Below are 143,519 nucleotides of genomic sequence, written 5' to 3'. Positions count from 1 at the left end.
TATTCGCCGTTGCCAATGTTTAAGGGACCATGAATCTTCCGCAAAACCTTTCTCTCGAATCCGTCTCATCGGATGTTGACATCGTCCACGTTTCTGCACCGTAAAGTAGGACGGGAATGATGAGGGACTTGTATAGTTTGGTTATTGTTCGTCGAGAGAGGACTTTACTTTTCAATTGCCTACTTAGTCCATAGTAGCACCTGTTGACAAGAGTGATTCTGCGTTGGATTTCCAGGCTGACATTGTTATGGCTGTTAATGCTGGTTCCCAGGTAGACGAAATTATCTACAACTTCAAAGTTATGACTGTCAACAGTGACGTGGGAGCCAAGACGCGAATGCGCTGACTGTTTGTTTGATGACAGGAGATATTTCGTCTTGTCCTCGTTCACCACCAGACCCATTCGCTTCGCCTCCTTATCCATGCGGGAAAAAGCAGAACTAACGGCGCAGGTATTGTTTCCAATGATATCGATATCATCGGCGTACGCCATTAACTGTACACTCTTGTAGAAGATTGTACCTTCTTTATTTAGCTCTGCAGCTCGTATAATTTTTCCAGCATCAAGTTAAAGAAGTCGCACGATAGTGAGTCACCTTGTCTGAAACCTCGTCTGGTATCGAACGGCTCGGAGAGGTCCTTCCCGGTCCTGACGGAGCTTTTGGTGTTGCTCAACGTCAGTTTACACAGCCGTATTAGTTTTGCGGGGATACCAAATTCAGACATCGCGGCATAAAGGCAGCTCCTTTTCGTGCTGTCGAAAGCAGCTTTAAAGTCGACAAAGAGATGGTGTGTGTCGATCCTATTTTCACGGGTCTTCTCCAAAATTTGGCGCATGGTGAATATCTGGTCTGTTGTTGATTTTCCAGGTCTAAAGCCACACTGATAAGGTCCAATCAGTTTGTCGACGGTGGGCTTTATTCTTTCACACAATGCGCTCGTCAGAACCTTATACGCGATGTTGAGGAGGCTTATCCCACGGTAATTGTGCTTTCTTCCGACCATATTCTGCAAAGAAGCTGATGCATGCATCCTATCAGCTCTTCGCCGCCGTATTTGAATAGCTTGGCCGGCAATCCATCGGCCCCCTCCGCCTTGTTGTTCTTCAAGCGGGTAATTGCTATTCGAATTTCTTCACGGTCGGGCAATGGAACATCTGTTCCATCGTCATCGATTGGGGGATCGGGTTCGCCATCTCCTGGTGTTGTACTTTCACTGCCATTCAGCCGGCTGGAGAAGTGTTCTCTCCACAAACTCAGTATACTCTGGTCATCAATAACTAGATCACCTCTGGGGGTCCTACAGGAGTGTGCTCCGGTCTTGAAACATTCAGTTAGTCGCCGGGTCTTTTCGTAAAATTTTACCCCTGTCGGCCAGCTTGTCAAGCTCTTCATACTCACGCATTTCGGCCTCTTTCTTTTTTTGTCTGCAAATGCGTCTCGCTTCCCTCTTCAGCTCTCGGTATCTTTCCCATCCCGCTCGTGTTGCGGTCGATCGCAACATTGCGAGGTAGGCAGTCTGTTTTCTCTCCACTGCGAGACGACAATCCTCATCACACCAGCTGTTTTTTTGACTTTTCCAAAAACCAATGGTTTCGGTTGCAGCTGTACGTAAGGCGTTTGATATGCCGTCCCACAGCTCCCTTATACCGAGATACTGATGAGCGCTCTCAGAGAGCAGGAGTGCAAGTCGAGTAGAAAATCGTTCGGCTGTCGGTTGTGATTGCAGCTTCTCGATATCGAGCCTTCCTTGTGTTTGTTGACGTGTGCGCTTTTCTACACAGAGGCGGGTGCGTATCTTAGCTGCTACAAGATAGTGGTCCGAGTCGATGTTGGGACCACGAAGCGTACGCACATCAAAAACATTGGAGACATGTCGTCCATCTATCACAACATGATCGATCTGGTTGCGAGTGATTCGATCCGGGGACAGCCAAGTAGCTTGATGGATTTTCTTATGCTGGAATCTAGTACTACAGACGACCATATTTCGGGCCCCGGCGAAGTCGATCAGCCTCAGACCGTTTGGTGATGTTTCGTCATGGAGGCTGAATTTTCCGACTGTTGTGCCAAAAACACCTTCTTTACCCACCCTAGCGTTGAAATCGCCAAGCACGATTTTGACATCGTGGCGGGGGCAGCGCTCATAGGTTCGTTCTAGGCGCTCATAGAAGGTATCTTTGATCACTTCGTCCTTCTCTTCCGTCGGGGCGTGGGCGCAAATCAGCGATATGTTGAAGAACCTCTTCAAATAATTGATAAATATTAATAAAAATTAAGGTAAAATGGCACAAAAAAGGTGTATGTAATACTTTTTTGAATATATATTGATTATCAACACCGCTTGGCCTATTTTTAGCATTGCATCTACTGGGGCCTCGCAAGTAGCCTGGGATATGGAATACCCTGATTCTAGGATGTTTCTTCCCAAATCTTCCTTGTTTCTTTGTCTTGAAACTTCCAATCTTTCTTTTAAAAATTCTCTACAAGTTCCCTATTGGTATTAGGACCGGAGATTGGGAAGACCAAGTTGAAATATCTATTTTATTATGAAGAATTTAATTTCATACAAGTGCCGACGATCTTTGTCCTTTTGAAACTTTCACTTTAGAGGCAACTTTTATTGTGCAAAAGGGTGCATAACTTCCTAACTTAAATATGCGGAAGTAAATAAATTGGTCCACCTTTTATTTTAACTACTACAGAGGATCCACACAGCAGCAGAAAAATCATTACTATTCCAAGATGCTTTCACTTCCGTGGTTAGAAGTTTTTGCAGTATATTTAACGTTAAATGCTGGATTTTTTAACCCATTAATAATGTTTAGCATTACTACCAACCAAATTCACCTTAATTTCGTTTGTCCATATTGTGTTATAATTATTTTTTTCCATTTATTCAGCCATTCTATTTTACATGTATTTTAGCGAACTTGATGGGACAACTTCGTTATCTCTGTATCAACAACTGCGGTTTACCCACTGTAATTTCATAGCGGCTATTTAAAACTATACATCTCACAACTGTTCAAACACAAATTTGAACTCATAACTCTTCCTCTACAATTCTGATGAAATTATAGTCTGCGCTTGTAGTTTTGCGAGGTCTACTCCTTTTGTAATGAGTTTTTTTTGGTAAAATGGCTTGGTATACATTTTGTGGAAGATCTTTCATTAAGTCTTGCAAATTTCCAAATACTTTTACTTTAATTTTTCATTTGTTTTACTATTTCCCGAACTTCCGTTAAGTATTGCATCGCCCAACCCATTATTTTCTTTAAAAGTGAAATTATTTACAGTTAATCTATTAAATTTGATTTCTTTCATCTCTATTAATGCTCAGCATTACAAATAACAAATATATTTTTTCATAATATACCCCAAACAACCGATTTGATCATCTGTTCTTATTGTAGTGTCCACCTGCAAAAGCTTCATATTGGCAGTATTCGCGGAATTCTCAAAAACCGATTTAGCTGCGAAATTGGAAAACATATTTTCTTTTTTGCATGACATGCCTCTTTATATTCAAACAAAAAAATTTAACAGAGCCGTTAAAAAATAAGTTTCGATCGAATATTTCTGGGATAAGTGTTCTTATTTTTTTGTCCAACACTGTATAACGAGTTTCGTCAAGATATCTAAATTTTTACTCACGTTATCCGTTGCACAACAAAGTTGCTAAAGAGAGTATAATAGTTTTATTCACATAACGGTTGTTTGAAAGTCCTAAAACTAAACGAGTTAGATATAGGGTTATGTTAAGTCATCAGGGTGACGAGTAGAGTTCATATCCATAAGAAGGTTAAGTTCGAAGGTGGGCAAAATCGGACCATTAAATAAATATATTGCGAGAGTGTAAAATGTTCGGTTACACCCTTTCTTACTTATTTTAATGTAAATTTTAACTAAAAAATTAATTTTTTTAGAAAATAAAATTATCTAAGTGTATTCATGTATCGAAAAATTATAAATAAATTATTTGAAAATGCAAATTGGAATTTGTATCAACGCCAGCTGGCAGAGGTGTAGACTGATTTCAAACCAAAATCTTTACGCGCTCCAGTAAAATATACAAACAATTAATGTATATTTTTTCTTCATTCTCACATATATACTGTTATTGCTATCACTAATAAAAATATGTATGCGCTCCGGAAGGTTTACAATACTTTCGCAAGTATTTCAATTCCAACTTTATAATAGAAAAGCGACAGTGCATACGGCGCTAATTGTGTAGAAGCAGAAGAAGAATTGCTGTAAGATGGCTTATTGAAGTTGGTACAGCATGTGAAGTTGGTAAAGCGTGTGCCGGAACTGTTGGTGATGGCATGAAAATTATAAAAATATGTGTAACAGTGTTTATATGAGTTGGCATTTATTGTGAGTTGGTATTTATATGAGTTTGTCTATTTGGCTATGTATGGAAAATATAAAAAAACACTTTACAAGCATGATAAAAGTTAAAACACAAAAAACAAAGATATAAACAAGTAGCGATAACACAACAGCGATTGTTGTTGCTGTTATACTGAGAATACCACAGCGGGTGCTGCCTTGCTTTACACGCCGAGAAGTATGCCTAGAAAATGTGTTACGCGCAGCCAGCGAAGAGCGTGTGTTAAGAAATTAGATTTATATACATGTGTCTAAAAATTTGTTACACATTCTTACACCTCTACTCAAATACATAGAAGAATAAATATGTGAAATAATCATAAGTGAAATTGTTTACAGTAACAATTTTTCAACTTGTTTCTTGGCGCTTTCTAAATTTATGGCCGTTGAAGAAACTTCAACATTTGAGAGAGTGAGTCCACAAACAATGTATTTTCGTGTAAAAATTGCACACTTTTCTCTTACAGTGTCTAAAGGTAAATGAAAGTTGTCCCTCGCCGCCTAAAGGTATGCCTCTCCCCCTAAAGTTATCATTTGCGGCGCTACATGGTAGATTTCAGTGTATTTGTGAAGTCACAAGCAGTATCCATATAACTTTTGCACTTTAATTCAATCATTCTGTCAGTGCAATGAATTGAAAATAAAACATTTCCAGCATTCACAACCCATTTCAGCACAATAACGTGACAAGGACAGCAACAACAATTGTGGTGAATTATCGGCTATCAAGCGGTCAAATAGACAATAAATGAACAAATGTCAAATGTCAAATGCTGACACACTATATATATATATATATATATATAATCATTGATACATACCACTATATCACTCGTTGACTTAAACGAAAGCTCTCGGAAATAAACTTCGCTAACGTTTTGCAAATATTCATACGACCTCGAGCTTGTCCATAATCGCAATATTTTTATAATTATTTTATAATTACATATTTGTTTTTGTTATTATCGTTCACCTCACATTGGTCACACGAGTGACAATGAAATATCGTGGGACCCGAAGATGTCGAAGAGATTACAAAAATTATCAAAATAAATAAATATAAACACATGAATAATACATGTTTATATACACCTCGTCAATAAGATTAGTGTGCTTAAATTGCTTTTTATGGTTCGAAAAAACTAAAAAGCTCTATCGAGTTCTGAAACCTCAAAACACCAATAAGGCTTCCTTAATTTGAAATTCGCAAGAGTTTCGAAGTAATATCCACGTCGTAATGTTGTAATGGTGTTTTTCTTCTTTTTCGTCTTTTCACCGACGGTCATAAAATTTATAAAATATCAACATATAGATTCTAGATTGCATCAAAGATGTGCATCCTCAGAGCAATATAAATCGTGACCGTTTCGGTTATGTAGTCCTAACTATCTTGCAAATTGTATACTCAACCTACTCGATAGTAGTCTTACATTATTCCGGAGAGTTCCTTGCTTGATCTTTTCTTCACTAATAGCTCACTTACTTGCATAATGGATTCCTATAAAATATTTACAATCCCTAAAATATTAATACTGAACCTACTGCCACTTACAATTATATGATCCAGGAATATTTAACTGTATTATGAGTTCAAATTAACACTTTATCGCTTATTGTACACTTTTGCTGGAGACAAATATTAAAATGTTATCTAGATGCAAAATCTCTAATATTTACATAGCGTGCAAACTAGTTAAAAATCACTGTCAATGTTGAGCCCAAAGCTTCACCTCAAAATAACGACCCTCATTCAACAAATGTTGACCAACAGTATTTACGCTTTGATTACAATCGCTCGACAATCATATACGCCTGCCAGCTAAGCACACATTGCCGATGGTTTAATTACACCTGCCGGCATACAAAACGTAATTATTAAGACCAACGCTTCGAGTTTTTGGATCAGTTAGTCCACAACATTCGCACGGGCAAAATGCAATACTGCAAGTTTCTAATATGTCTCGCCACATTTGTGAGCAACTATAGTCTCGTCATCGACTTTGTGGAATATAGGCATAGTGTGGAGCCCTTGGATAGCATGATAATCTTTCAAGCAAATACATTCTTCAGCGATGGTATAGAACGTGAGCTGCAGCATCATTTCAATTTACCGCAGATTATTGTGAAAAATGTGGCAACAACAAATTTAGAATATTATATGAATATCAGAAGCTTAGCTTTGATTTTCATGGAAAAGCTCGACAAGCCGCATACATGGGAGGTAGTGTCAGAGAGTTTACATAAGCGTTACTATATTCCGATGGTTTTTGTTAGCCTAGTTGTGCCACCTATGGATGTACAGTTGAAATTCTTCGACTATTTTAGACAACTGAATATACTCAACGCGGTTGTGTTGTTTCGTGAGAATGACACAATGATGGTACGTACGTACCTACCTTACCCTAAAGTGCAGATAATCACTGTGGAACCTAGGAACTTCAGCGGTTTTGTGTGGTCAAAATATCGGAATGTGTTCGGTTATAAGTTTCATTTCAGTGTATTCGATGATCCGCCGGTAGTGTACAAAGAAGTGGTGAGTACGTCCAATCGATTTTTAAACTAAGCACATACTCTGAGAAGTGTAAAAAAGTGTACAAAGTCAAACCAAATTCTTTGTAACCTACTCGAGCAAATAGGCAGTGGCTTACGATATTACGACTCCTCATTTTTCGAATACTGTCAGACTTAAACACACCACCTCTCATTATGTGCTAAGATTTAGAGTACATCGAAAGTATCATTATCTTTTACTTTACTTCGCTCATAGATGAACAATCGCACGAAACTCGGAGGTCTTATTGGACAATTGTTATCCGTCTTTTTGAAGCGTATTAATGGCACATCCACAGTTATCAGCTATCCGATGAATGATACGATGAAGCGAAAAATTGATATAACCGCAAATCTTGTATTTCGAACCGATCTAGTCCATCATAGCATGGCGCCTAGTTACCCGGTATTCCAAACAAAGGCTTGTTTGATGTTACCCGTTGAGTCTGACATACCGGTCACTTGGTATCTCTTGTACGCTTTCGATATTTCGACATGGCAAGCTTTGGGTTTTACCTTTCTTGCGATCGCTTTACTGAAAATCACCATTAATCGCAATCACAGTAATAGTCGTGATCTGGTACTACATGGGTTGTCCGTATTGCAATTGTTTCTTGCTCAATCCGTTCTTCTACCTGGTATTAGAGCCGTAACAAGAGCTCTATTCGTAATTTATTTCGGAGTGCTTTTTGTGGTAATCGTGAGCGTATATGGGGGAAGTTTGACCTCACTGTTTAGTACACGGGTTCGCATGCCGGCAGTGCGCACCCCCGAAGATTTCCTCAAAACCAATTTAAAGATTATGGCAACAGACACCGAACGACAGCTTTATTTCGACTCCAAGCTGTTGCCGAATTCATTCGAGCCGCGTGTATATGAAATTGGAAGTGGCGCCGCTGCAATTGATCGTACGATTGCGAATACTTCGTTTGCCTATATAATGACTAGATACAAGTGGTTGTGGTATAGGAAGCCACAAGAGCATTCAGAACGTCCGGTATTTCGTATTGCCACCGGAAAATTGTGTACGCCCAGTTTGCTTCAATGTTTCGCGTTGCAAAAGCAATCGCCTTTCAGAGAGATGATGAAATTACTTAGCCTTGAATTGCAACAGTTAGGATTTGTCGATTACTGGTTGGCCCAGGTGCCACCTGTGGTCAGTTTTCAACTAAACAACAAGACTAGCTTGAGTGAGGTACCTTTGAGTTTGGCACATTTTACATTGGGATTTCAAATCCTGGGTGCGGGTTGGATTACAGCGTTGATAACTTTTGTGAGCGAGTTGATTACTTCGAGACGGCATGAGATCTCCGCTTCGAGAGTTATTATGCGGCTCGGAAATGTTTTGGATCGGAAGTAAACAGGTTTCATAACACGATTAAGAAAAAATGTATTGGAAACAAGGAAATAAATAAATTTCTAACGCATGATATTAAATTTCTATTTAAAAATAATATTTTTTAAGTACTAATATTTATCGTCAGTAAGAAAAAATAATAATATTTTATGAAATTAATTTTTTAAATAAAATAATTAAACATTTAAGAGAATTTTCAATTTCTCTAAGTGTATTTATGTATGGAAAATTATAAATAAATTATTCACAAATTTTGTCACATAATGTATTAATTTTGTAACGGAAGCATTCATTTGGAGGAAGGGATTTACTCGACTCTCAATATAGATCTCGGAGAAAACTTTTCTAAACCTAGTTCCCTGTTTAGCTCCATCTGCAGAGTATACGAGCTAGTAAGCATTTCTAGTACTGTGGTGAAAAGGTTAGATAAGATGTCCGTTCCGGTGAGTTCCTTAAATCCCTTTGACCTAGTTTTTCCATTTTTTATACCAACGAAATCAATTAAACAATTCACCTAAATAAGTGGCTAAAGGTATATACTTATATACATATATGTATCCATCAGTCAACTTGGCTAATTGTTATAGAATCGCTCATCAACAGCCGGAAGACACATTTTGCTGCGAAGGAAGACCGCTTGAGCTCGCCGTTACTTACAAATAAAAGTATATTCGAGCTCATAAGTCCGACTCGTCGGAAGGCCAGGCAATTTAATTAAGATAAATGAAGTTTGATGGCTGAAAGCTGAATGGCGACGCGCCAATGCACAGTGGTTGGGCTTGTATGAAGGTGCGGTCATAAATACTTCCCGTTGAGATATCACTTTGAAAGTTTCACCAAAAATCTAGAAAATTATTTTAAATATATAGTAAAAAAATTGGACCCACCGGACTACTAGGTCCTATAGCTCCCATAGAACTGTAATTGCCATTATATGGCAATCATGCGCAAAAATACTTCTCATGGTCATGGTCGGAGCGTCAAAACTTTCAGTAAGGCTTTGTAAAAACATTTAAGAAAGCGATAAACAAGCTGAACATGATTTGTCGTTATAGTTTCCCCCATCCAACCCCCACATTCAACCTGTAAGAATAATATCATATAAACAAATCATGTGGGAAAAAAGCAAATTATCAACCAATTTAATAGAGTTCATTTTTTTCACTGCCAATCTACAGTCATTATAATTAGAACAAAAACTTATAATGCATCCTCTAGTAAACCGTACATAGATTGAAATAAAGATGGTTTATCCTTCTTTCCAAGCTTTTTTAGTCCAATTATAATGAGTTTGAACTTAAAAATAGTTAATTCAAAGGCCATTATTATTTTGACGATTACTTCTACATCTGCAAATTTCCACACCTAACTTTAACACTTTTATTACCTTAAGACTCTGGTAAGGACAATGTAAAATAAATGTAACGTGGGATTGCGGGGAACACAACAAAAATTTTATGTAAACACATTGAAGACGCAGAAAAAAGGTTAAAAAAATAGGTGATATAAAACACTAATTTCACAAAAAATACAAATCACGTTAGTCTTAATTAATTTCATAAGTTAAAATAAATACCTTTAGCTTCAAAATCCATTAAAATAATCTTGATTCGTTAACCTGAACAATTACCAGAACAATTTGAAGTGCGTTGTTGCTGCGAATTAAAAAAAAATGTCTATTTTTAGAAAGTACCGTTAGATTTTTGGGAAAACCCGGTTTGAAAATAAGAAGTTTGGACAATTTAGAGGCCATCGGTTTACATTTTGTCAAAAAATCGATAGATGGATTTTTCGATTTTTGGCCTACGGCGGAACCACTGAACAATTGAAATCTTACAACGATTGTATTTAGTCCAATAAGCAATAATTTTTTTGCAAATGTAACCAATACAAATGTTAAGTTTTCTCATCTCTACTGCGTAGCCTTTGTTTTTAATGCTTTGTTCTACCAAACCAAATTTGAGCAACAGTAAGACGACAGCTTAAGTTTATTCACGAATATAAACATATGGGCAAATATCGGCAGCTACACCTAACATTTGTATTACCTTAAAACATTGACAAATACACTGATAACACTTATAAAGGGGGGATCGTGGGGTAACATAACTAAATGTCTATTTAAACATGAAAATTACGTTAAAAAAATACACAAAACAAGTATAAGCAATCAAAAACACACAACAAATAATAAATCAATAAAATTAATTTCACAAGATGAATTTATTAAAGTAAATACCTGCAACAATAAAATTCTTTTTAAATAATCAAAATCGGACCTCTCTAGCAAACGTTTGACCACTTTGAAATTCAATTTTGTTTTCACGAAAAACTAACTTAGCGCAGTTTTGCTACAAAATTGAACAGTTGATCACGCTTTGCATTCTATTTTTAGAAAGTCCCGTTAGATTTGCAGTAAAAACCGGTTTGCCATGAAGAAGCTTGGACATTTTAGAGACGATTTGGTAACTTTTCGCAAATTTTTGTTGTTATGAAATTTTTGAATTTTGTCCTATGGGTGCAACCACTGTGCAATGGACAGCGCTGAAACTGGCAGGTGCCTGTTGAAACTGTAAATATATATACCTACATATATAGTACCTACATATATAGTAAGCAATCGGCAGTAAGGATTTCCATGTATAAATGTGTGTGTAAATGTAAAGCGATAAGCATCACTTTTGGGACGCAGCCGTGGCAAGCGGCGCACAAATGTTGGCGAAGGCAAACAAATTAGTCAAATTAGCGGTTGGAAAAATAGCCTGGCACATTTTTACAGGCAAATTTATTAAAATTTCACTTCTATTTTTACATTTTTGCTGCTGTATTATGTAGCTTGAGTGCAAAAAAAAAAAATAAATAAAAATTTGCTGGAAAATGAGCGCAATTTACCAAATTAATTAAATATTAAATGCAATTTATTCTAATAAATTTTCATTTATTTTTGTGGTTTTCTTTCGCATCATTGAATTCCGCTAACAAAAATTTTCCAATACATTAATGCCAGTTTCACGCTCTGACACGCCAAAGCAGCGCATTGTAGGCCTTGATATGTTCTCGCATTTATAATTGTATATATGTATGTATGTATATATGTATTCCTTGGTGTGTGAAAAATATATGCCACTGTTGGCCTGGCTTATCAAAACCCGCAGTTCGCATTCATATCAGCTAACAACAACGACGTCCGCCTTTACGACGCTTGATGCTCCCAAAGCATGCTACGTTTTATATACGAGCACTCTCTTTCTCATGCACTTGCCAAACGGAATTTCTTTATCAGACAGCATAAATATTATTTATGATCACCAACAGTCAACTGTGAACGCGCGAGTGCAGAAATGCGTAAGATATGCCTTTACAATACGTTTGAAGTGCTACATGTAGTTGTAACGACATCTTAAAAAATACGAGTACATATTTAACTTAACAAATATTATTATGAATAACCTTGAAGAATATCAGTAGTATTTAAGAGAGTCTATAGTTTTACCAGAATGGTGTGATTTGGCTTTTGCCTGGCTTCAGTATGAACTGAAGATATGACCCAGCGTAACCAGAACTGAACCAGATCTTGGAAATGATCGCTCAAAACAAAATTCCATTTACAACCCACGCTATCAACTGTAACTATTTATCGAAGCTCCCATCTGTTATCAGGTAATATTCTAGTGATACATATAAAAGAAAAACATCTCTTTAACTCATCTAAAATGCTAGTAAGCATTGCAACTGTTTTTTTTTTATATAGAACAATTTAAGGCAAATATGTACTAGGCTACTGAGCTTTAATGACTTAATACACTGAACTTAAAAACAAATAACTAAATTCTGCTCGAATTAGGAGCTGAATATGGTTCTTTATGTCATGCGAAGTTTTTTGCATTCAAGGTCAACTGAGCAACAGTGATGTAGTGAGTCAAACAGAGCCAACAAGGCTACTGTGCGAACAGCCCCGCTTTGGAATATCTAATATGCATATGTATTTCTGAGAAAGATCCGATACGTAGTTAGTGAAATACCTTAATTTCCCTTACATGACGAGATTTTAAAGGTTAGTAAATTTGGACACTATTTTGTATATTTCAAATCCTTGGTTGTAGATATATTAAAAATTTAGAGAGAGGGTGAAACTAAAAATAATGTATTTTTGTACAAAAATTTAACACTTTTCTGCAACAGGGGCTAACGGTATGCCACTTAGTACCTAAAATTTGTCTCGCATTGCCTAAAAGTATGCCTCTCAGTGCCTAAAGGAATGCTTTGCGGTGCTAATTTTGTGAATTTGAGTGTATATGTAATGTATGCGTGTATCGGGTAATCATAAGCAGTATCCATATAACTTTTCCACTTTAATTTAACCATTCTGTCAGTGCAACGAATTGAAAATAAAACATTTCCAGCATTCACAACCCATTTCAGCACAATAACGTGACAAGGACAGCAACAACAATTGTGGTGAATTGTCGACTGTCAAGCGGTAAAATAGACAACAAAAGAACAAATGTTTCATATATACATATATATATATAATCATTAATATATACAACGAAAGCTCCCGGAAATAAACATCGCTAATTTTTCGCAAATATTAGTATGCCCACGGTTTTTTCCATAACCGCAATATTTTTATAATTATATATTTGTTTTTGTTATTATTGTTTTCCTCACATTTGTTGAACGAAATATCCCGTTGCCAATAAGCGAATTTCATTTGTTCACGTTCAACGGCGTCACGCGAGTGACAGTGAAATATCGTGGGACTTGAAGATGTCGAAAAGATTATACAAAAATTATCAAAATAAATAAAAATACAAATATAAATGATACATGTTGAAATACAACTCCTCAATAGGATTACAGTGGGCTTATTTTTTTATTGTTCGATAAAACTAAAAAACTCGGGCTAGTTCTGAAACCTCACAACACCAATAAGGCTTCCTTAGTTTGTTGCTTTTCTGCATGCCAGAAAAACAAGAGTTCCGGAGCAATGTCCATGTCGCAATGCTCTAAAGGCTTAAGATCTTTTCACCGACGGTCATAAAACTTTTAGAAAATTTACAAATAGATTCTAGATTGTTTCAAGGGTGTGCATCCTCAGAACAATATCAATCAAGATCGTATCGGTAATATACTCCTAACCATCTTATGAATGGGATTCTCAACCTACTCGACAGCGGTCTCAAACTATTTCGGAAGAGTTCCTTGCTTGATCTTTAGTTCACTAATAGCTTACTTACTTGCATTATTGGTTCCAATAAAATAATTACATTCTTCTATGTATTAATATTGAACCCACCTCCACTTATATTTCTGTGACCTATGAATATTTAACTGTATTATGAGTTGTAATTAACAGTTTATTACTGATTACTCATCACAATTATCGCTTGTTTCACACTTTTGTTGGATAAAGAAATTAAACCCGTATCAAGATGTAAAGTTTCTAATATTTACATAGCGTGCAAACTAGTTAAAAATCACTGTCAAGGCTGAGCAGACGCTTTCTTTACTGATCCCAGTGCTTCACCTCAAAATAACGGCCAACAATATTTACTCTTTGATTACAATCGCTCGACAATCAAATACGCCTGCCAGTTAAACACACATTCCCGATGGCTTACTAAACGTAATTATTAAGACCAACGCTTCGAGTTTCTAGATCAGTTAGTCTACAACATTCGCACGGGCAAAATGCAACACTGCAAGTTTCTAATATGTATCGCCACATTAGTGACCAACTATAGTCTCGTCATTGATTTTGTGGAATATAGGCATAGTGTGAAGCCCTTGGATGGGATAATAATCTTTCGAACCAACAAATTCACTAGCTATGGTATAGAACAGGAACTGCAACATAGTTTGCTTTTACCACAGATTATTGTGAAAAATGTGGCAACATCAAATCTACTAGATTATATGAATAGCAGAAACATCGCTTTGATCTTCATGGAAAAGCTCGACGAGCCACTTACATGGGAGATGGTCTCCGAGAGTTTATATGGGCGTTACTATATACCGATGGTTTTTGTAAGCCAAGCTGTGCCATCGATGGATGTACAATTGAAATTCTTCAACTATTTTAGACAACTGAATATACTCAACGCGGTTGTGTTGTTTCGTGAGAATGACACAATGATGGTACGTACGTACCTACCTTACCCTAAAGTGCAAATAATCACTGTGAAACCTAGGAACTTCAGCGGTTTTGTGTGGTCAAAATATCGGAATGTGTTCGGTTATAAGTTTCATTTCAGTGTATTCGATGATCCGCCGGTAGCTTACAAAAAATTGGTGAGCACTTCTAATCGATTCTTAAGCTGAGCACATACTGTAAGCGAAGTGCAGTGTGTTGATTTGAAAGAAGAACGTATAGTCGGAATTGACTGAAAAATGGACAAATTCAAACCAACTTCTGGGTAACCTATAAATATCCAGTAAGCCACCGGAGCTTACTTTCTCGCTATCTAGTACTACAACCAACAAAATCAGTTATTTTTCAGAATATAATAGAGAGAAATCTGAATTACTTTTTCATTTTCGATATCGAATGTATTTTTATACTATTAATGAAACCATTAAATTTAATCTTGTTGGAGTTCACGGCGTCCATCTCTCACTAAACAATTTTCTAAATTCCGTGTGTTTATAAAATCAATACCAAGTTGACGACCAAAATTATTAAAATAACTCTTTTGAGGGCTTTACCAATCCTATACGGCATTATTGAACCTTCGAGTATACATAGTATCCATTTGACGCATGATCTCATTGTAAAGCACAGGCCTTCTCACATGTAGAAAGATGTTCGACTATATATGTATTTATTATTTAGGTCAAAGTTGTCAAATATGCGGTTAAATTGAACTTCAACTCTACTCTTCTTGTTTTTAACTCATTCGTGCTTCCTTTGTGTATTTGTTTTTAGACACACGCTAAATTATGTGCTTAGGTTTACGGTACGGACAAAATAATACAACTTCCATTTACTTTATTTTGCCCACAGATTAACAATCGCTCTGAACTGCGCGGTTTTTCGGAGCATTTGATATCCGTCTATTTGAAGCGTATTAATGGCACATCCACAGCTATCAGCTATCCGATAAATGATACGATGAGGCGAAAAATTGATATGACCGCCAATCTTGTATTTCGACCCGATTTAATCCATCGCACCATGTCGCCTAGTTACCCGATATTCCAAACAAAGGCTTGTTTGATGTTACCCATAGAGCCTGGCATACCGGTCAGTTGGTATCTCTTCTACGCTTCCGATATTTCGACATGGCACGCTTTGGGTTTTACTTTTCTTATACTCGTTTTACTGAAAATCGTTATACATCGCGATCACAGTAATAATCGTGATCTCGTACTACATGGATTGTCCGTAATGCAATTGTTTCTTGCACAACCAATTCTTCTACCTGGTATTAGAAGCATGACAAGAGGTCTATTTCTATTTTATTTAGGTGCCCTTTTTGTGGTAATCGTGAGCGTGTATGTGGGTAGTTTGACCTCATTGTTTAGTACACGCGTTCACATGCCAACGGTGCGCACTCCCGAAGATTTTCTCAAAACCGATTTGATGATAATGGCCACAGACTTCGATATAAAACTGTATTTCGACGATAAACTATTGCCGACTTCACTCGTACCTCGTATATATGATATGGGAAGTGGCGCGCCAGCAATTGATCGTATGAATGCGAATATTTCATTTGCCTATATAATGACTAGATACAAATGGTTGTGGTATAAGAAGCGACAAAAGCATTCAGAACAACCGTGAGGTACCTTTGAGTTTGGCATTTTACATTGGGATATCATGTTCTGGGTGTTGGTTGGATTATAGCGTTGGTAACTTTTGTGGGCGAGTTGATTATTTCGAGAAAGCGCGAGGTCAACACTTCAAGAGCAGTTATGCGGCTCGGAACTGCTTTGGATCAGAAGTAAACCGTTTTCATATCACGATTAGGTTAGGTTAACCAAACTAACGAAAATATATCTAAGAGAAACAGATGATGAATAGATCGAAAAGGACGATATGGAAAAATCGAAATGAAAAAGGAAATGTCTGTTGGTAAAAAGTAGAAAAATTATGAGAAATAAGCGGAAATAAAAGAAAACGATGAAAGCGATAAATGGTTAAAGGAATACGGAGTTTGGAAGGAAAAAATTGAAGAAATCGTAGAAGATAAACTGATAATGTTTTCACGTAAAGTGTAAAAGAAACAAAGGAAAGGAAAAGGAAACAAAAGAAAATAGAAAGGAATAAAAATAATAATTGAAGAGGATAAAGAAATATTAAAGCTGTGAAAAGTAACCTAAAATAAAGAAAAGTAGAAGTATGAGAATAAGTTATTGAATGAAAGGGGATAAATCTAATACTAACGCATGGTATAAATTTTATATTTAGGAGTGATAGTTTTTTTAACTAAAAGTATTTATCAGACAGTAAAATTTGTATGTGAACTATATAAAAAAAAAATGTAATTAAAAATTAAAATTATTTAAATTATTTAAATAAACAAAAATTATTTGTCATAAAAATACGAAAATAATAAATCGAGTTATTAATTTATAGATAACAAGTACCAAAATATAATTCTAATAATTTATGTTTTAATAAGTAAAATTCTCGAAGTGCATTTATGTGAAAATATGAAAAATAAATTTAAAAAAAAATTTTTCTCGCATAAAAGTGTTTTACATATATATAATTTCAGTTAAAATTTTCCATAATGACACTCATTCATTTCAACTCAAAGCAACAAATTATCAATGACTCTATTTACACATTTAAACAATATTACTGTCATTTACTTATTTGCTTTAGCACGCTAATTCTGTTAGTCACAGTGACCCCTCAACAACAAGTCAACAAACCGATAATAGAAATGCAATTCAAGCATTTATTTTATATACTACATAATTATATACGTAGTATATTTATACATTTATATACATATGTATATATGTATATCAAATTAACAGCACAACCTTTGAAATATCCACATAACCGATTTTCCAAGACATAAGCTTATAAAAATGTCAGCTTGACTTGTCTCCCAGCAAACTAAAGCGATAACCCGAAGTGAGAACAGTCTTTAGTCAGTGTGTGTGCTGGCAGTCATAACAGCCAGTTGTAGCGCTACATACATATAATGTTTATTTCATAACTGCAAAGGTACCATTCAAAAAATACAATAAAAAAATACAAAAACAAATAAGCAACGAATTGCAAACGGCAACTCAGCTGTCACATGAAATATTCATGATGATTGCTAAGCGCTAAGATATTCCGGTAAATCTCGCGTGCAAACGGATACGTCAACATGGGAAGCTGAAATTTTGATGTTGGATTAAGGCAACGAGAGTTTAGAGTCTCGAAACCATATCTAAGTGTGTGTGTGTGTGTTGGAGAAAGTGTAGGCGGAAAAGTTATAAATAATAGAGTGTTATTATATGTGGCATATAAGTATGAGCGCCTACACTGCGCTTTACTCATGTTCGTGAGGTCCTTAACTGAAAGCAACCGAACTCAAATTTTTATGAGTAGTTTCTCAGTTACTGAGGAGGAATATATACAACGCTGGAAGGTAGAGGCTTCTTTAAATTGCTTGTTTGTCTACAAAGCGCCTACAAATATGCTACAATTGTTTCCAAATTAACTGTATTCATGTTCATAAGGCCTTAAACTGTAGGACAGTGGACTTAACTTTCCTAGAGTAGTGCCTGTGGAGTAGGTAACTGTGGAAGAATATGTGTCTTGACATTATTATGTGAGAGATTATATGTGAGAAGCTCGATTGAGTAATGGACCGGATAAGTTTCTAAAAAGGCTTATACAGATTTTAAGGCATATTCTTCTTTGTGAGGAAGTAAAATTCCATATTCTACCGAGGCTACCATAGCTGTATAGGTTCAGCTCTCCTGAATGTCATTCAATAGGTTGAAAACTCAGCTGAAATAAATTAAGAGTGAATTATCAATATAGAGTTATGTCTAGAGATTCTTAAAAAAGAGTCAATATTTCTTGCAAGCATAAGTGAAAGCTTCGGAAAATGTCTCAAATATGTTCTCTGTCTACCTAGAAAGTAATGTTATAATGTATCGTAAAATTTCTACAAATAATCAATGCATAATCATAAACGTGAAATCACCGTCTAGCTGTCTAAATAAATAAAATTGTGTTTTATTTTCTTTGTATTAAAATATCTCTACGCCGACCTTCACTGGCGTTTTAAGTGGATTATTGCGCAAGCGAATAGCATCATGTCAGTGCAGCCACTTTGCAACACTCTTCTATTATACAACGAGCAACAGCCGGTGAGCAACTGTACGGTTTTTTTGACTTGTGCAATTGCCAAGCATATCAGGGCGTAGGAAATCATGTGGAAAATGAGTGTGCGTTTGTGTAGAAAAGTAAACAGCATAAAAGAAAATGGAAAAATTCATACAGTTTGAACAGTTCGAAGTTGAAATTTAATATAATGTGTTTAGTGGCATGAGGGTGATCTGATGGAGCAGGATATTTTTGAAATTCATATCTACAGGGTGGCTGATGAATTTTGCTACGGTACATTAAGAAACTCAAATATTTTTTTTTTTTCAGTGTATGGAATTCATTTTTCTTTTATTCATGTTAAAGCTCATTCAATTTTATTAAATATAGCTTAATTAGTTTTAAAAATAATGGAATTTAAATGCAACCCCACCCCCCCCCCCCTCCCTGCTCGTTGATGCATGTGCGGCATCTTACCTTTTTTTTCTTTTGTATGGCAGCAGCTACAGCAGCGATTCTTTCCTCCATTCGAACTGAAGGGGTTTCGATGGTAAGGTCTTCTGTTGACTGTCCCATGTTCGGCAAAATTGTTTACAAGTATCATTATCATCTGCTCGGAGGATTGCCGAACCTTCTTTGAACCGAAACTACGGACTCCAGTGAGTGATAGCGGCGGACAATCCAAATTCTTGTTTCAGTGTCCCAGTTATCCATTTTTGTTAAATGTAAAAGTCTATCTGCAAAATAAAAAAAATTAACCATATTCATTAAATAGAAAAAAAAGTTATTTAATTTTTTTTTGGTAGCGGCTTTCATCAACCACCCTGTACTACCGGAAAATGCAAAACTGTGTGTTATGGGCTTAAGATTCCAATGAGGTTCCTTCCACTCTTATTAGTTAATTATTAGAAAATTAGTACCAAGTTGGGTTAGAAGTGATCGAGGAAAGCTTTGAAATAATGTTGTTTAGTAGAAGAACTAAAGTGGAGTAATCAGGGTCCTTTCTAATTTTAGTATAAATAATCCATTTCATCTGACAAAATTATCCGGACGAGGATGCCTATAATAGGTTCCAAATAAAAGAGTTTTAACTCTGCTTTTGGTCCCATTCGATAATAAATACGAGGGCTGCTATATATATTTCTGGCCTAATAATGAAAATATGAATATTTATCAACGAAAATGGTTTTATTGTTTTTCAAAATATTCTCCATCAAGATTTATACACTTTTGCATGCGCTCAAACCAATTTTCGAAGCACTTTTTCCACTCTGATTGAGACACCTCCAAAACATGGTTTTTGAATGCTTCAACAGCATCTTCTGGCAACGAAATTCGTTGACCACGGAACAGTCGCCACATGACCAGTTTTGCCGAAAAAAAGTGCTTCGATTGCTGTTTTGTTTCGGGCTCATACGCATAGATCCATGATTCGTCACCTGTGACTCTGTTTTTGGACGACCTTCACGGAATTCGTCTTTGAGCGAGCGTCGGCCACGATTGAATTCGTTGTACCAGTTTTTCACAGTGCTATAGGATGGTGCTTCATAGCCATACAAAGATTTTAGTTCATCGATGCGCTCTTGTCGCGATAATCCACGTCGAAAGTTGTGAAAAATTATCGCACGAAAATGTTCACGAGTTAATTCCATTTTTTGGCCGAGATGAATTTTTTAATTCCCTGTAAATAAAACAATTCACGATTAAATGACAAAACGTTCTGACTGATGTTATGCTAAAAAATGTCAAACTTTCCAATGGAAATGTCAGATTGCACCTGGCAACATTCGGTACCATAAAGCACTTGTAGGTAACTGACCAAATGAGATCTCCAAATCGACCAAATTGGTTATTAAATTTAATACCTAACCTAATATATTTACAATTTGTCTTTTCTGTTTGGTCCGAAACCGTTTTCAATGGGCCTAGTTGTAGCCTTTGAACTTATAAAGCCCCGGATCCAAAATGATACATGAAAATCATTCAATTCGATTTGAAGCATATTAAAAGTGTATTAAGATTGTTTTAAGAATAAATAAAAATATATATTTTTCTCATCACTTTAACTGGCAATAGGTCCGCAACCGGATTAAATATTTTTTTAAAGCCTCTGAACTTGCTAAAATCTTGATACAAATGATACATGAAGGTTATACTGGTATAAATGTTATGATCATAATAAGGACGATTCTAGCTTCTACTACGTAGGATTCAAATAAGGTTACCTTATAAAAATATAAGATTTCGAGCGGAATTTATTTTTTCAATGCTGACCAAAATCCGTAAACAATTAATTAATAATTTCGAATATACAAAGTTGATATATCGATTGTGGTTTAAGAAATCTAGTACAAACAATTTGGTCCAACATTTATGTGCAACCCTAGTATGCATACCTGAACCACATATACACTTGTATTCTATATTCGTGGCATTCTCTTACCTACTTCGACGGCATGTGCCATGTAGCATGTGCTAATATGTACGGAATGCAGCATGCATCCGTATATACGCACACACACACGCGCGCATAAGCTTATAGGCGTGTTTATGTGCCGCTTGCCGTTCGCTGCTACGTGCCAAATGATTGCTATTCAAGCTGCTGGCTGCACACACTGCACCCACGCGCACTCAACACCGACCGGAACGCAATATTAGACAGGTGAAAATTATTATGATTGCGATGCATTGTAGGCAAGCGGCAACCGCATGCCTCGCCGAATGCCATTTGGCTAGGCGCTTCCTTCTATTCGATATGCAACGCAACGTTGCATGCACGCGAATTCACGAACTTCGTGTTGTTGTGTGTTTGCTTTGCCGATTCCGTCACTGTTAACTAATAGTTGTTTGTTGAGTTGTTTGCTGCGCTGGTTCTTGGTTGTTGGATGTTAGTTACTCATACGCCCGGTTGGCACAGCTGGTATGCCAGTTTTGCACCGCACCACACCTGACATCGGTTGCGCGAATGGAAAATACTATTGTATTTGCGGGTTAAACAGCTCGAGTAGCATGCTTGTATATGTGTATGTAAGGATATGTGTGTGTTAATGCCGTATGGCTGCCAGTGGTCAGCTAGCGTGGATTAAGACAAGTGCGGATTATTTAATGAACTCACCGCGTGTATGTAGACGGCCAGCACAGGCTGACTGATGACGTCGACTAATTGCGAAAAGATCAGCTATTTATAAGTATGCTTTGTCGATTCTCCTCAGTACTTGATGAGCGCGTTTAATGAGTTAAGGGAGATAAAAGCTTTCGGAAACACGAAAATTCTTTATATTTCACTTAGATACAAGAGAAGACTGCGGCCGATTTGAAATTTCAATATTTACATGTTCAATACTTACATTTATCCTAAAGACTGATTTTTCAATACCTTCAAGAAATGATGTTTTCAGAAGAAGATCCATTTAGACCTCAATTCGGTAATCTCTTATACAATCTGCGCCATGACGTTGTTGCCGAAAGTCCAACATCGCACATACTTGTCAACCCTTAACCCTACTTAGAACCGATCTCATGGTAACCAATTAATTTTGAAGTGAGTTCTATGGCATTCGTGGAGACTTTTTATAACGAACTGAAGGTATCAAATTGTTGCTTAATTAAAGCTCATAAATAAGTTGAACCACATAGGATCACTAGTTGAGGCATTTAAGATGAGTGCCGTCGGTTTATTTCTCATGAATGTGTTGAGGTTTCTACAAGCAACTTGTGGTTTTTAAGAAAAATCTTCCAAGGGTTAACCAGCTTTAGAAAACAACTATTTATATGTTTTTATATTTAGCTTCCTTTAAGGTTTCAAGCCTAGGACTCTCTAGTTTGACGTAATTTATTGAACATACTCCTCTAGGTCGGTCGATATCAAATTTAACAATTTGTGAAAATGACCTCTGCACTTTCACGGTCTTTACTGCGAGTTTTAAAGCTCTTTATAACCGAGTGGATTCGTACGATACATTAACCTACATTACATTATGAAACAGGCAGAAGCATGACTGTCATTTCTGTATAATCGGAACGGACTTGTCAAAAATATTTACGGTCGCTACAAAATCTAACCTTATCGTTAAAGCCTAGGAACCTCCTCAATCCAGCGAAACTTACAAATTACAACACAATTAGCTGAAAGTTGAGCTTCAATTTGAAAATTATGCGTTCTTTGAACAAACTTGGACACTTTTTAGGCGAATTCGACAGCTTTCAAAGCCTACATTTGTTCAATAATGTAATGCAAATGCCAAAAGAACAAATGAAGCCAATATATTGACCTCAATCATGACTCCAAAATACCTAAAATTTATAAACAATCTTAAATATCTCTAACTTAAACTCAGATATAACCTAGGTAAGGATGTCTAATATAAATTACGTTCCAAAGGCACTTTAAAACACATCGGGCAATATTCTTGGAACAAACATTTAAACAACTTAAGAATGAAGTAACATAGAGTGAATAAGCCCACTTGCTTTAACCTAGATTTTGTTACCACTTTAAAACTTAATTTAGTTCTTTTCTTTAACCATTTTTCTTTCGCAGCTCAGCTGTCAGATTCCCTCCTTTATATTTAGCAAATATGTCCTTAAAATAGTGCAATCACTTTCAATTGGCCATTACACTGCTCCATCTCTCCTTCTAGTCGTTTACATATGTATACAGAAAATGACCAGTACATGGTCATGTAATTACGGTTGACATTTCACGTTAACTGCAATTTAACAATTATGTCCCAATTACGAACGATTTAGTATTTAACTGAGAACAATGCAATTTGCGGTCAAATTTATTGGGTCATAATTGACTAAATATATGAGTATATGAGTTGCTGTGGAGATATATGAGAAGGAATGAAAGTTTGCGGTTGCTAATTTCTACTTAACGTTAAGTGGTTTATTTACGTAATCGGAACATAATGCATCAATTTTATAATGTTCACTGTTATGAAGGATTTTTGATGATTTTTGATTAAAATTATTTCTCAATTTAGTCGGTTAAAAGTGATGCATTATCTGCAATTTTGATATAATGTCCTTAAGACGATGTCCCTAAGAAGGTTGTGAGAAGAAACTGAAAAAAGGATAGGATATTTCCTTTAGGTTGATATTCCATTTCATAATTTAGTCCATACAGACCAGCGTATTAAGGTATACGCGATGTAAGCAATGAATGATCCATTTCGATTGGAATCTTCAAAAGAGGTTCCAAGGAGCTGTAGTGCGGTAAATTTCGGAACAAGAATAGAAGACTTGCTAATTACATCAAGAAGAATACAATGCTGTTGATACACCCAACCTTTTGGGAGGGTATCATTCAGAAGTGACATTGTAAGACAAGGGGCATCACATTTAAAAATTTAGGGCAATATCGTTTCCCGCTCTGCTGCGCTCCTGGGTGCTAGACGACTGGATGCTCTGTACCACGCCGATCACGCGCGGCTACTTCTGCCGACGGTGGCGTGATTGATTTTATTAAAGATTATTCAATAGAAAATATTCAATAGAATAACCTGTTTTTTATTTTATGATAAATCCATAAAATTGGAAAATGGGTGACGTCACGTCAGGGGGGGTGAGTTCAAAATGTGACAACTTGTGTCAAGGAGGAGGGCAGGGGTTAAAAAGTCCTTAAATTCATGTAAAGTAATTAATGGATGGCCCCTTAGGGCGTCCAAATCTCAAATCAAACATACAAATAAAATAGCATAAGTGACCATCACATTCTAAACGGCAATGACTTCCGACTCATTGATAATACCAATTGAATTTTGAAAATTGAATTTTAGCTACTAAAGTTGGTATTTAGCTGTAATGTGAGACGGAAGCTTTAACCTCTAGTATGCTGTAGCTATGCTAATTGGATTTTCGAGGGGTTCCAATCCAGTTAATTACCCTTAGTTCCGCAGAAGTCCTTCAATGAGGTGTAACTTCGTTTAGGAGAAGTTGAACAGTTCTAAGTTTCTTTAAATTGAAAACCTCGCGTACTTTCTGTTGTAAGATGACTATAAAGAATTACCTATCAACTCTATAGACTTTGGTTTCTAAATTAGATGACTGACTCAGTTGCCAGCGAAATATATAGAATATTTCAGACATTTGGCTTCCACAAAAGTAACTATAAAAGGCAAGCAACTTGGATAGTCAGTGTATTTGAAGACAAAGTGCTTTCGAACTCTTTGAAAATCTGATTTATCTCAAAGCTCATTCGAAATTAATTTAATTTAAAACTTGAAGATTTCCATCATCTATCCACAAAATTTCTTAATCATTTAATAGAAACGTCCTAGTTTTTAAACATACATATATGTAATATATAATAATCACTGTATTTCAATTACAACAAAGAGATGCTTTTATCAGAGATATGTAAATATTATGTAATATCCGCATTGACACTCACATACATTAAAAAATCCCCACGAGCTGTATAAAATTAATTTTGTATTTGTAGCGGAAATACAGCGAATGAAGCGTGCATACGCCCTGATTTATGCACTTTGAATATTAATGAGGTGACGTGACCTACAGGTGCAACTGAACAAAATGGCTTGCTTACATATATATTTTTTAGATACAGTGTTCAAGAAGAAAGAAGTACATACAAACTATTTTTATTTAAGTAAGGCAATGGAGTAGGATACGGAAGGGTACCTGCTGTTTCGAAGAAAGGTGTGATTCGAAGAGTTTTGTAGTTTTTGATGTGGATGAACTTATTGTGGACTTGCTCCTGAACTTTCGATTTACCTCGTTGAGTACAAGTTACACAATTTTTTGTACCTTCGAAGCTCGTACCTCGAAAGCGCTGGTCAGTGACTAGCACTTGGACAGTTACCAAATCCTTTTGCCCTAAAGTGAATCGAAAGGGGTCTACCGAGCTATTTGTCCTTAGCAAAGTTCTGCTCTCCTTAGTCGTAAGGCTTCTAACTGGCCATGTCATATCGGGATCCACGCTGTTAGGTTAAAAACCTTAGTGGATGCAAGCAGTGTAATCTGTCTGGAAGAGGATGAGATGGAATCATCGTATCACTTTCTTCTGGAATCGCGACTTTGCGAAATCAAAATAAAGATTTCTCAGATCTCACCTTAACCTTCCGGTTAAGGTTACCGTTTGACTGAAAATCATTTGAAAACAGGTATATCTCGTCTCTAGGTAATATTTGATGGATGGTGTGCGTCTTGGGTATGTGAAGGACAGGCCTAGACTTCACATACCCAAGACGCACACCAACACTACCAACCACAACTGCTAGGTAGAGCGGATACCCAAAAAGGTAAATATAATTACCATTCTGCGAGGAATCTATTCACTGTTCCTAAATGCAATATAAAAAAAAATAAATTAAAATCACACTCGCCTACGTTGCGCTGACTAACCGTTATCAGCTAATTTGAATGTCACGTTCAACTCATTTTCACGCTTTAAATGAGATTAACCAATGGAAATTAATACAGTTAAGTGAAAGGAGGAAATCGAGAACACCTTTTTCCAATAGAATTTCATTATAATTTTGCACTAATTTTTATAATTTTATTGCAACGCCTGCCAATCGTGGCAACGCATTTGGCCATGGACTGCACCGCTGACTCTCATCTCTCTCACCGCTGCCGCAGTCGAACAGGAAGTGCGCGCTTAAGCGCCGTCATGAATAAATGAAAATCCGTGCTGGCTAATGTGAAAGTTTTAACCGCAAAAGCGATTTAAAAGTGACCAAGACTTTTTTGCACAAAAAGCGTATTTAACATATTCTTTATGCGCGCTTCGCCTGGAAGTATGCTACAAAAACACATTGAAGTGGTTTGCACGCACCGCTTAGCAGCATCGTAAATCACTGCACACCCACACACATTTAACGCATTTTTCACTCACTTTGTGTGAGTAGCTACTAATTTGAATGACAGAAAGTGAAGGCGAAAAAGGATTTAAAACACTCTCACTGACTCATTTTGGTTTTGTACCTCTTTTTTCGGCGTGGGCGGACAGCAAGCAAATTTTTTCGCTATTAATTTCATTTCAGTTTCGGAAGGCTGAAATATACACAAATAGCTATGTATGTATCTCTTTGTGTGAGATTTTTTTTTTTCGAAAAGCTGTGGTCAGCGACTAATCCTGAATTTCGTATGGTAAGAAGGAAAGGAAAATGTGGAAAATGTAAAAGTCAAGCGTGGGAACTAGCAGCTACTAGACGGCGTATGTATGAAAACATCAAATAGCGACACAGATTGTTAATTCCGAAACTTCGGCATGCCGAAATTTTTTCGTTAGTTTCTGAATGAGTTAAGATGAGAAGTACATGATTTAAAATATTTGCATTTTTGAGTAAAACATTAAAAAGCAATCTATAATCCCTAAATTCGGGGATACCGAAAAATTTCGAAAACATTAAAGTAAATGAATTTGTAAAAGAAAACAGTGTAGGACTAAAATTACACTCACAATCATATTTTTTACTATTTACTCACAATATAATAATAAAAAAACACAATACAAACTCAATCCCGAAATTTCGGGATCCCGTAAATTTAATTCCAACCAAAAACTGAAATTTGTAATAATAATATAAACTTACTTTAATAAACTTAATGCAGAAAATTATTAAAAAAAAACACAGGGATCCCGAAAATGTCATTCCACAATCTATACAAATACCAGTACACTATGTAAAAGCATACCTTATGTGTGCATATATTCATAGTTTCACAAGATACAGCAGACGCACCGCGTCCGCCAGTGTATGCACCGCACCGGAAGGAACTAAGCTCAGCGAAAATTCAAATTCAAGTTTCCAGCAGCTGTATCGCCACCAGCCAACAACACAGTGCATACGCTTGGTCAGCTTAATTGTTAGCAACTTGACTGTCTTACGCTGCGGACTGTAGCCAATTTCTACACGGCTACCACCCACGCACACATATCCACACATATGCAGCTCTTCAACTACTTCGGGCGTAGTAGCTACTCTTCTGCTGACGATAGCGCCTTTCTGTGAAGTGTATAAATTGTCCAACATCATGAATTTATTATACGGCTACATGAAGTTCACTTTAGTTGGCATTTTTTTCATTTCGGTTGACACCTACAAGCGCAACCAACGAAGCTCAGCTTCTCAGCTTGGAGCTGTTGCATTTTTAGATATGCGTACGCCTTGAGCTGCAGCAACCATTTGGAAAAACTGCATACTTTGCACATGGTTTTCCGTAAGCCGCAAGCTTTAGCTACGCTGATGTGAGTTTCTAAACCCGCTAAGCAGCGAAGGAGAATATCTTAAGGCGGCTACCTACTGACCAAGAAGATTAATATTTGGTGTTTGCGTTTGCTAAGCGAAAGTGATAACAAGTAAGGTTTTGGTGTTGTTGTTTTCTATTTTAAATTTAGACTGGATTTTTGAAACATAATTTAAGAACTCTACACTTTCTGTTACTTTAAAGCAAATTTATGCGGAGAGCTGAGGTATCTAGCTCAGGTGGAGTAATTAGAAGTTGTAACCTCAAACCAAAGGTCTTACCGATCAAAAAATATTTAGCGGTCGTACCTCGGCAGTAATGTCCTAACTTTGCAATAAAAAGGTATTCTGAAATTTCGCTGTCATTTGGAGATGGTTGAAATGAAGCTCAGCTTCTATTATAAACTTACAGTCTACACGGCTTGTCTTCTGATTCGAATATCTCACTTGAATGACTCCATCAGGTTAAAGTGCAATTTGAAAGAAGATAAAGCTTTCTCGGAGAGATTATCCGACACCAGCTCCAAGTTGAAGCTCCATGCTTCTTCTGACTCTTATAAATATAGTGGTGACATACCACAGTGATACCAAAGCACTTAACTGTCTTCCTATCCGTGATGTCCAGGCATTAATGTCACAGTTCTGTATGTATAGAAAATATCAAGATTATGATTGGAAAGCCAAGAACCAATTGTAACTCGGTTCTATTATTTCAATCTAAGCTCTTCATCTGTACTGATGCCATACCATCATATACTGCTGTGTTCTGGTTGTCTAAATGTGGTTAGTTTTAATATTGCAAAGCAAATCCCTCTGTCGACGAACAAAACTTACGCTCTATAAGCCTCTCGTCATTCTCGTTGTATTAAAAGGCGTAGAAACATGGACGATGGCAACCTGAGATGCGAAGGTACTTGGATCATTCGATAGAACTCTCCTCCGCAAGATCTTTAAAGCCGTCCACGTGTGCGAAGAGTACCGAAGAAGATGGAACCTTGAACTGAATGAGATCATGAATACAACGAATGAGTTCCTTGGGTTGTTGTTGTTGTAGCGGTTATCCAAACCCTCCTGTACCGCTAAGCCTCAATTAATTGTTGTTGAAGCCATCTAACGGTTGGGTCATGTTGTACGCATGGAAGACGATACTTCCGCGAAAACCTCCTTCGTTTCGAGAGCCATACGTAGACAACGGAAGCAAGGATGCCCACGTATCCAATGGAAACAGGACCTATCTGCACTTGGGATGTATAGCTAGCGTAATTTCGCAAAGAATAGAGGCACTTATTCGTTGTCTTCTCTTAAGTCTCATCTTATAAAAGCTGCAACAAATTCTTAAGAAAGCTGCACATGTTTAAATCACAAATAAAACAACAATTTTAAGAGAATATATTACATTGTCGTAATTTATTTTTTCTTTATTATATATTTTTGTTGTTGTTGTTGTTTTTTTTTAATTTTGTAATTTTTTATGGCATACCATACTTTGTAGACCTATATAAATACAGAAATATTCCAAAGGTGAGCGTCTATTCTCATGACTCACGCATTCTTCCCACAACATCGCTCATATAAAACGCTTATCCCACACCGGATAGTATGGATATAAATAGTTCTCGACTTTTAATTTTAAATGCAGTTCCGTTTTTGGAAGTAACGTTAATATCATTTTTCCATTTCTATGCGAATGATAGAAGCTGCAATGGCGCACCAACTTAAATTCACTCCACTCCTTCAACTTTCGTTTGCGTTTGTAATCATCCATCTTACAATGTCGCAGTTCCCTCAATTCCGTCTTCAAACAGAGTCTACAAATGTCTAAGTTCGTATTGAAATTGTGATAGTAATCACTATCGGTTTGTTTTTGGCAACGAAAGCATTTCATATAGTTTCTAGCGCTGCATAAAGTCGCCACGGCTGGCCATATTATACGACGTGTGCCGAAGGCGAGACAATAGTTGAGTGGATCGGGTATTTTTATGTGATATGGATAGGTGGTTGGACTGGATAAATGAAAGAGAGAGAGAGAATGAGTGATACCGATATTGAATATTGGTGTGAGTTAAGTATTAGGCAGTAAGTGACACTTACGCGGGTGTCAGAAATTTCGGCTCCTTCCTTAAGGCCGCTCCAACATTAAAGGGTTTCTTACATGGCTTTATTGATTTGTCATATTCAGTAATGTATTTACCTACGGGCGGATTTCTATCCTGTTTACGTGAGGAAAAACGTGGCGTTTGACTGACGAGCGGTGAACAGCCGTACTTCGAGGGACACTGGTGAAAAAATATTTGTTAAATTTGATTATCTTCAGCGATATCAGAACCATATATCCATATTTTAGACCATGCTTGGGATACTATACAAGATTAACACATTAACATGATCCAATCCCCACAGACCCGATTCGCCACTCTTGTTCTCCTTCTCTATATTTATATCTACATATATCGTCTCACCTCTTTGTATAAACTGCTAAACGTTGCGGACGTTATTGATGAATAAGATTCATTGCTTCCCATACTCGATGTATAGGGCCACATATTCGTACTCATTCGTTCTACTTTAGTACCAAAGGCAACTTTTGGTGTTTTAGGTAATTCAACAACGTATTCAAAGTTTTCTGCAAAAATATGCAATACAAGTAAATGTGATTTGAGAGCATAACGATTTAGACAAATTACGAAATTTACTACCTTTAGTTTCATACATTTTCTGGGATACACACAATTTTTTTTTGTTATAAAAAAATCTAAAAAATATTTATAAAAAATGTACAAAAAAATCGCGGCTAAGAGCGAAAAGAAACCGCATCTATTCTTCAATGACTGTCTGAGCCAAAATCGAAATTTGTACTGATGCATTTTGTTGATTTTAATTTTCGAGAAACTTCAAACAGAAAATGAGAAAAGTGTTTAAAAAGAAACTACAGTGTTCAAGAAAGTTGTAAAATGAAAGTTGTTCGGCTTAGTATTTTTACTCCTAGAAACTTTTTTCCAACCACTGATCTTCATAATTTAGTGCATCTGTAGCTGGCACACTCTTTTCTTTAGAAACCACCAGTATCGTGGTCAAAACGAGGCTGTAATGAAATTATGGTAAAATAAATATTTTTTTCCAAGGTTACCGAGGTAGTCTCGATAAAATCGTTGTGACTTCCGGATAATTCCGTAGTAGCAGTGAGAAGTAATATGTGGTAATACTTGGTTATTCGTCACCAAATGGAGCTTCGATTACTAAGAGAACAACAATATTCTATAGTTGTGCGGGGGAGCCAAGAGCCACAATGAGATTCCTCCATTTATTACGATCATGTACTAGCCTCTTTATTTGACTCCAACTTTTTGGATCTTAGATATTTCGATGTTCAAATTTATTCTCCAGTTTAAAGCGCGTTGGCTTTTTCTTCGGCTACCTTTTGGATTCCAGTTGATATTGTTCCGGTTGATTTGTATATGGAACATGGGTGAGTCAGTCCCATTTTCATTTGAGGATTTCGGCCCAGGGCGATGTTTGGTTTGTGCGTGACCATAAGTCCGTGTTAGAGACGGTGACGGGCAAGAAAATGTTCCGAAGCCATGGGTTTGTGAAAACTTGCAGCTTTTGAATATCGAGGTCAGCGAGATTCCATGTTTCGCAACCATAGAGAAGGGTTAACTTAACGTAAGAATTTAATATTTATATTTTGTTACACGATAATTCAGATTTATACATTCTTGCAGAGTTTCTGGGGCTGAAGGAAGAAACAGAATTCAAAGCCAAAAGCTCGTAAAATGTAAGTTAATGAAGAGTCCAACACCACAAAACAAAAAAATAATTCGATACGATTCCAGGAAATGTCTGTGATTGATGATCTTAAAAGACCTCTCGTTTCGTTATTAATGGACTGAGTGCCAGTACATCTTTATTTGATGTATTCTTGACTAGCAAAAAAAAGCGAAGCAAAGCGAAATTGGCACTGTTTGCGCAGTCGAAAAGTCTTTCTAGATATAGGTGTTCAAGAAGATGTCTGGAAAGCCAGGTAGAATCATTTCAGTCACTTCCTTCTCACTCGTTTTTGCAAGTCTTCTATCCATCTATCCAGGGTAATTATCTGGTATCGGAAATAATTATCTTAGTGGATTCGTGATGAATTTAAGGGTTCCCCTTTGATATATATATGATTCGTTTATGTTTCTCACCTTTCGGAAATTTGAAATCTCATACCTCAACAGGAATTAGACACAAAAATCGCTGTATTAAAGTAATTTTATTGGCTTGTAATACAATTTTACTTTCGTTGAATACATTTTTTTTTTTCAATTTATTCTGTTTTATAATTTTATTTTTTACTAGTTTCATATTAATATTTATTTCTTATAATTTTGTGTTGTAATATTTTCGCGTTAAATTTTTTTTTTTTGAAATTTTGTTTAATATATTTATTTTTTTTTGTTTAATTTTCGCAGCCTTTTCAAACTTTATGCTTCGTTGTTTAACCGATCTTTAGTATTGGACATACCATTTGTGCATGGTATCATATGTCTGCAGATAGTTTTCGACTCTAGTTTTCAAACGTAGAACAGTGCGTGGATATTTGTCCACCGACAAGTCACCGGAGTAATGCTTGTGAAAGAAATCACACCAACGCGCCGGTTTGTATTTACCCAATGCACGCAGCCGATTCGAACGTTTCAAACGCTCGTATTTACAATTATTCAACTCTTCTATTTCCGCATTCATACATGGCCGACAAAGGTCCAAATTGTGGTCGAAATTGTGATAGTAATCACCCTCTGGTTGTGTTTGACATTTAAAACATCGCGACTTATTTTCAGCTCCACAGAAGACGGAGTAGGCTGGTATTACGAAACGTTGTTTACCGAATGCCATCTCGACTGGCTCGACGCGTCGACGGTAGTGATAGTAATCGCTGGGCCTGCGAATAGAGAGTAATGAATTAAATTTTTACAAGATCTCTACTCCAATACATCACAGTTCTATTACGATGGTCCAATCTGTTTGCCTAATTGCAACCTAAATCTAGTATCGCTTGAATTGAATGGATAACATATTTTCACATCGGCTTCTGGTCGTACGTAATCGTAAGCATTCGGTGCGGGATACTTTGATTCGGGTGGTATCTTGAAGCGCGGCGAACGATTAACCATAGCGGTGTAACCACGATTTGAGGGGTACTAAATGGGGAAAAAACTTACATATCGTATAAACTTATACCGTTATATCTATAATATATACAATATATCTATAATATTACATTATGCAACAAGCCATATTTATAAGGTTCGCTCTCAACTTGTTCCTTTATATTGAATTTCATTCTAACTTTTCTACTTTTATCGATAGTCGATTTGCGTGGGAAACGTTCCGTGCCAGAGCCGAAACCAATATGCGGTTTTTTGAACTCACCGACGACATATGGAAATGCTAATGACGATTAATATTAGTAGCTCAGTTTTAGGTTATCTTGAAAATAAAGCTTTTACTATTTATTTCGTTTTCTAGTTCTAGTGCCGCTTCCACCGAAAACATTGAACGTTTTAAAAAGGTTGGTCACTCAAATTTTCTGCTGAATTTATAAAAAAATAATTGCTCCAAAATGTGCGAAATTTGTAAGACCAGAAATTAGAAAATCTTCTTGTAAGCCAAGCAAACGAAAACGCAATTCAAATTTGATTTTTAATTTTGTAACTTTGGTGAAGGTTGATTGGTTGGGAGTTGCCAGATTTCAAATAAATATACACATACATTCATACAACGTATAAAAGAAAGAATAAGATTAGAGGAATATAAAATAATTAGATCTGGACACGCATCTCCAATGACATTTGCAGAGAGATTATTAAAAAATACGAATATAAAAAAATAATATCTGAACCCTTCCGCTTTTTTGCTCTTTATTCAATGCTTGATAAAAAGTGTTACAGTGATCGGATTTAGTTCAAATATCCGCGAAGTGATAGAGTACCATCCCACAAAACACCATAAATCTTACGGAACGTTTCTCGAGCGGATTTACCTTTAAAATAACGCGAATTTCGGCGTTAGTGAACTCTATGTTTACACGTTTATAACTGTTGAACGCAATATCCAAACTAATCATGCGTAGCTTCGTTTTGTATATATAAAGATATTGGAGATACTTGCCAATCTAATATAATATTTGTAAATAAAATGTGTATGAAAGCTCAATAAAGCTCCAATCACTCATTGAATGAAAAACTTTCTCTCATTGCATTATTCAGTTGTAAATGCATCCCAACTGGTTGAATATAAACTTATATGAAGCATTTAAAATAATTTAAGCATTATAGTACTGTTTAAAAGCTCTTTTGGAGAGCTTTCATTTTTTTAAACTTGTTTTGGTGAAGTTTCTGAAACTAATCATAAGCGATTAATTTGATTGTTGAGCTTTCACTTTTCGTGTGGTTTCAGTTGTCAATGCTTCTCTACGGAGTGAATTTTAGCTTTATAAAAAGCAGTTAACATTATTTGAGCCTTACTATTCAAAAGCTCTTTAGAAGAGCTTTCACTTTTTCTAAACATATTTGATGAAGATTTTAAAACTAATCATAAACAATTAATTTGAGTGCTGAGCTTTTACTCTTGATGTGCCTACAGCTGGAAAAGTAAAGAAAATTATTAATTGCATTTATAAAGCACAAAAAATGCCTTTATTGCCACATAGTGCTTTCCCAAATTCTTTATAAAAGATTAAGAACACAATTCCAATTCGTTTACTCCACCTCCCTTAACGCTTCTTAAACATGTAAATATAATTTTCCGTTTTGATTTTATAACGCAATGTCGATGTGGGTAAATGTTGAATGGCTGACGTCGTGCCTTGATGATCATGAAAGAAGTCACAATAGCGCACCGGTTGATATTGACTCAATTCGCTACGCATGCGTGCGCGATAGAAGAGATCGGTTGAACAGCGTTTCAACATTTTCAATTGCTTATTCATACAACGTCGACACATATCCAAATTCAATTGGAATTGATGGAAATAATCGCCGATCGGAGTCTTATTGCACTTGGAACATTTTGCGACATTCACGGGTGTGCAAATAACGGCAACGGCGGGCCAAATGACGCGACGAGAGCCGAAAGCAGAGCAGATCTTTAGGCTGGCTTGACGTTTGTCGACCGCATAATCGGCGGGACTGTGGAGCCCAATGAAGAAAATTGTTATTATTACAAAAGTAAAGATGAACCGTTAATCATTTGCACTCACCATGGTGTCACCAGTTTCTTTATTTGATCACGTTTCGTTCCAATATTAAATGGACGTGCGGCTTGTTTGGTTTTCTTTGGCGGTTCGACATCATAGGCGCCTATTGGTGGAAAGCGTGATATTTCAGTGGGCGGTAGGCGCGGCAGTTTACTAACAAACGATGAATAGCCATACGCAGATGGGTACTAAAAGTTGATTGAAATTGATTTCAGAAAATAGTGTAGAAGAGTATTCATTTCACTGCTCACTTTCTTGTCTAAAGCCTCCTTGGTATCCACATACTCGAAAGGACCAGGAAAATCACGCACTTCACCTTGTATTTTTCGCATAAATGACGATAGGCCAGGTCCGGTCATAGGCAACGTAATACGCTCCATACCAGATCCGAAGGCAACACGTGGAATTTCAGGCGGATTCACCACATAAATAAAGCCTAGTGAGATAAGGTAAAAAGTCGGGGATTTTTAAATGTGTACAAACATGAAGAAGACATATGAAGAAAAAGAAAAAATCAAATAACATCGAACCAAAATTAAAAATAAAACTTGAAAAAAAGTCAAAAGAAATGTGCAAATTGAAAAAATTTTGAATTTTACAATAAAGCTTAAAATTATTGATCAGCACCAAATAGAAGTTTTTTAACAAATAATTAATAAAACATTTTATCTAAATGCAATTTACGGATATTTAACTCATTTTTATTGAAAAACATGCCTCTAAGTGAGTACTTGAATTAACGAAAAATTCGATGTACCGAACAGGCCTGACCTAATGTGTTCGTTATTTCGGAAAACTGCTGTATATAGACTTTCTTTCAAGCTTTGTGGATCATTTTTTTTTTTTGGAATTTTTTGATTTCGTTTACAAGTCAGCTAAAATCTTTTCAATAATTCATGTCTTCAAGATTGTATTTTTATTTCTTTCACAATCAGAATTTTTATTCTTTAATCTTTTACGGAGCTTTCACTATCAAGTGTATCAACTTAAGAGCTTTCACTTTGTTGGAGCTTTTTCATTCACTTCATGTTGAACAATTTTTAAATTCATTTATTCCAATGATCCTAATTTTATAATTAAAATATTATGAACGCTTATTCCTTGAAGCTTTCACTATTTGACTAATTTTTTCTTCTGCTGAACCTATTAAAATCTAAAAATATATTTAATTAAATTACTTTTATCCGCTCTCGCCCGCGCTGTTATCAACTGTGTTTCGCGTCTTTGCGCCCTCAACACTTCGCGGTCGTATTTCGTTAATTTCTTTGAAAACATATCGCTGCCACAAACAAAATCGAACTGACGCTTAGCAAGAGCTCTAACTAGTGAAAAGACCTCACGCAATGCAATCAATGGATTCAGCGAAAATAACGGCAAAATCAAACCGCCAAAGTAGGTCACCTGTGGAAGCAAAAGCAAACCTTTATATATTTATAAGAATGTGTGTATGTTCAGTGCAATTAGCCTCCCGCAGTCATATGCTCACGCAACAGATTTTCGCACGCACATCCCTTTTCCAATATTCATTGGCAGTTTAGACAATTTATTGTTTTTCCTTCTTTTATACTTTGGCTCCTTAACTGTATATGCGTGTATACGTAATCAAATCTACTACTTCGTCGTAAATTAGTATACATCAATATGGCGATTAATCGCTAAGTCATGGCGGAGGTAACTAGGTAATTTTCTATATATAAAAGTTTATTTTCAATAGAAAAGTATCCACTTGGTTGTCTTATAGCATAGACTTAATGAAGCTTTCATCAAAATTAACTCAGGTCGAATTCAGGACCACAATTAGCCAATACCATTAACTCGAACATTGTCTTAATCTGACATCTTTCTCCGCTGCAGTAGGAGCCGATGAAGTGTTTCCAGAAAATAGTTGCTAAAATGTTGATCGATCTCTTCTAGAAATATACTTTCTCTATAGATTCTGCATTAGACTAATTGGTGGAAACAGTTTCTGCTTCGATTGTTCCATATTTAAGAACCCTTAAAGGACACTTCGAAGTCCCCAAAAGCTTAAAAGCATTCCTACCACAATACTTCCCTAGCATTTTTTTCACATTTTTATTTCACTAACAACTCACCCTCCATTGCGATGATTCGTGGACTTTACTAAAAATAAGTTTATATAAAATAGTATAAAAAAGCTGATAACAGATTTTTATATTACTCTTCAAGGAATATTCAATTGTATTTAAAAAATTATAACTCATAATTGACATAGTTCTTTTTTTATTTTTAACAAGAACAAAATAATTCATATAACGTTAAGGGTGTTCAAATAAGTTTTCTATTATTTTTAAACAATTGAAGTTAGATCTTGAAACGCTAGAATATCCAATTGTTTTACAATTCAAATTTGCATCGAAATTTCGAGATCCTTCTCAATTGTATTCATCAAAGAAGTCTTCTCTCTTAGACGCTTTAGGCTTCTTTCTTAGTGCCTTAGGATTAATAAGAGCTGAAATAAATCAATAAGAACAAAAACCTAGAAGATATACAATAGTTTGGGAGAAATCCTCATCAAAATGGTCTGAGAAACCCAAAGTCGTCATAGAGATCAGAAGTCTAATATAACACTAGATCCAGTAAAATATAATAGAAATCTTACGTTTTTCATTTCACCCACATGTTATTTGATTCGTTTTCTAGTTGAATAGCCAATTTAAAATATAAAGAACAGCCACTGTGATGTATCTTTAAAATATAGAAAATATATCGCGGCGACTGTTCCCTGCACTTAAATGGTTTTCACGCAATGATACACAAAAGGCACTCACATTTTATATTTAAATTTATGATGTTTCTTAACGAACGCAATATAAAGGAAAATCACTGTGATATATTCTTTAAATATATGTATATCACAACGATCGTTCCTTTAATCGAGTTGTTAGTTATTAAACAAATTTTAATGCCACAAATCACTGAGCTTTCACTGAAATTCTTTTGAGCTTTAATTTCATTCAAGCTTTAAAGCAAACACTTTTCACATAAAGCTTTTAAAAAACTAGTCACTTATAAATTCGCGAGCTTTTGCACCTTCATTATACTAAAGCTTTTAAGCTTTCACTTTTTCTAACGTTTTAGTTTTCCTAAACCACATAATGTTGTTTTCGTCGCAACGAGCTGCAATGGTTGTCTAGCTTTATGAATAAATAAATCATCAAAGCTAGGCCACCAAAGAAGCTAACTGCATCGCTTTAAGTTCGGTGTGGCAAACTTTTAATTCACTGCTCTATAATTGTATACACATATTCGAACACTCTAGTGTTGTTTGTATCTTAAAATTAACAAGAGTGTACGAACTAGTCACTACCCTGTTTTTGCATGAAATAAGCGACTAGTCCGACAATCATGTTTAATTTCAAAAAGCTCAACAAAACTGTTGTGTCTTCAAATACACTCTTCACTTATGTTGCGTCCTATAATTGACATTATGGGACAAACTTTACCCAGTGATGCAGAAGTGTAGCACCAACACTGAACAAAGTTAATCCTATAATTGAATAGGTTAAATAAGTGAAAGCTCTCAAATTTTAAATATTTAAATTTATAACAATTTTTATGTTGTGGTTACCATTATAAATATAAGGAACAGCCACTGTGATACAGATGAAAATAACTACATCACTGCCACTGTTTCTCATACTTAAAAGGCATATTTTATTTATTCATATTTAAATAAAAAAATCAATTTGCACTTTTGTTGTTTTTGAACAAACGCGTTAACAAGGAAAATCACTGTGATATTAGCTACCAAAATATATATCACAACGATCGTTCCTTTTAACGAGTTTGTCATACATATGTAAGCGTCATTAAAGCACATCACGAAAGCTTTCATTGACCAAAAAGCTCGTCACTAAAAACTTTCACTTTTATAATTTTTATTAATCGCCAACGTATGCCAACACTGTTGATTGTGGTACAACGAACTGCAATGGTTGCCTAGCTTTATGAGACAATCCATCATCGAAAGCCAAACTACCAAAGCAGCTAATTGTGTATCTTAAACATCCACGTGGCTTTCATACTTTACTGTTGTTAGTTCATTGAATCACTTCTTCTTTTTGTAAAGATGTATTTGTCTTAAAATTATAGCACGAGTGTTCGGTCTAGTCACCAGGCTCTATACTAATAATAAGCGACTAGGCCGACAATCGTTGTTTAATTTTAAAATCATTGATTTAAGTATATTATTTAAACACACAAAATTCACATTTGCTGCTGTTTGGTAACCACTTTTTCAGGCACACTGTGCCCAGTGTTGATTCAAGTAAAGATACCCAACAAACTGTGCACGCTGCGCCTTAAAACCTGGTCCAAATTTTAAAACTAGAAATTCTTTAACACTTCAAGTAGACACAGTATATTTGTACACACTGTACTTTTGCGTTGTATGCTACATTTGGCATTATAGGACAAACTTTACCCAGTGGTGAAGCAAAATACTAAAGTGTTAACACCACAACTGAATCAAGTTCGCCGTATAATATTGCTTTGATGAATTTTGTAAAGAAATTTAATTTTTTTTTTTTTAATTTAATTTTAATTTTTTTTTTTAATATTATTTCAATTATTTTTCTATTTTTGTTTAGTTGCAAAATTCACTACAATTTTATTTTTAATTTTCGATTTTTGTTTATTTGTGAAATTCACTGGATCACTGTGGATCTTAACGGACACACGATCACTGCTGCAAACTGTTGCACTATGATAATCCTTCAACTGTTGCGCCGCTATTTATACCAAAACCGAAGCGTATTTATTTTCGTATATTTTCGCATGTGTATCAACGTCGAAGATCCTAGCAAAGACCAGCCTTGTTGCAAATCCTACCTGATGTTACCTGGCTTAATGGTTTATGGTACATATAATGGTTTGAGTTTCAAGGTAGTGTTTTTGTTGTAATTGTTTAATAGTGTGTCTAGTAATAGATATATCTTTATTTTTCTGGAAAAATTAAACAAATCTTATATTTTTATAAATTTGTAGAGAACATTATTTTGTGAAATATTTAACTGCAGTAAAATTTAAATAAATTCTATAATAATCATATTAGATGTTGAAGGTTAAAATATAGTCAAAAATAGATTGTTTCTGTTAAATAAAGAAAATTATTACAATTTATTCTTTAAAATAAATATGTATATTTTTTGTATATATTACTCATTAAAAATTATATTAAACCGTTCAATTTAATAAAAAAAATTATCATGGATTCTCATAAATACTAATGACTCCATGTCTCCATCCTTTTGTTTCCGTGTTTGATCAAAAGAAATAAAGTGCGAGTTTATAACTCCCATACTAAACCCAATAAAATTCAATAACCTAATAAATAGCAATATTAAATATTCAAACTCATAATGGTTTGGTTGAATTGAATGAATTACTCTAGAAAATGTATGGTGTATTATGTTTTTTCGAGGAAATCCATTTTCATTTTAAAAGCAGTTTAAGTTATAAAAAAATAATTAAACTACACTAGAAGCTTTACTTGGATGAAAAACTATCATTTGGATTTATAAGCTTTATGGAGCAATTAATTAATAGCGAGCTAACTAATTAATAAAAATAAAATTTTTATAACCATATTTTGCTTAATAATCAAATTTCAAAATTCTTAAGAAATTCATATTATAAAATATTTCCTGTTTATTACTTGTTAATTACATACATAATATATTTAATTAAATCAATAAAAATAAAAATAAATAAAAGCTATTCATAAAATATTCTCTACATTATCCTTTCTTACTTTGAATATTTTTGCTATTAAAATAACTAAGCAATTACATGCACATTGTCAAATATATATATTTTTTAAGTTTAGAAAGAATAATGTATATATTTATTAATAAAATTTACAATAATATAATATTAAAAATTACCTAATATTTTATTCGTTTTCAACATATTTTTTTAAATTAAAAATACGACTCAAATTAAAAGACAAAATAAAATATTCTAAAATTTACTAATAATATTGAGGTTGTAATATTTGTTTGCCATTTATTATAATAAATTATTAAAATAAAAAAATTTTACAACAGAAATAAAAAATACAATTAATATACAGTGGAACTTCCCTAACTCGCATCACCATAAATCCACAAAAAAACTTCGAGTTAGAGATTTTTCATTAAAACATAACATTTTTCGAAAAGCTGTAAAATATAATATTTATAAACAGTTCATTACTTCGCATAAAGTTTTATGTGCATACGTTAAAATATGTATTCTGTAGTTTTGTCTTTCGCAGTTTTCTATCGTTTGCTTCTTAACTTCTGTATCCCATGCCTTTGTTACTTGATTTATGCAACCCATAAGTGTAATATCATATTTTTTGTTCGCCTCCATACGGATATAGGGACTCCTTTAAAATTATTCCTTGATAGTACAATTTTAAATTTTATATTATGCCCTGCTCGAAAAGTTCGATTTATGGAAGGAAATTTGTATGAAATTTTACTTCTATTGCCAATTCAAGAGATTCGAGTTATGGAAGTTCAACTGTAATATTATTTTTATATTGAACATTTAAATGAGTAAAACATTTATTCATATGCTTTTATGGAAAAATATTTGTATTAATTTATGAAAATTAATCAATAATGGATACAGGAATATAAAAAAATATAAAAAGTTTTACTTTTTTTATTTTAATAATATTTTCTTTAAAAAAAAAATTATGTTCTATTTATTTATTTTTGTTGCTAAAACAACAAGATCGTTAGTAATAAATATTATTTTAAATATAAATATTTGTAAATATAAAATTAATACGAAAGTAAATTAATTTGTTTTTTTATATTTCTATGTTTCTATTAAAATTTGTACAACATAGATTTAATATTTTGTTAGATATTTCAGAATTTAAAATATGTGAAATTAAAAATAAAACAACGATAATAATAAATTAGTAAAATAAATAGAAATTTAAATTTTAAAAAAATATTTGTTTGTTCATTATTTGCATTAATTGAAGATGTCTTTTACATTTCTTATTTTTTCTCGTTTTTCAAAATGTTTAAAATTAATTTTAGTTTTTTTATGTATGTCATGATCTTACCAAAACAGCTAAAATTTTATAAAATTATTGTATCTTGGATATTAGTACGACAGAAAGCCTATATAAAAATTTCCACAAACTAAAATATTTCACAAACAGCTGATTGCCAAATAACAATGAGGAAATTCTAAATGTAAAAACTTAGAATATTAAAATATGAAAGTAAGCAACCTGTATTTTTATGTTTTGGTGAATAGCTCTATGTGCATATGTATACATTTCTATATACACATATGTATATAAGCAACAGTAAGTCTGTAGCAATAATAATATATAGGATTGTCCAAATAAAGGGTATCTCAAAAGCGTTCGATTAGGTTATGGAAATGAATATGGTTGACAGCTGTCAAATATACTTCGAATTTCAAAATTTTTATATATTTATATGGTTATTAATATTATTAAATTTAAAACAAATTTTATATTATACTTATATTTCTAAATTTATTTTGTTTATAAAAATTAAAAATGAATTTGCGGTTGTATAAAAAATTGCTTAGTGTACACACAGCCTAAGACTGCCGATATAATATCTAATACTAGCTCGTCTAATACTTAGTTGAGGCGTACTTAGCAGCGTGTAGTAAAACTAATCCTCTACTAAATCCCTCTACAAGGTTAATATTCATTCTAAAAGAACAAACAATATTTGCAGAGCCTTCCTGGAATTCTGCACTTCGCGGAAGGACCGCACAGCTGCCGCGACTTAAGTTAATACAAACACTTCACATAGTTCATACTGTTTACTTAAACTAATCCATCTTACCTTTGCTTAGTCTGTTACTTAGTTTGAAAAGGTCTAAAAAGGATCGCGTTTGAAATTCGTCTCGCCAAAAGCCGGTCGCGTCGCAGCCAACGAACAATTGCCGCGTTGTTGTGCTGAAATCCTGTCACATGACCTTCAACATGCTCAAATACACGTATTATTATTTTAGTACACGGCGTAACAGCGGTCGTGTCTTAGCGTGAGCGGGGTTTTTAGCTATTCATGTGTTAGATAAAGGTGATATCTACTTTACCTTTATCTAATATAGCTGTTTGTTCTAGGCCTTTTGTTTTGAGGTTTATTGTTTCCGAGAACCGCAGGCGTGGAAAATTTTAGCAGCTTTGTACTTTGGAAAATCCACTTGTTGACAGACTGGAGATATGCCAACAATATTTTGTTTAAAGAGAAGTCTATACTTTGAAAAATGCTTTTAATCGGAGAAAATATTATTTGAGCTGTTGTTCATTTGCGTTTTCGATTTTGTTCGAGCAACTACATAAATCGTCGTATTCTTCAACGCTATTTAGGCCTTACATATATACCGACTTGATGTAATACTCTGTATAAAAATTTAATTAAATTATTATGTAAATGTATGTATATATTTATACTATCGATAAACGGAAAAACTATTTTTTTTATTTTGTTCGGAATAATAAAATTACCAAAAAAATGCTTTAATTATTTTTATATAAGATTAAATTAATATAAACAACAAGTCTTAATACGAAAATTTAACTTGAACCACATAAAGTTAAAATAAGAACTCAATATCGCAATTTTTATGGGCAAATAATAATAATTTAATAAACAAATTAAATTACGGAGAAATAATTAATTAATTTTCCAATTTTTTCATCTCCAAAGAGGTTTTTCTTTTTTTATTTCTTTCTTAATTTTCTTAAATTTCATTAGAGCTTTCACATAAGGAGTAAATAGCTTTTCATAGCTGTTAAGTGATTTCACTCGACAGAACTTTTCTCTTCTTTAATTTGAGCTTTCGCATAAATAACTAACACTATATTTTTGTAATATTATTTTCAAAACGACCGCTTAGAAATAAATAATTCATATTTTTTTAAATAAAAATCACTTATTAAATTCGAGTTAGTTAAATTCTTAACCAGTAATCTTTTTTTATTAAAAAAAAACCATAAATTTTTACTACTTTAACAGAAGTATGTTTGACAATACCAAATTCGCTTAAATTTATAGGAAATTGTTTAAATTAAAACCATTGAATTTAAAAAAAAAAATAAAATAATATTGTCTGATTTAAGAACTAACTGAAATATATTCATTACGAAAAACATGTCATCAGTATTTTTTGATAAATTATATTTATATTTAATGTAACTTTTTCCAAAAATTATCCTCAAATTTGTAATTTTTTTCAAGTCATTTTTTATTTTTTTTTTTATAGTAAAAGATTTATTTTTTTTTTAATAAAAAGTCTAAATAATTTGTAAATAATTCTGATAAAATAAATGATATTTTATTTTTATAAAATATGTTTCTAATTTTAATTAACAATATTGGTTGAACGAAAAAGTGAGTATTATTAAAACTACTTTATATAATAATGAATATATATTTTTTTCCAAAAAAGAATTAACATTTGTATTTAACATGGGCAGCCAAATTCCCAAATTTTGAAATTTAGAATATTTTTTTTTTTTTTTTTAAGAAAACTATATCTATTAAATGTACTGATCTTACAGAATAAAGAAGTAACTGAAAATTTGCAAAACTTCTAAATCGTTAAAAAATACACTGGAACGTCCATAACTCGAACTTCTATAAGTCGAAGATCTCGAACTTTTGAATTGGCAATAGCGTTTAGAAGCCAACTCGAAATTTATAACTCGAAGTTCTCGATAACTCGAACTCTTAAATTGGCAATAGAAGTCAAATTTCATACAAATTCCCTTCCATAAATCGAACTTTTCAACCAGGGCATAATACAAAATTTAAAATTGTACTATCAGAATCAATTTTAAAGGAGTCCCTATATTCGTATGGAGGCGAACAAAAGCTATGATATTACACTTATAGATTTCATAAATCGTGTAACAAAGGCATGAGATACAGACGTCCAGAGCCAAACAATAGCAAAGTGCAACAAACAAAATTACATAATTCATGTTTTAATGTATTGGAATAAAAATTTTTGCAAAGTAAATCACTAAACCTGTTGGAAAATCCATATTTTACAGCTTTTTGAAAAATTTATGTTTTAATGAAAATTTATATAACTTGAAGTTTTTTTGTGGATTATGGTGATTCGAGTTTGAGAAGTTCCACTGTATTTTTTAATTCAAGTAACAATAAACATTACAGTTAAAAAGATGTTAATTTTAAACTTTTTCAACATACATACATATGTATATATAATACCAAAGTTTTTTTAAACAAAAGAACTATTTTAATAATATTTATTTTAATATTATTTTTTATTTAATATTTTTTTAACATTTAATATTAATTTTGTATTTAATATTTATCTTCTTTTGTTTGCTAAAATCATTTTAGAGTATTTCACTTTGAAAAACGGCTAAAATTCAAATAAAAACGGTTCATAAAATATCCTTCTATATATCTATAAGAGTGTACTAATTTATATTTAAATGTTTTGTTTTTTTAATATTATAATTAACTTACCAAAATTGCCATTCCAAAAATCACATATTTCAAATAACATTTATTTTCATTTATTTAACTAAGTTTTATTAATTTTATTTTAATTATAATATTATTATTTTTTCGTTACAATTTGTATTTAATAAATGAAATATGCGTATCGCCGACTATCACCATCAATTTTAATTAGTTGACTAATTTAGCAGATTCTCTGTTTTCCCAAAAAGTCCAGCTTACGTCCTGCATTAAAATTGACAAAACTTTATTTAGTGTCGTTGACCTCTGATTTGCCGTTGCTTCTCTCACGTTCCACATTTACTGTTCTATTGCTTTTGCTTTTCTATTGCATTCGGTTGTATTTTTTTGTTAAGTTAAATTATTATTTGTTGCTTGTGTATTTTTATTTACTCATTATGATTCAATGCTGCTCAATGTATACCCTATTCGATTTTTGATGATAATTAATATATTTTACAATAGATGAAATTTTTTTAATTTCAATTATAAAATAAAAATTATCATAATTTTAAATACACACATATATTAAAGTACTTTCTACATACATACATCTATATTTAAATTGCAATATTCTGTTAATAACTTTCTCTGAAGTTATCTACAAGTAAGAGGTAATGGTTATTAGCATTTTTAGGCCAGCAACTTCAAATTTAACTCCAAGTATATTCAGTTCATATAAAGACTTTAAAAGCTTTCAAAGGTTTGATTAATATTAAAAAACTTTTGAAACGTTTATTAAATAATAAATATACTTTAGAAAGCTTAAACGTAAGCTTATCAGAGCTTTTAGTTTTTTGATGTAAGCTTGCCAATAGAAGTCAATAGTTGATTAAATATTTACAACATGAAAATATAACGCTTTGGTGCTTTCGGTTGAGCTTTTCTGATAAGTGAAAGCTTGGAGGAGCTTTTATTTAGGGTTCCTCAAATATGAAAACTTAATAAATTCTCTTAGAGTTGAATGGATAATTTATTTATGAGTCGGCACACAGTGTTGATCCATACAGCTTAGCAATACGTGCTTCCATTTATACTTTCTCGTATATGAATTTTTCGCTTAGCAGAGCTTTCCAGTATCGGCATTCGTTTTCCAATATTTACAGTATGGAAAATAATATTACCTTTGCACTTTCAGTTGAACTTTTTGGTAAGTGAAAGCTTTTATATAGGACTAGATAGTGAAAGCTTAAAGCTTTTCATTTTTTAGACTCGTGCTTTCTCTCAAAGTGAATGCATTATTTTTTTATGAGACGACACACTCTACTGATGCACACAGCTACATAAAACAAGCGAACAAGCAAAGGTTTTCAGTGTTTTTTTTTTATACTCTCGCAACAAAAGTTGCTAAGAGAGTATTATAGTTTTATTCACATAACAGTTGTTTGTATGTCCTAAAACTAAACGAGTTAGATATAAGGTTATATATAGTGTCCGACCGATACCAAAATTTTGGCCGAAAAATCGATTTTTTATTTGTTGCTTATTCGATAGTTTATAATTTCAAAAATATCGTGTGAAAGCGGTAAGGTCGTATCTTGAATGGAAGCGTTTAAACGCGTTTTTTTCGAAACGACTTTTCATAAAATTACTGACATCATAACTCAACGAGATATTGACCGATCAACTTCAAATTTAAACTGAATGTTCTTGGATATATTTACTATACAATGACCTACGATCTTTTTGATTTGTTGAAAATTGTCAATTTGGCATTTAAAAAACTACCTTTTTTTTATATTCAACTTTAATAACCTTTTTAAATTTTTATGTTTCAGTTACTCATTCGGCGGGAATCATGGCAGCAGGGGAACTATTTTTTTTTTGGCACCTCCCAAGACAACCCATAACTCCTTTATTTTTAAAAATTTTTGTAAAATAAAAATCTTAAAATATAATTGAAAGTACACCTTATTATGTCCAAAAAACTTCGAAACATTCGACCGAATACTTTCTTTAAAAAAATCTTTCAAAGAGGTGACTTTTGTCATTTATATCTCGCATTGTGAAAGGCGGCAAATAGTGATAGTGACTCAATAGAAACTTCGGAAGCTTGTTTGGGAGGTTCTTTTCCATGCACCTTATAGTCCAGGCCAGCACCAAGTAATTATTAGTTGACCCTGTCTACGGCAAACTTTTAAAAATAAATTAACCTAGTTACGAATGCTTCTTTAATAGTGGCTTTTTCTTTTATCGAATGTTTCTAAATTAATACAAAATTATTGAATTTCTTTATACTAGACTTAAATTATCACCATGATGAATTGTTAGTCAAATGTGATTCACTGTGTTTTATATGGTAAACAGAAGAATTCAAATTTTATGCTTTATCAAAAAAGTAAAAAAAAAATTATTTTAGTGTAATCCGAAAGAAGTAGAAAGAATCGGCCAAATATAGCCGATGCCGATACCGATGGCGATGATAAATTTTGTGGCCGATGCCGATACCAAGGCCGATTAATCGGTCGGTCTCTAGTTATATATACCAAAGTGTTCAGGGTGACGAGTAAAGTTCAATCCGAATGTCTGTCTGTCCGTCCGTGCAAGCTGTAACTTGAGTAAAAATTGAGATATCTTAATGAAACTTGGAACACTTATTCCTTGGCACCATAAGAAGGTTAAGTTCGAAATGGGCGGAATCGGACCGCTGCCACGCCCACAAAATGGTGATAACCGAAAACACATAAAGAGCTTTAACTAAACCATAAATTAAGCTATGAACTTAAAATTTGGTACAAACGATTGTTCTAGGAAGGGGCATATTTGGATGTAATTTTTTTGGGAAAGTGGGCGTGGCCCCGCCCCATACTAAGTTTTTTGTTCGTATCTCGTAAACTACTAAAGCTATATCAACAAAACTTTCAGGAGTCGTTTTTCTCAGGTATTTCCTTATATAGTCCAAAAATGGAGAAAATCGGATTATCGCCCACCTCCAGTACAAAGGTTATGTTGAAAACTACTAAAAATAATTAAATTTCATTATAAAGAAGGCACAGAAGAGCTGCATCCAAAATTGTAAACAAAATTTTAAATGGGCGTGGTTCCGACCTCTTATGGGTCAAAAACCATATCTCCGAAACTACTCGACCAATTTCAATGAAATACGGTTTGTAATATTTCCCTTGCATCCCAATTATATGTTGTGAAAATAGGCCAAATCGGTTCACAACCACGCCTACTTACGATATACCTGAAATTTGAAGCCAATCTGAATCGTTTACTTTACAATATATAAAGGAAGCACCATTGCTGATATCGGAATATTTTGAATAAATTCAGAGGGAATATTTTTCTTCTAATATAATGTCTCCGTGCCTAAAATACGTGAATACTATACTACGTGAATACTATACTATCATATACTTAGTAATAGGATTTTCAAACTTTCAATAGACTTATACCATATATATGCCGAATATGTGGGTCAAACTGTTTGTTATCTTAATAAAATTAAATAAATAAATTGCGAGAGTATAAAATGTCCGGTTGCACCCGAACTTAGCCCTTCCTTACTTGTTTATATTATTGTAATTTAATTTTAGCACCAGCTTTAAGTGAAAGCTTTAAAGCATTAAAGCCATATTTTTTATATTTTTATAATGAGAAAAATTGCAGAATTCTATTGCATTCCTGTGAGCTTTGCAGCTTTAAAGAGCTTTCATTTCAAAATTCACAGTCGACAGTGAAGCTAATAGAGACGACCGCTGTTACAATACCTATATTTTTATAAATACAAAAGATGTCTAAAATGAAAAACACAATGATCTATTTTTTTGCGCTTTATTTCTGTAACTTTCTTTTAGTTTATTTGATTCTTTTATTTAATGTAAATTATGGATAAAATGTAATTTGGAAATATTTTGAAACTTTTTTGTAATGATTATTAAATTTTTTCTTTACCTTTTTTCTCTCCAGTTTCTGTTTTTCACTTTTCTTTCTTTCTTACGCATCTTTGTTTGTTGCTTCTTTAGTTTTTTCGGCTTTTTTCTATTCAGCATTAAGTAACACTTTCAATATACTTGCATTTTTGTATCAATTTAATTTCAATTAACAGACGAGCTTAAGTTTTAAAGTTGAGACGAGTCGAATTTCATAAAAACGAAAGGAAGTTGTGTGGAGGGGGGTAAAGTGTGTGGGTTGGTAATGGTGGGGAAGGAAGAGTAGTGGTTTGGATTGAAATAAAGTGGTGTGTTTGAAGTTGTATTGTGGATAAAGAAATTTGTTTTTTAAGAAACATATTGTTTTCGTTTTTGTTTTTCTTCGAAAAGTGTAGTAAGAAAAAGATTTCTTTTAGCAATATTTTCTAGTTGTTGTAGTCTAGTATATAGTTTGTATATGGCGTAAATACGACTGTATGTATGTATGTAAACATAAAACCGTAGTTAGTCAAGTTGTGTTGTGTGGTCAGGTCAGCAGCATATGCGGTCGAGATATAAGTGTAGTAAAAGCCTAACATAAAAAATTCAGTTGTTTTTGTTGTTGTCAAACGTTGCAACACAGCGCTTGCATCACTCTTTCGCTAAATCGCTGCAAAAAAAGAGTTAAATAACAATTATTTGCGAATTGTTATCCATAGAGTTAGGTAGAGTTGCTTAAGAGTAGAAGTTGAAGACGGTTCTAGTATGTAGAGGAGAAGGATTAAAATGTTGCTTAAATTATTTTGATTGGCCAATATAGACATATTTGTATGTATATGGGTGAAGAGAATTCCTGGCAATCAAAGCAGCAACAGGCCCGTTGTATGGTATGTATGTTATGATATAACGTTATGTGCCGTGTAGCGCTCGTGTACTGCCGTATGCTTCAAAAATGTCCCCAAATCTTGTTTGTAAAAACTTCTCCACGAAATAAATCACCCTATTTATATATGGGTATATGTAATTCCAATACAATACACTTGCACTCTGTACGCCAATATTTGTAATTAAATGTGACTGTGAATAGAAAAATATAACAATATATTAAAAATTTTCAAGCATTTCAATATTTAATCACACATTATACTTACAAATGAGTTGTGGAGTTAAGCCATAGGCCGTATATATGTATGTATACACGCAAATGATTGTGGTTGTATGTAACCACATCGACTCGCTGCTTTAAGTATCCTTACAAGCTAGGCTATATATTTATTTATATATATATATATATATATGTTTATATATATGTGAATCCTTATAATTAAAAGATTTTTTGTTTATGCTGTGAAAGAGTCAAAAAGGGGAGAGAAGAAAAAAAATTAAATATTTTAGTATTTTATTGTATAAAAATTATTGTGGTACAAAAACAACATTATTCAATTTTTAATAAAATGTAAAATAAAGAAATAATAACTGCTATTAACAACAGCTCAATTTTTTTACTTACTACTTTTACAACCTTATTTGCTTACATAGTACTTAGCTTACCCCAAATAGTTGATCACGTAATTTTTCAGTGATTCAGTTATTTTCTCTAATAGAATTATAGAAGTAAATTTATAGGGATAGACGAAAATTCCAACATGCGACCACCATAATAAGAGAAGTAGCTTAGAGCGACCTGCCTGTGACGTGAATTGGAAAACCATGCTTAGAACTGCAAAACCGAAGCTTACCTGTGACGATGACAAGTAAAATGTGGTAATAACGACGCCTACCACCCGTATAAGAGCTTTATACATCTACACTGTTCTAATGATACTCTAATATAACGGTTAAGGTCATTTTTAACCACAAAATTTGTCAATGTATGAAAGCAATGACTAGTTCTTTGTAAAAGGTATGCCTTTCGGTTCGTCGAGTCTTCGGTCAATAGGAAACATCGTTGAAATATCTGCAATCCACTCAACACCCCTTATGACGATACGAGTACTGTGGTGAAGACCCGAACCCGACTTGATTTTGATAATTCGAAAATATTGTAAACTGTTACAACAACAACAATATATTAAGTATAATCGATCAGATGACGGTTAATTTAATTAAATTTTCGATTTCAAAAGAATCATTTGGAATTAATAGTCCTAACTATTCTAAAAACAATTCAAATAACAACAGGATCCATGAAAGTTTACATAAAACTTTAAATTACTAAAACAAAAGCCTTGACTTTTGGAAAAACTCAAACGAATCATGAAAACTTAATTAAAAAGGGATAATTTTATAAACTCAGAACTTAAAATGTATGAAAGCTTTCGTATGCATTATAGGGAATAAACACCGTAGATAAAACAAAGTGAATTGTATATAAAAAACTTAAGAGCTTTCGCTGAAAAATATGTTTAAATTTGTGAAAGCTTTAGCTTTCGAAATAGTTTTTAGTGTACAAAATATATGAAAGCTTTCACTTTTAGCAAAAGCTCAAGCACTAAAATGTAAACTTCCACCCAAAAAAGAGTCTAATTAATGTTCTAACAACGAGACGAGACTCCTAAAAAATTGCATATAGCTATCAATAAGAAACAGCCTAACTGAACCCTTACGAACTACGAAAATTTACAGAAAATACCCTCAAACGATCCCAGTATTTTATATCTTTACAACATATTAAAAGTTATTGAGAATTATTGATTATATTGAACAACTTAGAAGCTTGGAGAACCTCATATATAATATTAAATATTGTATTTGCGAGAACGTTTCACTTCCCCTTAAATTTACGGTACAATTCCTGACCAAACACAACATTTTTTACTAAAATGCTTATATTATGTATGTATCTTTGATGGCAAGCAATATTTAGTAATGAAAAAATAATGGCAATTGATTTTTATTTTAAAGAGTATAAAAAATATTTAAAAATTTATTTTGACATATATATTTTATTAATTTTAAATATTTTTAAATAGCATTAAAAATACTATTTTTTTATTTTTTATTTTACATTAAAAATATTATTTGAATTTTTGGGAAAATGTAATTTTTTGTAAAAGTAAAAAAAAGTTCTTTGCAATAATAAATAACATATTTTTTATACCTTTTGGTTTAAAAATATATTATTTTTATTTTTAAATATTTAGTTAATTTTTTTTTTAAAGAAAATGTTTTAATAGAAGTTTAAAAACAATTCCTTGCTATAATAAATAATATATTTCTGATACTTTTTGCTTTAAAATATATTGCTTTTATTTTTTAATATTTATTTTTCTATTTCTGCTTTTTCACTAAATTTTTATTTGTAAACAAGTCTTTGCTATTTAATTTTTTTAGTTTGACTGTGCAATTATAAATTATTTCGAAATAACTAGGGCCTTACTCTCCAATAGGAGTTAAAATAATTTATATATCCTAGAGCTATCTTTAAGTGCACATTATTTAACTTAAATTTTTCATATTAATAATTTTAATATTTGCCTTGCCATCAAAGAAGTCAACAGTAAAAATAAATCAATGAAAATTAATAATAAAAATAAGATTTTGGTTTGCTTTTTCACTTTTCTTTTTTTTTTTGTTTTTCTGTTATTTTTCTTTTTATTTTTATTATTTTGTAAAAAATGTCATTGTATAATTTTTTGTTAAAAAAATATCCGTTTTTTCCTTTGTATTTTTTTTTCTTTATTTTTTTTGTTTTTATTTTTATTTTTCTATTCTTCACTGAGAAATATTTTTTTCTGTAAAAATTGTATGTGTAAAATCGCAATAAAAGTAATATGTAAATAAAAGTCAATCGATAAAAATACATCTATGTAGGTATATATAAATAGGTACAGTTAGAGAAGAAATAAGAGTATAAGAGGTATAAAAATCGGTATCCAGTCATAATACTTGCTCAGTGCTTGACGCTAAAAGTCAATAATAAATAGTATTGCTGTGTTAAAAACTTACAATTAATAGTTGTTGTTGTGTTATCGCACATCATAAACAGATCGTCGCTGTCATCGGCGTCCGCTGTTGTTGTTGTTGCTGTTGCAGTTGTTGTATTGCATGAATTATTATTGTAAGTATAATTGTTGTTGTCGTTGCTATTGGGAATGGTGGCTGTGACTGTCGTGGTATTGCTGGCAACAGCGTTGGAAGCTGCGGCGCCGGCGGCATTATTATAACTACTATTTCTATTGTTGTTGTCGCAATTCATATAATTTGTATATTGATGCTGATTGTTGGCATTCGCATTTGCTGTTGTCGATTTTGAGGTGGAAAATGTTAGCGGCTTCTCACCACCACCCATCATACCAATACCAACACCAACGCTACTACTACCACCACTGCCACCCAAAACACCCGGCATACCAGCAGACATATGATGTTGTTGCAAACGTCGACTATTGTTGTTCCTTTGGTAAATAGATGAGGCCGTTGGCAAACCTTGCTTAAATGCCATGGCCGCGATGTTGGCGGTGTGTCCCGGAATTGAGGTGGCACGTTGACTAAATATACTATTTGAATTGGCAACTGCTGCGGCATTGTTGTTTTTGCGAAATTTCTGTGAATGTGAAACGATGGATGAGTGTGTGTGATGGAGTGTAGCGTGTGGACTGTGTGAGATGTGTGTTGTTGTATTATGAAGTGAATGTGATGTGTAATGAGTTTGTTGTGGTTGTTGTTGTTGCAATTGTGGTTGTGGTGGCGGCGGCGACGGTTGCGGCAGCGACGGCGGTGTTGAATTCGTTGCTGTGGTGAGCAGCGGTCACGAGCAGGCCACTTCCGCGGTAGCAGCGGCAGTTGCACCAGCTGATGTTGTTGTTGTTGTGCTGTTGCTATTACTATTTGTATTTTGATTGTTTACACTGTTGCTGTTGTTACTGTTACCGCCATTACTGTTGCGTGGCGAATTCGAACCGGAACCAGTGCCTGAACCCCCATTATTGGTACTCTTGCCATCAGGCGTGAAATTGGGTGCACTAGTCGGCTGTGAGGTCGGTGTTATGCCACCGGCATCACTTGAAGCATTCGAGTTCTCCTCCGTTTGCTGCAAATGAAAAGAAAATGGATGGTCTTAAATGAGGTTGCAAAAGTGAGGTTAGCAAATTGGGGAAATGCAAAGATTTAAAGTTTTTCGTTATAACGATGCACTTTGCGTTTTATAATTATGTATGATATTTGTAATATTATAGGTTATTATTTTTTTTTGGACATTTGGTTGCATTGCATAATTTTTAAAATTATCATTTTTTATTTTATTTTTCTAATTATTCTTTTTTATTTTATTTTGATTATTTAATTATATTATTATTATGTATTTAATTATTATAGCATTTTATATAATAAAAATATTATTATTTTTTTATTGTATATATATTTTAATTATAATTATTTTTTTGTTATTATTCTTATTTTTATTAAATTAGATTAAATTAAAATAAAAGTTAAACCGTATAAAGTATTTATGCACTCACCGATTCACTTAAGCGCGACTTTTTAGCGGTACCCCCCTCTTTCTGTGTGGACAATTCGGACGACAGACGTTTGCGATTCGCCAAAATGGCATTATTAAAATTGTTATGCTGTTCCATGGATTTACGTTCACGCTTCAAGAAATCCGTATCCAAATACTGTGAAAGCGATTTACGCTTCACATGGCGCGCTTCAATATGCATGCCGTCTTTTAGCATTTTTATGTTTACCTAAAATGGAAAAAAGTAGAAAAAATTAAATAGAAATAATGCTAAAGATAGTTACAACAACAACTATGATACGCACCCCATGTTGTATGACATGTTCGGTAAAGTTCTGTATACTCTCTGTAAGGTCTACATTCAAATTCTCAGTGCGTTCAAATTCCAAACCGATGAACCACATCGAACAGAATGGTGCCGGGCTAACTGTGGCATTGCCACCCGACTGTGTTTTCTCATCCTCATTGCCGCTGTTGGTTTGTATGTTGGCGGCAACGGCGGCGGCTTTCTTAAGGTCGAAACATGTTGGGTTAACATGTGCCAATGAAATGTGTTGATTACGCTCTAAATTACCAACTAATAGACGAATCTTTGATTCGACTAGGCCACACCACTCCAGCTGATCATCGCCTGTCTGTGATGTGACTAGAAGCACAATAAAGTGGCGGTATCTGTAAGCAAAAACAAAATATTAATATTTCGAAGCTTCTATATAAAATTTGCAAATACATACTTGTAAAAGAAACTTGGCGCTTCGAAGAGACGATCCCAGGTGGCGCGTCCAAGCATTATTTCATCTGTGGTGATCATGCCACGGTTAAATTCATTAAGTATAACTTTCTTTGTGGACTCCGACACATTGAATGTGGAATTCTGTTGTGGATATGCCGGCGTAATTATGGGCATTAGATGATAACGATCCGAAGCGTTCACACGAGGATCCCAAACCTATAACCCGAAAAAAATTAAAGAAAATACAAATAATTTAAAAAAAATAACACAAACTGAAGGCAGTGACTTACCGGAAACCGTAAATTAACATTATCAGGGTGCTTTAGCAGCACAGGATTTGGCCACTTCCAACGTGAGAAAACCAAAAAGAATTTATGCACCAGCGTTGATGCGGTAGCATTTGGATATAGTTGGCAAGTGCGTGCCACCAACATAGCCCACGTCACACCACCAAAATAACCCAGCGAATTTGAGTAAATGCCATGTTCTATAAATGAAAAATAAACAATAATTTTAGTATAAAAAATATTAAAATAAAAAAAAACTATGAAATCATACTCACTTTTCGCCCACAACTTGATGGAACGTAACGCTAAGCGGAAATTCTCTATATTCGGCACTAGCGCTAGTATTTCATCGGTCACACGACAGCCATTCAAACTGCGCACCGAACGTGGATCTAGATTTTTAAGTAAATTATCATCGCGCAAATCAAAATCATCCGGTATCTCCTTGAGTGAGAGACGCGCAAATAACAAATCAATTTCGATGCCATCGAAATTCATTTTTATAACCGGGACGAAGGCTTCCTCCACCGCACGACATTCCGTGACTTCGGCTTGTTTCTTTAACAATTCGAAGAATGAACTAAAATAATCGGTACGTTCAATATTACGTGGCGCCACACAGAGCGCATCAATATCGGCGCCCTTGTGATGTACGCCCAGCCGATATGAACCGAAAGTATAAATTTTGCCACCCAATTTCTCGGCAGCTGCCTCGGGCATATTCTTGGACATGGATACATCTTTCACCCATTGTTTGACCAATGTATTGAGTTTGGCTAAAATCTCCATACGATGATTAAGCTCATCTTGAGTTTCAAACACTTTAAAGGGTTCTAGCGCTTTTTGCAACTCCTCGGTCTTCTGCAAATCTTCCGTGCGTGGCTCAGCCAAGCTGATTGCAGATGTCATGCCTAACTGCTTGACTGGCTGTTGCTGTTGTTGTTGATGGTGTGGTGAACCATTTCGGCCATTGCCATTGCTGGAATTGAAACTACCATAATTGGGTGAACCCGACGATGAGGTGCTCACTCCATTCTGTGAACGCGAATCAATGTTCCACATCTTGGAATAATATAATCTGTAAAAAAAATAAAAATAAATTTAATAAAAATAAATAATTTAATTAATGTATTAATAAAAATCATACATTGTTGCATGATCACGTTTTTGATAAAAAGTCATATTTTACTTGTATAAAATAAAGTTGAAATTTTTGGAATAACTTTTGAATTTTTTGAAGCTGTTCCTTCGAGTGCTTGCTAAACTTTAACTGTTGCAACTTTGCTGTAACAACAGTATTTATACAATTTTTTGTAAAAATTTATGTCCGAAAGGTTTAGATAAATCTTTAATACATAATATTTCTAGGAAAAGGGATTTCCCCACTTACCTGTTATTACTTAAAACGAATTATTGAAGTTTCTACTTTCTAATGACCGGCTTTTCTTAAGGTCGTAGCTTATTAATTGTTTTTGTATTGTTGTATTTTTTTTATAAATGGCAGTTAACTTGTTCTTTGTTAAGTTCTTATTTTAGCCGATTTTTTATTATACAATACAAGCTGTCGTTAGATTATGAGCGTTTGAATTACTTTGGCTAAATAATAGAGTATTAATCATAGGCCTTGAGAGTGCTGTAAGAAGAGAAAGTACGCAGGTATTAAAATAAAAATAATTTATATATTTAAAATGAAATTATTTGTAAAATGTTGGTAAAAACATAATTTGTGTGCTAGAACATTTTGTGTGGCAACTGAGTAAATGAAGGATGTTTATATTTTAATTTATTTATTATAACTAAAAATTTACAAATTAAATTTTAACTAATAAAAATAGAAAAGTAGTTTTCATAACAATAATTAGAACTTACATATAAGTAAATATTAATTAAATAAAAAAAACCAAAATATTATGCCGAATATAATCAATAAACAATTTATTATTAAATGTTTATTATCAGCTGCCTATATGTGAAAAACATACGACATTATGGCCAGGATACCTAACGCATACATAACTAACACATAATTCTCAGAATCAGTTGACAGTCGTTGTGACGCAGCCCACAACCGGAAAAGCGTCGCGCAATTGAAAACAAAGCATTGAAAACATTTTGCTAACATAAAAACAAATAAACGAAAGGTTTCGAGATAATTGCCACGAGCCCAAATAAACTACAAACTACTATAATGTATATAAAAAACAAGCACACATATTAACCAACGCAAAAAAGCGCTTATTCATTTGTGTTGGGAAGAAGTGTAGAGCAGAGAAAAAAGGTGTTTCGGTCAAGTTTTGCGTCGACTCACATTTCTTGTGTATGCTTAAAGCATAGCACAAATATTACCTGCTTACTTACCGCATGTGCGAACATATGTACGCATGAATACCTATGTATCCCTTATTCGTGCTTAGCAAGTTTTTTGTTAATTTTCACTGCTGCCGCGTCCTAACCGTGCATAATTCTTTGCAAGTACATATCGTTCAGTGTGTGCCAATGTTAACAACTCTTTTTATGTACATATATACATACATATGAGTGCTCGAAAGTTATGCGTAGTATTTATTTATTTCAAATTTTTATTTACATGTTCATTTGCAAAATTCCATTATAACATTTGCTCCAATTTTATTTATTCTGCTTTTTCTAGTATGCCGTTGTCGACGGTGATGGCGATGGCGATGGCGATTCTTCCCTTTGTCGCCTACTACTCTTTCCACTAATGTTTATACGTTCTTATTTCTCTTTCTTGCTTATTTTTCCATTCATTGCACGCACACACATGTAACATTTGGCTTTGCACGCAAAACTTTCTGTGTGCTATTAATTACTTTGCAACAATCCTTAATCACACACAATCACTTTAATAAGACACTTTATCTTTAAATTATGTGATTTCTAATATTAATAATTATAAATATCATCGATTTTCCAGCAATATTTCGCACACAAATTTTCAGTCACCGTAGCACAAACAACGCTCACTCGCGCAGAAAAGTCGAAAAACTAATCGGATTTCTCATCGACGAAAATGTCGTAGCGGCAATGAAGAGTTGCATTTACAATTTGAGAAAGTTCTATGAAGAATTTATCGGTAAATATGTCAAGACATAATAAAATTTCAAATATTAATAAATATGTATAATTTAAAGTTAATTTTTAAGAAAAAATAAAACACTGCTAGAACTCAAATGAAGGCAATTTACGGTTAAACTTTAGTATACTATCCAAGGCTTTGGGGGATAAAATTGATATGGTCATTTTCATATCTTTGATAATCCTCGAACTTAGGACATCACGAGATAATATTTGGGGTCTAATCCCTCCTTTTTATTTATTTTGATTCGATTTGCAAAATACGTATATATGTCGACACTTATTTCTTTTCAACTAGACCCCTTTTGTTATTGTGGATATTAAGACAATTGTGGAAAAACTAAAATGTTTATTTAAAGCATTAAATAAATATGTGGAAACAAATTAGTGAAGTGTAAATATATGTAAAGTGCAAAGGACATGTGAAAAATTCAATATACAGTGAGAAATAACGTGTTAAAAGTTGTAAATTTTTGACCTGTAATTGCGAATATCTCGAAAACTATCTGTATATTCAGCTGGAGCTATATGTATATATAATCTTAATCTTGAACCTCCTCTTTCCAACCATACTCATTTTATCCCCCAAAGCCTGGGATAGTATACTAAAGCCGACCCGAATCATTAAAGTTTTATTTCTTATTTCAAATTATCATTAAATTTTTTTAATTCGTTTCGTTGTTTGCAATAATTGACAATCAGCTGTTAAGTTTTTGTTGTCAATTATTTATCTATTTGGTATATTTTTGTTGATAGAGCTCTCCAGATATACTAACGAAAGTATTAAAAATTGCTCATCAGTCTGACAAATTCAATACTTTCACTGTTATATCTCAGTGCCTGTTATGTGAAAAAATCGTTAAATTTTAATTGAACGCCGTTGAAATTAATATTTTTCACAGCGTCGCTATCTTGCATGATAAGAGAAAAACTGACGATAACAAAACAAAAGTGAAAAAGTTTAATATTTAGGAGGAAAACTAAACATTTTTGTAATTATAAAATATAATGCCAAAAACATATACAAAAGTTTATAATTTTAATTTAAAAAATCGTTAATTTGGTAAGTGTGCTTAAAATAGTGAAATTCTTGTTTATATCGCGTTTGGAGCGTTGTATACTTTAGTACTGTTTCTTATTTATTAATAATTCATGTTTTCTCCTGTATAGCTATGCAACTTGGTAAACGAAAAATGTACGGCTATAAAGTCGAAAAAAGTGGAGTTCTCCTGCAATGCCTCTACATCAGACTCCACTATGTTCTTGATAGCCGTTCCAACTAAAATACCGTTAACTGAACTATAGACTCAAATTGTACACATCTTGACATTTTAACATAACAACGTTGACTAAAAATTATTATTTATACATGATCCCTTGGATGCGTGCCAGGTGGGCGGCACGCAATAAACGAACCGCCGGTGAGGAGAAAACAAATGCTGCACAAGCGACTTGCAGTCGAACAACTGATGGTTTACGAACCACAAGTGTCAATTCGAATACAACTGCAGCCGCTACAACAACTGTAGCATGCGAACAGCAAAACATAAAACACAGCGTCTCACCAGCGCGTCACACGGCGCCACCACAACGACGTAACCGTGCAATGGTTCAGACATCACCAGCAAGCAGCATAAACCACCAGCAAAGCATGCGAGCGGGACAATCGTCGCTGCAAACGCTGCCACCGGCACAACAACTGCAGCGGCAGCATGGAAGTCCTACGCTTACGCCGCAGCCACGTCGAGTGTCAAAAATGTGAGTAAGCTTAGCAAAATAAAAAAAGAAAATTAAATATTCTTAGTTTCTAAATTCGCTGTCAAAATTTTGTATAAAAGAGAGCAATTACACCGCTAAGAAAAAGCAACGGCTAAAATGCAGAAACTGCGAAATTTATTCTCTAAGTACGGCTAACGGTTGTAATATAACTGACGGGTGACAATAGAAGGCCGAATTTTATATAAAAAATAAATTCATTTTATTTAGCTAGAATTTAATTTAATAATTAAATTAATTTGTATTTCACCACATTTACAGAAGAGGCTCACGTCGTTCATCGGGTATTTCAAGCTCCGACTCTGCTACGCCCGGCTCTAGCGAAAATATCGAACGTGGTGAGACTAAACAAAATATCAGGGTGCGTGTCATTTGCCCCAGCGCACGTGTGCTCATATTCCAAACAGACGTGAACAAACGCATCGCGGAGCTAAAAAACGAAGTAATGCTCGAATTGTCCGATGATGCAAGCGCCATACCACTATTCGCCACAGACGTGCGACAGCTAGGACCACGTTATCGCATAATGCGCGCTGAATATCAAGGCGCGGAATTGAATGAAACGATGACGCTGGCGCAATTGAAAATCGAAGACAACTCCATGTTATTACTGGTGCCGAGGCGACAGCATCTACAACAAATGACTGTGGTGACGCGCGATGTGCAAGCGCCGCGTGAATTGGAAATCAATGCGGCCACACGTAATGTGCTGCCGCATACGGTGGACATGCCCATGGTGGACATCAATGAGATATTTCAGCAATCGAATGTGAGTGTAACTACCATCGCTTAAGTGTTTTATTTAATTTGTGTTTCGTATTATCATCTTTCAGCTGCAATTCGATGTGCGCAAAGTGCTCATCTCATTGGCGCAAGCTTCTGCGGTCATTATAGGCGCAGGGCCATATGCAACACGTCTGATTGCGATGCTTAAACAAAAGCTAATCAACAAACGAAACTATCAGAATGATACACTGCAGTGCCTTGTCGATATGGGTTTTAAAAAGGAGAAGGCCGAGTATGCGCTTAAGGTTAATCAGTAAGTAACAAATGAAGATATAACAGTTATAAGCAATATTTGAAGTAAATGCCGCAAACTTTCTACAGAGGTGTCTACTCAACGGCACTGGAGTGGTTGATACAACATCAAAGTGAAGAGAGCTCGATAGAGGAGGCCGCAATGGGTTTGCAGAAAAGCCAATCGGTGCTATCACCTTCGGGAATACTCACAAATGATGTATGTTTCCATATATATTTTTTTAGATTTATTATTTTATTTAAACATTTTTGTGTAAAAAATAGACCATTGTTGAGAACACTGAAGCTTTGCTAGAAATAGTACGCATCTATAGTCATCGTGATATGCCGCCGTCGCCGGAAACTATTAACTCACTAGTCGAGATGGGTTTCGAAGAGACTGAAGTGCTGAAAGCTTTAAAGAAGACTTGCAATAATAAAGCCGCTGCATGTGAGTGGCTTTGTGGCAATCGTACGGGCAGTTTGATTGAGCTGCGGGAAGGCCTATCGCAAGATTCACCCATACTCAAAGCCATACTCGAAATGCCGCAAGTACAGATGAACTTGAGCAATCCCAAAATACTAATAGGTGCGTTTTTAATACCAAATACTTTATATATATATATATATCTTATAAAAAATAAAATTTTTCTCCGCAGCCTTTGTGTCCATACTCGAGAATGAGAATTCTATACGCGTTTGGGGTGGCGACAATGATACCACCTCCGTTATTACACATATCCTGCAGAAATATCATGAAGAGAAGCATGTATTGGGCATCAATCAGTTTTATAGTAATCGTCAGTAGCATTTAGAAAAAAAACAATAACAAGGCGCATGCGCACAACATAAGTCATATTTGTATGTATGCGTCATAAAAGCATTAACGCTTAGATTTTGCTTCAAACTGACAACTTGTGACATGAATTTGCGTTTAGCTTAGTGAAATAACGTATTTTATAACTAAATTACTTATAGTAAATGAATATCAAATACCAAAGAATAGCAAGCTGTTGTTGTAATAGACAAAATAGTTACCGCATATGACGATAATTTGTAATAGCTAACGGAAAATTAAAAAAAAATAATAATAATATATATGTATGTACGCAACGCACAGCACGCGCCAAAAAGCCTCTTTTTTACATATGCGTAAATATTTGGAGTATATAAAAAATTAAATACAAAGTTAAAACCAACAAAAAAGTGAAAGTGCAATTTTAGCGCTTATGAACTTCGTTAATAAACTTAAATAAGTTCGCATAATAAAAAAAAAACAAAGTGTAGCGTGAAATTAAACAATAGAGTTTAATAGTCCAGTCATTTTAACTTTTGCTAGCCGCCAAATTTTATTAGTACCTTAAGCGTAATTACATAACAACTAAATAGTGTAAATGTTGTGACATTCTAAGCGATCGCATAGTTGTAACGAAAATTATTTTTGGAATACGAAGCATATCTACACAACATATTAAAAAGAATAAAAATTAAAAAATAATTGAAATGCAAAAGAATAAAAAAAATAACAAAAACAACAGCCAGAGCTTAGCACCGTCGAATTCGTGAAGTATGCAGTACTTTTAGTTAGCTTACGATGTGAAGAATTTAATAAAAATAAAAAAAAACGAAAAAATGAACGAAGTAATTTTTAAGCACCGCGACTAATGCCAATTATTTTCAAAAAAAAAAAAAATGTTTGCATATCGCATTGGTACGTCCAATTTTAGTAAGCGTAAAAAACTAAACAAATGCAATTACATAATGCACCAATAACATTGTAAATTCACGTAAAAACCACAAAAAAAAATCAAAACTATTTTGAAAAAACTAAAAACAAAGTTGCTTTAGCACATTAGTCCACGCTTCATATTAACAATTTTAAATTGTTTTTTTTTTTCATGAAGCATACACCATATTGGCTCTGCGTCCTTTTAGAAATATCAATAAAAAAAAAAATTTATTTCAAATAAATATGAGTTTTTGTTTTATTTGAGCGCCTAAAAGTAGACTATTTTTTATATAAGGTGTTGTTCTGAGGACTTCTTTTATGAGAACCTGAACACTCATCTTCTATTAGCGCTTCTGTAGCCTCAAATGATGACTCAGCTGCAGTAAAATAAAGGTGATATAAGCATTCGCTCTCTTCTTCATACTTTTAAACAGCTTTCCGACAACCTATATTGTTTTCACAACAGTTGGGTTCAAAAAATAACCGGAATGGACCCGGTTTCCAATATTTTTGCGGAGATCTGTCTAAGGTAAGAAAAAGTTATCGCTATATCTCTCTTCATTAGACACTTAAATCCAAAGAGAGAGAGGAGAGTGAAGCAGCGCTATCGATCGTCAATTTTCTTGCTTTCACTATTTTCTACCTCCAACTTTATTGCTAATTAAAAAAGCCAATATTTATTTTTAAATTCGTTTTTTTATTTCTTGTTATATAATTACATTTTATGAATATAAAAACACGAGTTATTTACATACATACATTTTGTTACAAATTGTGTACACATTTTCATTAATAAATAAATATACAGCTGCTAAATCTATAAAAACGTTATATTTATAGTTGTATATGTTATATTTAAATTAATTAAATTTATATGCAACATTCGAAACCAAATCGTTTTTTATTATTCTTTATGAGTTATTAATTATTTCTGTTAACAATTGTTTATTAGTATCGTTAAAAATTTAATACTAAAAATATTTTTAATTGCCTCTAATAATAACAATTTACAGAATTTATTTACATTAATGTTTTTAGATATTTTTTATTATTCAACTTCTATTCAACTAAATAATTAATAATTCCTTAATTTATTATGATTTTTATTAAGTTGATTAATTTTTTGTTTTTAATTTAAATGAACATTAAATGTAATTTGTGTCGTTAGAGAGTTGTTTGCATATAAAGACTTTGGTAACAACTCTTTTGTGTCAGACTGTTAGGTTCAAAAAGCACTAACAATTAGAGAAAAAAGGAAATAAATAATAAAGTATTTCTTAACTTTTAAATAATTCACATTAATAATGAAATTAAAATAAAATACATAAAAAAAATATATAAAATTTATTTTTTTTAAATAAATAAAATATAAAAAAAATTAGTCAAAAAGAAAATTATATAAACTATAGAATAAAAATAAAAATATTTTAAAATTAAATAAATAAAATTGAAAATGATTAAAAAATATTAAAAATATAATAATAAAAAATAAGCATATACTTTTTAGTTGTTGTTGCGCTCTTCCATGCTCTTTATCGTTTCAAAGCCAGTCCGCTTAAATGAAGTCCTCAATATCCTCTGCGATAGCTAACTAAAATAAAATAATTAAAAATAATAAAATAAAACAAAGCTGCAAAAGCTTGTGAGAATACTGCATTATTACTTTATAATATTTTTTTTTGAATTTTTGAATTCGTATTTTTCTCAAATTATTTGCTAAATGTCGATTTTTTTGTATTTGTATTTTTGTTAAGAAGTGTTCAGTATTAATTAAAAAGGTTAATAATGGTTAATAAATCGTAAATACTTTAAAGAGCTGATAGTAGCACGCATTAAAAATAAACATATATGAGTCTAGAAACATGTGGCTGGCAACATTGTTGATGAGTGCACAACTGAAGTTTTGCAATTTCTTTAGTTCCAATGGACTCGGTTGTTAAACTTTTGGCAGATTAAATTTGTGAGTCAAGTTAAATTGTTGTTGTTTTTGTTATAAAACTACTAAACGCTGATTTTTATTAACTGATTTAATAATTTAAATTTTTGTATTTCAGCATTTATTTACATGATAGTAGCTATCTGCAGAGCTGTTAGTGAGTTTATCGAACAGGCTTTTTACATAAATTATTTATAAAATGCTTGAAAAGAGTTTGTTAGCAACATTCTGGGGTTTCTTCACATTCACATATTATTATGCCTGCATAAGAATTAATCGAGTAAAAATAAAATATTTACTATAAAAAAATAAATAAGTAATAAAAAAACATGCAAGAAAAGTAAAAGAGAATTTGTGGTTAATTGATAAAAAATATAAAATGTTTAAATAATAAAAATATGAAATAAAAAAAATAATTTTGTATGCTCAATTGTTTATAAATTAATTAATTATTGTAAATAAAATATAATAAACAAAAATAACAAGTCATAAGAGATATAAATAACAATAAAATAATTAATTGATGAATAAAAAATTAAAAATATATAAAATCCGGAAAAGATATTTCAAAAAAATAATTATGCTTAAAAAAATTTAATAAAAATTAATATAATTATAATAATCAAAAATTATAATCAAAATAAATTAATATAATTATTATATTAATAAAAATAAAGAATAAAAAAAATTAAATAAAATAAAACTAAAAATTGTTAAAATAAAATTTGCTTCAAATTAAGTTTTTCCATATAAAGATATATCTTTTATTTAGTATTTAAGTCTTTTAGCAGGGTTTATTAACATACTTAAAAATTTAGTTTTAAACACTAACATATTAAAATTACTATTATATTCATATGTGAAGTATGCATGACAGAGTACATGCTAATTAACAAGACTAAATTAATGGCATTGGAAATGAGGTGTGTTTTCGATGAATATTTTTAGTAAATGAACTTGTTTTAATATATATTTTTTGTGTATAATATTATTATTCATTTTTGTCTATTTTTGCAAATTATTTTTATAAGTGCTTAAAAAATATGGCCCGTTATTTTTGTGTTAACGGTGAAAATGGCACACGTTAGGATTTGTAACTAAAACTGCAAAACTGCGAAGTATCGAAACTGTTTTTTCTGGTTTTTAGTTTCGTATGAAGAAAACGATTAATTTTTTCCTAGTTTTTAGATTTTTATAAAGAAAATATTTAATAAAAAAAAAGATATGTTTTGTAAGCATACGCAATTTTTTATCAAAAAAAAAAAAATAATAATAATATAAAAAATAATAATTTTTCTAAACATTACTAGGCTTCATTCACTTAAAGACCAAAATGTTTCAAAAACAGTTATAATTTTTTTATTAAATAAAATAATTTTTTGAGCAAAAAATTGCAAAGCTCGCGAACAGGCAAATTACATTAATTATTATTATAAAATTAATTCGAAAACTTAAATCAATTAAGGAAAAATATATACTAAAAATAATATTACAAATATAAACTAACTTTTGTGGACATTTAATTAATATAACTAGGTGTATATATGTAAGAGCGTGTATGTGTTACAAATGGAAATATGAAGTAAAATACTTAAATTAATTAAAATTATGCGCGAATACCATGTATACAAACATACAACAAATTCTAATAAATACATACATTGTGAATAGGGCTGAATAGCAAAAGTGAAAACAAAAAAAACAATAACAAAAAATAATTGTCTTTATCTATTGAATATAGTATAGTAAGGGTAAATTGCTTAAAATCTAAAAAATGAGCTTATAAACTAAGCAAATAGGTGGTAAATAAAAACTAATATTTGTCTAAATTAGCATATAAGTAAAGTAAATATGTGTGCGTGTGTGTGCGTGTGGTTAATGTGATGTGGGTGCAATTGCAATTAATTGTTTGCATGTGCTTTTTTTTGTTATTGTACATATCACTTAAGATATATTCATTTTGCGCGCTAATTTAGTTTAGTAATCTCTCTCTGTGTGTTTGTGCATTAGACAAACATTAGACTAGCCAAAAACAATAACAACAACACATTAATGTCGTGCATCACTACTTGATTTGGACGTGCTAGCGCCATCAACATTTGTTACGTTACGTTGTTGGTGTTGCTGTTGCTGATGTTTGTTTTGTTGTTGTGGTGTTTCTTGCTCAAGTGCTTCTATTTGATGATGATGATGATGTTGTTGTTCTTGTTGTGCGACATTAGGTTGCTGCACTTTCGACATATGTAAGCGCGCATATTTTAGTACATTTTTCGTTTTTACTATTTGATCTTTAATCTCTTTCTGGAAGGTTTCTTTACGCTGATTGGCAATGTGCAATTTCTTATATGTCTCTTCGAATGCGCGCTTCGTCTGTACGAGTTTGCGTCGCAATTCGGCATTTTCTTGTTCTACCTTAATGCAGTCGTGTATGGGATGGGTGCCAGCGGCGACGGTGGCGGTAGCACTCGTATTCACATTCGCCACACTCATCTTGTTCTCGGTGTTGCTGTCATCCGTGTCCGTACGGGTTGGGGATTCTACAGAACAGGATTCTATTTAACAGAGGAAAACAGAAAATAAATATTTTTAAATTTGTCTTACCATTTTTGATATCCATGCTAGACATGCGTCCCGTATCGCTCTCAATACCCAGATCAGAGGATGAGCTGTGCTGTGCACGCTTGCTCACTAGTGCATTCATGTTGCTCTTATCTTGCAGGCTGTATTTGATTTCTGTGAAAATAAGACCGTTTTAAAATGTATTGTTGTTGTATTTGGTAAAGAGTTTCTTAAAATAGTTTTAGTGAAACTCCTAGGGATCAAAGTCCTCGTTCGGCTTAAATCTGCTTTGTATCGTCCTGTGTCGCTTAAACGCTCATTACGAAGTTGTTATTGTTGTTTTAACCAGCTAAGGTTAAACTCAAAAAATTGTCAAATTTTTCATATTATCTAACGAATAAAGCGTCGACAAGCTTTGAACTGCATGTTATTGTTGTTGTAGTAGCATACAAAATTTTCGAAATAGTGTGGGGGACGCATGAGTATCTTTTGATGCATACTTAGGAGTTTTTGGCAACACAAAATACCGTCTTTCCGGTTTACAATTGGGTTCCTCGTAAACTCTGTCGAGGGTTCATTACCCTGTAATCTAACTTAACCAGCTTGAACAGATCCCTATTACAAAATGGGGGGTTCTGATGGATTATAAGACCCATAATCTAATCTAACCTCCTTGGACAGAACCCTATTACAAAATTGGGGGTTCTGATAAATTTTCTGGAAGAAATATTCAACGCTGGCCGTGAATTAAAGTTAATTGGCTTCTTGATTTTAGAATTATAAACTGAATATCGGACTTATCCAGTATAAAGCAAAAAATAGATACTGGAATTAATGGACTATACAATCGACACTCTGCTGAATATAGCCGGTCTGAGAAAATTCCAAAGTACTATTTGTGACGACTTATGACATAGTTAGTATAGATACAGCTGGAAAGTACCTTTCTAACTTATAATTCTTTCCAACTTAACTGTGGTCCAAAACTGATTATTACACTTTCAGGCTCTAAAATATTTTCAACTCAATCTTACTCTTTCCACTTCTACACTTTCTATTTGTCATTCAAGAAATCTTTTAAATATACAAAATAAATAAATATTTGAGTACTCACCTTCCTTGCTGACCTTCTCACCACCGCTCGGCAGGGGCACAGTCTTTAGCAGCGAGTGTTGCAGATTAGACAATTCCACACTGGACACACGTCCCGTATCGCTGTGTATACCCAAATCGGGTGACGAATTGCTTTCGCGTTTCGTACTCGACTTCTGCACTTCGTCCGAAGCATAACCCGATTGTGAGGCATCGCTGGCGTTGAGACGTTTAGTTGCCAAGGCGGTTTGCGCTTGCAACAATTGCTCGGTTAATGTTTGTTGCAGCGCCTCAAGCTCTGTGACACGTTGTATTGTTGTTGTATGCTGTATTTCAGCGTTGCTCAGCTGTTGTTGCAGATCCATTACGCGTTTCTCCAGCTGTAATTTCTCATTGTATAGTTTTGTGCGTTCGCCAACGAACTTGGATGCCTGTAGCACGCTGTCGTCCAATTGCTTTTTGAGACTACGCACTTCCATTTCGCTAGTGATCAGCGTTTGTTTGAGATCCTGCTCGTTGTCGGTCAGATAGTCGATGGTGCGTTGTGCTTCAACGTATTGTGTTTGCAGCTCGGTTAGGTGCGCTTTGCATTCTTCGTAGGTGGTGCGCGCAATCCATTCACGCGCCAACGTGTCCTTGTGTATGCGCTCTTGCTCCTTTAGGCGTTGCTGCATGAGCTCCTCCAATTCACGCTTAAGCGTATCCAAGCGCTGACGCTCTTTATCGTTGGCTAACTTCAATTGTATTTCATATTTCTGCTTGATATCCTCGATATCGGCCTTCAGCGCGCCCACTTGCACTTCGGCGAGACGCGCCTCCACAGCGATGCGATCGCGCTCCTCCTGCAATTGTTCGACGGCGCGTGTTTTTTCGTCGATCTGTCGTTGAATTACCGATTTGTTGTGCAGCGTGGTGTTCGTGGCAGCGGTGCTGTCCCTTGACTGCTCACTGCCGATCGCAATGAGGTCGGTTATTAACTCTTCGTTGCGTTGACGCAACTGTTCTACTTCTTGCGTCAGCGATATGGCACGTAGCGACTCCTTCTTCAAATTATTATCAGCCTCGACCAGCTGGAATTGGACCATCAGAATGCGCTCATCGCGCTGTGCAATCAGCTTCTCCAGCTGTACAATGCGCTCCTGATTGCGTAATTTTGTTGTACGGCTCTGCTGCAGCGCATCACTTTCGCTCTCGCTGTCGGTGTCGGCTGAAGGCGCTGTTTGCTTGCTTATCGCGTCCTTCGCGGTCGCGGAGACATTTGCAGCTGCAGCCGCCGCATGCTCTTCGAGTCCAATGCGCGCCATCGACACTTGCCGATCTGGCTCTGACCACGCTTCCGACTCACTCAGATTATCCAACAAAAATGGCGGCAATGAACGTCGGTCTTTGGCATCTTTGGCGTAGTCCGCAGTGCCGCCACAGCTGCGGCGACTATCCAATATCTTACGCAATGCCTTATTCTCCGAGCGCAAAACATCGAAAGAGTGACGGGCACGCAGGTGTTCATGCGAATTGAACGTCTTATTGGCGAGTCCAACTTCCAGCTCGTCTTCATCCAACAGCAGCCGCGATAAATTACTTAAACCTTCAAAGCTTTGATCGCCTGTGGTCAGCGTCTCACGTATGCTGGTCGACAAGTCGAGACTGCAGTCGACAGCTGTGCGCATGGCACGTCGTCGATCTGTTGACAGGAAGCTCAAAACCTCCTTGTGCTTCATGAGCGAGTTGAGGAAACCGGCCAACTCGTAGAGTCGATCCGATAGCGCGCCGAACACTTTAGCATAAGCGTGTCGGCAGGTTTCTGCATTGTCGGCTTCAGCGCGTGCTGTGCGCGCTTCCTGACGCAATTCTTCGATCAGCGCCTCATTGCTACGTCCACTGAGCAAACGCTGATTCAAAACATCCACTTTACGTTGCAGTAGTTTATTGTGCTCCATGGCTTTGGCGTAATCACTTTCTGTGAAAGATTGTTGCAATTGCAGGGACTCGAGATTCTTGCGCGCGGCAGTTGGCGAGAGTGGTGATGTTGTATTGGCATTCACCAGTTTTGTGAGGCGCTCAATTTCGCGATTCTTTTGCCAAAGTTCATTGTTGACGAGATTCTGAGTGGGTGGGAGAGAAAGAAAATGAAAGTTAGAAAGTATAGCTCACTAATTTTGAATATAACATAAAAGAATAACGTTATAGTTTATAAACGTGAGGTAGAAGACACCAAAAGTTTTAGTGGTGGCAGATGGAAGAATAAATTATGAGCCACATGGCCCATCATTGGATTCGGAATCACCAGATTTGAGCCATACTAGATGAAAATACTTATAATCTCTTTCTGGTTTAAGTTTAGAGCGTTGTTGTTGTAGAATAAACAGCAGACAATATTCACGAAACAGTTTTGAGAAACCCTCCCTGACAGTTCTTTGTCGGATATACATCCGGCTCCGTACCTATGTCTTGGGATTTACGAAGACGAAATGTGTGGTCTGTTTTATACAGAAATTTATTAGTTTATTATTGTTGTTGCAGTATCTTTAAAAAACACCAAAATGTTTTCGGGAATTTCGCTGAAGAGGCAGACCTTGACTGTTTCCAAATCCGAATTATTTTTGGTTATCTAGACCCGACTTTCTTTGGAACCTATCTTATAGTTGACTACTAACGGTGTTATTGTTGCTGTAACGGCAAAAAATCTTTATCAGAGGGTTAATTTGGGAAATCTGCTGAGCCGATTTCACTTAATAATCCTAGGGATTTAATTTTTTTATATGGAATATATTTAATTTTAGTGCAGGATCTATCAGAGATTGGAATAAAATTTCAACAATAAATGCTCTGATGCGCCTAAAGATACGCAATGAATGTTGTTGTTGTAATAAAGAAAAATACCCGCAAAATCTTTGAGAAATGGTTGAAATGGAACTTATGCGAATCAGTCCAGTTTCCAAAGCCTGATAGGCTTTCTGATAGCACCGTATATAGTTTTTATAGTTTAAAAAAGCTCGAGTATTTTTAAACTTTAAACTTGATTTTTGTTAAATTGAAATCGATAAATTATTATTATTCATAATAATAATAAACGAAAGCTCACCTGCAAGGCAGCAGTCTTCTTCTTGACTTCGGCTTCCAGATTCTTAATCGTATTTTCATGTTCGCATTTCTGCAAATGTTGTTGCAGCGCCTCTGAGTCGCTCAACGCACGATTGACGCCGCCATCTTGTTGTTGATTCTTCTCGCGTTGCAACAGCTGTTGCAGCGTACGACAAGCGGTGTCATAGCTCTTGCGCAGCTTCTGCAACTCCTGTTGAGTATCGTCCAACTCACAGAGTTTATCAGCCAATGCGATCTTCTTTTCCTTCAATTCGCGCTGCGCATGCGTGTGAAAATAAATGTGGAATTAGTAAATTTCGTATATAAAAGAATGCTAAGTAAGTTTAAAGTGGATGTTCGTGCTTTTGCATTGCATTTGAGTTGCGTTTGCGGTTTTAGTAAAAGTATAGCAAAAATAAATGCAATTTATTTAGGTATTCAAAAATTTTTTACAAACATGCAATTTTTTTTTACAAAAATATATGTACATACATGTGTACTAAACTCAAATCGAAAAAAATCCGTCGTAAAATACACATATAAATATATATATATATATACATACATAGAAGTACTAATATATAATAGAAAATGAAAATGTATAGCAATTTATATGAATCTTCAACAAAAGTGTAATACAAGAAATCGGTGTAATGATGAATCCGTCTATTGCGTATGCGTGGCATGATTAAGTCTCATCAGCATTTGTAAACAGTGTTTCGTGCATAAAATTTTGTAGTTCATTTAAGCGCTGCCGCCTAAACTTAGGCGTTAATGCACTACTAAAGCTTGCTGGAGTTGGACCAATATTTAGATAGAGCATTTGAATTGTTATGTAATAATGGGTGAGTTGCGCTAATAATTTCCAAATTTTGAATATACAAAACGTACGCCATCCACATTGGACATTTGACTGGGACGCTTGTGCTGGAAATTTGTATAAAAAACGGATAAAAAAAATCTCCAAGAATATAGAAAGTCCGAGGTGCGCTAAAAAATAACGGGAATTTTTGAAATTTTTATTATTTTTTTTAATATTTATTAGTTTGACAACATCAATATTATCGCCTTATAGTTCCCATCCAATTTTATGCACTTTTGTCAGCACGTCTTCCAATCGTCGAAACACTTCTTAGACTCGATTTTTGAGATAGCTTTTAGCTCTTACAGCGTTCATAGATTTAGTAAACTTGTAGAACAACGGCTAATTGTCCAATTGGAAATTTTAATATTCCCGTTATTCTTTATACACAACTCAAACACAACACACCACGCTCACCTGCACGCATTCCCTATCGAGCGGCGTTTCAGCGTCACCACAATAAAGACTTGCGCCGGAGAAGTTCGCTTGCAACGAAGTACAACTACCCGAGCGCGATGTACATGCGCCACCTAAACCGGCGGCATCACACCCAGCAAACATACTCGCATCGCTGATGGTGTAGCGTATGGGAAACGCTGGCTCAAGACCGCCACCATCCTCCAGCTCATCACAGCTAAGACCCACGCCGCCATAGCCGCTACCATCACCACTATGGCTGAGCAGTGAGCTTCTGTGGCGCGCACAACCTTCATTAAGATAACAGCATTTGACAAGTGACTTTGCCTCCGGCAAATCGTGTTCACACTTCTCCACCACTTTGCTGCTGTATTTGGCATTGTTGCTGTAGTTGACCAAAAGCTTTTGCTTTAGCAAATATTCACCATGAAAATCGCCGCGTCCCTTTAGCATGTCGCGATAGTTCATTTCGTAATGTTTATTGCAATCGACGGGCTTCTCGTCGTACTCATGCGCATATTGCTGGTAGAACTCCTCCTTTTCAATGGTGAAGCAATCGTTTTTGTTGCGCTGCAGTTTGCCGATGATGGCGCGGAAGAAACGATTCTCGCGTTTGGCTAAATTGCGTTCGAAATTCATTTTGGTGACCATTTTCTCGTAGTCTTGTATGCGTTCTAGTAGGCGTGCGGTGTTCGCGGTCTTGAGGGAAATTGTTGACTGTTTGATTGGGTGGTTGGTAGGTGGAAGGGGGTAGAATTAGGCAAAATGTAGAGGGTGTAATAAGCGTAGATTGTACAATTTGAGAAGATGAATACGGTAAGTTTCGAAAATTCAAAAATAATTTCAAAACACTATTCTAAAACTATGGAATACAAAGCAAGAGTGTTTTTCGTGGTGATTTGTTGTTTCTTATAGGTAAATATGTTGTAATTTTTTTCGAAGTCGAATTTTTTTTTCGAAATTTAAATGAACTGAATTTTTATGAGTTGTGGGTAATCGGTATTCAAACATATATTTCCAAATCGAAATGAATTGGTATTCTAATTTTTTCGAATTCGAAATTAATTGGTATTTGATTGTTTTTATTTTTTGGAAATTGAAAAAAAAAAATGTTTTTCTAACCAATTCTTCGAAATGGAAATCAATTGGTATTCGAGTTATTATTATTTTTAATTGAAATTAATTGGAATGCAAACTAATATATCGAAAACGAAATTAATTGATATTAAAATACATTTTTCGAAAACGAAATTAATTGATATTAAAATACATTTTTCGAGAACGAAAATAATTGGTATTCGATTTTTTTTCGAAGTCGAAAAAAATGTTCCAACAAAACTTTAGAAATCAAAATGAATTAATATTGGAATCAATTTATCGAAATGCAATTGATATGCGAACTAATTTTTCGAGATCAAAATGAATTGATTTTTGTTGATTTTTTAAATAATTTTTAGTTAAAAAATCCATTTGGTAAGAGCAACAATTTTAAAATTATTCTATCGTATTTCGAATTTCGTATTCAATCGTATTCAAATTAATTTTTTTGGATTGAAATTAATTGGTATTCAAACTAATACTTCGAAGACGAAAATTATTATATTAGAAACTAATCGAATTTTTTCGAAGTCGTAAATAAATGCTCTAACAACATTTTAGAAATCAAAATGAATTAGTATTCAAACTAATTTTTTGAAATCGGAATGAATTGCTATTCGAACTAATTTTGCGAAATCAAAATAAATTGATATTCGGATTGTTGATACATTAAATAAATTTCAGTTAGAAAAATGCATTTGGTACGAACAACAATTTTAAAATCAAATTTTCGAAATCGAATTAAATTGCTATTCGGAATAATTTTTTTGAATTGCAATTAATTGGAATTCAAACTAAAATTTCGAAATCGAAATGAATTGGTATTCGAACTAATTTTTCAAAATCTACATGAATTGATATTTAAAAAAAAAAAAATCGAAATGGAAATTAATTTGATATTTGAACTAATTTTTTCGAAATCAAACTTTTTTTCTACCAAAAATGGTTATTGCACTACTTTAAAAATAGAACAAGCAAATGCTAAATCTCTACCAATGCAATAACTAATCAATATCTAGCAAGTTATCAACTACATATCTAATTAAATATTCAACTCCGAAATTGTGGTGATGAAACTTACTTGCATTTTGCTTAATGCATCCTGTTGTTCGCGCATGCGCTTCTCACATACTTTCATATTCGAAAACTCTTTACGGAAATTATCTTGTGTGGATTTCAATGCGTCAATTAAATTACGATTATCTTCCTTCAGATCGGCATTACACAAACGCAGACTTTTCAAATTAAGCTTTAAGCGAAAGTTTATAGCAATGAGAGGTTGGTTATATACAAAAATGTGGGGTGTAAAAGCAAAACAAATCAATAATTTGACTAAAATGTCAGGGATCCCTCAACTCAAATGCAATGCAAAATATTTTTTCTTATCACTACGCCTAAATTATTTTATACGTATCTTTACAGCACACTTACCTCAACATTGGCCATATCCTTTTCCTTGTTTTCCATCATTTCCAAGAGTTCAGCATTTTGGAAAGCCAATTCCTTCACTTTCTCCTCATATTCCTTGATTGTCTCATCACGCTTCGCAATAAGTTCTTCGAATTTGTTATTTTGTGTCTGCATTGATTTTATTTTATCCTCGGACTGTGTGACCATGCCCTCGAGTTCACGTATCTGTAGTTGTTTATGTGGTTGGCAGAACAGCGTAGCGTGCGAAAATGTTGCCGAAGCGTACGGAGGAGAGTAAAAGAGAACAAGCATTTTTGGTTAGTATAGTGAATTCATTTATTATTATTATTTGCTTTATTATTTTATTATTGTATTTGTCTATTAAATAATGCGTAGCAATAAATTAAGCAAAATTATACAAACTTTTTGTAAAGTATTGACATTTTCCGAAATCTCTGAATGTCCCAGCAAATCATTCATAAAACCGCTTTGATGAGTCTTATCCAAATCGCGTTCCATCTAAGACGAGAAATGAAACCGAATGGGTTAATTAAGAAAACACTTTCAAAACGGCTTGAAGGAGTTAGTAATAATTTTGTTTAATGATTTTATTCTCTTCCTCTCTCTCTCTCTCTCTTATGTAAAGCTTAACTTATTTGTAGTTTTCAGTTAGGAGAGTTTTTTTGAAAGAAATGTTCTTGCAACAGTGGGGTCTGTGCAAACGGAAAGTGTTGGGATTCATATGGAATTGTCAATGGATTATGAATTATTGTGAGGAAGGTTGTCTCCATTTTTTTAATATTGGTTTATAGAAGTTGTTAAATGGGTTGCATTAATCTTTTTTAAATCTAATTTATATTTTTTCACTCGAAATTTAGGAATATTAAAAAAATGAAAGTGAAACGACAAAAAAAATTAAAATAAAATAATTCAAATAAAAAAAAAATTATTCAAATAAAAAAAATGTTTAGAAGTTTTTCTACGAAAAAAAAATATTTTTAATGGAATTCAAAAAAAAAGATTTTATTCCGATAAATATTTTGTTTAATAATTTGTAATTAAAAAACTTTTTTTTAATAACGAAAAACGGACTTAAAGAAGAAAAAATTATTTAAAAAAAATTGTTCATTTATTGTCCAAAAAATATGTTTCAGTGAAAAATTTCATGGCAGATATCGGATTTTATTATTATTATTGGAAAACTTAAAGTAGAGCTACGACTATATTTTTAATATTTTTTAATTTATTTAATTTAATAAAAATTATTTTTTAATTTTAATTTGTGTATTTCATTTTTTTTTTAATTTCTACATATTAACTAAAATTAATTACTTCAAATCTTTCATAAAAATCACTATGTTTTCTCATAATTCTCTTTAAAAAAACTGTAATTTTATTACTCACTTCCAAAAACTGTATCTTCTGCTTGAGTTCCTCAATAAAAGCCTGCCCCTTTGTCTCAGTTTCTTTCTGTATCTCCTCCATGTGATTCATGGCCTGTGCAGCTTCCTTTAGTAACTCCTGTTTCTGCTCGAGTTCCTTACGTAAAATTTCAATCTCAACCTGCAAAAAAAATGAAATTAATGAAAATCAAAACTCGTTCTCAAAATATGTTTCAGTACCTTTGTTTCAATCAGCTGCTTCATAAGCGATTCATGACCATCGGCATTCGCTTGATGATAACCAGGCACACTTTCCTCGAGAAAATATAAACGCAGCTTTAAATTAAAATTCTCCTTGTGCAGCGATGCCATTTGCTCTTCGAATTCACGCACAGAGCGACCCCGTACCGGCGGTGAGGTCGTGCCTTGACCCTGTAGGCTGACACATGGAAAACCAACACCATCTGTGTGGAGAAAGAAATTGAGAGAAAAAACATTATTAAATCATTTTTCAAATATTTGCATAAAAATATTTCATTATCGTCGCTCGCTCTTTACCATCCACACTCGAGTCCGTCTCGCTTAGCGGCGTGTGTGAGCTGCGCTTGAAGATGAACAATTTCTCTTTGGAGTCCTGCGAACTATTCATGCTGCACACACTACGACGCATCGCGGAAATTCTCAACTTTATTCTGCTTTTTTTCCTATTTTATTATAATACGCTATTTGTTTGCTGTTATTGTCGTTGGTATTTGCATCTAATGCATGCGGTCTGTGCGTGTGTATGTGTTGGTAGTTGGGTTCGAAAACAGAGTTGTTATTTGAAAATTTTTCTTATATTAGTTGTACAATTTAGTTTTGAAAGTACGATTATATAAAAATCTCTTTATTTTTATTTTTTTACACAATTCAAAACCAATTTTCAACTTTCAGTCAAAATTTTTTATGACTTTTTCAATTACCTACTATGGCAATAATTATTCAACTAGGTAGCGGGACAAAAAATTGAAAATCTTAAGGCGAAAATACTTATTTGAAAAGGGATATTAATGGTTGAAAGCGTGACTATGCACAATGGGTTTTTAACTTGACACTGCTGTAAATTTTATTTCATCAATATGGATCTTTAGGCGGTTAACTGTAAGAACGTCTCAAATTTTAGTTTATAAGGTGCTTGTTCGGGATGTTCTGAAATAAAAATTAAGTTGAAAGCTCGTTGATGAGCTCGTTGTTGACGAAATTGCAGCAAGGGTACTCTTGTCTTATATATGTATGTCCTGCATATAACGAGTCCCCGCATGATACTAATCAACTCTTTGCATGTCCAAAGAAACCGGCTAATCTAACATTCCACCGCCTATGGTCCGACCCTGTCGAAACAGGTCGTTTCCTGGGCCTACCGTTGGATGACCTCGACTTCAACTAAACTTATGCTTTCCAGTTCTACCAAAACTGTGTAATATAATAACAACATACTCCAGTCTGAATTATTAATTAAGATACTAGAAGCGACTTTTGCTGTGTTTTTACAGCTTACTGGGTCTAACATGAGTTCAGTGGGCGTTAAACAACTGTTCTTACTTTCGTAAGGTCCTTATGTTCCAGTTTGCATCTCAAGAGATTAAGCTTACTGGATCTCATATGAGTTCAGTGAGCGTTAAACAACTGGTCGTACTTCTATAAGGTTCTTCTCTTTCAGTTTAAATCTCAAAAGATTAAGTGAGCTTCTTGAATTAAGCAAGACTTTTTCCCTCTATTATAGTGCTTCTGGCTGATCTTTATCTCATTAACATTGTTAGATCCTGAAGTTAAGTCAGTCGGCTTTCAAAGCTGTAGCCATCGTAGGGAAATTTTTGGAATCGTAATTAAGACCTAGCGCTACGGCATAGTAGTATAAATTATTGCATTGCATAATACTTACATGAATGCTCCATTGTTACATCCTTCAGTGTGCTCGGACTCGTGCTGCAATGAAAAAAAGAGAGCAAATAAATTAATTTCAAAACATTTTTCAAGCATTTTGTACGAAGCTAAATACACAAATAAACACACTCATATCACAGACAGACATATGTTAAAGAAAAAAGAGAAAACAAGCATTTAGAATTGGCAAACATCTTGCTAGTTTACAACTATGTGCCCACTTGAAGCGATCAAATTAAGGAAATAAACCATGAAAGGCGAGCAATTGCAAAGGCTAGCAAATTTTTAAGAAAATAGGGGAACAAAACAAACAAAGAATAGACACAGACAAGCTTGTTTGTATGTCAGGCAATCATCAGTGATATATGCTTGCTCGGTTCCACGCTTGGTACTTATGGGTAAAGGCGCATTAGAGTTCACTCTAGCGTTCGAAAGCGCACAAATTCAATGCGTGCGCTTTGTGTTTAATCTCGTCGTTTTGTTTTTTGTAACTGTAATTATTATATTTTACTTTCCAATAAATGAGGCATAAAGCGGTGGCAGGCATATGCTTGCAGTTGGGCTCACCGATATCAGCGCACCCGAGATCACCCGTCGATCGCCACTGCGTGAATTATGCACACTTTGGAGTAGCCGAACGACAGCGCATCGTACACGATGTAACGTTAGACGGTAGAGTCGACCGTAGCCAACGCATTGCGGCACCGCAGTAGGTGGGCGGCGTGTACTTGAGTGCAAGTGTTGCACATGTGGCAGTTGAAGAGTATGTGTTGGGCCAGCGGATCTTAATGCACTTCAATGGCACCGCACGCAGCAACGTATTGCTGGGTTCATGTGCAGGCAAAAAAGATAAATTGAAGAGTACACCAAAGTACATTATAATTATTGCATTACGGAAGTCTAAATACATATGTACATATGTGCGACGCCTGGAGTTGATCAGTGGTTTTGGGAAAAATTATAGCAAATTAGAACGACGTTTTTCCTTGGAAAAGAATTAGTAAACTATAAAAAATAATTGTAAATAGAATAGCTCTGACTGTGAAGGAAATACCAGAAATGGAACATTTTCTGGAAATTTGACATCAGCAGAGGGTTTTGTAATTCTCAATTCCCATATGTGAGGAAATTTAATTCTCTCTGATCTCATACTTAGAATGGCTTTTGGAAATTATGCTGCTGCGACTCCCTTCGCCCAGATATAAATTTGGATTTCTTCGGGATGAGGATTTTTTGTTGTTGTAACAGTAAGAAACATACTTCAAACAATTATGAAAAATGTTGCCGAAACTATAGTTATTGACCGAATATGTTCGAGTTCATTCCGGTTTCAAAGACGTGTTGAACACAAAAGACGTGGTTCCTTCGTAGTATAAATGATATGGACCCTAAGCAATCTCTTTTTTAATATAGTCTACGTTTTCTTATTTTATTAATTCACAATATCTTTCAAGTCTTATTAGAGGTGAAGTTGGAATATTTTTTCTATAAAAACTAATAGAAAACCATGGGTCATATATTTAGAAAAGTTAGATTCTGTCGTTAAGTGGTTAGATCAATATGGTCGGCTTGGTAGATTCAAGTCGCGATTGAGGTAGAATTGGTGTTATGGAAAAGTGTTTTCTAAGAAGAGTGTTCTGGTGTATCGAAAAGAGAATGAACGGATGAAGAAGATAGAAAAGAAGACATTGTTGTTGTTTTAAAGATTAGTCGATTAAAGTCGCCGAGGTCAACTAACGGTAGTCCGAGGAAATGTGCTGTTTCGACAGGGTCAGTTCAAAGGCACAGGGGCATTAGATGAGTCCAATTCGTTGAGCATACAAAGAGTGACTAGTATCATGCGGGGACTCGTTGGATGCAGGACATATATTCTGTATGTCGAATATGTATGTATGGATAAATAGTAGTTAACCTGCCAGAACGAAGTCGAGAAGTAATTGCCAGACGAGCTTAAAATATTATCTGGATACATATGACTCTGATGTATGTAATATACAACCGATGTGTTACAACCTCGTTTCTTTGGACCAAACCTGTCCAAATTAAAAATTTGTAGGACTACCACTGGCTAACTTTGAACCTTTTGTTATGTAATCTTTTAACAAGAACATATATACTTATTTTCAACAATCATATACATATATGGAGCCAGCTTTGAAGAATTTAACAGTTAAACTCCTTAACAAACTTCAAAATCGCAGTTATAGTGCAAGATGTTTCCTTTCCTCAATCTTCTCTCAGATTCTAACTATAAGCTTTATATTCACTTTGCGGCAATTAGTCAGCTGCTGATTCGCACTGTGAACACCCCCACAGCAGTAGACACGAAACATAGATGCGCATAACTGTGATAACGATAAATAATTCTCACGCCACTTTTATTCTCCAATATTTATTATTAAACACTTCAATGATCAAAACAAACTGAAATAAATAAAGATGTGCAATATCGCAGCTGAGGGTGGGGCAAAGATGAAGGTACGGAGCAGCAATAAAGCCGCCGGCGAGGACGACTACAATGTAAAAGCCCAGCAAAAACAAACAAAAAAAGAAAAACACAGCAATCACACTGTGTAATTACCATAATGAATGAGTTGAATTTTCGCAAAGCATAAAACCGGTTTGGACCATAGTTTTATTGTTTATTATTATTGGTTCTTAAATTAACTTTGCGCTACTGACTTCCACCAAACGCATACTAAAAACGATGCGCCTCACCTCAGTACGACATTTACCAGCGACGCGACGAGACAGCTATCGCCAACCAGTAACTACATCCGCGTTCATAAAAATTTTCAACGCGCACGCTTCAAAACTATTTCCCCAATTCGTATCATTAATCAAATCACATGTTATGCAAATGAAGTGCCAAAACGTTCAGCGTCACCGCCGCCGCGGACGACAAAATCAAGAAGTGGAAGTGTCAACACCAACAGCCGTCGTGCAACGATCACTGCCAACATTTATAGACACCGCTGCCACCAAAAACACCGTCCGCACTGTCCGCATCACCACCACCACCGCCGCAACTATTTGTTGCTGCATTTGGCTGTTGTTGCTCGTCTACGCACCCGCCCCCATCCAGACGCGTCGTCTGCAACGCTGCGAACTCGCCGGCCAATTGTACATTTTGGACGTGCCGAAATCGGAGCTGTCGCTGTGGCTGTGCATTGCCCATTACGAGAGTCGCTACAACACGCATGTGGTGGGCAATCGCAATGCGGACGGCTCCGGCGACTATGGACTCTTTCAGATCAGCAGTCGCTATTGGTGTCAACCGGATAATAGCACCAAATACTATGCGTTCAATGAGTGCAATGTCAATTGCAGTAACTTGTTGTTGGATGACATAACCGAGGCAGTGGTGTGCGCCAGGACTATACAGCGACGTCAGGGTTGGAGCGCTTGGAGCGTATATTCGGTGTATTGCAATCGTACGCTCAACGAAGTGGATGATTGTTTTGATGGCGAATCGGATGAGGCGAGAGTGGATGACAGGGTTGGGGTATAAAAGAGTGTAAAAGTGTTCTAAGAAGTTATAGTATGTGAATTCACCCTATGTGTTCTGGGTATATACAAATAAAATATTAAGATTTGCATCTCTCATTGTGTTTTGTAGAGTTGATACGAAATTTTGAGGTTAAGTATAGATATCGCGCACAAAATGTGTTCATGGGATATTCAGCTTCTAGTGAGAACTAATGAACCATATTGATAAAGCTCTCCGAAATCATCTAGCGGTATTACACATCGATTTTATTTCATTTCTAGTTCTATAACCGAACCTATATATTTTGTCTGGATTTTTTAATAGCGCATCGGTTCGCTCCGTTGCTTCGATAATGAGTCCAAGTTCCAAGATATAAGTAATCGAGTATTATTAGCAAACTACCTATTGAAAACTTCCCATTCTAATTTGTTCCTCAATCCAGTTTTTAAAAATAATGTATTTTTCTAACCTCCATGAATGCTAGAACGTCAAATAACTAGGTGTGTTCTTTTCCTACTCGGTAGCTGTAAACAACACAGTCCAAAAAAAAATGTTGGTTCTGACATGAGGGTCTTACAATATGTACTATTTGTTTTTGGGAGGCGCAGAATCCAAATAACCATCAGATCAGGGTTTTGTATGAAATGCATCGGATTCGCTTGAAACTCAATACTTTTCGAGTTCACGGATTACTAATACGGTGTTAGTTTTTCAAAATTCATAACGAAGGATCCAATATGGTGGACGTCTTTTTGAAAAGTTCATCGGATTCGTTTGAAACTAGTTACTCGAGGGTTTTCGGGGTCGCTGATTATGAATTCGACCTTATTTTTTTATTTAAAAATGACGGACCAATATGGCGGATACATTTTAAAAACAAATTCATATTTTTTTGAAATTTGCATTATTGTTCCGTATTGGAGTTGCAAAAGGGATACTAACCAGAAATATGTTTGAGAATTGACATATTAGAATGGTTAAACACATTTTTTAACAAAAATACTAATATTATTGAGAACAACTTTAATAATGTTTTATCAGCTCATTATTATTTCATTAATCTCTTTTAAATTGAATTTATACTAAAATATTGTTAAACTCGCATTACCTTAAATGGAAAATGAGGTTATAAAACATGCTGAAATATGGCATACAAATGGCATGTCATCAATTTATGACTTTGCTATATAAGGAAATTTGCGCAAAGATTGAAATGAATTTAATTTTTTTTTTTTGCAAAAGGGAGAAGTTATACTCAAATGATAAAAATAAAGCACCCACAATTACCCAATTGTTAAGTGAAGCCAAGCAACAAGCTTCCCACAGCCAAGCCTTTACAGCTCCAAACTGTGTAACATTATTCTAAACTTTGTTTCTTTTTTTCCTCCGCTGCAAATGTCGTCATAAAGCAGTCAATATGGAAATGTCAAATTAGAGGCGAGTGCCCGCACCACCCTTCTCCCTATCGTGTATTCAAATGTAGATCAGTCGTCTGTCTGCCCGTGAGTTCAATGTACGCAATGATGCGTAACATTCAATTTCGTTCATTGGATTCAAATAATATAGTCGAAATGCATGATTTTTTCGTTTTTTTGTTTCTTCGCTGCGTTTTGTTCGACTTAGTCGTAACCATATTGTCAATGCTAGAAGGTGACTGTGAATACATACTATTTGAACGCCACAATTTATAAATAAATATATAAAATTACATACATATTTACATATAGAAAAGGAAGAAGCAGCAGAGATGAGAGTCTGACACGCTAAACGAAGTGCCCAACTCTTATTTATGTACATCGGAAGGCAGCATATCAAATAGACATCAGTCAGAATGTAGACAAATGTACACAGCTCTAGTTACACAAACCCACAAAGAAAAAGTGGAAACAAATTGTGAAGCTACTTCAAACCCCGAAGATTTTATACCTTGCATGATTGGAAACAGAACTTAAAAAAAAAATTGAATTAAATTTAGGAAAATTATTATATATTTGTAAAATCTATATAGATTGCCGGGAAATCTTTGTTATTTCGTAACTCGAGAATTACAAGTCGAGACTTTATATCTGAATAATCGGTTATAGGAACGGTATTTGTCATCCTCAACCGATTTCAAAGCTTTTCTAGATCTGCATTTAAGTCTTGAAAAGTAATTATTTTACAAAATTTCAAGATCAACTGCCAAAGAGCATGAGTTATAGAACGAAATCTCATATCTGAATAATCGGTTGTACGAGCGCTATATATTATAGTCGATCGATATAATTTTCATAGTACACTTTTAAAAAATCATAAGAAAATGCTTATAAAATTTTCGAGTTTATAGCTATTTAAAGTTAGGAGTTATAACGCAAATCCTCATTCCTGAACAATCGATTGAAAGCTTCAAGCTCGGTGACTTTAGTTAATTGCTAATTTAGCGAATATCCTCTGCAGGTTGCTTACTAGAGAACGAGTGTAATATAATATAATACTTAGAATTGTATGTCGTGAAGGGTATAAAAATATTGAAAAAATTAAAAAACATAAAAAAACCATGTGTATGAAAGAAAAATTAATGTCTGTATGTTTGTAGAGTGGGCAAAGGAGTAAAACTAAAGACAAAACAGCATGTTAAAACCAACATCAGCGCACTACTGCAGTCGATTTGAGCATATAAACATACCCTTGGTGCATACACCACAAGCATCATCAATTCTTGTGATCTTGCGGTCTTGTGGACCACCACTTTGACGTTCAAGGAGCACGTACTCGTACAAACAATATGCCGCCGACACAAATCGACTGTAATGAGGTGTTAAGAGATTTGACGCTTGGCATAAATCCTTATATGAGAGAAACGAACAGGCCAAAAGTGTAAACTAAACAATTACAACGCTAGCATTTCAAACAAAACGTCCAATTGAAAGCGGAACAACACTTGTTTACACGCCTGTCGCTTTCGGCCAGTACAAGTTGGACCCAAAAAGTCTTACAAACGGCCAAGAGCACTGTGATGAGCCAATAATATTGTATATACAATTAAATTGTTTATGCATTTACATATATACATATTGTGTACATATGTACCTATCAAATGAATGGCCAACATAAATTGTTAGCAAAGAAATTGGCTAAACGGCAGGAGGTGGTGCAACTGTTGGTAGTTTGAGGAGAGAATTTACTTTATTTCTTTTTTTTTATTTTTGTATTTTAAAAATTATTTTTTTTTTCAAATTTTTAAATTTTTTTAAATTTTGGATTTTTTCTACATTTTGTTTACATTGCACTTTATGTTATGTTGTTGCTGTTATTGTTTGTTGTTGCGCTTGCAACAAGTGCAGCATATTTCGTTCTAATTGCATTTTAGTGGCGTTAAATGATGTTCCACGCCAATTTATTACCACATCGATTGGTTCGTAACTTAAACCAATGCAAACTAGTGACCCAATAAATTGCATATAATATTTATGTAGGAAATTGTGGAGCTTTCGCTTTGATGTGGTAAACATGAATGCATCAAAAGTTGTTTTAGACAATATCAAAGGTTCAATTAATTGGTGTTTAATGCTATAAATTGCGTTTGAAAGTTGAATTACTCAATGCAAAACAGCACTGACAGTTTACATAATTTAAAACATGCTTACGGCGTCAGTTTAAATTCATTTGTTTTCATTCTAAAGTGTATATATTTACAGACACTACTGACAGATTCTTAGTTGGATAAAAATTTACATAACCTCAAAATTTTTTGGTTCTAGTAAAAGTTGTCAAACATGATTTTTTCTAAGAAGTGTAGTTTGTACTGTTGTTTATGGAATTTGGAATAGTAGAATCAGACAACAACTTAAGAAACAGCTATTCTTACAAGAATACCTACTAAAAACATTTTTCAATAATAGATCTAATGAAAGATCACTTTCAGGTACCCAAAAATGATTAGGAACAGTAATAGAATTTTTAATTCATATATTTTTCCGACAGTAACTGGATAAAAAATACTTTATAGTCTTCAACTTTTAAGCTTGAGACAGATTAGACTTTCGCCTAAAACAACTGATAATCGGAAGTATAGAGATCTACAATTTATATTGCTTTTTGCGTGTCTTCCAAACTGTTTAAACTTCAGAACAGGGAAGCTTGGATCCATTTCTTTACCAGACCATTATTTTATCAAAATATCGTGCGTGATTTCGTGTCATATGTTGCCCAAACATCTTTTGTAAAATTTTTCTCATCGGAATTCTAAACGCTTCGTTACTTCTTGTGTTGCTATCGTCTATAACTTTGAACCATAAAAAAGTAGTTTGTATGAATAGTATTTTACTTTGGAAGACCCAATTGAGAACAGTACTTGTTATGAATAACAATTCTAGATAAGATTATCAAGCTGTCATTTTTTCAAAGTTCGATTCTAACAATAATTTGTGATTGTAGGCTATGATATTTCAGTTTTCATGAGAGATTACAAAATCACCCCTGTAGCCATCTGCTGGAATCAAAACCACCGCCCAGGTGCATCAAGAGATCACTACTATAGTACGTCGACGTCAAGTCTCTCGGTTGACTTCGTCAGATAGTATTTCTCAATTTAATTTCTTACACACAAACTCATATTTTATGGAATTTACGTATTGCGACATCAAAGCCCACCATGTGAGTCATGGGGAACATTTTCTAAAAATTCTCTCATATTTTTATTTTATTTAGTATAATCTTACTATATTTTAACTCACTGAAATGGAATGCTGATAAAAAAATTTGCTCTCATAAACCAAGTACAAAAGCGTGTCAAAATTACTTAAGGTCTCTAAGCGAATATAAATTTTTCTGGTGACAATCCCTTTATAATCATAAGTATAATATTTATACAGTTATTTATTGCAAATTTGCGAATTATTGCCTTATCAGTAGCGCAATAACGCCCGAGATACTTGTAAATATTTTTAGTAAAAATAAAAAAATGAAAAAATAAATAAATACAACAATATTACAATAAAGTGATAAAGACGCTCGACCGCCGTTTAAGCGTATTTGAGATAAATGGAATTCATTATGAACGCACTTTGAAGCCTTTTAATGCATAAACTACGGAAATAATTGTTAAAGAAGTGAAGAAAACATGCGCGACCGATTAAAATACAAATGTATATATACTTGTACACAATAGATACTCAACAAACATAGTCAGGCGTGGGGTGGTACTACACGATCTAACAAAGGAAGCTGCAGATACAGATATAAACTTTTTTCTAGCATTACTTCTCACTTCTTTTGATCAAAAGTGCAATATTGTGTGCGCTTACTTAGTTTATATAATTTTTATGGCTTCACAAAGGAAGAAATTGAGTTTAACCAGAAAAACAACTATTTATAAAGTTATTATTATGATTCAATGAAAGGTGAAGTGGGCGAAAAAAATTGTATATACAACCAAACAAACACATACATATGTGTTATGTTTGTGTGTATTGGAATAGGAAAGCATTGAGTGTGTTACAAGAAAAAAAGGCGCACGTGTTGACACATTGTGGTTTATGGCAACTAACTGCATTTAATATACATACAGACGAAATAATAAAAAAATAAAAATAAAAAAAACAGCAATACACAAGTAGGGCGAACTGCAGTTGAACTTAGCAATAAACCGTTAAATAGTGCATTTCAAGTTAAGGCAGTTATTACTATTTTTTGTTGTTAAAAACAGACAATTTGTACATGACTTGCAACTCAATAGAAATTATTAATAAATAAAATTATAATTTTTTGTCAGAACACATTTAATTTTTATTACTCAAACGGGTTTTGTGTAATAAAAAAATTTTTGTTAGTAAAGGTTGTTAAATATAATATATTCTGTGAGAAGCGCGTTGAGATTAAATTTTTATGAATTTATTTATTATGGTTTATAAACTTTTCAACAATTTTTTTTTCAATTTCATGGAACTATATATTTTTTTAATTTGATTCCTATATATTTCTTAATTTTTCTAAAAGAATGCTATTACGAATTAATGGAATTTATACATTTTTAATTTGATATTAAACATTTTTTTACTTTGAATTTGTTTATCTTAATATTTTTAATATATTTTTCCAAATATTTTCTTTTTCGATTTAATGAAATAATGTAGAATAGATTAAAATAATTAATACGAATTTAATTAAAAAAAATAAAAATATTAAAAAACGAATACCAATATATTTAAATTTAATAAAAAGAGTCAATGGTAAAAAAATTTAAATGAACTTTATAAAGATATATTTTGTTTAACAACAAACAAAAGCAGGTCACTTTGACCCAGCGGGATTATCAGCGGGTTAAAATTGTTTCCACTCAATATTGTTGTACTTATTATTAAAATTTTGTTATCAATTATGGTTTTTATAATTGTAATTTTTGTAAGATTTTAATTTTACTATATCTCTTGTTTAAGAGAGACTTTTTTACGTTGACAAGAATATTTTGGAAACAGTTTTACATTTTCATTACATTTTTCCCCATCTTTCTACAATTGTGCAAATTCTATGTGATTACACAATTTTGAGGTGTTACGTGATTTTAAGCAATCTTTTGTTAAAGTAGAAAAAAGGCGTATGGGTTTCTCTGGAAAATTTATGATATCAGAAACCACTTCAAGCGGCACGGCGTAGTAGGAAGTGATTCGTGGAAATGTTTGAAAATAATTATTAATGTACGAGTATACATATATATTATATATGTTTATTGGAAGAAATTGTGTTTTTTCTCGAACAAAAATCATCTATATGAGAGTATTATCTACAAGAATTAGTATTGCTTGCTATAGTTTTAGCGTTTTATACTTCGAATTATTTGGTTTAAATTATTGAATCTACTATATCATCTTAAGTCCTTACGGCAGTCTAGGGTTTTCAAATAAATATTTTTCATGGCTTAAAGATATTCCGTAAAATGTGATTTCGAAAATTGCTCCAGTAACCGATATTTTGTATAGAATTAAAAAAAATGTCAAATCCTTTCAAGAAGTAATGTCTAAAAGAGAAAAAATCGTTTTATTTTTCCTTACTCCCAGAATAAATTGTCAAAATGATACTTCTTGGGGACTCTAGCGAAAAAAATCGTGTTAAAACTATTTACAGTGTCATAATTTTAACACGCATTAATAATAACCCGTTATAAATTCAATCACATAAATGACGTTTAAAAATTTTTTATATTAACTTTACATTCATAAAAATTTGAATAAATTCGAAAAACTTCCGTTACATGAATATTGTTTTTAGAAAATCTAAACCCACAAGCACTAACCAATGCTTGATTAATGCCTCCCCAATATTTTATTGCGGCGTTGAAATAGTAGCAACGCCACATTTTATGGCTATTCCAAATGCTACGGAAATGGCCATAAACAAGTTAGTAGTAAATAAGGAAAGAAACAATTTTTAAAGTACAGTATTTAATAGTTTAGCAGAGAGAGAGAGAGAGAGCGTGGTGATAAGTTGTGCTTACCAAAAAGCGCCAAAGGAGTAGCGTTTCTGCGGCGTTGAATGACTGGTGCTGTTCAATGAATGCGTACGAAATATGCCCGACATTTTTAGTGATTTATTGTTGATTGTCTATATATTTTTGGTGCTGCTGCTGCTTCTTCTTTTATTTTTGAAAAATATTTTTGTTTGTTCGTTTGGTTGTTTTAGACTAATTTTTGGTTTCGTTACTTTTTTACTTTTTTGGTTGTTATTGTAATTTGGTAGTTACGTACTACGTTTTTGTTGTGTATTTACAGTAACGTTGCAAGTCTGTAAACGGTACTAATGTTGTAATTTTTCAATTTTGTATTTTTTCTATACTTTTTTGTAATTTTTTGGTAGTTTTAAGTATGTCGTATTGCTGTTGTTTTCTTTTAGTTTGACTTTATCAGTGTTCTATTTGTTTTGTTTATCTTTTTATATTTGTTTTTTTTTTTTTTTGTTCAGTCTTCTTTGGTTTATATTTGACTAATCACATTGGTAGCGTTTATATCCATCTTATCGACGACTTGGGTTCCGGTTTGTGCTGATAAGTGCGCTGCTATGTAAACAGAAAAGACGTCACGCTGGCAAACCCTTTGCCTACAGCGTTTGTATATTTATTAATCAATTTGTATATTTATTTTGGGTTTTCGTTTTGGTTTTTTGTTTATTATTATGCAGATGACTCGTTGCAAGTCATAAAAGTTTCAGACACTCACACACTCAAACACACACATATACACTTTCTTTCAAGATTTATTTACACATCAAAAGCCATGCGCATGCAAGACACGTTGAAAAATTGGAGATTTTTTTTGTTTTGTTAAAAAAAAATTGTAGAAAAAATTTTTAGAAGCAAGATTAAAGACGAATCTCCTCTACTACACATCAAATGAGGCCACACCAAAAGTTCCGAAATTTGAATTGCCGCCAAAACTACTTTTGCCCTTCTTTACTCGCGCTGACTATAAAAAGCACTAATGCGTTAAACAAACGGGACTCCTTTTAAATGTTTTTTTGCAAATTTTTTTCCTCAGTTGTTTTTCTGTTTTTGTTTTTTTGTTGCAATGCGTTCACGTTTTTAGTTCGAAAATAACTAAAGTAGCGCCAGCACATACGCGCACGTCTATGAGCTATGAGTCACTAGGCTCCTAGCCGCTGAGTTGTTGTAAATCCGTGCAAAATGGCCTGTAGTTGCATGCAACAACAACAACAACAATATTTTTATAGACTGTTTATTTTTTATGTTGTTTATTTGCTGTTGTTTGTGCATTTATTTTAGTTGCAACGCAGGCGAGATTCACCTGTGCCGAAAAAGGGACCGAAAGGAGGTAGGAGGAGATAGCTGGTAGGTGCATTGTCGCGTAGTTGTTAATGGATATGTTTGTAAAAGAGGAGAATTTAAAAAAAAAAAGTACTGACTACTCACAGAGTCATCTAAAATTACGTTGTTGTTGTGTAGTAAATTAATGAACGAATTTCGAAATAATTTATTTGCTGCTCGGTGTGAACTTTGCAGTTAGAGGGACAGCTGGTCAGCGGAAAAAAATATAGTATAAAAAGGAAAAGAAAAAAAAACATTTAAAAAGCAAGTAGAGAACCATAAAATGGGAGCACAAAGAATATGAACTTTTGACTGGACTAAAATTTGTTTATGAAATACAAGACTTCAGTAATTATATTTTTAGATTATGTCAGTCTTGGGATCAGTTCACGAAACAGTTATAATAAGGGTAAGATCTTAATTGTTGTTCTTAAATATGAATATGAATATAAATCTAGATGAAGAAACAAATTTTAATCTACAAAAATGTATGTGACTGAACATTTTGAAAGCCCTTAAAAGGCATACATATAGAACTGTGTTCGAAATAATAGCAGTGGTTAATCAAAGTTTAAATAAGTGAAATTATTACAACACATGTAAGCAACCGCAATTAGGTTGAATTGTACATGGCATACGAATGAATCATAGGGATGCAAACGATGTATCGATGTTTTTGAAACATCGATGTTTTCGTCAAAAAGCATCGATGTTAGCCATCGATGTCTCGAATCTAAAAACATCGATGCATCGATATTTTATGTAGATGTTTTATATAAAAATTGTACTTCACACCTTCACACTTTTTCGGGTATTAACTCGAAACCCTCTATTTGAAACATCTAATAGCCTAGACAGACGGCAAAGTTAATTCGGATTAACTGCGCTTTTAATCAGTTAGCAAAGCGAGTTATAAACTCCCATAAACACGCTGATTTGATGCCGAATATAGCAACATTGTTGACATTTGTAAAATATCATACAAGATTCATGACAAAAACCATACTGAATACTTTTTATCTTCAAATTTAAATTCATTTGGCGCTATATTCTAAAATTATAGAATACATAAAATTCATAATGTCTAATTAAACGCACATTTTATGTAACAATAATGAAAAATTAATGATAAAAAAATGTCAAAATAAAACATAATTGCACATCATTAAAATTTTCAACATTAAACAGAACTGTATATATGTATGTATGTATATAGTTTGAAGACTTAAAAATGACAACCCAAGCAACGTCACGACAAAAATATTGACACAGTTCTGCAACAAATTGCGACAAATGAAACGCATTGCAATACACATGAGAAATAGTGAAAAAAAATGCAAGCGAGTAGAAATGACAGGCACAAAAATCCAAATAATGGGAACTCACATTTCACACAGGCTAAGCGTGTACGCTTAGAAGATGATGACTGACGACGGCGCTGCACGAAATGCACTACTTAATGCGAGAGTAAACGCAACAAATTGCCTAAAAATATTATGTACATACAAATACATGTATGTAGGTATGTAATAGTACGTAAAAAATAACACCAACTTTTTGAGCACAAATTTTATATTTAGAAATTAGCAAACTTATGTTTATGCACAAATTTGCGCTAAAAAAATAGTAGAAACGCGTACAAATCACTACATATTGCTAAAAACCGAAACAACACACAATTGAGAAATGCGAAAGTGTGAAAATTAAAACAGAGACTAAATGGAGAAGAAGTAAATAGAAGAAATTTCGTATTATGAACGAGCAATTGTAGACCCTTTTGTTGTGACAACTTGCTAAAATAACTATGGTAACGGTGAAAGGACTAACCGTGACCACCATGAGTGTGCGTTGTGTGTTCAAAAAAATAACGGGAATTGTAAAATTTGTTTTACAGGCATACAAAAAATCGCTGAAAGAGCTAAAGTCGAGTTCAAAAATCGAGTCCGAAAAGTGTTTCGACGATTGGAAAAAGTGCTGGCATATATGCTTAATATCGAAAGGGAACTTGTAATGGGAACGACAATAATAAATAAAGACAAAGAAAAAACTATATTTTTCAAAATAAAAAAAATTCCCGTTATTTTTTGAACACACATGTATTTATGTCACATATCGATTCTATGGCAATTTACTTATGTGCTACTAACAAAATTATTAGGCGCATGCAACAAGTTGACGCAGTGCAGGCGGCAGCAACAACAATTGCTAGTGCAGCTTAATGAAGCTATCTATGGAGCAACAACTGGCAGTAAGCATGTTTAATTAAGTAGCTGCGAAGGTGTGAACAAGTCAACAAAACACTTGAGATTTCCTTGAGTTTTCCATTTCACAGCTGAGCAGCGCTGTTATTGTTGTTGTTGTGCACAGGTGTAATATTCACGCATTGGCAAACGAGTAATTAGCCCGTTGCACCCTGAGGTGTTAGATTTGGTTGCAAACAACAAAAAAAAACAAGAAAGATTGGTAAACTAGCTACACCTGCTGCTTAAGCTCCAATGCCAATACTAAGGCAGGAGGGTGTTAATTGGTGCGGCGGCGGCTGCGTTCGACTGAAATTGATAACAGTGCAACAAAATTTAGTAATGAGCATGCATTACAAACCAGATTATGTGCGATCAAATCAAGCCGCCCACCACTCGCCGCGTTTTGTAATGTTGTAAAACATCTTGCCAGTGCAATTGAAGTTGGAAATGTGGCAGAAACTAAGCAGATATCTCTCGAATGTGAAAACTCTTATGAGGTGTAAAAATATTGATTAGGCGCTTGAAACAAGCGGAAAAGGAAAAATAAAATTAAAAAAAGCAAAAAAAAAATTATTGCATTAAAAATTGAAGTGCCTATAAGCAGTGTGGTTTATCTGCTTGGCATGTTGAAAATGAAAAGGTGAAAAACTGAAGTTGTGCATTCCTTGTAAATAAAAAAAAAAACAATATTTAAATGAAAATATACGAATTGCAATCAAGTGTTAAAATGTTAAAAGGAAATGCTTTTAGATTATATGTGTGAAGAAAATATATATTACCGTTATTTTAAGCACATTTTATTTAGTGCAAAGAATTTTATGCAAGAAAACTGTAAAACTATTTTCGATTAAAACATTTTAATCGAGTTATTTAAATGAACGGTTTATTCGAAAACGTTTTATTAGAAACTATACGTACTTTCCGGTTTATGCAAGCATAAACAGCAATTCACAGTAGTCAATATAAAATTGTGTATACATATTATATTTGGTTTTGAAATCAAAAAAATATTCTAAATAGAAAAATAAAAAATAAAATAAAAATAATACAATTAATAAAAAATAATAAAAATAAAAATTATAAAAAAAAAAATAAAAAAAAAATTATAAAAAAAAAATAAAAAAAAAAATATAAAAAAAAAATAAAAAATAAAATAAAATAAAATAAAATAATAAGAATAAAAATAAAATAAAATAATAATAATAAAAATAAAATAAAGAAATAATAATAATAACCTAAATATTATTCGAACACTTTCAATACTGATTAATCGTTTTGGGAAGATTCTACATATATTTGATTTGAATTACAATTACGGTTTTTTTTTCAATATATTTAGAAAATTCGCCTGAAAACACTATTTTCAAATTTTCAAAAATTATCAAAATATTGTCAAAAAATGTAATATTCTGATATTATTTCCGATTATGTATCTAATAGTTTTGTCAATAGTTTCAACATAACAATTGCACAGCAATATTTTCGAATTTTCGAAACTGGCAAAAACGTTGTCAAAAATGATTGAAAAATATTATACTGATTTTATTTCCGATAGTGTAATGTGATTGTGTTTTTCTTTTAATTTTTTTTAACAAATTTGCCTAAAAACTCTACTTTCGAAACTGAAAACAAATATTGCCAAATCTGCTAAAAAAATATTGGGCAACAACAATAATTTTGAAATTTCGAAACTGACAAAACATTGCCAAAAAATATTATACTGATATTATTTTCGTTTGTGTAATAAGATAACAGTTTTTTACAACGTCTTTAACAAATTTTCATAACATTTAAAAAACAATATTTTCGAAACTGACAAAAACATTGCCAAAATTGGTTAAACAAAAAGTTATTCTGATATTATTTCCGAATTTCAAAACTTTCGAAACTGAAAAAGGCATTGGCAAATTGTTTAAAAAATAATATTTTGATATTATTTTCGATTTTGTAACAAAATAAAAAAACATTAAGACCAGAACCATAGTGAGATATAACCGATAAGTTTTGACCTTTGAACCTTCTACAACTACTGAGTATTCACAGTGTTCTATAATTAGTTAAGCACCAAGGAAGAAATCTGTTTCAATTTCCATTTCCTTATATTTTAAGAATCCGAAATTTCCTCTGAATTTTTCACTGTATAAATGTACTTTCCTCTGGAATTTATGAATCATTTGTTCATTATCATTCATTAAATAATTATTCAATTCAATATCAATAAAGTTTTCAAGTGCTTTCCCAGCACACCGAAATAACAAAAAACAACAATCGAACTGTATATAAAAACAACCCAACTCATTAAAAATCTCAAAAATTCCACAACTCAATTACAAAACGGGCGCCAACTGTGTGGGCGTAGCAACTATTAAACGAATTCTTTAAAAGATCATGGATTTGTTAGCAAAAAAAAAAACAAAGTTTTAAAGCCACTTAATGGCGTTTGTGTCTAACGAATCTATGTATTTTCTACCAGTTGTTTAACCATAAATGGCTTCAATTTTCAATTAATCGCAAAAAATGCTCGTATTTTTCACATACTCGCGCTTCTGTTGTTGTTGTTTTCCATTTTAGCCTTATTTGATTTGATTTATTTTTGCAACAAAATGCGGTAAATTACGTTTTGAAAATCAATGTTTGTATGAAATGACAAGCGAAGGGGCGAAAAAATCGACTTTAATAGCGGGGCTACTTTACAAATTTGGTATTATTGCGCGAACAAAGTGCGCGAATTACGATTGAACTGGATTGCAAGTAGCGGTGTACGACAACAATAACAACTGGAAACGTATTTTTATTGAAAACTGTGAAACATTTGCGATTGCAAGTTTCGTATACAATGTCAAAGCATTGTTTTGCATGTGAATTATCGCGCTGATGTGTCCTAATAGTGTTGTTGACTTATTGTGAACATCGCTTTTATGTTGTTGTTGTGGATGTAATGAACTACTAAAGTGTATTGATTAACGTAATGTAAATGAAGCATTTGACGTAGTAATTGGAAAATTCATTTGTTTTTGTTTTGTATGGTTTTCTATGCGGAAATTAAATGTTTATAAATCATTCGGATTATATAAATTGAGTATATAATACATTTCGGTTCAATTAAGGGTTAATTAGTCATATAACAAGTCAGCAAAGTCTCACACCTTTTGCCGTCAAGTCACAAACCTTAGGAAATGATATTAGAGTATTTAATAGAACTTTTAATGAAAGATGACAACTCCAGCTGAAAAATCACACTGAAAAATTCGAAAGAATGGAATGCGCTGGTTGGACCATGTCGTACGCATGGAAGACGATGCTCCAGCGAAAAGCTCATTCGATCCCAGTCCCAGGGGTAGACAACGGGAGAAAGAGCGACACGTTCCCACGAGAATCGATTCTACTTAACCGAAAGGTACCCGGATTTTTATCCGGCCAAGGACGATGAAATCAAAATTTGTATTTAGGGATTGTTTAATACCGCTATAACAACAACAAGGAAGCCCGCGCATCCAAAAAGTGCGTAGGGACCTGTCTGCACTGGGAAGGTACAACCGACGTGATTTCGCAAAAGAAGACGGTTGTAGATGGAAAAGAAGAAGAAGAGGAATAGAGCTTGAAACATTGAAAATGTTAATGGAAGTAAGCCACTTACATATTTTGTCGTTATTTTTAGCGTCATTGCTTTCGCGTCAGATATGAACGGCGTATGATCAGATCTAAGCTCAATTTTCTTATTGAATAATTTAACCAATTTAATTGGGAGATAGTACACAAGACCTTGAAATGGACATTTAGTATAATTTCAAACTGACGATGAGCAATTCAATAATCACATTATTTATATGATAATTATTTCAGACATTTAACAACAACTAACTTTTCCACAACCATGATCTTGTTACTATTTTTAATCACATGTATCACTTATAAAAATTTCTCTTCCTAGACCACAATCTTACTACTTTAGTGCCTACAAAGTGTGATACTTTAATTAAATAACCAAATAAATGTTATGAACTCATAATGTACGACAACCCACTACCGCACCATTCCCTCTTTTTCATATCACTTTACTCATTTAACTCACTTAAATTCTTATTGTATGTATTCTTGAGCGTGTATATTTATCGTAATTGCCCAAATTTCCTTGGAATTTGCACATTCATATTCGCAATCAGGCAAAATAGTGAGCAAACAAATTGACGCACACAATAAAAGCCATGAGGTTTACTGCACCTTACTGGCTGGCTGGACTTGCGCTATTGTCACCGCACTCACATACATATTAAATTAAATCACAGACAGTGGAATATACATATGTATATAAATGTGTGAAGAAAAGCTTTTATAAGAAATAGACATGTGCCGTGGAGGCGGCTTGTTAGAAGGAAGTGTGGCACAAATTGTATTATAAAAGATTAAAGAAATTATTTAATTTAGATAAAAGTTCGTTAAATTGAATTATTTTCAGTAAAAAAAAAAAATAAATTAAAAAAATATTAGGTTAGATACGATTTGTTTATTATCATTTTGATTTGTAAGCTTTTAAATTGAATTATTGATCTACAAATCTAAGATAAAAACTCAAAATTATCTTTCTCACGAAGAAAAAGGCTACAAAGTACCTGTATTACTCGTTCACTTTTATTTAGATAATGTTTATAGATCAGTCGTTATTTTGAGAAAGTCATTTATCTATTTATATTATAATGATTTTACATCGGCATTATTCAACAGGGTAAAGTCAGGTCAGAGTTAATGCCAAGGGAACTTCACATATTATTTTTTATAGTATACCAATATATTCAGAGAGCCATCATAACTTGATATCATTCACGTTTAGGTGCCACAGATATTTGAAAAAAAAAACAAACTAAGGATAGACCTCTGGAATATTTCTGTTTGGAAAATCTCTTGATGAACTCAAAATGAAAACTCCCTAGTGTTCATTCTTCGGAATATTTAAGGAACAATACCATGGCCAGGGTTCTTCAATTACATCATTGATGCAATTATGGTCTAGCAGCAACGACCCGACTTTGCATGATAATTTTTTACCTTAGCACATGTAAAATTTTAAATTTTTAAGCATTTCATGTGATAAATGGTTTCAAGATGTTCCAACTTCGATGCTTTAACGGACCTACTAGACTTCTAAAACAGGTTGTACTACTGCAAACGGACAAAATTTCAACATTCTTGCATGCATATGAGTTTTTAATTTATATCGGGTTCCGAAATAAATATTAATTCCTAATCTCATAATTAAAAAGCAATAAAAATTACACTACACTTCAAAGACGACTTTCTCACGTTCATTTTTTTTAACAAGAAAACTAAAAGAAAGTCTACGTACGTGTTACATAGCAGACTTATTATGTAATTATAGGTGCGAGCAAACATAATTCATATAAAATTATGCATAAGATGTCTTTCTGAGACCAACAGTTAGACTTGTAAGCATTGACTTAACTTCCGCGCACTAACATATTTCATATATTTAAATATGTAAGTATGTATAATATTATATATAAATATGTATAATTATATACATGTGACAAGAAAAGCGGAAGGAAGCAACTACTCGACCAACACATTAGCATTTTCTATACTTTTTTTTTGTCTTAATGCCAACAAAAAAAACTTCCCTCGAAACACACACACACAAGTGGCACAAACAACAAAAGTGCAACACTTGGTGTCACGTACAACAAGTAAATATGTATTGCATGTGTTTACAAAAAAAGAACAAATATTTTTGTGGTTATATTTCAAGCGCAGGTAGCCACCAGCGTGTGCACACACATACAAAACGCCAAGTGTCGAAAAAATATGAGGAAAACAATTGAAAAAGGTTCAAGCGCGTACGCAGCACATAAAAAAAAAATAAATAAAAAACAACAACAAGTATAATAAGTAAAATGAGATGAAAAACATATTTGTGCCAAGCAAATCTCAAGGAGCTGACACGCTGAACACAGTCAAACTAACCCTTGCCAGCTAAAAGATACAATTAAAAAGGTAAACAAAAACAAAAAGGAAAACAATGCAAAGACAAAGGGTAGACGAAAAAAATAAAAACAAAAAGGAGAACAAAGCCGAAATTTAAACTAAAAGTTTTGGCGAACTGCAAAGAATAGCATAAAGGTAATCGAATATTATATACATAGATACATACATATATATATTTGTTTGTATGTATTTGCTAATGGACCAGCCAGGATGAAATGGCGGTGGTGGCGGCGGCGTGCGCTCATTGCTTTATAAAGCAAATTATGGCCTTCGAATGTTATGCGCAGCTCGTCAAATGCAGGCATGTGTCACTGTCTGCTTACAAACATACAGATTTACAAATATAAATACAAAAACAAGTACTAATTTGTTTAAATAAACTCTTTGTTTACAAAAAAAAATATACTTTGTACATTTTCAGCCTTCAATATAAAAATGTTCGAAACTTTATGAATTTTCCTTTTGACTACATTCTATACAGAGATTTTCACAAGCGCAGCTCCCCCCTTAACCTCACCAAGCATAAAAACTCCAATTATAAACATACATTCATAAAGATCTCAATAAACACAACCAGCATTCACCCAGAGTTCAGCAGCTCAATAAGGGTGCGCTGCCCTCAGGCGGCGCTTTGAGCATGAGCAATGGATGCTGTTGGCAGGTTTCTCTCTGTTATTATTACTCCACTAACTACGCTCACTTTTTTACTTAAATACACATTTTTACGCACATCAGCTATACAGACGTAGGAAGGCATTAATGTATGTATGTATCCAATTTAGTTATTTCTTTGTTGCTGACTTCAATTTTTTGTTTTATTTTCTGCGCTTTTTTAAAGTCTGGATGCGATACGTTAATCAAATTTAATTGAAATAAATTAGGAGCGCAGAATGAACAACAATTATAAGGGAATGCAGTGATAAATTTAGAACGATAATAAATAAAAAATAAAAATTTATTTAAACAAAAAATAAAAAAATAAAACAGAAATACAAATTAAATAAATAATAATAAAAGAAAGTAAAATGTAAAAAATAAGAAAAAATAAAATAAAATAATAAAAAAATATTAATAATATTATTAAATAAAAAAATTAAAAAATAATAATTATTATAAATATTTCTTTATTTCAATTGAAAAAATATATAAAAAAATATTTTTTTTTTATTATATATTATTATTATTTTTTTTTTAATAATAATCTCAAACTCCTCGGAATAATTTTAAAATGAGTGATTTTTATTTTAAAACAAATGAAACCCTACTACCAATAAGTATCTATCACTATGAAGCGATCTGAGTTCTTTATTATTACTTTAATAAACCTGACTTTGAATTACTCTCGAACCAAATCTTTACTTTACTAATACTTTAGCAGACTATAACAACCTTCTAATTGGATTTCAGACATAGAACTCAGTGCGGATTGGAAGCTGATTTATCTTTTCTAAAATGCTAAAACTACAAAGACTCTTGTTTTGAGTTTAAAGCGAACTATATATAAGAATTATTGAAGCTTTTTGATGTAAATTGACGCTGTAATTATTTAAGACCTTTAATTATCATTCGAATCAATAGTTAATTTTATATTTAGTGTTCTAAAATGAAAAAAAAATCCGAAATAAATGTGTTATAAGCTTTCATAAACAATTTGAATTATCATGCATATGTCTGAACTCTGAACCTGGCTACACTGAAGTGACGTCAAAATGATTACGAATAGGAAAATTACACACTTCAATACAGTTGGAAATAAATACAAGCTGTAGTGTGTGTTTGAATTTCAGTCAAGCACTTTTGATACATAGAGAGCTTGAAATAGCAAGAATTGGAGCAGTGTCATAAGACACGTGTTGAAGAAATTTAAATTACTCCAATTTAAGATCTTCGATCTTTAGTGATCGGAAATACAGTATTTAAAAAAAAAAAAAAATAACTTTATAATTTACAAAAACAACAAAGAACTGCATTTGGGTACTAACAAACAGAGAAATTTGCTTGAATGGAAGATTAAATAAGCGTTACAAGAGCAATATTGCCATTCGAAATTGCATTTTAAATTTACTAAAGTCAAAAATGTGTATTAAAATATAACGATTTATAGCAAATTGTTCGTAAAGTGTGATGGAAAAATAAATGATAGCAGAATAATCGCAAAAAAAAAATATGCAGCCTAGCGCTAAATTTGGAGTTTTGAATTTCTTGAAATAATTGTGAAGACATTATTAGCTTCAGAAACCGTATAATTCTTATCAACTTATGGAAAAAATTAGTATTTTTTATAATTTTTATGACTTAAGAATGTAAAAAGTGTCAAAAATTTGCTTAAAGATTTCCATATATTGTAAAATTTACTATATATTATTTTAACAACTAAAAAATGTTAATTTTTAATAAAAGAAAATTATTTAAATATTATTTATAGGCAAATCCTTTCAAAAATTCAAATAAGTAACACTATACTAATGTGGGTGGAGTTTAAAGTGGAAGTAATAAGATTTTACACATAATTCCTGACACATTCCATGTTCTGAAGGGCTGTTATCAGTCGGTTTATTATTGACTTATTTATCAGCTCAACTGCAATATTGCTCTATATTTGCTATTTCGAAGTTAAATACATATGTATATGATTACCAAATAAATATATTATTTGTATAGTCAGTATATTTGACTAAAGATGCATATAATTATCATTCGTATTTGCTTAATGAAAAAGAAAACAATAAATGATGTGAAAAGAAAGAATAAATGCAATAACACATACATTCAAACATTTCTACAGGCATATAAATGACTACATGTGCAATGCTATTTACAAAATCGCGTCAAATGTCAACACAAGACAATTTCATATGTAAATATATGCTTACATACATATATAGCTGTATATAGTTATCGTACGCTTGCATTAAATAAATAAAAGCAATCACGTATTGGCGTCGTAATAAAGATTTATGCCGATTTTGCAACTTTTCCAAAAAAACACATTTCAAAAACCACAGAATTTTATTTAATAATTCAAAAGCATTAAACACACACAGATGAAGCGATTAATTTCATATAAAAAAAACTAAATGTAGCAACCCCCTCTTAGAGATACATACATAAAGAAATATATATGTACGTGCCCTTGCTAGCGCACAGCATCCAACCATCCATCCAACCATTTGTCTATCCATCATACGCTCCCAACTCGCACACATACACACATTTTCACAAAAACAAAAAACACTTTCATACCCTACAGCGTGTGCTCAGTAGCAGCAAATGGGGAGGTCAAGAAAGCATTTTTCATTGCGCCTTGTCACTTGCTGAGCACAGAGCTTACTTTTGTTATTTTTTGATATTTTTCTTATTTTCCGTTGATAATTTAAAAGCGGAATTAAAATTTATATTTTCTTTACACCAACTTACACAAACAGTTGCAAACAGTCATGTGTATGTGTGTATTTATTTACGATATTTGTGTTTCACTTGTGCGACGACGTTGAGTCCATCCATACAGCATGCAGCTGTGTTATTTTTATAAAATTTTATTTTTTACTTTTTTTCACAAACTTTAATTTTTGTTTTTCACCAACACTTTCCACGCGCTTTTCCACGTTTCATTCATACATAGTATATGTATGTATGTATATTAATTGGTATGATTTTGAGCGACAACTCTCTGCCCGCACACACTTTTAGCCGCCAACGGCCAGCGGCATCATTCAGCAGATGAAATTCAAAATTGCCAAGCAATAAAATTTTTGGGCAATCTCATAAAAACAAAGACATTTACACTGAACAATCATAAAAACGCGACCGACACGAAATCATAAGTATTGTTTTTTTTTTTGTTTTTGAAAAATTCTACTTTAATGATTTGCGGACAATGTATTCGAATGCAACAAAAACAAAAACACGGCGTACATACGATTTTTCATATATGCATGTGTTGTACATATATGCGATTGCTACTACATATTACTACTTGAATATGTATATATTAAGAACATGCGGACGTGCGAACGAATTGTAGCAAACACAAATGAAACGTCTAATTAAACCGAAAGAAAGAACGCAACTGAAAACACAATGTACGATTGCTGGCTCCTGAAGCGTGTGCTCACAACAACGCGGCGCTCGAGCAACACGATAGCCTCATCACTGCAACAATGTGCAAACACAGTGTACGCTCCGTCAACGAGCAGCAAAAATAACAACAACAACAAGAGCAGCAGCAGAGCAAAAATTTTCACGAGCGCGTGAAATTCTATAGTTGCACACATACATAGATACAAGTCGTGTTCGAATGTGTGTGTTTGGAAAATTTCAGATACACCGTTTTCACACGGGCAATTTTTGTCGCGGCAATTCTTAGTTTTATAGGAGAGGGGGCGACCAAGGGAAGCGAGAGAGAGAGAAATTCTCGTCTCTTCGTCGCCCCCTCTCCTATAAAACTAAGAATTGCCGCGACAAAAATTGCCTGTGTGAAAACGGTCATACAAGCAAAGAACAGATGTCGATGCCAGAGTTTTCCTCGACAATTTAGCGCTTGTATATGTGTGTGTGTTGGTTCGTGAGCAAAAAGAGGTGGAGGATTGATAATATTGTATATTTGTGTCAGCCCCTGCAGGGAAATATTCTCTGGATACACCAACGTATCAAATTAATATTCGAGCATGCTTTACCAAAGCTAACAATCATCAGAAAAGGGGCGTCTTTACCAAAAATTTTACATTTCATAAGGTATATTTTCAATTGCGTCGATACTAAATTGAGCTCGTTAATGATAACGACAAGAACTCTCTCCACTAAGTAAATTGCAAATCAAAATTACAACTCGTCAAGAACATGAGTGACGATTGCCAATTAGTGATGCGTTCGAATCACGATTTTGATTAGGAAAAAATATATGTATCATTAAAATCCATTAGTTATTATGAGTCAGTTCAAAACGTTTATTTTACTTATTGAAGAACTCCTTACTTTTCATAGAACAATATTCCAATTAAGTCCTAACGTCAAAATTTAGTTCGGAATTATAAATTATTTTTAATTAAAAAATATATAATATTATTTTCGAATTTTCGAAGTTCGTATATTTCATTCGAAATTACTATTGTAGAATGTCTGTGTTAGGTCTGGTCTCCAAATTTCTTTTGACTTATATTATTCGAACGTTCGAAAATTCGAAGTTCCTAATTTTCGAGTTTTATACCACATAACTGTAAAGAAACTTCGACGTTTTGTTTTTTAATCCTTATTTTTTCAATGAACCCTGAAGTAGAAATTATTTTTAATTAAGAAATTTGGGGTTCTCGAAATTTCGAAGTTCATATTTTCTATTCTAAATTACTGTTATGGAATATCTGTGTTACGTCTGGCCCCAAAACTTATTTCAATTTGTATTTTTCGGGTGGTCGTAATTACTAAGTTTCAAATCTTATAGTTTTATACTACATACAACAACGAAACTACGATGTTTCGTTTTTTTAATTTTTGTATTAATGTTACCATTGTAATTTGTTGCTAAAAAAATTAAAACACGAGGACTTTTAATCAAAATTAACTTTTAAACTGGTGACTTTTTAAACATTAGCCAGATATTATAACAAAGGTACTATCCATCTACAAAACATCGCTGAAATTACAATAGATTGGTCCTTATTAAGCACTCGAGTGTTAAAAAGTCAATATTCCAATTAAGTTCTAATGTTCCAATTTAGTTCTGAAGTACAAATTATTTTTTATTCAAAAATGTAGTATTTTCAAATTTTCGAAGTTCGTATTTTCCATTCGAAATTACTATTATAGACTCTTTTTGTTGCCGACCCAAAACATACATCCTTCAACTATTTTTCGAATGTTCGAAAATTCGAAGTTCTAAATTTTCTAGTTTTATAGCACAAAACTATCACGAAACTTCGAAATTATGCAGCATTAAGTCAATTAGTATTGTTACAATAGTTGCTTTACTCTTTTAGCCTTTTTTAGTAATGTTTACATTGTATTCTAGTATTATTTTTTTTTTTTACTCTTATACCATAAGATATCAAAACAACACTAAGAATTTTTATCAAAATTAACTTTTTAACTCTTAACCTTTATCTTAACTTCTTTATTTGACGTTCTCACAGTTTATTAACAATAGACATCATCCAAAATTTTCCCTACATAGCCCTTCGGCTTTCGCCCTCCCTTTGCATTTGTATTAGTGACTGTACAAACTATACAAAGTGAGCATAATGTAACGGCTGCTTTCACAGTTTAGGGTTGTAAAATAGTTGAGCGTGCGCTTTAATGCTAGATTGCAGAGTTTTCAAAACATTTGGGGGAAGAAAATCATATGAAAGCAAACAAATGACGCTGACTTATATTTACTATCATATCTACATACATATTTAGATGTATGCATTTTATATTATCAAATACTGATCGATGAGTGCGCGTGTTGTCCGTAATAAAATTGTATACAATATGAGGTCATGTAAATGTGAGCGGCTATAGTCAGCATAATGAAGAGAAAAAAAATCTTAAGCCGCAAGCTAAGTGGTGATCAGCGTTATCAAAGTGTGCTTCATGTTTTGAATCGTGACCTACATAAACAAAAATCAATTGAAAAATTTAAATTCGTTTGAAATTACTTCCACGCGTATCAACTTTAGAAGCAAATTGAATGGAAGTGTATAAATTTATTTAACTACATGAATTTGATTTGATTGTAATTTAGTGGAAACTGTAAAATTATATTTGAAATTGTATTAACGACAGTTTGAGTGCTACATAAAAGCAAAGACTTTTGTTTCAACGAATTAAAAAAGATTTTTCTATTTGAATAAAATCTTTAGAAGCTAATAGTTGCTGTTGTAAAAGTAAAAAAAAACACTGAAATAATGTGTACAACTTTGATATAAGCAAAATAAAACATTTAGTTAACATATAAAATTTTTTGTTATATTATATTCCGCATTTAGCCAAAATTATGAAAAATTAATAGATATACTCTTTAAAACACTTGTTGTACCATAAATGCGAAATTGTTCGCTTTTGATTTAAAATTTGTAATCGATAAACGACGATGCCTTACGATTTGGAGACGATGTGATGCGAAGTTATACGATCTACACGTTATACATACATCATATGATGCCGCTAATACCATGTGATATACCGATATGATTAAATTTTACATTTTGATGTGATATCCCAGCATGCTATAAGATGTCAAAATCCAGTTTTGCAATGTAAAGAGACAGCATGCTTAAGTGATTTTTGTTTTTATACAGTATACTCTCGAAAAGTAAATTCTCAGAAAGTAAATAATCGTGGAAAAGTTAATCACCTTTCACCCTGGACGGTCATCCTTTTTTTTTGTACATTAACGTCATCCTTCGTCAATATGACGACGACTTATTTCAAATCCATTTTCAGTAGGGTGTGAGTCGAAATAATGAACGCGTTTTGTTTTTTTTTTATTTATTTATTTCATTATTAATAAATACAAGTGAAAAATAAAAAGCAAAACTTATATTCTTTTAACTTAAAATTAATAATTCACAGTCTTCTAAAAACGTATTTACAGTGAAAATAAAATAGTTCGTAGTCATTTTGACGAAGGATGACCGTCTAGGGTTAAGATTACACATGCACCTCGAAAAAGTAAATTTTTTAATTTAAAGTAAATTCTTTAATTCTTTAATTTACTTTTCAGAGAGTGTGATAAAAAATTCGAAACGAAGCAAGCAGCGTTTTTTACGATGTTGCAAAAACACTCACTCTCTTGTTTATCGCGTCTTTTTAGTAAATAAACTCTCCTACTTGATCCACTGGTTTAAAAATGAAAACGATGCAAATCAGGTGTCAGATTTTTTGAATTGTCGTACAAAAATGGTCAGAAGAATATTCAAGATTTTTTCTCTTCATAGTAAATACATATGTATGTATGTAAATGTAAATATGTTTTTCATGTAAATCCATATGTTTTATTGAAGCAAATAAATGAATGAATTTTAAATTATTCGAAAAAGTAAATTACCCAAAATACCAATCGATTTACTTTTCGAGAGTATACTATATTTTATTTTCCTAGATATTATTTGAAACAATCTTAGCGCATGCGATATTCAAATACAATTTGAGGTCACATCGTTATTATGTTAAGTACTCAACATGTGATGGGATGAATTTATGATTTTTTCCCCGACATGTTGTTATATGGATAAGTAAAATTATTATAGTTATTTAATAGTTACCAAAATACAACTAATATTATTCACTTTCATAAAATTTGCAATTTAAATGCATAGTTTACTCCACCACACACTTATTGAATAAATTCATCAATTACTTACTCATTTAAACGTTTGGAAAGCGCCTCCGCAATTGTACGCAACACTTTCGAATCCACTTCCGCACCACCGTGTTCCAATAGAAATGATGTCATATTCTGGATCACACTGATCTCCTCATCAACATCAGGATGCGTACCGGCAGCAGCTGCTGCATTTACCAGCTCAGCATCGGCACGTTCCTTTGTGCAATTCACACGCATATTATCACTCATTGTTCACTTATTTAAACTGTTTACTTATAACACAAATTTAATACTGATAACTTTTTAAATTGTTTAACAAAATTCTCAAAAGAATAACAAACAAATACTTTAATACAGGTAAAATAAGCGCCAATTGAAATCCAACTGATTTTATGAAAGCAAAATGTGCAGATTGTGGATTGCACAAAAGCGAATTGGCAGTGGTGATGCCAGATGATTGAAAATTTTCAAAATAGGGTCAGTGATTTAATGAGTACAAGCAATAAACATTAAAAATGTTGAATTTATTAAAGAAAATAAAAACATAGTTGTTGATAATTAAGAATTTTATTTATTTAGTAACAATAAGTTTTTAATAGCTCAAAATTCGTAAAGTGTTTTACTATCAAAATATTTAAAGATTCTTAAGGTCAGTTATGTTCGCGATATGATATATATAAAGATTACTTCAAACTCAGTTAATTTGCTCTATAAAAAATTGTATATATATTAAATTTATAAATAGCCCGATTTGAACACGTGTGAATACTTTTTGACCGTTATAACCCATAATAAAAATTCGCAATGCTCGTTTTGTATACAAATTTAATAGTTTTTTTTATTATAAATAATTTCATAAGAATACATGTAGTATAATTGCTTTAAAATAATGGAATATTTTATTGCAATATGTGTTAGCAGTGGTGAAAATACTTTCATCCGTATTTATCGCATGCGTTTTGTGCGTTTACGGAGTAAACAAATAATCGAATATGTTTTACATGCAGACAATAAAATTTGGTTTATAATAGTTTTCGTAGATTCAGTTAAATAGAATAGACTAAGCTTAACAGAAATTACAATTATTCAATTAAATATTTTTGGTTTACTAAATACGAGTACGTGTACTTGCACGAAAACACACATACATACACATATGTGCTTAATTATAATATTTGTAACATTGTTTTACAAATAGTTTGCGGCTATAAATAACTTATTTGTTGTTACAAATAGTAGGAAATCGTTGCACTAATCTATGCTGGCATCATATTTCGGTTTCTGAGACAGATATAGTACTAATATCGTGCTCAATGCACTAACCAGGAATATAACATCAAACCAACGATGGTAGAAATTAAAATGCAGACTGCCAAGAACTTCGGTGATTATAACACGATATTCAGCTGGCAAATTCATACGCATCAGTAAAACTGAGGAGCAGAAGTACATGCCCATTATTTGTGCCATTATTAACACGATAATATTTGATGATTTACTCGATGATATTCTGTAGAAGAACTGTATGGAGAAGAAAATATAATAATTAGCAATGAAATTAAAAAAAAATCCAAAAATTAATGTTGAAATAACCTTCGTCAATGTCAACAGTAAACCACGTATGGACGTCACGACAATACAGCCAACAAGCAAAAACGATATATGCTGATTCCAGAAGGCAAGATCTATATCGAAGCCACACCAATGAACGGCAATCTCCAGACCGCGTGTAACAGGGTCTTTACGTCCCACACGATCAAATATAATATTAACAGTACACTAGATTAATATAAATAAATAAATGAAAGTACTTATTCATAATAAAAATTACTAAATGTATAAATATCACTTTACTCACAATAAAAATCTTATACAGGCAGTATATGCTGAAAAAGTGTCCGAGAACATTAAAATATTTCCCCTGTAACGTTTGCGACCATCTTTGGCGTTCTTGCATATTTTTCATAGAATTAATTTCCATGAAAAGCTGACGCATCAGTTCTTCCAAACCGTATATCTCTAAACGCAATTGACCGATATCTAGCGAGTGAAGTTATATAAATTAAATAAATAAAATCAATTGCTAAAATTTAATAAGCTACAACCTTGTCCACTGGTATCCAAACGATTAACTGCCGAACTTAATATATTCCATAAACCTTTCTTGTTCTGCGTTTCCTTCTTGCGCCGGTGCATTTCTAAGGCGATGCGCTTCTTCTTCGCTACAATCATATCGACTGTTAGCATTAAACGCCGTTCCAAATTAATAATATCACTTTGTGAAACTGGTCTGTAAAAATAAAACTTTATGAAATGTATACGTAAAACACAATAATACACTTCCGACTTACTTAATAAAATAAGTCATGCTTTGATATGGGCAGTTGACCGCACCAAAACCAGATAAAACAGCCATCACTGTGACACCAATGACGCCAATACGCGATACACCTTGTTCAATGGTGAAAATGCCATGTGAAACGCTAAGCAGTGGAAATGGATCACCAATTTTCCATAGCCCATAGAGAAACACGAACCAACAAAGTACGGTCATTATACGCACCCATTTGTCAGATACTGTTGGAGTTTTGGAAACAATAATCAATAAAACCGATTTATAACCACAAAAAAATATTACCAAAAGATAAACTATGTATCACGGAATATAAAATGTATAACGGTATGACAGCTATTACCATAAGTAGTAACAGCGTTAAACCTAGTCGCCAGTGGAAATAACGTGAGCTAGATTCTAACACGCCCAAAATCTCGAATATTATCAACTCGAACATGGTGAGTGAAAGTGCAAAGCACACTGAGAATATGAGTTGCACGGAAATGTGTCGTATTTCATAGTTCTTAAATAGTTGTTTCATAAAAAATAGCCAGCCACCAGAGAAGAACAGGCTCTGTAAGTAAAAGTGTGTATATTTTAAACAAAATACAAATATGTAATAAACTCAGTTGCATGCCCACCTGTGATACGAACACGATTATACAGTCTTCCAAAAATGCCATACCGTCGTGGTATTTGCGAATGCTTTTATATTTTTAAAATCTTTCTACACTTTTCGTCTAACTAGTATCATTTTTTATTGTACAAAATATAAACTAAAATAAGAAATTCTAGATTTTTTTTTATAAACGCAACAAAAGCCGCAAAGAGCCAACAAATCACAAATGCCAAAAACAGACGTAAACAAATGCTGCCTGACAGCTATGTGTTTTGAAGTGACCAGCTGCACAAAAAGTTCAAATATTAAATGTAAAAAGTAATATTGCGGTTAATATATTATTTACCTATTTATGAGATTTTTCAAAATGCAATATTATTCTTATTTTAAGTTATTATTAAAAATATTAAATAAATTAAATTTCAGCTTCTGTATTTTTATTTATTCAAAAATGTTGCCATATTAATAAATTCGTGTATTGCCGATAACAGTTTTGCAGCCATTGCGAATTATACGCCCCCCTATTGAACAGCTGTTTGCTCATTCGCTCAAAAGGCATCGAAATCTGTCTGTCTAGTTTTTCGCACTCATAATAAAAAAAGAAAGTGTAATTTAATTAACTCGTGTCGTTTAGGTGTATAAGTTGCTTTTGTATATGTTTAACAACTTTTAAGTATTAACGAAATTGTAAAATTACCAAAATAAAAAAATATGACTAATTAAGTGTACACACAAGTTAGCACGGGACTGATGTTTTTACACAAAATATTATAATAAAATTGGGATTTAAGCCACTTCAGTTTATAATAATATACAAAAAATGTCCTGCTACTTCCGACAAAACGGTGATACACACGTAACCATACCAAAATATATAGAATCTTCCACTGGCGTTGTGTATTATGACATCAAAGTGCGCGTACATCAGGTGGAGTGGCTGGTAGAACGACGTTATCGTGACTTCGCGCAGCTGCATGATAAATTAGTTGATGAAATTGCAATCTCCAAGAAATTACTACCACCGAAGAAGGTAACATTGCACAACTAAAATATATATTTTGGTTTAATATAAAATCACTTTACAGCTGGTAGGCAACAAAAACCCTGCATTTTTAGAGCAACGACGTGAACAGTTGGAGAAATATTTGCAAGAATTACTTGTATTCTTTCGCATACAATTACCGCGTGTGTTGGCTGAATTTCTGGATTTTAATAAATACGACATAGTATACCTGCTGCAGGACTTGGCCAAATTATTCAATGAATCGGGCAGCACGCTTTTAAGCACGAAAAAAGAGTTTAACTTCTCTGCACTGGAGGTATTTGCGTGACCTTGTTGTGCTAAAACTATTTTTTTATATTTGTATTTATATTTTTTTAATGTTATGTATTTGCATAACAGGTTTATGCGATAAGTGAACGCTTGTGCCTGCCTTGCCCGCCGGAGAATATTGAACAACGGGGAAAATTTGATTTTTCGCATGTGCTTGATTTTTGTACACAACTGGAGGTGCTCATTGTAACGCCAGTTAAGGTAAACTATATTATTTTTTTTAATATACAGATTTTGCATAAATTATGTTTATCTACTAACAGGACAATACTTCCTTCAACAACGATTACAATACGGTAGATGTGCCTATAGAACGTAGCAATATCATACCCAAGAACCTACGTTTCACGCTTAATGCATTCCGTAATGTTAAGGTACTGAAATTTCACGGACTCTCCACGGAGAACATAGTCGACATTGCATTACTCAAGCCAACTATGCAAACCATCTGCGTACACAGCACAACAATGACACACATCAATCAGATACTCATGTGTGACAACATACACCGAGATACAGTTGCGGCTATAACAACAACAACAGCGTCAGATTCTATCTCCTACACCTCGAATAGTTCGGCGGCTGCACAATCGTTATCGAACAGCAGCTGCGCTGATGCGCCCATTTCGGTGAACTTACCATACATCAAAACAGATTGGTCTAATCTCGCAGATCTAGATTTGACCGGCAACCTACTAACACAAATTGACGCCAGTGTACGCACAGCGCCGAAACTACGTACACTAGTATTGGATCAGAATCGTATACGCGCCGTACAAAATCTCGCCGAACTGTCACAGTTGCAAACGCTTTCGCTGTCAGTAAATCTAATAGCCGAGTGCATTGATTGGCATCTTGAATTAGGTAATTTGGTTACGTTGAATTTAGCGCAGAATCGTTTGAAAAAGCTAAGTGGCTTGCGTAAGTTACTTTCATTGGTTAATTTGGATCTGAGTTGTAATCAAATTGACGATCTCGAAGAAGTGGATTATGTGGCGCGTCTGCCGATATTAGAGTCATTACGTTTAACCGGTAATCCGCTAGCGGGCAGTGTGGGTGAGTCTTCAAAGCTTTCATTAATAAAAAAATAAATTAAATAAATTATTATTTCTGTCATGACAGATTATCGACCACGCGTATTGTCACGTTTTCACGAGCGTGCCGCTGAAATCTCACTCGATAGCGAACGAGGCACACAAAAGGAGCTCGACACCGCGCTGGTGCTGTCAGCGTTGCATATCTCGAAAATGCGTCAATTGAGCAGTAATTGCCAACGTTAGTGTGCTTTCATTAATCAAAAAAGCCAAACTGCATACAGTACCTAAAAGTAGACTACGCTTATGACGAACAGCAAGTAGCAAAGAAACGAAATTAGCAATATTATACATATGTATGTATGTATGTTGGCGTATATGTGTCACAACGTTTGCTCAAAAACTTGAAAAACTTGTATACGATTTTGTTTTACAATTTTATGCCTACCACTAACTTACGTCTACATTCCCTCCCGCTTGTGCAATATTTTATTACTCCCTAACGGACTATTTACAACAAACTACAATGTTTAGAAAAAGGTATTTAATTATTTTAAAAAAATTTATCCAGGTTTTAAAGAACAAATTTTATGCGCTCACGTTAGTTAGCTGTATGGCAAATATACAACGTTGTATGGACACTCGTGCGCTTGCGCTTTACAATATCTCGTTAGATGCTTTCAAATAAATGTGTGCTACAAGTTTAGTTATATATGTATGTATATATGCACATACTATGTGTATGTATATGTTGAAATTGCGTTAAAAATTTGTTGTTATATATAATTTTTCGAAAATTTTAATGCAATTTAAATGTTATACATGTATGTACGTATAATATTGTTGTATTTATATTTCTTAACTGTATATATATATATATTTTATTTGTATGTATTCCTACACATGTATGCAAACACTGTTTTACTTTTACTCTGACTTTACACATTTATTCATATTTTGCTTTTCCTCAATTATATTCGTCCGTATATAAATATATTGTGTACTTTGTATATATTATTACATTAATTGTTGTATTTATTTAGCAATGAAACATGTCTGCGTATTTAAAAATAAAATAAGCACATTTGCTAAACAGTATCCAAACCAAAATCAAAGCAAAAACGCAACATGAATTAACTTAAATGTGTTGCACATTATGTGATAATACAATATAAAAACGTTTGCATATGTATACATATATAAATCAACTCTAGTTTAAAAAACCGAAAAGCATTTACGAGACAATTGAAACAAATAGGGATATTCACTTGTTAGACACAAAGCAAAATGTTGTGCATGTTTCTTTTACGTGTTTGAAACTTTAGAAATCATTTTTTTACATATATAAATTTAAAGTGCAGTAGTAACAGCAACAGATATTTATATGTATATATATTTGAAGCAAGAAAAACATATGTAGAGCAAGTTTTAATTTTGTTGTTCCAGAAATACTTAAATAATAATATAATTAGAAGTATTCACGAAACTGAAGCTTGCATAAATTAAACCTCAAAATTTTGACAACTAAATGTCAAATTTGTATTTGTTATATTACTAAAACAAATGTAAACAAACAATAAAAGCAGCTGTCAAATTTAGTTGCGTGAATAGTTCCATTTTTTTTTTTCAAATTACGCACTTGTAGCACTTAACATATTTAATAATATTCATAAAATTTAAATTTAATTAAAATATACAATATTGTAAAAGAAATATATGCAACATTGTGTATGTAGTGTAAACTCAAATTTTTTATGCATATAAGTATCAAATGTGTTTAAAAAATATACACATTGATATTTACTGCAACACACACAGTGAATATCCCTAACAAACTTACGCTTATTGAAATCAATACGCCGCACTTTGTGCTACTCAGTAGCTCTGCCACGGTAACGTGTAGTCGCGTTGCCGCTGTTTCATTCGTTTTCATTGCTGTTGGTTATGATGTTGCTGCTGCTGTTGTTGCTGCATCATTTGATGATAGTGTTGTTGCTCCGCAGCTGCCACTGCATCAAACATAGGTGTGTGCACTTCACCGAGAAATTGTGGCGTTGCTGGCGGATTGGGATCGGCCAATTCACCAATTAGCGGCATATCAATATCGGATGTGTTGAGCGCATGTTGTTGCTCTGGTTGGCCAAAACCAATGTGATATTGCGCAGCTTGCACATCACTACCGTCAATCAAATGACTGCCATACGCGGCAGCGGCTTGTTGTTCCACCACAACGCCTGTGCTGTCGAGTGTCGCTGGCGCTTGTTGCTCTTGCTGTTGCACACTGTTGCCATCTAATAATGGAGTGGCCTCTATTTCACCAAATTGTATGGGTGTCGCTGTATCGGTGTTCATTGGCTGCTGTGGTGGTTGCAATTCCGGCGGTGGTTCTACCACCGCGCTAGCGTCAGCTTCGGCTGCAGTGTTCGATTGTTCGCCACCTTGTTCATCACCTTCGACACCAGATTCACCGTCGCGTCGCACCAAACCCAACATATCTAACATATTACGTTTGACAGTATTCTCCTGAGCGGCCTCCACTGAGGCATATGCGGATTTCTGACCACAAGTGGCCAAATGGTGTGCCATCTTATTGCCAATCGATGTGGAGAAACCGCAAATACAATGCATTTCGTTGGGTAACGGCAGCTCCATGACTTCGTGTGCCACACTACCGCCGCTGCACTCGGCTGCATGCTCGAAGACAGCACGTTCACAACACGATTTATAATTACACTTATTACATTTCATAATGCCACTGAAATGTGTTGCAAGTGTGACAAATTAAAATGTGCAAAAGAATTAATATAAAATCAAGAAAATACCTGAAATGTTCTTCACTTAGAATTTCAGCGTTGCACTCCGCACAAATGGAACCGTCAATGAATGCATAGAACTCGCCGAGTTTCGAAACCACGGTGTAGGGTAGTGGTTCACGATGATGACTACGTATCTGTAAGTAAGTGAAAATAATAATTAACATATGTTTGAATAATTTGTCGTGTGCACATACCTTCGGTGGCGCAATAAGCATAGAGTTGGCGAGCAGTGGCTGCACCTTCTGTGTACTCTTCAAGAGGCTTGTGTGATGATTAGCGGTATGCTGCTTCAAAGCTCCTAAAAATTAGAAAAAGTTTAAATAATTAATTACAAAATATAATATTGTAACGAATAATGATACTAATAATAACGAATAAATAATGCAACCTAACCTAAAAATAATTAATCATAAATTGTCAAAACATACCCTTTTCAATAAAGCTGAGCGCACATTTCTGGCAACGCAACTGTAAATCCTTCTTGTTAATATGGGTACGCAGATGCATATAATAGTTTTCGATGTTCGTTACGTTAATACGTCCTTTGTAGGCGAAACGGAAAATCTGTGAATAAAGATAAAATGCATACATAAGCAACAATTAACTAAACATATTCTGCACTACTCACATCCAAACAGAATGGACACTGCAAGAAATTCTGACTTTTATGATCATCATAGAAATGACGCACGACATCACGATGCGATGAAGAACGATACCCACAAGCCTGGCAAGCATATGGCAATTCCAACATATTGTGCATCTTCTGCAAATGCACCGTTAAATGATGCAACGTATTAAAGCGTTGCTGACAAATCAAACAATGATAAGAAGCCGATGTGGCTGACTTCGTCACGAGCGGATGCATAATTTGATTGTGTTTGGTGAGCACCGACTCGCTGGGATGCTTATCCAGACAGAATAGACATTGGAATTGATGATCCTTATCGGCAATAATGTGTGAGACCAAATGTGTTTGTAACTTCTCATTGGAATCGAATGATTCGTTAAGATCGCAGATGGGGCAATCAACATTGGTTGCCTCAACAACAACGCCAGCGTCATTCTTATAAGGGAAACACTCGAAATTGATATCCAGACCATCGCGTACGCCATAGTACAATTCCTCAATACCCTTTAAATCGTCTTCGACATCTTTCTCTTTCTTTACCTTGGCTTCGATAAGCAATTTCTTGCTAGAGCTTGGCTCTGTCTTAGCACTAGTGCTATGGTGTTTAGTGGACGAGGACTTAGACGATGCTGGTCCCTTGCTTGTTGATGAGCTGCTTGTTTTTGACTTTTTCGAATCTGGCTTATAATCATCATCTGTCGCGGCAGCAGCTGCTTGACGCCCGCGGCGTCCACTTGTAACGGGCGATGAAGTCTCATGGCGCGGTGTATCGGGTTTCTCTTTCTTTATGGATTTCAAATTGACTTTTTCCGGTTGTACGTAATCAGCTTCATTGATGGCTGCAAGAGAAAGTGTGTGGAAAAAAAAATAATTTGAATAGCATTTCAAGAAACATCACTAACACTTAACTATTAAAGGTATGTGTGCTAACTGTATAGGCGTTTAGTATGCAAACTAGTTGTGTAGGAAGAATACTAAATATGAAATTTGCATTTAAAGCAAGAAGTAAAAAATTAGTTTGTTAGCTCAGCTGCTCGTTTGAATTGCTAAAAAATTAAAGCGAGTAGAAAAAAAATCATTTATTAGTTCAACAGCTCGTTTGTTTTGCAAAAATGTTCCTAATATTTACAAATTTATTTCCTAACCTCAACAAAGAAATTATTTGTCATTACAACTCAACAGTTTGTTCACTTGTCACATTTTGCGTACAAATCGAATACAAAAAGCATAATACCACAAGCTAAGCTTTGATTACTAAGATTTTCTATGAAGACTTTTAACAATCACAACTTTTATATCCGAGAGTAAATAAATCGTCAATGCACCAAAAATAAAAATAGAAAAGCTTGTCTTGTTTGTTTAGTTTTTAATAAAACAAGAATTTTATTTAAAATCAAATAGCCATTATTTTAACTTCACTACACTTAGTTATAAATAAGATATTATGCTTTTTGTATATAAATACGACTTAATTTGTTTTTTTTTTTTATTACATATAAATTACGCAACGTGAACAATATTGAAGGTTCTTTCCAAAATTAAGTGAGAAACTCAATAACAACAAAAGACTGGGAAGATTATTAAAGTTAAGCATTATATGCCGATTTAAGGTAACACTTTTTTGTAACAAAAATTAATATTTTTTTGGAATGAAACCTTCAAGCATCATACACTAAGTTTATGATTTTTTGTTTTTTATAGCACAAATTATGAAAGTTTAAGTAATTTAAATTAGTTAAAGAATTTGTACTCTAAATATGAATATTTTAAGAAATAAAGTAACATAGTTTTTTCGCTCAATCGAAATGTAATGACAACACATTATACTGCGCTTGCGAGTGTACTTAGCAACTAGTTGAGGTATAAGGCCTGTGGTTTAAGCACATTTAGCAAAAACTAAGACATGATTTAGCAATAAAAACTTGCATCTTGTGGCTTTAAACGAGCGCTGCAACGAAGAAATGAAAAATAAAAATGTACACATTAGTAAAATAAAAAATAACACATTATTCCAAAAGAAATTGCAGCATATACGTCCTGTCATTTGTGCAAAATGTTTAAAATAGTAGCCAACGTCAAAGGCTACGTACTAAAATGGGGTACTAACGTTTTTTCAACCGTTTTGGTGTTGTATTTGCTGGAGTCTCTCTATAATTTGCGGGCAGCACACTCCAATCTTTGAAGGGATTCGTTGCGACCTATAAAAAATATATATTTATATATATATATGTAACTACTATCAATTTTTATAAACTTTTTTAGAACACAAATTATGCGCCGTCTACGCACCTGATACAAGCGTTGTGTCAGCGTTTCGTTTGTGTTCATACGTGTCTGTTCTGCGATATGTGAGGTTATGTTGTTGAAGGCCTGCAATGCATATGTGCCGAATTGTTCACGCCAAACCAGCTCATCCAAAAATTGCTGTATCATTTGCCGCGACAGCAACGACAAAGTATTCTGGAACATACGTGGCACAATGCGACGTAAGTAATCCATAACGGCAGAGTTCGTGTGTTTAGCTGAGCTATCGGTTGCGGCCGCTTGTATGATGTTTTTGAAACCCATTGAGTAGAGTGTCATTTTATCCACAGTTAAATCAATGCAAATAACACTATCCTTATGCACCCAACGTTGCAATGGTTCCAGTATCGTCTGGAAACGTTTTTTATAATTGCGATCGGCATCGGATACAGGTTCCACGGCACGTAGACGTATAGTTTTCTCTGCATAATCAAGTACACCTAAAACTTCCACTTTGACTTGGCGTTGTTGGCCATCCTGCGATGTGGTGCCTAGCGAGATGACACCCACCTAAAAAAAATTAAATAAAAAAATATATATATTTGTATGAACATTTCCAACAAATTAATAAATATTGTACTAAATCTTCACAAATATATTTTACCTCAACAAATCGTTCGGGTCCACCAAGCTTTTTACATTTCTGATGTACTGCTAATGTGCAAATTGCACGCAGCCAAGTATAAACACCCTTTATATACACATTGTCTACCTTAACCCACTGTACCACGTTTTGTATATTCGTCTGACAAGACCAATGGTAGATTAGTTTAAGTATGCATGATGGAGGATGTGGTGCGCCTTCAAATATGGAACCGTGGAATACAGAAACAAAACGCATTGGACAGCATTCACTAATCCAAACATAACCGCCGGTGTAGGGGAACTTTGTGGCATCAGAATATACACCTGAAAATGAAATAAAAGGTATGTTGGAGTTAAATGGAAGCCCAGAAAATTGATTACATTCTAAATATATAAAAAAATACGAAAAAACTTTTATATTTATTTTATTTTTTGTATTTGTATTTATTTATATTTTATTTATTTATATCTTTTTTTATATTTATATATTTTTTTTTAGCTCACCTAATTTTAACTCATTAGAACGATGATTTGCACACTTTTGTTCAGCTTTCAGCAGTCCCTCTTGTATAAGCCATTCGGTGAACTTATTTGGTGTCAACATCAGCACCAGTTTCACCTTTGAATCTAGCTTATTACGTGTACTTGACATATCTTTAACTTTGAGCCAAGGTTTGGCCAACACCACCAAAGAGGGAAATGTTTTGCCCTGTAGTTTTGTTTCTTTACCTTGATCTTTACCGTCTTTGCCATCTTTACCATCCGTACCGATAACCAAACCACCGACAGAACTAATTTCTGAAGGTTTGAAATTTGTTGGCGGCGTTGTTGCGGTAGATCCTCCTTTACCAGGTGTTGTCCCCTTTCCGGGCGTACCCACTTTTCCACCTTTACCAACTGTACCTGGCGAACTGGCAGACTGCAGTCCTTTTTGACCTTTAAGCCCCTTTGCTCCATTGCTTGATGCCCCACCTGCAACAGGCGTTAGTCCCTTTTTGCCGGCAGCTACAGCAATACGTTTCGCTAATGGCACGTCGTCCTCCTCTTCATCTGAAGATTCTAAATATACAAAATTTGATGGACGTTTGCGTACACCACCGCGTGTGCCACCCACTGGCGTAGTAGGCGGGTCAACTTTAGCGGGTTTTTTCGGTGGTAATGTGGCCTCCTTTAATTCCTGTAAAACTTTTCCCTTAAATGAATACGCCTGAAATACCTGTCCATTGAAAAGCTCGCGACCCTCATTGGAAGTCAATGCTGATTTTAATGCATTTTTAATTGCATTATGCTCATTGGCCACCTTCTCGTATGCAGCTAATTGTGCTGGCGATAACTCCTCAACCCAGCATTCTAATTCTAAGCTTATATCACTTTTGGTAACGCGCATTATTCTTCCTGGCAAGATAAACGCGTTTTTAAATATTAAAAATCCAAGTTTTTAAATGAAATTCTGATTATATTTTCACACGCAACAATTCAATTCGTCTGATAAAAATTTTCACATAGAGAAAAATGGCGATGGCGGCGTTGCTCTGCTGACGTTGCCAATATTATGGAAAGTAGAGGGATTTAAATAAGAGAGATTATTGGGAGCAGATATTGATTACAAATTTTGTTGAAAATTTTTGTAAACTGGATACAGTAAAGGTAAAAAAACGATACAATATTATTAAATTATACTAAAAATATATTGTGTACAAGTAAATGGGAGGTGTTTGTAAAAAAACGTTGTATGCATATATTTGCCAAATATACAATTTAGATTCTTAAAATAGTCCGTTTATATGTAAAAATATGGCAACATCGACCGTCAATGTAGTTGACAATTGAATTCGACACAAATTTTTGCCCACACATAACAAATCTTGTTTTCCCGGTAGAAATATATTTTGGAATTAAATAATGCGGGAGAGTGAATCAAAGAGTTCCCGCCGAGATCGAGACCGTGGACGTGATAGAGATAAGGAACGTGATCGAGAACGTGAACGCGATCGTGACCGCGAGAGAGATAGGGAAAGGGACCGAGATCGTCATTATTCACGAAAATATCCTTCAAAATCCAGATCACCATCCCGTAGCAGTCGTTCGAAGAAGAGCAAAAAATCTAAGAAGTCAAAAAAATACTCCAGGCGCAGTCCGAGCAGTAGCAGCTCATCATCCTCTTCTAGTTACTCTGTAGCCAGTCGCAGCAGTCGTAACTCACACTCTCGTTCCCAGGCTCGAAGTACGCGTGCACCTAGCTCAGAAGAGAATTCACGCACAGCAGCGTCCGCTTCATTAGCTGTTGCGACCCTCAAAGGTATAGATGCAATTGACGCACAGGTGCGAAAGGCCTTGGACGCCATTGAGGAGGAGGCGTTCCAACCAAAAACATTTTTTAGCACACGTGACAGAGAAGCACCAGAAAAGAAACCACTCCCTGAGAAGGTGATTATTGATTTGGAGTCAGAAACAGTGAAGCTACCAAAAACTACAGATGCATCAAAAGATACTAAAGTCGAAGAGCAAATGTTCCACCCAAATGTAAGAAAATATAAAAAATATTTTAATAACAACTTTTATTTAAATAGTTTCTACTCATTACAGTTCATTGGCGATGCAGAATTAAAGGCTGAAAAATGGTTGCGCAAACTATATAATTACCGACAAAGATATTATCAAGAGTAATCGTAACTTATGTTAGTATAGGTACCATTGCTAATTTGCATTTTATTATTAAAACAAATATACGCTTTAGAATATATCTGAACCGGTTTTACGTGCGCGTATCAAAGCCTCTTCAGCAGTCAACTGCTCATTTTGTGAAGGGTTCGCAGGACTACCATCATCATTCAGTTTTCCTTCTTTGAAATCCTCAATTATCTTCTGAGAATAAACCGCATTGAACAAATCCAAGCTGGTAAACTCTGATTGAATTACTTCTGGTGCTTTGTATGACACATAAGGTTTCAACTTGCAGTCCGTCAGATCGGGTACAATTAATTCCGGTATACGTTCTGGGATCTCCACATATCTGCCGTCAATGGTTACGCCCGTGTCCCGCACACCACGCTTATCAATGGGTACTGGCGGATTTGCTAATGTTTTCTGTGCTTCCTTCACACTGCGTGTACCTCTTTTGTTGGGCACTTGAAATTTACGAAAATTGCGTTTACCATCGAGTGGGGTTGTTGTGCTAATAGCGCGACTGTTTTTGCCAATCAGTGGCACAATACGGAATAACTTAGTGCAGTTTTGCATACTTTTGATTTACTTGACTATGGTTAAATAACAAGCAGAAATTTCACATGGATAAACATAAGTAAAGTGGTTGCTGTTTGTAGCGGTTTTAAATAGAAACGATGGTAATGAAACAATGTAGAGTGACTGTGTTGGATGAATGGAATTGGAATTTGAATGTTAACAGAAATAAAACAAGCGCGGAAAGTGAAAATAATAAATTTTTTGCACGCATATAATTTGAAAATTTTATTATTATATTATATGTAAATATAAATGACATTTTATTTAATATTTTTTTTAGTAATAAATCATTGATCTGTTATATTTGAGTTTGTTCTCGCAGCAGTTATCGATAACTTTTGTCATTCATTAATATCGATACTATTTCTGGTAATAAGCTGGAAAATAAATAACGAATAAAAGTAAAAGCAAATTTAAAATGAAATTATAAAAATAAGAATAAAATAATGAAAAATTTAAAAATTTCTTAATAAATAAAAGCTTAATAAACAGTTGTAACAGTGTAAATAGTTCCCCTAATGTGGATTTGGAGAATTTGTAGTCCTTAGTCATTGAAAAATGTAGATCCTTTTGACTATGTAGATGCGTTGGATTAATATATTCGTAATTATTTTATAGTTCTGAATGCCATTATTTGCTTACATAAAGGGTACCATCAAGAACACTATTGACTATTAAAAATAATATTTTACAAAATGATATAATGAATTGAATAAAACATTTTTCTTATCAATCTTTACGAAATCTGATTATTACATAAGAACATGTCTATGCATATATTTACGCTTCTACGTAATATGCAGTTAAATATGACCCTTAAATTATCTTCATATGTATGTACATATGTCCTTTATATTTACTTTCATAAACTACTCTAAATAATTTATGCATATTGCTCTATCTATTATCCTTGTCATTCTTTGTCATTACGCATTCTGACCGTCAAAAGAGAAATTATAGTACAATTTATATTTACAAACTTAAATACAAAGAACTTTAGTCATGGTATACCTCTAATTGCAATTGATTGGCCTTCACAAGCAGTTTCTTTGACCTTAACATTTTGTTGGTCAATAGTTTATTATGAATGTGTGGGTGAGGGTGTGTGTGCACAAATTTTTACAGAACTGCATATGCACATTTTCCGGGCGTGCACTTACATATGTATGTATTCATAAATACATACATTTACCGTGTATAAATATATTGTATGTATGTATGTATGATGAATACACAATTAGGTTGTGTATGTGTGTTCGTATGAATGTACATTCGTTTACATACTTACATAGATTATTATAGCGGGAAGAAAGTGCATTCGCCAAGTCACCGCACGTTTATTTCTGAAAATATGGACAATTTTCGCGATTCACAAATGTTATTTATGTACGTTCATATATACTCATCTACAGAGTAGATACCCTGTTGGAAAAATTTCAAATATTGATGAAGATTTTGTAATTTGCTTAATAATATGAAGGTCGTTGTATAAAAGAACAAAAACAAAATAAAATAAAAAATAAAAACGACACAACGATAGATATAAAAAAAAAATGTCGGAAATAAGTAAATATAAAGAAATATATAAAATGTTTAAATTTTGAATATTTTACAATTTCCTTAATATGTTATATATTTCATCTTATCTGCCAATTCGAAATATTTGCAAAAATCTAATTTGCATGTCAACAGCCCACCTAAATTATGAAATTATCTTACCACTGCACTTGCTAGGTTAATATTTAATACTTTTGTTTATTGCTCATACCAATCTTGCTCTGTTTTATGCGTTTACCTACAATATTTTCCAAACTATTTATTACTTACTGACATGTCATGCCAACATTTTATGGAATTCCGCCTGGGTGGTAACGGATATGTGCGCTTATCCGCCTGTTACGAAGATTATAAATGCACAAGTCCGTTTGTTTATACCTATGTATATATAACAGTTCATATGTAAAATTCTTTGTGTGCATTATATGGTACAGTAGTGAGTCTAAAAATAGCAAAAGTGCGTATTTTTAAATGTGGTATTTTAAAAAAACACTTTCGTGAATTTGTAGATTCCAATTGTCAATTTCTAATATTTTTTTTTTAATAAAATATTTTTATGTATCAAATTATAAAATTTTCAGGATGAAGGCGACAACATTAAATTAGACGAATGCGTTTTAATTTAATTAATTTTATAATTACAACCGCACAAATACCAACAAATGCATAATCAAATTTAACATTATTTTCCGAACACACCTCGTGAAAGCAAATATTGGCGATTCGTCTAGTCACAAAATACTTTCATTAGACGTGAGCCTCAGAAAAACTGTCAAAATGTCAAATAAACGTCCAACAACTGCCTTCGAAAAATTATTTACTGTAATCTAAGGGAAACAATTGATACGAGGGCTGCTATATATATTTCTGGCCTAGGCAACACTAAGTGTTGCCAGGTGCAATCTGACATTTCCATTGGAAAGTTTGACATTTTTTAGCATACATCACTCAGAACGTTTTGTCATTTAATCGTGAATTGTTTTATTTACAGGGAATTAAAAAATTCATCTCGGCCAAGAAATGGAATTAACTCGTGAACATTTACGTGCGATCATTTTTCACAACTTTCGACGTGGATTATCGCGATAAGAGCGCATCGATGAACTAAAATCTTTGTATGGCTATGAAGCACCATCCTATAGCTCTGTGAAAAACTGGTACAACGAATTCAATCGTGGCCGACGCTCGCTCAAATACGAATTCCGTGAAGGTCGTCCAAAAACAGCCGTTGTGCCAGAAAACATCGATGCCGTACGTGAACTGATAATGCAAGACCGTCATGTAACATACCTTCAGATAGAGGCATGCCTATGCATTTCTCCCACCAGCATACATTCGATATTGCATGAACCCCTGGCCGTAAAAAAGGTTTGTTCTCGTTGGATCCCGCACAATTTGACAATCGCTCAAAAAAAGCTCTAAAAAGTGCTTCGAAAATTGGTTTGAGCGCATGCATAAGTGTATAAATCTTGATGGAGAATATTTTGAAAAACAATAAAACCATTTTCGTTTATAAATATTCCTATTTACATTATTAGGCCAGAAATATATATAGCAGCCCTCGTATTCTAAAACTCTACTAGGCAGTAGATATTGATAGCGAATATTATATTTTATCAATTAACAAGGTTTCGTTTTGTTAAATACAATAACGTACTGTAGTTGTTGATTTTAGTGTAAAGTACGAATAATTATGTTTATTTAGTGTGTTGTTGGATCAGCTGGCATTTGTTTACATATTTTTTATTGTTAATTTTTGAACAGATAACTTAACCAGTAAATTGAAATCTATATTAAATTGAATATCATTCCCTACCAAAACTCAATAAAATATTATTTTTCACTCTGTGCATTTTTATTACACACAACTGTCAATTGGTCGCTGTCAAAGGCGCGTGGCCGTTTCGATTTTAATTTCACTTCGTACAGCGCATACTGCATTTGTGATTGGTATTGTGCGCTCAGCAGAAAAAATAATAAATTAATAATATCTAATATTAGGAAAGTGAAAAGAATATTACATGCTGAAGCAGTCAAACAAATATTCATGCCTATCTAATAAAACGACGTAGAGGAAGACCCAAATGTATACACAATGAAGTAATAAAATTTTTGCGTGCCCCACCAAGTGTAGCAATAAAGTTATGCATGGGTGTATTCAAATGGGGTCCGATGGGGGCTAGAAGACAAGTAAGAACCCTAGTTATGATTAAAAAGTACTAAGCTATTCATAGAAAGTCCACTTAACCTTTTATCAGACATTTGAGTTGAAGTAGCTTTTAAAGTCTAACTCAGCATCACGGAGTTTCTCGAAAAATTTCATTGCCATTATTTCGTCCTTAAAGGAGACTTGGAAAAATGATTAGAAATCTAGTTTACAGTAGTATAATCCTTTCTAGTTCTTATGCATTGAAATTGTTAATACCAATAGCGAGTCCATTTCGCTCTCCGCCATTTTGTACAATTTTGAAAAGTTGCTACGAGCGATATTCGTTGTGTACTTCTTATTACTAGGGAATCTCATTAGAAGTGTATTTTCATTTGAGTCCAAAACTTTCAATAGGTATCTGTCTGCAACATTGTTTTCCAATAGCAATTGCTGCTGTACCGGCAATAGCAAATCTCCCATTATATTTCTGAATGAAGAAACCCCTTATATAAAACATTAACCCTTCAAAATCGTTCCAAAACCATTCCAAAACTCGACTTTTTGCTTAACAACAAAGACATACAACAACTCTTCTTGTGAGTAAATGTTTGGAATCCTTTGCGGCGGTTTTGTCCCCAAAGAATGGGGAGTTTATGAAGGCATTGTTTAGCTGGTAGTAGATTGGTTGTGGCACCTGTTGTTTGAAAAAGAAAAAAAGTTAAATGAAGAATGTACTATATGTTCAATCTGTCCTTAATTAGTCAAGTTGAGCTACCACGCATCTACCGCAGTAAATTTCCTCATTTCAGGGATAAACTTTGATATTCAAAAAAGTTTTCCAACATAAACCGTCATTAATTTCGTTTACCCGCACCTGAGGCAACTAACGAGAGAATTTAACGGTGCAACAGTGAAAATAACAGGAAATAAATAACATATTTAATGACAAGGAGAAGACATGCTACCGCTTATTTTTTTATTTATATGTATGTGTGTGTGTGAGTGAGTCATGTATCTGTGTGCGTGAGTGTAATCTCAAGGCCGTTGAAATTAAGCTGCGTTGACGCAAAACAATTTCAAGTAAGATCCTCCTCAGCATTTCAACGACAAACAGCAATCAACAACAAGCTTGTTTTCCCGCTGCTGCTAATGCCACTTTAACTACTTTTATTCTTACTCAAAACATTACTTGCGCTCCAAACGCTGCGCTAAATGCTTATACACTAGCTATACGTATTTGCGTATGTTTTATGTGTGTGTGAGAGTTTACCATATGTGCGTCTCTTCGCCCAGCTTCGCTCACACACCCCTAATACGACTGCTCTGTTGTGCTAATGCTATCCATTTGTTTTTGTATCGTTGTTGTTGTTGCTGTCAACGTACATTGAGCAGTCACTATCAGCCCCCCAAAAACACAAAAAGCTTGATAAAACCGCTGCGTAACCGTTGTTCGTCGAGCATTTCGAGTAGCGCTCTACGACTTGGCGCGCGTCTAGCTAGTAGCAGTGACGCGGAGCGACAGCGCAGAAAGTGTTTTCGATTTTGTGTGTATTCTCTGTATATGCCGAAGTTGCGGCACAAGCCAACAGCTGGAACTAGTTGACGGCCGGCAGTGGAACGAGTAACATTGGATCGGTTGGTAGCTGGCTGTGTCTTTGGTTTAATAAACAGCAGTAGTAGGGCGCGCGCTCGGAGGACTTTACGTAGAGAGCCTTTTTCATTAAACACGCCAGCGGCTGGTGTGTCCAATTTGAAGTGCTGTAAAAGGTATTCACAAAGCCAAGAATTTCGAAGTAGAAGTGACCAGAAAAGTGTAGAATAAATAAACAAAAAATCGAATGTGTATAAGTGTAGTGTTTTTCGGTTGTTTTTATTGGTATTTTACGTGCTATTTGGGGTTGATCGGAAGTGCTGACTGCGCTGCTTACTAACAAAATTACATATATACATAATATTAATTATATATGTAATGCGTCTTCCGCGTGCTTAAATCAACTACGTGCGTGTGTGTTTTTGGTTTTTGTTTGTTGCTGTACCGTGTTGTTTTGCGCGGCGCATTTTTTGTGCAATTTTTTCGGTAAAATCCCCCTCCCTCCGGGCGCCGTTAAAGATGAGTGTTGTGTCGACTTTGCTTGCTCAACAAGTCTACAATTGGCAATTGGAGGACTTTGCCTGCTTTCGCAAATGTGGCGAAATCACGGTGTCTCCAGATGCACAAACCTACGGCATGAATTGTCGCTTCTGTCCCGGTATTTGTCTGCAATTCGATGTTTTCATTGAGCACATACGCGAGGTGCATGCGGAGCGTGTTAGCGGGCTATATCAGCAGACGGATGTGTGCGGCGAGGGAAATTGCGAACAGAGCACTCAAACACAAACACAAACCGAATTGTTGGTGGAAGGCAGCTATAGCGATTATGATGACGCTGCTGCCTTCATTGCTGCCATTGCCAATCACACTGCCGACGGCGATGGCGACGACGACGATTTCGATATTGATGTCGAGCGCATTGATGGCGACGAGTGCAACTATAACAACGCCGCCACGGTGAGCGCCAACGTTGGCAGTGACACTGACACCGACTCCGCGGCTAATACCGCACAGACGACGCTGCCCGCACCGCGTCGCTATCCACAACGCCTGCGGCGTCGTTGCACAGCTGTTCTAAATGGCATAAACGAAGATAAGCCGCCGCGTAAACTATGCAATTGGAATGAAGCGCCGTCAGCGAAATATACTGTTTCGTTGGATAAATTCAAAACACTCACCAACACACATACGCCACCAACACCGGCGCCCACACCATCGCCCTGGACAACACCATTGCAAAATGTCAAAGAAGGCGGCGGCGGCGGCGGCAGCACAGTTGCGAACGCGGTCGAAAACGAAAACGAAAGCGAAACCAAAGCGACCACCAAAGCAATGGACACACCCGACGATACACGACTGGACATGAGTTTGGGTGCGCAAATAGTAGATATGTCCGATTTGATGTGCGACGGTGATGGGGATGTAGAAATGCAGGCGCACAGTGAACCGGAAGCGCCGCAAGAGCAAGTGGACTTGGTGTATATTATGGAAAGTGCAACGCCAGATGGTATTATCGAAGAGGAGACCGTGGTCGATCCGTTCGAAATGACACAAGGTTGGCGGCGTTCAACAGATTCATCGGAGGTGAGTACGAAGTATGGTGTGCAGCAACAAAAAAACAACAACAAACAAATGGTGGCGTTTAGCGCCATAAATTAGTGTGTGCAAAATAAAGTGTAGGGCTGCAAAAATGGGAGAGAGCGCGAGGAGAGTGTGGTTTCGATTTAATGCTGTTATAAATTGAAATGGGTTAATGCGATGTACGGGTGTTTGCACATATCTTCATACATACATATGAATGTATATAAGATGTTATATTGGACGTGTAAGAAAGTGTTACGTTGGACAATAGCACTCTTCAGTGGACAGTAGCACTCTTCAACAGACAGTTTACTGTGCTATAGCACCACACTTCATTGGACAGTGGTCCCAGAAAGCGCGCGATAGGACGTGTATTCCGGCGGTCAGTTTATTATTGTATGCTTTAGAAGGGGGGAAGAGCGCACGTTAAGCGTGTGCTTGTAGCGCATTGTGTGGTGAATGTAAAATGATATGGAAAAAAATTCGCGTTGCTTTTGTTGTTTTTTAGTCCGATATTTACATAATTGCTTTCATTTGCTGCTTTGTTTGGTTTCTTTCTTTCTAAATATTCTACACAGTGCATTCTTTTGACTTAGTTTTTTATACATATGTAGATTTGAATTTAAAATGGCATTAAAAGTGTTGTCGACACGAATATATTTCTTTATATCAAAGGTAGTTTGCGATTTCAAGTCGTGTTTTATAAACACACAAACATACACTCAAAGAAAATGCGCGTTAATTTTCGCAACAAACACACATACACACACACATTGTATAAATATAATAAAATTACCGTAAAGTAAACATTTTAGCGCTGTAAATGCAGCCAGCCAGTAGTAAATGATTGCAATATCTAATTATATACAGACTTACGTCTGTGCATCTAGCACCGCACATTAGTGGCACCTACAAGTGTTTATTTTTATAAAATTGCATAGTTTATTACCAAAAATGATTGCAGGCGCAAGTCATATTTGGCTTCTTATTGGCGCTTTGCATTGCTCGATTTGATATTTTTGTTCTGCTTTATTCAAGAATTGACAAAAATTATTTCTCTAAAATTATGCACGTAGTTGAATTGATTTGTGTTGGATTTTGCATTTCGTATCCGTTGCCCACATCCATATTTGGCGCGCAGGAAAATGCATACATTTTGAGTAAAAAGTTGCCATTAAAAATCAGAGCAGCAAATGTGGAATTTTGTAAATTTTATAATATAGACGGCAGAAAGACTAGTTTTTTACAAGACCGTAAATACCCACCTGAGTTTTAAGTGAAATATTATTCCGCAATACTCGAGCAATACAAGCAAGTTTTTCTTCTATTTATCCAGTCCACTGTTCGAAAGCAGTGAGTACATAGGTCTATTACTCTTTGCAAATGTTTGTCTTTTAAATATCGTACTCATATGAAACACGACAGGAATCCCTCTATTTCAAGAACACTTTCTTAGATCACCAGACTGACCTCACTAATAATTTTAAGGCTAAACTAGGTTACGTGAGCCTTTAAAACAAGGCTAATAATAAGTAACCGTTAACGTTCGGTCCGTGAGAACCGTCGTTTGTGATGTTTCATTTTCTGGGTGTTGATTTTATTTTTTTCCATAGGTTCAACGTGATAATTCACTTCGACATTCGGACTCCAAACTCGCCTAACCTCTAAACGGCTTTGGGGATGTTGCATCATGAATGCTGAAGTTTCCGACTATTGTGTCGAAGAGATCTTATTTAACCACCTCATAAGTGCTTTCTAGGCGCTTAAAGAAATCATCTTTGATCACAACGTGCTTTTCTTTTATCGGGGCGTTGCCGCGAACCAGCGATATTAATTCACTTCGACATTCGGACTCCAAACTCGCCTAACCTCTAAACGGCTTTGGGGAATGTTTCATCATGGAGGCTGAATTTTCCGACTGTTCTGTCGAACACATCTGCTTTAACCACCTCATAAGTGCTTTCTAGGCGCTTAGAGAAATCATCTTTGGTCTCAACGTCCTTTTATTTTATCGGGGCGTGGTCGCGAACCAGCGATATTATTGAAGAATTTCACTTTGATGTGGATTGTGGCGTTCATCCACAGGGTTGAATGCCTGAACTCGGCGACGGAGTCTCTCTCGCACAGCAAATCCAACACCAAATTTACGCTCCTTTATATGACCGCGGTAGTAGATTTTACAATAACTCACCTTCTTCCAGAAGTGAGTCAAAGAGTAAGCTTGTGCTTCAAAATCTCTCCACTTGAAAAATCCGGTAGTTGCAAAGAAGCCTAATATCCCGTTTTGGGGCCATTTTTATTTATTGTCAATAATCACTGTGAAGACAAGTGTTCAACAAATGACCGCTATGAAAAGAACTGTTCATATTTTCACAGTAATGGATTTGTTGTAGTTTATTTTATTTATACGAAATTGAAGTCATAGAAATCCTTGACTTCGTGTCTAGATATTGAAAGGAGTAGTAACTTCTAAAATTTATCACTGATTCTGTACTGAGCTCTAGTCAACGTGTTTTTAACCAAGATTGCTGCACATATTGCTTAAAAAATTAACTTTATTTTCGAAAAGAAGACTCCACTTCCAGCCTCTGCCATTCAATACAGACTCAACAAAATGTAGGATAAGCTTGAATAGAGCTTCTCACACACAACTTTGCGTGAAAATTGCAATATCATACAACTATAAAGTGGCTAGACATTTTAACAAAAGTTGAAAGACACAAGTGCAGGCATGTTACATATAAATATACATATGTTTGTGAGAGAAATGTAGTATTTTTGTGTTTTCAATCTTTTGTTTCTTCTCATATGTAAATATCATGTATACAAATTTTTTGCCTGGCGGTACAAAGCGCAAGCCAATATTTGTAAACACATTGAAAAGTACAAAAAATCCAGTGTATTCGTTGTCGGTGTATCGCGCGATGCCATGACCGGCTGATATTGCAAAATAAAAACGCTAAGTAATTTTATTGTATTCAATTTTTATCAAGAAGAAATTGTGGCATTTCGTTGTTCTACGTTACTGATAAACACCTATCAATATACAGTGGTGGTCATGTAAATAGGTAAATAAATAGTAATTTGTATTTTTTATATTAGAAAAAAATTTAATTTGTTTTAATTGTCGCTGATTCGAAGGAGCTTTCAGTAACCTCATTAGTTCTTTTTAAAACTTTCAATGCTGACAATTTATTTTATATTAGGCATTTGAGCGTTCGCCACTCTCTAAATGTTGGTAAATCGTATACGGTTCATGTCAAATTAACAGCAGCACTCAACATTCTCAACTCGCTCTACAGTCTTATTATTTTATATAATTTTCCTTGAACTTATCTTGCTTCGTCTGCAACCCACCGGTTCGCCTGGCTCTCTGTTCGCCACTGTAGTCTAAATATTTGTACTCATGTGAGCGTATAAAAATGTGAATTGATATGACGTATCTATGACTTAAATTGCATTTGAGTATTGCAATAAAGCGTGAGGTTAATTGTTGGCACATACATACATACGTATGATATGTAGACTCACAGAGTTATTCTTGTATATATTTTTTATCAATATATTCCTTAAGCAAGAAAATATTAGAATTTCTTCACATTTTTAAAGCTTTAAAATTTTGTTGTTGTTCTGTTTTTTTATGGTTTTATAAATCGATTTGCATAGACAAACTGGTTTCCTTGTTTTACGAATTAACCAAATCTTAAACAAATGCATAAATAAACAAATAAATCAGGTTGACAATAAAAAGAGTGCATTGCAAAGCACATAAAAACTTGATAAGCTGTAGCCTGGTTTAATCGAGGTACTTGTCCTAATATATTTGTTATGACTACCAGAAACAAAGCTTCGCTCGTATATTTAAGAGCAGTCACATCTTTTTGGATGAACGGAGAAATTTTGGAGACCGTTTTCGAAAATCTTATTCAAGGTTTTATAGCTTTCAATTTTTCATAATTTCACCACATAATCTCTCGAGCGTAGGACAGTAAAATATATTATTGACGGATTCGGATTTTTATACAGCTCAGGAATTTCAACTTTACAACAAACGGTTTCTGCCGCTGAACCAGCCTATTTTGTGACATGAAATGTTAAAAAATAGATCAGGAGACAATAATTGTCTCCCAATACCGATAGTATAAAATAAGTCCGTGAGTATTGCCCGTTGCAACGGGTTGGGGCTCATCTGCTGTTGAAAACAGTTCTTTGTTGGTTAGTTGTAATTTCGCTGCATCAGAGTTTCGAACCAAGAACTCTAAGGGTTATAGTCTAGACACCCTATATTATGCGATCTAGTAATCGCTGCTTCAAATTCTATATAAGTCTGGAAATTATATTTTTTTAACGGAAGTTCTTTCAAAACAATAAATTCATCAAATATTTAAGTTCTAAAATGCTATTGCTTGCATAATGGATAAACCAACGAAATTTTACTCAATACATCAATCAAAATGACATTACGTACTTAATGAAATTAAAGATTAGTGATAAAACAGTAGTTACGCATAACTAGTGTATGTCCACTATGTTTAGAATTATGACCCCATAATTTATCTATAGATATTAGTTTGATAATAAATTTAACAATTCATTAAGGAAATATACGTTCACGAAGTGTAGAAATGTTGATTTGGTAAAAGGGATTTTTTTGTAGGTACTAGGTTTGGGTAGGTTTAGATATAAGACTGAGCAAGAAATAATTTTCTTTGGATGTCCGAAGAAAGTGGCCGAGCTAGTAGAAATGAAGATTCATCAGAATACTTTTTATTAGGAGTATTTGGGTGCCATAAAAGACAGCTGAAGCTGAAGTGAGATTCTCCACAGTCCTGAAGATCTTGACCTAACCTAACCTAAGATATTTTGTGAGGTATTGTACAAAATGTCTTGTACTACGCTTTTAAAGAAATAAAGGTCATTCGATTCTGATACACACGTTGCTTTTAAGATTTTTGCAGTAAAAAAACATAAAAAACCAATTCAAATTTAATTTTATCGGAATATGCGAGCAATGAGACTTTCTTTCTTCATATGGGCACTTGTAGAACTCCAGAATAATATTAATGTCTCCGCTCAACCAGGTTAAGAACAAGCAGTAGAAATATTTACAATATTAGTCACCATTTCACACCAAGTAGCAATTGGAGTTAAACATTTTTTGATAATTACTGTTATAATCAGCTTGCACACATACTTATATAAAATAATTATAGATGCATATAAAGTACGTGAGTATAAACAAAGGCGTTCGCATTCGGCATTGTTTCCTGACCTTTTCCCGATATTCTAGAGTTGACTAGCATATGGTTGCCACATGTCCACACATTTCTACACGCATACATACTAGTACGCTACTTATGTAAATATTTGTTTGTAGCTACGCGGTCATGCAATGAACTTCGCTTATCGGTAACCCGTTCGTTTACTCCAGCGCAAAAAAATAGAAAGAGCACTTATTTGAGTCAATTAATGAAACAACAACATGCTTATATCGTACAAACATACTTCAGTTTTCAGCTTCGCGACATGGAAATAAAAATGGAAAATATTTTTAGCACTTGTGCATAGCGTATTGCATTGTTTATTTTTTATCACCGGCAATTAGTCGGTTACTTGACGTTTACAATTAATTTCATAATTTTCTTTGATGCTTGAACGTTTACTTGTATGTACATACATACAGAGGTGCTTTACGGGTTCCTTAACTTAGATGAGTACTACAGCTGTAAGTGATCTTCAGTTGAGCATCTGATTAATTGCCATCGTAATTAAACAATTAATAAAACAAATTGTTAATAATTTAATGAAGCGAATTAAAAGTGATGTGCCTTTTAATTGTGAAATGTATTTCGATGTCTATATATTTGTGGTTTCACTTGTTAAAAGAGCCCTCAATTAGCAACAGAGGCAATTTTATACAACAATCCGTTATTTTTATCACAAAGATATCGATATATAGATTTTTTACAATAATTTTTATCGATGTTTACACTATTTTTGAAATAAAATTATCGATCAATCAGTTGTTTTTACAGTTTACAACTCCCATTTCATACTAGTATATATATAGGACTTTTGTCTTACAGCAATTATCCAGCTTTAGAATCGACCCTTGAATACTGAAATGTTCGAACAGGATTGAATAGAGTTGCACTCTAACTGTTCCCTCATTAAATATGGTCGATTTGATTAGAAGGCATCTATGTTGAGGTCATCCTGCTATTGATTATGCGAGCCTTGTAGATATCTGAATGTTTTAAGTTTCTTTTGAAAGGCTGCTGATTTCAGTGAGAGCCTTTTTTATTTTGCCAATTCATCCATTTACTATTAGAAAAAGTTTTTTTGAATCGGATCCAATGTTGCCTAGAGAGGTATTGGTCGCTTTTGAAACAAAAAAAGTGTTCAATAACAGATTGAGGTTATCGGATTTTTGATAACTTTAAATAAAGTGACGACTATCTTTGTTTTAAGAAAATGAAACAAGTTAATAAGAAAAAATTTACTCATGTCTGCATTTTAACTCTTGTCGTTTTTATGAAGTCGGAATGCAATTTGTGGAATGTGTTCTTCGTATCGCTGACATTCTCTGTACGCTCCTTTCGATTAAAAAACGAAGTATCATAGAGACAAATTGGGGGTAATCGTTGTTCGAATACCATATATTTTAGCATTTAGTTCGAGTAGATGGTTGCGACAGTTGTATTTTAGTAATGCAGAAATACAATAGTGGTTAATGTAAGTTTGTTTTTTGTTGTTATAACTGCAGAAAACATTCTCCTAAAAGGTTTGAGAAATATCGAGTTGACAGTCCTTGGTCGGCTAAATATCAGGAGCATTTTTGGTTACCTAGACCCGACTGTAGTGGGAACGGCTTCTTCGATTGTTATTGTTATTAATCTATAGACACAAATTTAAAATATAATTTTTACTTGTAAAATTTCTTCGGTGGTCTATGATAAAAAGATAATATTAACAATCCTAACTAATAATATAATATTTCCTTTTTATTAAAGAAAAACAATAAAATAATCTGTCCAATACTATGCAAAATTAGTAACTGTTATGTCTAGAAAAAAGAAATCCGTTATTTTTTCAATATATGACTTTGGTAATTTTATCTCGCCGACTCAATTTCGTACTAAAACAACTTCTAAAATAATATTGTTTGAGCACGCGCCGAAGATGGACACCAGAGATTAGAAAATTCGCCGTATTTTACAGCATTTCTTCATAAAGGCCAAAGCGCTAGTCATATAGCAGGAAATTTGAATAACGTTTTGTTGTCGTCGAATCGATTTCCCTCAAAGATACACCACACTCTTAAAGTCCAATATCGATAAAATAATAGAAATCGTCGATCCCGACTTTCATGTAGACACTGATTGGACTACATAAGATCCATCGCACAAAATACCATTTGGAACCCAATATGGTTAGATACACAAGCTAGACATATGGGGGTCACAGTTGTTAACGCAAAAGTCCTTATGAACCGAATTGTCGTTGGCGAATCGCTGCTAAACCGCAAGAAAATCGATATATTTCTCAAGATGGTGGTACTGGCGATGAAAATTGGCTCAGTAGCAACAATGTCAAGTGGAAATTGTAGTGGTGGAATCGTGGTGTCCTGACGCAAATGTTGGTCAAGCCGTGGCCGGGAAGGCTTTGCCATGTATTTGATGGGATTGGGATGAAATCATCTACTATTAGCTGCTATCCTACGGCCAAATTATTAATAAAGATCTGTATGTGGTGTAGGCACCGCTTACGTGGTTATAGCCAAGGCCTAAAGCAAGAACTGGACTGTCAGAAGCTCCGGGAACTTCTATGGCTGGATTTCATGAGTTCACCTTATAGTTAGGACCTGACAATTGGTGATTACTCGCTTCTCCTGTCTATGGCGAATAATTTTGCCAGTGAAAAATTCGCATGAAAATTTGCTTTTATAAATATGTTTCGTGGTACAAGGGATTCTATGAAAGTGACATTATGAAATTATCTTCAAAATTTCAACAAAAAATCGAACGAAACAGGTTTTCATTTTAGCTATGCTAAATAACCTCCAATTCAGTGAAAAAATAAACGATTTATTTTTACTATACCTAATATTAATATTATATATAAAGGGTGATTTTTTAAGAGCTTGATAACTTTAAAAAAAACGCATAAAATTTGCAAAATCTCATCGGTTCTTTATTTGAAACGTTAGATTGGTTCATGACATTTACTTTTTGAAGATAATTTCATTTAAATGTTGACCGCGGCTGCGTCTTAGGTGGTCCATTCGGAAAGTCCAATTTTGGGCAACTTTTTCGAGCATTTCGGCCGGAATAGCCCGTATTTCTTCGGAAATGTTGTCTTCCAAAGCTGGAATAGTTGCTGGCTTATTTCTGTAGACTTTAGACTTGACGTAGCCCCACAAAAAATAGTCTAAAGGCGTTAAATCGCATGATCTTGGTGGCCAACTTACGGGTCCATTTCTTGAGATGAATTGTTCTCCGAAGTTTTCCCTCAAAATGGCCATAGAATCGCGAGCTGTGTGGCATGTAGCGCCATCTTGTTGAAACCACATGTCAACCAAGTTCAGTTCTTCCATTTTTGGCAACAAAAAGTTTGTTAGCATCGAACGATAGCGATCGCCATTCACCGTAACGTTGCGTCCAACAGCATCTTTGAAAAAATACGGTCCAATGATTCCACCAGCGTACAAACCACACCAAACAGTGCATTTTTCGGGATGCATGGGCAGTTCTTGAACGGCTTCTGGTTGCTCTTCACCCCAAATGCGGCAATTTTGCTTATTTACGTAGCCATTCAACCAGAAATGAGCCTCATCGCTGAACAAAATTTGTCGATAAAAAAGCGGATTTTCTGCCAACCGAACCGAACACTGATTTTGGTAATAAAATTCAATGATTTGCAAGCGTTGCTCGTTAGTAAGTCTATTCATGATGAAATGTCAAAGCATACTGAGCATCTTTCTCTTTGACACCATGTCTGAAATCCCACGTGATCTGTCAAATACTAATGCATGAAAATCCTAACCTCAAAAAAATCACCCGTTAGTATAATATTATCTGCTGTGCTATTTTTGAAACTTAGTAAATAATGACAATAACCTGTGAGTAGACTACAAAAAAAAGCAAGAAAAATGCATACACGATATTCATAAAAAAAAATGTGGAGCAACATTCAATTTATAAGATAACGAATAAAATATTGTTTATGCACGATATCGAAATACATAAAAAATTAATATAATATCAACAACAACAACAACAACAACAGCAGCAATGACTACACTACACTTGTTCTCGAGCTTGCAATGCGTTCGTTTTCATTTGAACTTTCTACCGCTTATCTGCCTATCGTAACCTTTAGCAAAGTAAACAAGGCCAAAAGCACAAAATACATACATACAAACATATGCATACGTGTATGAATTTTTGTTTGTGTGTATGTATGTTTGTTTGTTCTATGTGATCACAAAACACACGTGCTCTCAAATTCGCCCCCAAAATAATATTAATATGTATTGTTCGGCAATAACAATAACAACAAGCATAATTATTTGCCATTTTTCCCGATATCGCGCAATTGTGCTCGCTCGTAATCGTACATTACAGCGACAATAGACAATACAACAACAACTTTGCAATAAATTATTTATGCAGCCATACATGTAAATATATATACAGTATATTCTTATTATAGGTACCGTTATTTACATGCATTGCGACACTTACGCGCTTGGTAACACGCACTTTCCCCCGCCACACACGCTGCTAAAAGAGTTGCTGCGTCGCTTGTGTCTAGTGCGGTGGGTGCTGTTGGGCGGCGTCGGTGGTGACGCCGTTGTTTTCGCATAAACGTTACATATTTTCCGTTACATTAAGCCTAACGTCTTACGTCATGTTGCCATTGAAATCGAAATTGAAATCGTTTTCTTGTGTTCGCAATGTTTTACTATGTAAACACATCAAATGTGGTGAATATGTACATACACACATAAACGTCTGTGTATGTATACTTACAGCAGTAAAGCACCTTTAGCCACCTATCAGCTGTTTCGTTCAATTTCAATAACTTCTTTTTTTTTATGTAGCAAAAATTCTATGAAAATCATTGCAATGCGATCTATTCAACATCGTTTAATTTATATTTATTTTTGCAAGTGCGTTTGTGTGTATATAGATATGTAAACTAATTGTTACAGCTGTGCCGGCAGGTGCCTAAGCAGTCATTTCCCATTGCCTTTCCATGCAGTCGTTGTGCCATTATGTTGGGTGCGTGACCGTATTAATATCGCAAAATCGCAGTAGTCTCAAGTTCCGTTCTAACGCCTATGTACATATTTACATACAGACATACCACCAAGTCTATGTGTACTCAATACATTCCAATTTATACTTTACTGTTTACACGCGTACTCAACTCTACTCTATTTTCAATATTATTTTAGATATGTCAACACACACACATACATACATACATAATTACACATACATATGTATGTGTGTTTGTGCACTTTAATTTCTTATATGCTTAGTCGTCGTGCCTGCCTGCCGGTAGCTCTAGTTCTTAATCGATAAAAGTACTTTTCCTATCAATTATATTAAAAGGCATACGCTTGAGATCTTCATGACAAGTAATGCATACGTAAACAAATGTTGCCGTAGCCCGCTAAATGACAATCTTTAATCTTTTTCAACAACATACTTGTTTTTGTAATATTATATTGTTAGTCTTTGTTGATGTTGTTTATGCCGGGTGTTTGTGAAACGAGATGAGTGTTGGATAGCGAATTTGTGCAGCCAATACAAGAACTTCATGCTATTGTATGTACATCCATTGGATGCTAATTGGAAACACTTCAGAAAAATTTAGTTAAACTATTTTTGTGCAAAAAAATATATTATAATCATCAAAATTTATTATAATTATTATAATCCAAATGTTTTTTTTTTTTGTTGAGAGTGTACTGTAGCAAGATTAACCCCGGAATGGGATCGGGTTGGCTGGTCTTGGTCCACTTGTGCATGAGCACTGGACATACAGACATCGCTTGAGCTCGCCAAGCGTTGAACATCAACCAACACCTGTGCAATTCGAAGTCTTTTTGGACCTCAGTCTAGCGAAAAATGTCCTTCGAACTGCTTTCTGTTAGCAAGATCCATATTGTCGCTATCATAGCTATGCTTACTGGACACTGTTCGACAAGTACACATGCGGTGAGACTAGAGATCCTGGCAGATGTAAGTTGCCAAAGCAGTTTGGATTAAAGCATTTCTCCTCCAATACACAGCATTTGTCAGACTGAGGTTGAAACACCTTGGGAGATACATCTTCGACGAACCTAGCGATTTGGATAGAGTTGACATTAGCCGACTCAAGAATTTTGATACAGATTCCAAGTGCTTGTCAAATCGTGAGAATCTTTCTGATCTATTAGGAATTTTTTGGTATCACAAAAAACAGTGCTCATAACTGTCCAAGTGCTGAAATCGGCCTAATAAATATTCTTAAAAATCAATTTTGAAGTTTCGAAGTGCACTTACAAATGAAGTATACTCCAAAAGATCAAATCACATATATAATATGTGATATGAGTTTAACAATGCCAAGGTCGCTGTACAAATATGTGGAGAGACTGAGTTTTACGGAACTACTGTACTATAATAGTGGAAGTTCACGGAGAGTTCATTGCGATACTTCAAAGCTTTCTTTTGAGAAGTCAGTGGAAGAAGTGTGACATGAGCCATCTGCCATAAATCTAATGTAATTACAATATTCAAACGAACTGGCAACACTATGCAGCGTTTAGCACAGCAGGTTGACTCATCGCGTCTTTCGAAAGCGCACACACACAGACACACCTAGGCGCAGTCATACTAATGCTAATCAATGCGATATATTTATTTGCACAAAAACTTGGTAAATATTGCACAGAGCAAGTAAATACAAGTTTTTTTTCTAAATTTTCGCCTCGAATTCGTATGCCAACGCACGTCGCACGATACGCAACGAACGCCAATTGCTGCCACGCTGCGACACTATCTGGAGTTTACCTATTTTTTTTGTTATTTTTGTTGTACGAGTATGTATTTGCAGCGATAAGCCTTGAGTACAAATTAATGTTTAATTAAATACCAAAAAATTGTGTTATAATAACAGTACATTTTTATAACTACCATAAAAATCAATAGGCTTAATAAAAACTTGAGAATAACACTAGAATTTCGTACACACATTCCCGGCATGGGTGAGTGTTGCGCGTCCGGAGAACAATTGCTTGTAGCCAAATGTATATTTATGACATTTCGTTCGAGTTAAAGTACTTGAAAACAAATTCAAATTGAATTACTATAATTTTCGACACTATTTATAATCGTTGTTATGTGCGATTACCATCTGTTCAATTGTTGATTTGTTTTTGCCGTTTGAATGTGGAACGGCAAGCGATCTGTGGCGATAAGCCACATCGTTCTTTTGGGACATAACTTGCTGAAACAGCTAATCCTTATTTAATAATCTAGTGTCTCCAAAAGGACTAGATTTCTTTTGATTCTCTAGAGAAGGGTCTACACCCAGCTAAATAAGAAATAATTTTACGATGTAAAGACTCAAAGGGGCTCAAATATATCGAAATCAAAGTATAGATAGAATGTTGTCGTTGTAACTCCAGAAGATTTTTAAGGAATGCTGCCTAGTTAACAGACCACAACCAGACATAAACCGGATTCCCATTCGTTTCTTATGCAAAGTGGGAAGGTTGTTATGAAGTCTTTCTTTGTCCGAGACAAAACCCCAGACTATTTCATTTTAATACGACTTCAATGCTGAAATGAAGTCTCCTATACTGACTTAACGTAGATGACGCAGAAAATATTCTAATGAGAATTAACTACACTTTTCGATCATTAATTGTCATTGTGGCTGAGGATTCATAGCTGGAAAACCTAATATACTTTCAGTAGGTTTTGGCTTGGGTTTCGTCTTGTTACACAGAAAACAATATATATTGCCCTTACCATATCGAGTTCTTAAAAACCATGAAAGTCATCGATTTAGAATTTGAATTTTTAAAATGCTCAAAACAACAATTTAAAATGAACCGTAGCTGAGCTGAGCTTCTTTTCTCATTGTGAGTCCATGTTTCAGATTCTTCATGGTATACGGGTAGAAAGTGTATACTCCTCCGTTATAAGGTCGATCGGTTCTCGTGAGTTAACATCACAACATCTGGTATAGACCTTCAAACTACCTAAAACTATTTTATTAACCCCAGATACATCCAAACCAGAAATTTGAAGTTCGGTTATTTCAATGTCAACAAACTGTGGTGAAGAAAGCACTCCTTTGCTCATTAGGTCAAAATATTTACAAGTGGAACTAACAACATAGTTATCGCGTGTATTTTAATACAGTAGAGTATGTGAAGACCTCCTTAATGTAGTAAATTGCTCTCTCTACTGGATCATGTCTTTATATTTTGATTTATACCCATGTGTTTCTTCGATTCACCACTCTCCAAGGCTTAGCTTATCGAATCATATACATTAATATAATAAATCAGTTAATGTTCAGATAACGATAACCTGGATTTATTAGTTTTACGGGTTTGATTTGATTTCAGTAAATATTTAATTCCAT

General features: G+C 33.9%; 13 protein-coding genes and 1 long non-coding RNA gene across 23 annotated transcripts; 4 read left to right on the top strand and 10 right to left on the bottom strand.

The window, feature by feature from the left end:
• Positions 1-29,184: 29,184 nt before the first annotated feature.
• Positions 29,185-30,671, bottom strand: LOC105210693 (uncharacterized). The gene is made up of 4 exons (XM_011181804.3): positions 30,504-30,671; positions 30,267-30,430; positions 29,899-30,083; positions 29,185-29,810 (listed from the first exon to the last, which is right to left on the bottom strand). The coding sequence occupies exons 1-4, from the start codon at positions 30,517-30,519 to the stop codon at positions 29,375-29,377; spliced, it is 801 nt and encodes a 266-aa protein (XP_011180106.1). The 5' UTR covers positions 30,520-30,671; the 3' UTR covers positions 29,185-29,374.
• A 1,379-nt stretch (positions 30,672-32,050) lies between these two features.
• LOC105210701 (uncharacterized) lies at positions 32,051-33,489 on the bottom strand. Its single transcript, XM_011181817.3, has 4 exons — positions 33,294-33,489; positions 33,065-33,234; positions 32,794-32,984; positions 32,051-32,725 (listed from the first exon to the last, which is right to left on the bottom strand). The coding sequence occupies exons 1-4, from the start codon at positions 33,337-33,339 to the stop codon at positions 32,293-32,295; spliced, it is 840 nt and encodes a 279-aa protein (XP_011180119.2). The 5' UTR covers positions 33,340-33,489; the 3' UTR covers positions 32,051-32,292.
• Positions 33,490-34,446: 957 nt separating this feature from the next.
• Positions 34,447-37,288, bottom strand: LOC105210699 (uncharacterized). Of its 2 annotated transcripts, none has more exons than XM_011181816.3 (4): positions 37,135-37,288; positions 35,293-35,477; positions 35,045-35,229; positions 34,447-34,973 (listed from the first exon to the last, which is right to left on the bottom strand). In XM_011181816.3, exons 1-4 carry the CDS (start codon positions 37,139-37,141, stop codon positions 34,559-34,561), a joined length of 792 nt encoding a protein of 263 aa, XP_011180118.2. In that variant the 5' UTR covers positions 37,142-37,288; the 3' UTR covers positions 34,447-34,558. The 2 variants fall into 2 exon arrangements, with proteins under 2 accessions (XP_011180118.2, XP_011180116.2); XM_011181814.3 differs by lacking the exon at positions 37,135-37,288 and adding an exon at positions 36,220-36,331.
• A 5,606-nt stretch (positions 37,289-42,894) lies between these two features.
• LOC128922813 (uncharacterized) lies at positions 42,895-46,207 on the bottom strand. Its single transcript, XR_008472003.1, has 2 exons — positions 45,556-46,207; positions 42,895-43,453 (listed from the first exon to the last, which is right to left on the bottom strand). It is a non-coding gene; the product is annotated as an uncharacterized LOC128922813 (long non-coding RNA).
• Positions 46,208-49,315: 3,108 nt separating this feature from the next.
• On the bottom strand, positions 49,316-53,859 carry LOC105210698 (putative uncharacterized protein DDB_G0293878). The gene is made up of 3 exons (XM_011181813.3): positions 53,355-53,859; positions 50,558-50,751; positions 49,316-50,483 (listed from the first exon to the last, which is right to left on the bottom strand). The coding sequence occupies exons 1-2, from the start codon at positions 53,848-53,850 to the stop codon at positions 50,747-50,749; spliced, it is 501 nt and encodes a 166-aa protein (XP_011180115.1). The 5' UTR covers positions 53,851-53,859; the 3' UTR covers positions 49,316-50,483; positions 50,558-50,746.
• A 278-nt stretch (positions 53,860-54,137) lies between these two features.
• Positions 54,138-58,896, bottom strand: LOC105210696 (poly(A) polymerase type 3). 3 transcript variants are annotated; one of them, XM_011181811.3, is made up of 8 exons: positions 58,231-58,896; positions 57,275-57,517; positions 56,160-56,962; positions 55,888-56,084; positions 55,599-55,813; positions 55,170-55,536; positions 54,866-55,093; positions 54,138-54,438 (listed from the first exon to the last, which is right to left on the bottom strand). In XM_011181811.3, exons 3-8 carry the CDS (start codon positions 56,944-56,946, stop codon positions 54,157-54,159), a joined length of 2,076 nt encoding a protein of 691 aa, XP_011180113.1. In that variant the 5' UTR covers positions 56,947-56,962; positions 57,275-57,517; positions 58,231-58,896; the 3' UTR covers positions 54,138-54,156. The 3 variants fall into 3 exon arrangements, with proteins under 3 accessions (XP_011180113.1, XP_011180112.1, XP_028895103.1); XM_011181810.3 differs by having other exon boundaries at positions 58,243-58,896; XM_029039270.2 differs by having other exon boundaries at positions 58,472-58,896.
• Positions 58,897-59,889: 993 nt separating this feature from the next.
• LOC105210695 (ubiquitin-associated domain-containing protein 1) lies at positions 59,890-63,472 on the top strand. Of its 2 annotated transcripts, XM_029039271.2 has the most exons (7): positions 59,890-60,043; positions 60,151-60,738; positions 61,018-61,525; positions 61,590-61,795; positions 61,864-61,993; positions 62,059-62,362; positions 62,433-63,472. In XM_029039271.2, the coding sequence occupies exons 2-7, from the start codon at positions 60,350-60,352 to the stop codon at positions 62,579-62,581; spliced, it is 1,686 nt and encodes a 561-aa protein (XP_028895104.1). In that variant the 5' UTR covers positions 59,890-60,043; positions 60,151-60,349; the 3' UTR covers positions 62,582-63,472. The 2 variants fall into 2 exon arrangements, with proteins under 2 accessions (XP_028895104.1, XP_011180111.1); XM_011181809.3 differs by lacking the exons at positions 59,890-60,043; positions 60,151-60,738 and adding an exon at positions 60,745-60,884 and having other exon boundaries at positions 62,433-63,406.
• A 1,530-nt stretch (positions 63,473-65,002) lies between these two features.
• Positions 65,003-108,487, bottom strand: LOC105210694 (centrosomin). Of its 5 annotated transcripts, none has more exons than XM_054235060.1 (11): positions 108,126-108,485; positions 79,261-79,304; positions 77,580-77,803; positions 77,362-77,520; positions 76,381-76,476; positions 75,979-76,182; positions 72,172-72,447; positions 69,112-71,191; positions 68,040-68,171; positions 67,550-67,975; positions 65,003-65,093 (listed from the first exon to the last, which is right to left on the bottom strand). In XM_054235060.1, the coding sequence occupies exons 1-11, from the start codon at positions 108,335-108,337 to the stop codon at positions 65,071-65,073; spliced, it is 3,876 nt and encodes a 1,291-aa protein (XP_054091035.1). In that variant the 5' UTR covers positions 108,338-108,485; the 3' UTR covers positions 65,003-65,070. The 5 variants fall into 5 exon arrangements, with proteins under 5 accessions (XP_054091035.1, XP_011180108.2, XP_011180107.2 ...); XM_011181806.3 differs by lacking the exons at positions 65,003-65,093; positions 108,126-108,485 and adding exons at positions 90,224-90,822; positions 103,204-103,860 and having other exon boundaries at positions 65,262-67,975; XM_011181805.3 differs by lacking the exon at positions 65,003-65,093 and having other exon boundaries at positions 65,262-67,975.
• LOC114803765 (lysozyme 1) lies at positions 81,970-82,871 on the top strand. The gene has a single exon (XM_029039340.2). The coding sequence runs from the start codon at positions 81,970-81,972 to the stop codon at positions 82,771-82,773; it is 804 nt and encodes a 267-aa protein (XP_028895173.2). The 3' UTR covers positions 82,774-82,871.
• A 412-nt stretch (positions 108,488-108,899) lies between the features above and the next one.
• On the bottom strand, positions 108,900-111,286 carry LOC105210702 (Golgi pH regulator). The gene is made up of 7 exons (XM_011181818.3): positions 111,065-111,286; positions 110,727-110,997; positions 110,440-110,665; positions 110,194-110,378; positions 109,947-110,128; positions 109,682-109,867; positions 108,900-109,609 (listed from the first exon to the last, which is right to left on the bottom strand). The coding sequence occupies exons 1-7, from the start codon at positions 111,104-111,106 to the stop codon at positions 109,340-109,342; spliced, it is 1,362 nt and encodes a 453-aa protein (XP_011180120.1). The 5' UTR covers positions 111,107-111,286; the 3' UTR covers positions 108,900-109,339.
• Positions 111,287-111,579: 293 nt separating this feature from the next.
• On the top strand, positions 111,580-113,879 carry LOC105210703 (nischarin). The gene is made up of 5 exons (XM_011181819.3): positions 111,580-112,072; positions 112,128-112,361; positions 112,445-112,576; positions 112,639-113,431; positions 113,498-113,879. The coding sequence occupies exons 1-5, from the start codon at positions 111,863-111,865 to the stop codon at positions 113,653-113,655; spliced, it is 1,527 nt and encodes a 508-aa protein (XP_011180121.1). The 5' UTR covers positions 111,580-111,862; the 3' UTR covers positions 113,656-113,879.
• Positions 113,880-113,925: 46 nt separating this feature from the next.
• On the bottom strand, positions 113,926-121,285 carry LOC105210704 (uncharacterized). Its single transcript, XM_011181820.3, has 9 exons — positions 120,250-121,285; positions 119,765-120,069; positions 119,146-119,670; positions 118,964-119,054; positions 116,854-117,695; positions 116,654-116,789; positions 116,420-116,523; positions 116,232-116,359; positions 113,926-116,164 (listed from the first exon to the last, which is right to left on the bottom strand). The coding sequence occupies exons 1-9, from the start codon at positions 121,130-121,132 to the stop codon at positions 115,339-115,341; spliced, it is 3,840 nt and encodes a 1,279-aa protein (XP_011180122.1). The 5' UTR covers positions 121,133-121,285; the 3' UTR covers positions 113,926-115,338.
• A 264-nt stretch (positions 121,286-121,549) lies between these two features.
• LOC105210706 (serine/threonine-protein kinase prpf4B) lies at positions 121,550-122,640 on the top strand. 2 transcript variants are annotated; one of them, XM_054232903.1, is made up of 3 exons: positions 121,550-122,268; positions 122,332-122,423; positions 122,483-122,640. In XM_054232903.1, the coding sequence occupies exons 1-2, from the start codon at positions 121,648-121,650 to the stop codon at positions 122,410-122,412; spliced, it is 702 nt and encodes a 233-aa protein (XP_054088878.1). In that variant the 5' UTR covers positions 121,550-121,647; the 3' UTR covers positions 122,413-122,423; positions 122,483-122,640. The 2 variants fall into 2 exon arrangements, with proteins under 2 accessions (XP_054088878.1, XP_011180124.1); XM_011181822.3 differs by having other exon boundaries at positions 122,332-122,640.
• On the bottom strand, positions 122,287-123,085 carry LOC105210705 (39S ribosomal protein L41, mitochondrial). The gene has a single exon (XM_011181821.3). The coding sequence runs from the start codon at positions 122,983-122,985 to the stop codon at positions 122,479-122,481; it is 507 nt and encodes a 168-aa protein (XP_011180123.1). The 5' UTR covers positions 122,986-123,085; the 3' UTR covers positions 122,287-122,478.
• Positions 123,086-143,519: the final 20,434 nt, after the last annotated feature.

Source organism: Zeugodacus cucurbitae, chromosome 6 (genome assembly GCF_028554725.1).
Source record: "Zeugodacus cucurbitae isolate PBARC_wt_2022May chromosome 6, idZeuCucr1.2, whole genome shotgun sequence".
NCBI lineage: Eukaryota > Metazoa > Arthropoda > Insecta > Diptera > Tephritidae > Zeugodacus > Zeugodacus cucurbitae.
Note: the sequence above shows the minus strand (reverse complement) of the source record. Positions and strands in the feature narration are given on the sequence as shown.

What these genes read in the sequence shown, in the direction of transcription:
- LOC105210693 (XM_011181804.3), bottom strand. An exon ending in TTAGCAGTTTATACAAAGAG is followed by an intron (nt 30,084 to 30,266) that starts GTGAGACGATAT and finishes TTTTTTCACCAG; the next exon opens with TGTCCCTCGAAGTACGGCTG. An exon ending in CCGAAATTTCTGACACCCGC is followed by an intron (nt 29,811 to 29,898) that starts GTAAGTGTCACT and finishes TCATTTATCCAG; the next exon opens with TCCAACCACCTATCCATATC.
- LOC105210701 (XM_011181817.3), bottom strand. Translation starts at nt 33,339, where the DNA reads ATGTTTTCGGTGGAAGCGGCACTAGAACTAGAAAACGAAATAAATA. An exon ending in ACTAGAAAACGAAATAAATA is followed by an intron (nt 33,235 to 33,293) that starts GTAAAAGCTTTA and finishes AATCGTCATTAG; the next exon opens with CATTTCCATATGTCGTCGGT. An exon ending in AATATGGCTTGTTGCATAAT is followed by an intron (nt 32,985 to 33,064) that starts GTAATATTATAG and finishes TTCCCCATTTAG; the next exon opens with TACCCCTCAAATCGTGGTTA.
- LOC105210699 (XM_011181814.3), bottom strand. Translation starts at nt 36,316, where the DNA reads ATGTTTTCAAAGAAATTAACGAAATACGACCGCGAAGTGTTGAGGGCG. An exon ending in GCGGGCGAGAGCGGATAAAA is followed by an intron (nt 35,478 to 36,219) that starts GTAATTTAATTA and finishes TTATCTCACTAG; the next exon opens with GCTTTATTTATGTGGTGAAT. An exon ending in AGGAGGCTTTAGACAAGAAA is followed by an intron (nt 35,230 to 35,292) that starts GTGAGCAGTGAA and finishes ATCAACTTTTAG; the next exon opens with TACCCATCTGCGTATGGCTA.
- LOC105210698 (XM_011181813.3), bottom strand. Translation starts at nt 53,850, where the DNA reads ATGGCATTTAAGCAAGGTTTGCCAACGGCCTCATCTATTTACCAAAGG.
- LOC105210696 (XM_011181811.3), bottom strand. Translation starts at nt 56,946, where the DNA reads ATGTGGAACATTGATTCGCGTTCACAGAATGGAGTGAGCACCTCATCG. An exon ending in CATCAAGTTGTGGGCGAAAA is followed by an intron (nt 56,085 to 56,159) that starts GTGAGTATGATT and finishes TTTCATTTATAG; the next exon opens with AACATGGCATTTACTCAAAT. An exon ending in AACATGTCATACAACATGGG is followed by an intron (nt 55,094 to 55,169) that starts GTGCGTATCATA and finishes TTTCCATTTTAG; the next exon opens with GTAAACATAAAAATGCTAAA.
- LOC105210695 (XM_029039271.2), top strand. Translation starts at nt 60,350, where the DNA reads ATGATCCCTTGGATGCGTGCCAGGTGGGCGGCACGCAATAAACGAACC. An exon ending in AGATATTTCAGCAATCGAAT is followed by an intron (nt 61,526 to 61,589) that starts GTGAGTGTAACT and finishes ATCATCTTTCAG; the next exon opens with CTGCAATTCGATGTGCGCAA. An exon ending in CGGGAATACTCACAAATGAT is followed by an intron (nt 61,994 to 62,058) that starts GTATGTTTCCAT and finishes TGTAAAAAATAG; the next exon opens with ACCATTGTTGAGAACACTGA.
- LOC114803765 (XM_029039340.2), top strand. Translation starts at nt 81,970, where the DNA reads ATGCGCCTCACCTCAGTACGACATTTACCAGCGACGCGACGAGACAGC.
- LOC105210694 (XM_011181805.3), bottom strand. Translation starts at nt 108,337, where the DNA reads ATGAGTGATAATATGCGTGTGAATTGCACAAAGGAACGTGCCGATGCT. An exon ending in CTTTCCAAACGTTTAAATGA is followed by an intron (nt 79,305 to 108,125) that starts GTAAGTAATTGA and finishes TTTTCATTGCAG; the next exon opens with CACGAGTCCGAGCACACTGA. An exon ending in AGAAGACTGCTGCCTTGCAG is followed by an intron (nt 71,192 to 72,171) that starts GTGAGCTTTCGT and finishes CCACCCACTCAG; the next exon opens with AATCTCGTCAACAATGAACT.
- LOC105210702 (XM_011181818.3), bottom strand. Translation starts at nt 111,106, where the DNA reads ATGGCATTTTTGGAAGACTGTATAATCGTGTTCGTATCACAG. An exon ending in AGCATGACTTATTTTATTAA is followed by an intron (nt 110,379 to 110,439) that starts GTAAGTCGGAAG and finishes TTATTTTTACAG; the next exon opens with ACCAGTTTCACAAAGTGATA. An exon ending in GCCTGTATAAGATTTTTATT is followed by an intron (nt 109,868 to 109,946) that starts GTGAGTAAAGTG and finishes ATATTAATCTAG; the next exon opens with TGTACTGTTAATATTATATT.
- LOC105210703 (XM_011181819.3), top strand. Translation starts at nt 111,863, where the DNA reads ATGTCCTGCTACTTCCGACAAAACGGTGATACACACGTAACCATACCA. An exon ending in AATTACTACCACCGAAGAAG is followed by an intron (nt 112,073 to 112,127) that starts GTAACATTGCAC and finishes ATCACTTTACAG; the next exon opens with CTGGTAGGCAACAAAAACCC. An exon ending in TCATTGTAACGCCAGTTAAG is followed by an intron (nt 112,577 to 112,638) that starts GTAAACTATATT and finishes ATCTACTAACAG; the next exon opens with GACAATACTTCCTTCAACAA.
- LOC105210704 (XM_011181820.3), bottom strand. Translation starts at nt 121,132, where the DNA reads ATGCGCGTTACCAAAAGTGATATAAGCTTAGAATTAGAATGCTGGGTT. An exon ending in GACCCGAACGATTTGTTGAG is followed by an intron (nt 119,671 to 119,764) that starts GTAAAATATATT and finishes AATTTTTTTTAG; the next exon opens with GTGGGTGTCATCTCGCTAGG. An exon ending in CTAAGTGAAGAACATTTCAG is followed by an intron (nt 116,165 to 116,231) that starts GTATTTTCTTGA and finishes AACACATTTCAG; the next exon opens with TGGCATTATGAAATGTAATA.
- LOC105210706 (XM_054232903.1), top strand. Translation starts at nt 121,648, where the DNA reads ATGCGGGAGAGTGAATCAAAGAGTTCCCGCCGAGATCGAGACCGTGGA. An exon ending in AGCAAATGTTCCACCCAAAT is followed by an intron (nt 122,269 to 122,331) that starts GTAAGAAAATAT and finishes TACTCATTACAG; the next exon opens with TTCATTGGCGATGCAGAATT.
- LOC105210705 (XM_011181821.3), bottom strand. Translation starts at nt 122,985, where the DNA reads ATGCAAAACTGCACTAAGTTATTCCGTATTGTGCCACTGATTGGCAAA.